This window comes from Equus przewalskii, chromosome 29 (genome assembly GCF_037783145.1).
Source record: "Equus przewalskii isolate Varuska chromosome 29, EquPr2, whole genome shotgun sequence".
NCBI classification, from domain to species: domain Eukaryota; kingdom Metazoa; phylum Chordata; class Mammalia; order Perissodactyla; family Equidae; genus Equus; species Equus przewalskii.
The window spans coordinates 30,525,558-30,669,736 of record NC_091859.1 but is presented as its reverse complement, the minus strand read 5'-3'; the positions used below and the strand labels follow the sequence as shown (position 1 = coordinate 30,669,736).

The 144,179-nt window shown below is 38.5% G+C and overlaps 3 protein-coding genes across 13 annotated transcripts in view; 2 read left to right on the top strand and 1 right to left on the bottom strand.

Annotated features, from left to right (window-relative positions):
- Positions 1-33,434: 33,434 nt before the first annotated feature.
- CRY1 (cryptochrome circadian regulator 1) lies at positions 33,435-127,053 on the top strand. 3 transcript variants are annotated; one of them, XM_070600176.1, is made up of 13 exons: positions 33,435-34,549; positions 93,658-93,766; positions 106,254-106,396; positions 108,546-108,730; positions 109,114-109,202; positions 109,782-109,922; positions 110,004-110,315; positions 111,705-111,856; positions 112,094-112,296; positions 112,401-112,496; positions 125,401-125,472; positions 125,547-125,650; positions 126,403-127,053. In XM_070600176.1, the coding sequence occupies exons 1-12, from the start codon at positions 34,392-34,394 to the stop codon at positions 125,648-125,650; spliced, it is 1,764 nt and encodes a 587-aa protein (XP_070456277.1). In that variant the 5' UTR covers positions 33,435-34,391; the 3' UTR covers positions 126,403-127,053. The 3 variants fall into 3 exon arrangements, with proteins under 3 accessions (XP_070456277.1, XP_070456279.1, XP_070456278.1); XM_070600178.1 differs by having other exon boundaries at positions 33,483-34,549; positions 125,551-125,650; XM_070600177.1 differs by lacking the exon at positions 125,401-125,472 and having other exon boundaries at positions 33,483-34,549.
- Positions 127,054-130,283: 3,230 nt separating this feature from the next.
- On the top strand, positions 130,284-137,666 carry MTERF2 (mitochondrial transcription termination factor 2). 2 transcript variants are annotated; one of them, XM_008508618.2, is made up of 3 exons: positions 130,284-130,530; positions 132,137-132,271; positions 136,239-137,666. In XM_008508618.2, exon 3 carries the CDS (start codon positions 136,297-136,299, stop codon positions 137,452-137,454), a length of 1,158 nt encoding a protein of 385 aa, XP_008506840.1. In that variant the 5' UTR covers positions 130,284-130,530; positions 132,137-132,271; positions 136,239-136,296; the 3' UTR covers positions 137,455-137,666. The 2 variants fall into 2 exon arrangements, with proteins under 2 accessions (XP_008506840.1, XP_008506839.1); XM_008508617.2 differs by having other exon boundaries at positions 130,289-130,530; positions 132,137-132,237.
- Positions 137,667-141,565: 3,899 nt separating this feature from the next.
- TMEM263 (transmembrane protein 263) overlaps positions 141,566-144,179 on the bottom strand; it is a 17,801-nt gene continuing 15,187 nt past the window's right edge. For all 8 annotated transcript variants that reach the window (XM_070600179.1, XM_070600187.1, XM_070600186.1 and 5 more), the window contains one exon: positions 141,566-144,179. This exon is cut by the window's right edge and continues 265 nt beyond it. In XM_070600179.1, the coding sequence (XP_070456280.1) occupies positions 144,158-144,179 (22 nt within the window). In that variant the 3' untranslated portion in view covers positions 141,566-144,157.

Below are 144,179 nucleotides of genomic sequence, written 5' to 3'. Positions count from 1 at the left end.
CTTTCAAACTGCTGAGTCCAACATGTGGGAAAATGACCTTGTAATCATATCAGACCACCAATGCGAGGTCAGCCCGGAATGGAAGTCATTTTGGATATAGAAATCAGATTTACGACTTGTCTTATTCCGCGAGTTTTTATTGATTCTTTGGCCAGGTGGGGGATAGGTGGAGTTAATGTAGCCAGTCTGAAGGCAGCTAGCCTGCTGAGCAGTGGAACTGTCTTTTCCAGAAAACTTAACTTGGTCTCAATAATGAATCAACCCAAGGGCAAGACCCTTAAGAACCATAGAAAGACAAGTGGTAGATATCGTATGTTAACCCTTGACAAGCAAAGCATATTGGAACTGGGGAATTTTCCAATAAAATCTAGTATTTCTTTTACCAGCTAACTTTTTTGGTTGGCTTTGTGTTGTTTTAAAATACATGAATTATATTCAAACAAAATTGCTTAGGATTAGCACTATTTTCTAGGTCCACTTAGAAAACCAACACCATACATTTTTATTATGAAACTAAAATTATAAATACAAAAATGATAGTAAAAACGAAGGCTTCCTTTAATCCCAGAAGCCAAAGAGAGCCATGAGTAATGTCTTACGTATTTTTCCTATATATCTGTTTGTAGGTGTGATTAAAATCAGCTTAGAATCCATGATTTTATTTTTTTTAATAGCTATAAAGAAAGTTCTGGCATACTTTGAAAGTCAAAAAGATTGCTGAGAAGTGGAAAATGGGCAAGTTAGAAAATTAAAGCTTACATACGCAAAACTCAGGTGAGCATTTGACTGATACTCTGGAGTAGAGTATAATTTCAGAAAACAAAAATAATTTGTAATTTAAAAGATGTGCTTTTCTTCTCAAAGGTTTTTTTCTGTCAGGTCTACTTGTATATTTTGCAGTTTTTTGCTTCTAAGCTCTACAAAAACCTGAGACCATTTAATTACGCCCCGTGTATCTTTTTTAGTGCTCCCTTTATTGGAAAGAGACTTCAAAGCACTCTCTAAAATCTAACCACAAAGATCCTCATTAAACAGTCCAGGAAAGTTATGTGACTTAAGATGCTGTGCAGCCCTGAGACTGGAGGGATTATACTGTTAAGTGAGAGGAAAAGGTGCAATTAAAACTGATTAAGTATAAGACACTACAAAGATCTGTGTATCAATAACTTTGCTTTCTTAAGATTCCAGGACTCGATTTCTATCAATGTCATGTTTCTATGAGATCTCTTGTGGAATTAGGAAAAAAACAATACATTATACGACTCACAACTGTATTATGTGGCTTGGAGCTGTACATCTCACGTTGTCGTGTGAAATTTAGCCAGACACTCACGTGCTGTCTACACAAGACACACACGCAATAACCAAAGCCAAATAGTGGCTGATCTTCAGAAACAATATTTAGCAGATTGGAGTCCATCGGGTTAGCACAGTTCTGATTCATAGAGAATTTTTGAATCTGAAAAATAATTGAGGTGCAATGGATATTGCTGAATATCTCAGTTAATAACAATAAGGGCCAACGTGCATTGAATGCTTACTTTATGCCAGACACTTACATGAATTAATCCATTTAATCCTGGCGATAGCCCTGTGAAGCAAGTACCATTACATTCCTAACTGTACAGATGAGAAAACTGGAGCAAAGCTAGTTAATGGCACTGAGGATTAGACCCCAGGAAGCATAGTCCAGAGGCTATGAGTTTAACAAGACCCTCTCTCTTCTCTCCTCTTGTTAAAAGAACAAAGAGTCACTTAAGGTAAATTATAGGCTCTCTTCGTGGTTCTTGGTCTACTTAACTCAGTCATCTTTCAGGAATCACCAGAAACCTTGCTTCCCGGGAAGAATTTCCCTAGTTCCTTAGGCTATATTTGGTCCCTTTTCTTTCACTTGCCTTCTTAGACCCATGTGCTTCAACCAGCATAACCCAAATCATAATTTTTGAAAATGACTCATTGAATTAAGTGTCCTCCCCTTCTTCAGGAGGGCAGAGACTGTGTCTGTTTTGCTCCACTGTAGTCTCAGTACAGGGCATAGAGTAGGCACGTGATAAATCTTTATTGCACGAATAAATAAAGGAGCACATCATAGCTGTCCTTGATCGTGGGAGCTGATAGAGAAAATGTGCCCTGCGTGCATAAAGCACGCCACGTACGGGAAAACATTGTGTGATGAAAACAGTTAACCAAAAGCAGACAGCAGGATCACCGCAGAGATCAGGCATGACACCTGCTGGTGGTTCTAGGTATATAGGAGAGGCTGGTTCTTAAACAGAAAACTCCTGCCATGACCCACTCTCTCGCTGCCACCACCCATTCCTTCATCCAGGCTGTCTTCCTTGATGGGGCTGTCACATGGTGCTGTTCTCAGAGGGGTGTGACATAGAATAGAAACCATCATTACCAGCCTGACAGCTTCTGGCTGTGAACCCCTGAAACAAAAAGGACAAAAAAACCCAGTTCACTTCCGCTGACTTAGAGGCCAGCTTCACTCTGTCCAGGCTTTTTGTTGTTCATCGAGCCTTACAGAAAAGAAGCAGACAATCCCCAGACTGTTAACTTAGTATAAACATCATCTCTGTTTTATCATGGGCCTCCAATGACTATAGCTTACCTGTACTAACTTCACCTAGTTCGTTCGATTCGGGACCCTAGCCTTGCATTCTAATTCCAGTTTAGTTTGTTGATTCATGTCACGTGTCTTTAGCAAAGGCTTATTATATGTCAAATGCTGTGCTAGTCACTGGAACACAAGAGTGAACAAAACAGATGCAACTGGACCACACAGTGTAGGCTGGTGGAGAACACAGATGTGTTAATAGGCAACTGGAAAAATAACAGGGACCTATGGCTCCTGCATGAAATTCAGAGAGTTTTTAAAAATCTCTTAAATGGTAAGCACAGCTGCACGTATGTGCTTCTGTGCATTTTTCATTGTTTTCAGCAGATTCTTAATCGTCTTCAGTCTGATGGTTGAGGTGAGACAAAACTACATGCAAAAAGATACATGAGCACGTATAACCAAAGCATCAACAAATCATCCAGCTTAGCTATTCTGAACTGCATGTACCGTATAATTGGGGCCAGCAAGGGCGGCTCTGAATTAGTTACCAAAAGATCTTGTTTAGAAATTCTATGTGGAGACTGTTCAAAGAGAACAAAAAGCCAGGTGTTGTAGATTGTATTATTGTTCCCTATCGTTCTCTCCTCTCTCCCTGTGACATGATTATACCTCCCCACCCCTCTGACATCAGGCTTGGCCGCTTGGCTTGTTTTCCTAATGCAGTGTGTGTGGAAGTGTTGTATGCCTCATCCAAACAGAAGCTTTAAGAGCTTTCCAGTAGTTATGCATCACTCTTTTCTCTCTGACACAAAGTAGCCCATCCCAGGTATGGGCTTCTCCTCCAACCTAGGTCCCAGAATGAAGAAGATGTGGACCAGAGCTGGCAAGTGAATAACAGGTAATATGCATAAGAAGTAAACCTTGGGGCCGGCCCGGTGGCATAGTGGTTAAGTTTGCGTGCTCCACTTCGGTGGCCCCAGGTTCACAGGTTCAGATCCTGGATGCAAACCTAGCACCACTCATCAAGCCATGCCGTGGCAGCATCCCACATAAAATACGGGAAGATTATCACAGATGTTAGCTCAGTGACAATCTTCCTCACCAAAAAAAAAAAGGTAAACCTTTGTGGTTGTAAGCCACTGAGGTTTGGGGATTGTTATCTCACATAACCTAGCAAGAGTGGACTAGATCACCAAGTTTCAGAGTCACCCGATGGGGTTCAAACAGGGGCCTGAAAGGAGGTGCCGCACAAACATAGACTAGACCCCACTTCCTAGAGTAGGACAAGAAATTAAACATCAAATAAATGTATGAAGAGGTTTATAGACAAGCAGACAAAGAAGTCAGTGAAGATAAAAATGATTTGAATCACCATGAACAAGCTTGGTGTCATCTCTCTATATAGTACATTGACTCCAAGAACAGGAAAATAAGCATTCTTTACAAGCCCTGTGGAAAAATTTATGAAAAATGACTTGTGTACCAATCATGAAATAGTCTCAACAAATTCCAAAGAATTAGCACCCACAATCTCTGACTACAATGCAATTAATTTAGAAATCAATTTTTAAAAATAAACAAGTTACACATTTGGAAACTGAAAAGCATACTTCTAAATAGCTCAGGGAACAAAGAAGTCATAATGAAAATTAGAAAATATTTAGACCTGAACAATAATACGACTTGTCAGCATTAGTGGGATGTAGCTAAGGGAGTATTTATAGGGACATTTGTAGCACCCTAAATGTATATACTATAAAAGAATAAAGGCTAAAAAGTAATTAGCTAGGCACAGAACTTTAGAAGTTAGAAAAAGAAAAGATAAACCTAAAGAAAATAAAAAGAAAGACAGAAATATAAGAGCAGAAATTTATAAAGAACAGAGAGGCTCCATAAAACTAAAAATTTTGTTTTAAAGGACTAATAAAATTGACAAATCTCTGGAAAGACTAATTAAAGAAAAAAGAGAAAACACAAATCAATACTATTAGGATCATAAAGGGGATATATAATTCACTATTAAAGGGATAAGAGAGTATTACGAACAACTTTAAAATGACAAATAGAAAAATATAACTTGCCAAAACTGACTCCAGATGAAATAAAAAACCTTAACAATCATATAACCTTTAAAGAAGTTGAATAATTAACAAAAATCTTTCCACAAAAACCTGCTATGCCTATATAATTTCACAGGGAGATTTTATCCAATAGTTAGGGAACAAGTAAATCCAAATTCTTCTGGGATATAGAAAAAGAAGAAACACTTTCCAAGTCATTGTATAATGTCAACATAAGCATAACATACATCAAAGACAGATAAGAGCAATATAAGAATGAAAAAAATATAAACCAATTTCAATAATGATCACAAATGCAAAAATCCTAAACAAAATTTAGCAAACTCATTCTAGTAATGGATAAAAACATAATTCATCATTACAAAGTTGGCTTCATTCCAGGAATTCAAGATTGGTGCACTTTTTGAAAATATTTTAATATATCACAGCAACAAATTAAGGGAGAAAAACCCCATGATCATCTCAACAGATGCAGGAAAACAATTTAACACAATTAAACATTAAATCATAATTTTGGCAAAAATTCTTTGAAACAAAATAGACAGACTAGAATAAACTTCTTTAACTTGATAAAGTTCATGTAGGAGGGAGAGAGCTATAACAAAACTCATGCTTAATGAGGAAACACAAAAATAAAAATATGCTTTTAAAATCAGAACTTGTATTTACCATTGCACTAGAGGTCCCAGCCAGTGAAGTAAAATGAGAAAAAGAAATAAAGTAGATAAGGTTGAAAAGGAAGAAACAAAACTGTCTCTGTCTGCAGATGATAGGATTGTCTATATACAAAACTCTAAAGAATCTGAAGATAAAATTTGAAAATTAATAATAGCATTAGCAAAGCTTCTGGTTACAAAATCAGTATACAATAGTAAATTGCATTTGTATATATCAGTAACAAAGAGAATTTATAATAACAACAACAAAAATTTACTTAGAAATAAATCTAATAAAAGGTATGTAAGACCTCTATGGAGAAAATTATAAATCTAATATTAAAAGACATTCAAGACTATTACAGTAATTAAACAAAGAGGCCATTAGACTGAGGTGGCTTTAATGCTTTAGTAGCCTAAGTAAGCAAACCAAAACCTAAGCTTGTAATGCCTCAAGGTTAGGAAACCAAAAGCCAAGGATGATCAATCACAGCCACCAGGCTCTCCTAAATAGTGCAACCCCTTAAGCTATAGCCAATCAACTGATTTCCTTGCTTTGCTTCTATAAAAGTCTTTCCCCTGATAACTGTCTGTGGAGCGCTCCCAACCGCTTCTAGTTTGGCACTGCCCAATTCAAATGGATTTTTGCTCAAACTCTTAAAAATTGTAATATGCCTCAGTTTATCTTTTAACAAGACCAAATAAATGGAGAAATATAAAATAGATAATTGTGCGTGTGTGTGTGTCATCTAGTAAGCTAATTCTATACATCATATGAAAATGGAAAAAGAAGAACAAGGTAGAAACACTTGCCCTATCAGATAGTAATTGAGACAAGCTGACCAATGAAACAGAATAAACACCCCTGAAACACTCTAACGCGTATGGAAGTTGGATTTGTTATAGAGCAATTATCTACTGCTATGTCACAAACTACCCCAAAACTTCATGTCTTGGAACAGCAACCATTTTATAATTTCTTACAATTCTGTCCATTGCCTGGCCAGTTCCTGTGTCGGTCTCACCTCGACTCAGTCATTCAGCTGCATTCAGCTAGCCACTGGGCCCGGTTGGAAAGTCTGAAAAGACTTCTCTCGCATGGCTAGGGTCTTGGCGCTGACTGTGGGCTGGGGTTCAATTCTTTCCCAGGTGACCTCTCTCAATTTGTTAAAGCTAGCAGCTAGACCAGCCCAGACTCAAGAGGGGGAAAAACAATTCCCTACGTCTTAACGGATAGAACGGCGTATATGTAAGGAGAGGAGCTGATCTGATCACAGCCGTCTTTAGAGATTACCTAACATAGCTGGAATTGCGTGCTAGTGAGAAATGGAGGACCAATACAATAGATTGTCCATAATGAAGAAAATGTAACTGGACCCCCACCTCCTACATACACAAAAATAGATTCCACATGGATTGAAGGCTTTGTGTAGAAAGTAAAACTACGTAACTTTTAGAAAACATACAGGAGAATATGTTAAGACCTTGGAAGAGAAAAGGATTTCTGAAGCCGGACACAAACAGGCACAAACCATGGAGGAAAAGACTGGTGGGACCCAACTGCATGAAAGTGCAGCGTTTCTGTTCATCAGAGTACCGGGAGAGAAATGAAAGGACACGCTACATACTGGGAAAAGATATTAGCAAGACATGCAACTGCCAGAGGACTATTATCCTGAAATGTGTGAAGAATTCCAAAATATCAACAGGGAAAAGACAATATAATTCTTAAAAGGGTGAAAGACTTGAATAGGGACTTCAGAGAGGAAGAAAACACACCCAATGGCGAGTAAACATGAAGTGATTCTCTCCTTCCTTGTTATTCAGGAAACCACAAGTCAAAACTGAAACGAGATCTTTCACATCCACTTGATTGGATGTAAAAGTTAAAAACCCTCACAACATCAAGTCTGACTATAGATAAGGAATAAGAGATACTCATGTACTCTTCTAGTGGAAGTGGAAATAGATACTACCTGTTTGGAAAACAATTTGACATTAATTAACAATTTTGAGGATGTACATACCCTATAGATCCAGCAATTCCACTTCCAGGCATTTTTCCTAAAGAAATTCTTGTACATAAATTTCAGAAGACAAAATGTTTGCAGAAGCAATGCCTGTAATAACAACAACAACAAAAAAATGGATTTACACAAATCCATTGAGAAGAGAATGGATAGATTGTGGCTGGGTCTTTAGCTGGAATACCATGCAGCAATAAAATGAGTGAACTTGGCTCAAAAGTGTACGGTGAACATTTCAAAAGCATAAGGTAAGCAACAAAAACGAGTCATAGCAGACTAGATTCAGTATGATTGAATTTTTCGAAAGTTCAAAAGTACCGGAAAGTAAACAATATATTGATTAGGATTGACATGTGATAAAATTATAAAGAAAAATAAGGAAATGATAAGCATAAAATTCAGGGTCATGGTTACCTCTGGGAAGAAATGAGAGGGAAGAGATCAAGGAGGCAAACAGAATACACTTGGCTCCAAAGCCACTGATAACAGTTCATTTTATTTTATTTTATTTTTTTTGCTGAGGAAGATTCACCCTGAGCTAACATTTGTGCCAATCTTCTTCTATTCTGTATGTGGGACACCACTGACGTGTGGTGTAGGTCCGCACCTGGGAACCAAACCCAGGTCACAGAAGCAGAGTGCACTGAAATTAACCACTAGGCCACAGGGCCGTCCCTAGTAATAGTCCATTTTAAAACTTGATATTGTGGGCTGGCCCAGTGGTGCAGCAGCTAAGTTAGCACATTCTGCTTGGCCACCCGGAGTTCACCGGCCCAGATCCTGGATATGGACCTGTGCACCCACCGCTTGGCAAGCCATGCTGTGGCAGTCATCCCACATATAAATATATAGAGGAAGATGGTCATGGATGTTAGCTCAGGGCCAGTCTTCCTCAAAAAAAAAAAAAAACAACTAGATACTGAATATATAGGTGTTCATGGTATTGTTCTGCTTTAAGCCTTAGATGTACGTTATAGTTATTACTTTTTATGTATTCAGTATCCAATAAAAACAATAAAAAATTAGTCTTAAAAAGCATAGAATATAGTGAATGATGAATGCACAATAGCAGAAATAAAAAAAGCAACATTTTAAAACAGAGAGACCTTGGGGCTGGCCCCATGGCCAGGTGTTCAAGTTCATACGCTCCGCTTCAGCAGCCCAGGGTTTCACCAGTTCCAATCCTGGGCGCGGACGTGGCACTGCTCATCAGGCCATGCCGAGGCGGCATCCCACATGCCACAACTAGAAGGACCCACAACTAAAAATATATGACTGTACCAGATGGCTTTGGGGAGAAAAAGGAAAAATAAAAAAATAAAATAGATAAAACAAAGAGACCGATTCCCTTTTCCTTGTTTCCCAAAAATGGTAAACACAAAAGAAACTTGGATTTATTTTTTCAACCTTCTAGCTTTCACCAGGAATTTTTCCTTCCCGTCTTTAGCAGAGACCTGAGGAGAACCAGAAAACAAGCCATGCTGCTATCTGGGGAAAGCTTCTGGAACCAAGGGGAGCATGGAGAGGAAAAAAATAAATCGATCTTTGTCCCAGAGTATCAAAATCTAATCAGACCCATAGAGAAGGCGACAGTAAATCACCTCCAGTGGCTTGCATCCGGTCTGTGTGTGACATTCACCCCACTTCCCACTACTGCCTCTCACCCCCAGATCTCAGCTTACTTTGATTCTGTTATAAAGATCCTGCCTGCATTACAAAGCCCTCGGACATTAACTTGGCACAGTAGGCTCCATGTCTAATCACTACCGCCCCGTTCCCATGATCCCCGCCCTTGCTCTGAAAGGCTGCCTTTGGTGAGAGACGAGAGTCCCACATTCCCATAACTTATCAAATTTGCTCCCTTTTCTCTATCTTCACTCTCTCCTACCTCACTATTATTTGCCTACAGTGATCTCCTTGCCTGGTCCAGTCCATCTTTCCCCCTGCTGCCAGAGATGTCTCTTCTCTTAAAATATAAGTCAGCTCAGTCTCCAGCTTAAAAGCCTCATTTAATTCCCTTAAACTCCAGGACGTGTTCACAGTCCTGACTCTGGCATACAGGATGCTTTCTGAATTGGTTTTAGCCAATCTCTTCCCTCTTTCTCTCATGCTTTCTATCCTCCAGGCTCAGTGAATTGATCCTTTTCTTTTCCTATATATACTAGCCCCCGTGCTTTGCACATGCTGTTCCCTCTGCCTGGACTGTGCTTCCAGCACTTTTACTAATACACCTGGTTTCCTACAGATTCTTCAAGCCCCAGCTCAAAGGTCAGAAAGTGACTTCCCTGGTATCTCTGAAAGGAATCACTGCTCGCCCATAGCACTTCCACTTTTCACAGGGTGCCAGAAAAGTTAGGAGACATGGGATAGATTTATTTTTAAATAGTTTGGTAGCTAAATTCAAAGAATATACTCCGTAAGTTTTCCTTCAATCTCCAGACACCTTTTCAGGTGAAGTGGCACCAAATTTAAAAGAGAGGTTTTGGTGTTTAATCTAAAAAGAATACAATAGTTATACTACAGACAATCCTAACATTTGAAAACACAGGAAAAATATGTATTGTTTTCTGTCTACATGTCCATCTTCCCTAACCAGGCTATGAACTCTTAAGGGATATATATTTTATGCTTTCTTTCTTTTCTTTTCTTTTCTTTTTTTTTGGTGAGGAAGATTGGCCCTGAGCTAACATCTATTGCCAATTCTCCTCTGTTTGCATGAGGAAGATTGTCACTAGGCTAACGTCTGTACCAATATTCCTCTATTTTATGTGGGATGGCGCCATAGCGTGGCTTGACAAGCAGTGCTAGGTCCATGCCTGGGATCTGAACCTGTGAACCCAGGGCCACGGAAGTGGAGCACGCGAACTTAACCACTACATCACTGGGCCAGTCCCTATTTTATGCTTTTTTATACTGCTAGCTCTTAATACAAGTCCTGACACACAACAGGTAGAAAATAATAGGTTGAGAAATGAATAAAAGAATATGTAAGGTCAGAAAAAAACAATGAAACAAGTAGTACACTTTATTTACAAATACTTATCAAGACATTCTTCTATTATGAATTGGAAATTAGTGTATAATATTGTATCTAACAAGCAATGCTTGAACTAATATTATTTTACTTTTGGGAAAAGTTCCTAAATTATTGCTTGGAGCTCACAGTGTCATGAGTGTATGACAGTGGATTTTTATTACTGCATCACATCCACATATATTGTGCAATACTCAGGTTAGATGGCTTTGTGAATTTTGATAAACATACATCTATTTCTCCATATGAAAATTCTCGGGCAAATTCCACCAGTGTGGATCAACCCATACCTAATGTTCAAATATTTTCTCCTGCAGGTAAATTTATTTATTTTTTAAATGAATGAATGAATAAGACATTCAATAAATATGTTCAATTTATCTGAACATAGGTAAGTAATTAAAGATATATGAAACAGAGAACATCTAACTTTGTCAGAGAGAAGTTAAACTTAACAAGTATTGAGGACATCTACTAGTTCCCTTAATTTGGGATTCCTGCCCATCATCCTAGTCCAGGTTATTCTAAATTTATATTCTAAATTTAAGTCCATCTACCTGGCTCTCAGAAAGCCCTAGGTATCCATCTTAATATCAATCCATTTCTAAAAGAATGATGAACCATGCAGTTTTGCAAACCATACTTCCTGAGCTCTAAGCCTGGCTCTTCTACTTACTGTGAAATCTTGGGAAAGTTACTTAGAATTTTTGCATGTTAGTTCCCTCACCTCTAAAATGGAGGAAAAATGATACTTATCAAAAAGGATTATTGTGAGGATAAAAGATGGTATATGTGTAGCAGACCTCTTTGAACTATTTATTGATTTCCCAATCCTCTCCCAAAAGGACTGCCCCAGAATTGCATTGGAAGCCTGTGACGTACACAAATTCCTGAGTGATGCTCAGCTCTGCTAAGCTGAGAAGAGGAGAGATGACTGACACTCTGTAAATTTGATTCTGATCAAAGTGATATTTCTAATATACATACATGGTAGGCACCATGCTAAGAATGACCCCCAGGGGCCAGCCCCATGGCAGAATGGTTAAGAGTTTGCGTGCTCCGCTTTGGCGGCCCAGGGTTTCGTCGGTTCAGATCCTGGACGCGTACACGTCACCGCTCATCAGGCCATGCTGAGGTGGCATCCCACATAGCAGAACCAGAGGCACTCACAACTACAATATACAACTATGTACTGGGGGGCTTTGGGGAGAAGAAGAAAAAAAAAGATTGGCAACAGATGTTAGCTCAGGTGCCAATCTTTAAAAAACAAAAAGAATGACACCCCAATGGCCCTGACTCTTGCACAATCCCTGCCCTTCGAGTATGGATGGAACCTGTGATTATGGTAAGATATCATGCCCCAAAAAGGAGATTGTCCAGGTGGGCCTCATCTAATCACACGAGCCCTTTAAAGGCAGACAGTTTTCTCTCACTGATAGCATAAGAAAAAGATCTGTGAAACCCTAAGGAGAGGATCCAGTGGAGCCCACCCAGACTCTGACCTACAGAACTGTGAGATAATGAAATGCGCTCTGTTTTAAGCCACCAAGCTTATGGCAGTTTTTTATGCAGCAATAGAAAACTAGAACAGCATCCAAACTTGGGAATGGCTAGAAACAATATCCTATTCTCACCCCCCAACCCCCTACACACGATAGTATTGATTTATCTCTGTCTACATTTGGAGGTGGGTTTTTGATTTGTCTGTGTTCTAAATCAGAAGAAGGTGGAGGGGTGTTTTTATGGAAGGAAGGGCTGAGTAGTGGTAGAGAAAAAAAAGCAGACAGGTGAAAGGTGCTAGAATATGTCTAGTTTGCAGCCCCCCAGTAGAGGGGAGTTTAGATGCAGATGGAAGTATTCAAGAGGGATTTTGCTTATGCTCTGGGCATGAGCAGAGTCCCAGGTACTCCCATGCTGGGTGGTGGGTCTTCTCCAAGGAACTTCGTAGACCGTGTCCAGGGACACGTGATAACGACTGACAGAAGGAAGATGTGAGTCACCCCTTTGGGTGCCTTCCAAAAATAAGTGGGGTCACTAATGAGGTAGTGGCAGGTTGGGCCCGTCAAGCTAGCAGACATCTGGGCTGCACATGGAACACACTTAGCATTGGTATGATATTTAGCAGGCTTTTCACAAAGGATAGATCTAACCTAAGCTTCCTCTTAATTGACAGGAATGTCCTATAACCCCAATCACCAAATTCTATTCCTGGCCTGACTCTATATTCCCTGTTAATTTGAGCAAGAGGCCATTTCTGCCCGTTGTAGCTGCTGTCTCCCATGGTAGCTACCCTTTGCTTCCTGCCTAAATGCCTGCACTTCCTTTCAATCAGAGTTTCCTAGGAATGAGAGTTGTCTCAAAGCTTGGCTTTAGGGATCAGCCCCGTGGCCGGGTGGTTAAGTTCACACGCTCCACTTCAACGCCCCAGGGTTTCTCCAGTTCGGATCCTGGGCGCACACATGACACCGCTCATCAAGCCATGTTGAGGCAGCGTCCCACATGGCACAACCAGAGGCACTCACAGCTAGAATATACAACTATGTACTGGGGGGCTTTGGGAAGGAAAAAAAAGAAGATTGGCAACAGTTGTTAGCTCAGGTGCCAGTCTTTAAGAAAAAAAGGCTTGTCTTTAGCCGCAATATTTGGCCAAAACCTGTTTTTGACATTGGCTTTGGTCTTTGGAAGGTCAACAGCCTTCCGGCATTCTGAGTAACAGAAGGCGAACTTTAATGTCGTTTCTGGCCTCCCTAAACTTGCATATAATCAATATGCAAGTGACTGCATAGTTACCATTAAATGTAATCAGCATAACAATGTCAATAATAGAATAAGACATATTGTTCAGTCATTAATATCTAAATATGTACTTCCAAATATAGATAAGCATTTTATATATAACAAAGCAAAAAATATATTTGTGCGCTTTGGATTTTGAATTCCTATCACTCTGTGGAAGTCTAAATACATATTTTTAGTTTGCAAGAGTAAATGTTAGAATAGTTAGTGAGGATTGTGAAAGTTCTTCATGTTATGAAAAAAGTTATTAGGAAATTTCTAATATAAATAGAGACAGCATTAACTAGAAAACTTTAGGAAGAACATGTCTTTTTTGGATCAGCAAAAGTTTGTAAAAATTTAACTAATACGAGGCAGCATAATCGAGACTAGATTCTGTCATAATTCCAATCTTTGTAGAACTGTGTGGTGTTCTAGGATTCATAATGTTAAATAAAATAACCTCTAAAACTGTATTTGGCTTTTAGTCATTTAACTCCATTTAGGCCATGAATCTTGAGTTGTGTTTTCTGAAAGTAATTAGCATGCAGCCTAACGAAGCAGAATTAGTGACTGTAAACAGAAAGATAACAGGCCACTTTCACCATTTTTCTTCATTTTTCTTCAAGCAAAGACAAACCACAAGGCAGACAAGGGATTCTGGACCTGCCTTGTCAGGTACTTATACAAGATGTTCAAACAAGACGAAATAGCAACTATTACATTCTTAAAAGGCTGTTCGAGCAAAAGAAAGCCTTTAATGGAACACTTTGCAGATTAAAATACCAATATAGCAGGGCTTACCAACCACCAAAGGTTTCCTGCAGAGAAAGTGGTTCATAGGCCAGAACCTGCTGAAGAAGTAGCCAAAGCAATACTCCTTAAGAGAGCAAGTATTTCTTATCTGTAAATATGCCAGAGAAGATGCTAAAATTGGGTTCATGCCACAAAAGCCAAATTGCAGATGGAAAGGCGGGGAATTGTGTTACCTTGAAAGAAGTCAAAGTGGTCCATTGCCACATTTCTGGTCCCAAGATTTAACAACAATTTTTTTCTCAAGTGATGGTGTGAGGCAGCAAGTACATGCAGAAACGGAATAAAAAATGGAAATGATGGCAATAATTTAAGTCGGCTTCAGAACATAGAAAGCATCTTCTTCAGGTAGCGCCCGGAGCTTTTATTTGCATGGAATTGCCTGAAAAAATTGCATTCTCACCATTAAACAGGGGGCATGAATACAGGGAGGGGTATGATTAAGGCCATTTTCCCAGTAATCTACCACATTTTTGAAAGCCATAAATTCACAGTGTGATGGTAATATTCCGTTTTTGTCCTGATTATAACACTCAGCCCTTGGGTATTTGGCCAAAATATATATTTGGTATGCCTCTACCAACAGGAATAACAAGTGTTTCGTATCTTTTAGATAAGCCAGAAAGCTACAGCTTATTGGCCTATGCCTTATGTATAAGTTTCTTAAGCCACAAAACTCACATGTTTAGAAAACAAATAAACAGATATCAAGCATAGTTCTCAACAGCCAAACTTTGGTTCTAGCTGAGTTTCCAATGTGTCTGAAGGCAGAAAACTCAGTCTGGAAGTATTCAGCTTTTCTCAGTCAGTTCAGGATTTTCTCTGCCACCTTAGGTTTAAACTCAGTTGATTTGAATTTTCCCCTCTTCTTTCTTCATTCGCTTTTCCCCAGGACTGATCTAAATTCTGGGCAGCTTGGAAGCAAGCAGAGAAATGCCTGATTTATAGCTGTCAGCCCTGTGGCATAGTGGTTGAGTTCAGCAGGCTCCGCTTCAGTGGCCCAGATTCATGGGTTTGGATCTCGAGTGCAGACCTACACCTCTTGTCAGCCATGCTGTGACAGTGACCCACATGTAAAGAAGAGAAGGACTGGCACAGATGTTAACTCAGAGCTAATCTTCCTTAGCAAAAAAGAAAAAAAAAGGTAAATCTCAGCTGAACTTTGATCATGGGCCTTCTTCTAGGCTGGCTTCTATTGAGGCAGCCCTGTCCCAGGTGGCATCATCTTCGTTGCTTTCTGCTTTAGCCCCTCACTGGAACTGAGAATTTTTCATAAGCTCTCTATCTCTCTCTCAGCTCCTTTCTAAGACTTTTGAGGGGACTTTGGAATTGTGCTACTTCTTCCTTGCAGCCTGACCTAAGTTAATTTATCTGTCCTATAATTGTCAGGTTTTTGGGCAAGGATCAGGAGTGTCCCATGGTTAGAGGGACTAATTCGCCTCCTCTCATGACCTCACTACCAGGTGGCATCATCCAATAAAAACAACATGTACAAACATTTATTAGCAAGCAGGCGTGACAAATCATACAACCAGTCACTGTAATTTCAGTGAAATCCCTGCTGTCTGCCCTTTTAGAGGCTGATAAGCATCTCGTGTGAAAGGTTCATGCAAAGTCAAAATACAACATTTTGAAACTGGACGCTTCTATGAGAGCGCTCTCCAATAAAGATATAATGCGAGTCACATATGTAATTAAAAATGTTCTAGTAGCCACTTTTTTAAAGGTGAAGTTAACGGTTGGTTATTTGTTCTTAAGTTTTTTTTTGAGGAAGATTAGCCCTGAGCTAACATCTGCCGCCAATCCTCCTCTTTTTGCTGAGGAAGACTGGCCCTGAGCTAACATCTGTGCCTATCTTCCTTTACTTAATATGTGGGACACCTGCCACAGGGTGGCTTGACAAGTGGTGCCATGTCTGCACCTGGGATCCAAACTGGCGAACCCTGGGCCGCCGAAGTGGAACGTGTGAACTTAACTGCTGTGCCACCCAGCTGGCCCCTTAACTTTTATATTGTAAGAAAAATAAGACCACAGATACTGAAAACCTCAAAGAACAAATGTATAGCTTAATGAGTTATTTTAAGGTAAGCATCTGTGTAACTACTGCCCGGGGTGAGAGCTAAGACTTTGCTGGCTACCTCATGGCCTTTGCATGTGTCCTGGCCCAATCTCAGCTCAGTCCTGCTTCTGTGCATTACAAGTCTCCTGGCATTTTTTTTTTTTTAAATTTATAGACATAATTTTTAGGACAGTTTTAGATTCGTAGAAACAAATGAGCAGATAGTACAGAGAATTCCCATATTCCTCCACAGACACACCCAGTTTCCCCTATTATTATCTTACATTAGTAGGGTATATTTGTTACAAATAATGAATCAATGTTGATACATTAATATCAATTAAAGTCCAAAATTTATTCAGATTTCCCTAGTTTTACCTAATGTTCCTTTTCTGTTTCAGAATCCAATCCAGGGTACATAACACTTAGTTGTCATGGCTTCTCGGGCTCCTCTTGGCTGTGACAGTTTATCAGGTTTTTCTTGTTTTCCAGAATCTTGAGAGTTTTGAGGATTGTTTGTCAGGTATATTGTAGGATGTCCCTCTACTGGAATTGGTCTGACATTTTTCTCACAATTATATTGGGTTTATGGGTACTTGTGAGGAAAGTCACAGAGGTCAATTGCCATTTTCATCACGTAATATCAAAGGTACCTATCATCAACATGATTTATCACTGTTGATGTTGACCTTGATCACCTGACTAAAGGTGAAATTAATTCTAATAATATGTTTTATTTGATCCAATATATCCAAAATGTTACCATGTCAACACGCAATCAATATAAAAGTTATTAGTGAGATATTTTACACTCTTCTTTTATATTAAGATGGTAAAATCTGATATGTTGTACACTTGCACATACCTCAATTTGGGTTAGGCTCAGTTTCAGGGCTCAGTAGCTGCGAGTGCTAGTGGCTGTCATGTGAGACAGTGCACTTCTAAGAGGCTTCTGCCTCCCAAGGTTTTAGACAGGAAAGGAGGTGCTAATTCTCTTTCCTTGTATTCCCCCAATATATCCAGGGGTTCAATCATATGCCCCAACACACACAAGTTCATAGCTAATCTCAGAGATGCTAGCAGGGGTTAATACTCTAGTTTCTTATCCAACTCTCTCCTCTCTCTGTATCCCCCTTCCCTTCCCTCCCACCCATGGAATCTTTGCATAATTGGGAGAGGGGCGGATATCAACAAGTGGCTCAGCAGAAACAATCCAAATCTTTTAACCTTATACCTGAAACCCTGTTTGGGTTTTTGGTTTATTTGTTTGTTTGTTGTCTACTTGTTTGTTTTGTTTTTACCTAAAACTCAGGAATTTGAAGGCTGTGTCCCATTGGTCCTGCTGATCCTCCTTCCCTTTGGGGCGACTGCAGTGGTCCAGTCTGCTTGAGGGGCTGAACTTCCCGGTAAATACGAAGAAATTTGAAGGGTTTTTTGGAGGGGGTGAGGAGAGAGAACCCTTTAGTTAATACTTCACAATATCACTTTGCATACTCATTAATAACCCTTAAAATTAGTTGTAGTCCTTTAAAAGCTATAATGAGAGCAGCAACATTACTTACACTCACTTTCATAGACTCTAACGTGGGCCATATACAGAAGTGGGCGTCATCTTTCAGGGGAAGTCATCTGTAGCTAATTCTCAATACTCCCCCGGAATATTCTTGCATTTTTCTCATTTTTGAAAGCCAGCATTTGACTTCAAACTTACAAATGTTTCCTGTTTTGAAAGTTCTGAGATGTTATGGGATTCTGTTTCAATCAAAACAATTTTGTCAACAATTAGTTTCCAGGCTACTTACCCAAGCAGATTTCATTCAGATTGTAGCTCAAATAAATTACATTTGAACTGAAAATTGTAGGGAACCATATGGTTACACTATTAAAGGGAGCATTCAGCATAGAAAGCTACAATGAATGTGTGTTTTTTATACATAAATGGCCTTGTAGGAAAAGCTGAGCTAGCTGAATTAGCCTCATGGTCTCAGAGGCTCTCCTGCCCCTCCCCTCTCCCAATTTTCTTCTCTTGAACTTTTGGGATTTCATCACAGCCCTTTTTCCCTTTTCACCAATCTTTTAATAGTAACGGCTCTTAGAGAAAAAGTAAAAAGACTGTTCTCTTAGCTTGGTGTCCATGGAAGAGGAGAGGTGGAAGGTTGGTGATACGTATGGAAAAGATTATTTTTAAATTTATATTCAATTTTTTTCTTGATAAAAATGTAAAGCCTAGTTTCCCTTAAGCCTTTAAGTTCAACATACAAATCTTATTATTCTATTAATGTCTAGTACATTTAATAAGGGGGCTTTGATTAATATTCTCAAGTTAGCAAACTGAACTCCCTTCAACCAGTTATGTTTATAAGCTTAGTTTAATTAAATTCCCCTTAAACTGCATTAATAAATTTAACATATTCAATTTTCTTTTTTTAAGCACATTAATCACCTACCCTGACAAGCAAAACATTCTCAAGTACTTACAGACTAAATTAAATTTATAAATATAACAAATCTCTTAAACGGTCTAATGCCATACTGTCTGCAAACCATAAAATCCTCTTACACCTTTCAGCAATAAATTACAAATCTAAAGTCAATTACTCCATTACACATTTCAAGTTGGAATCAGAAGGCTAATCTCTCAGATATTCTCATAGATCCAATTATTTTAAACATTATAAATACTGTGAGTACCTAATATACACAGATTGTTGTTCCTAAATTTAATACAAAAGTGTTAATACTGTGGATTTGGTCTCCTGCTTTTTCTACATTTAATTCTAAATCTTCCCAAGGCTGAAATACATGTACACACTACAACTAAGGGAACAGTTATAGCATCTTAAAATGAGTCGATGTTCCCATCCCAAGCAAGTTGCATTGATTTCTTGCCAGAGATTTTTGGCTCAAGGCAGAATCTGAATTCCAGGGTTATTTTTTCGGTACCAAAAATAGAAGCATTCCCCTTTTTAAAAATTAGTCACTTATTTCAACTGGGGACTTTAAGTTCAAACCTTTCCAATGGAAATGGTTGGTTTTCCTGACCCGCCTTCTGGGCTTAAGTTACACCATTCTCTAATTTTTGCCCCTGTTGAGTCTGCAACCCACCCCATCCCCCATGCTGCTCTACCACTTTAATTGGATTCAACTGGTCTTTTCACTGCTTGATTGAATTGGGCATTATGTTCAGATTTTTGTCTTTATCTGCTCTCTGTATAATCTTCAAGTCTTATTGATGGCATGAGTTTGCTTCAAAGAAGGAATGAGTCCCAGGAAAGCTGTGAGATAGCGTTCTGTTTAAAGCAGGTGTGCGTGGCCGGCCCAGCGGCATGGTGGTTAAGCTCACACGTTCTGCTTCCGGGCCCCAGGGTTCACTGGTTCGCATCCCGGGTGTGGACCTATGCACTGCTTGTCAAGCCATGCTGTGGCAGGCATCCCACATATAAAGTAGAGGAAGATGGGCACGGATGTTAGCTCAGGGCCGGTCTTCCTCAGCAAAAAGAGGAGGATTGGCGGCAGATGTTAGCTCAGGGCTAATCTTCCTCAAAAAATAAATAAATAAATAAATAAATATAAGTAAAGCGGGGATGGGGAATGTAGGGGAGGAGGACATTTCCTCTCCCCAAATGGGGGTTCGTCTGGCCGGAGAACGAATTAAATTCACATGAGACAGAATAGCAAGAGAAAATTAAACAAAGCTTTATGAGGAACCATGGCCCAGGGCCTTTCTTCCCAAAGGAAGAAAGGGCACCGAAGAAGTGGGGTGCCAGAGTGGTTATATACCCCCAAACGGGGTGTTTCACATGTGATTGAAATGTCCCTCCCACAATAGTCACATGATTGCCCTGTCAGCACAGTGCTTGATGGACACAGTAGGTAATGGTCTGCTATCTCAAGTGGATTGTCTGGAGCTGGGCGGTCACAGGTGAGTGCAGCAATCAGTTCCTAGCCTAAGGAAAGATGCTTAATCCTTAAGAAATGCCAACGTTGGGAGGGGGAGGGAAGTCAGTTACAGGAGGTTACCAGACTAGCACAATAAAATGCAGATTTAAGTCCTTGCCTTTGGTATTGATTAAGAGTTTCTGGAGAGAAGGTCATCGCCTTTCTTCTTCCTGGTACAGAGAGGGAGGCACCTTTTACAGATAGAGATTTACCTTACAAATGTAAATGTGTCCTAACGAAGGGCAAGTTCCATTCCTCAGAGCCTCCTTGCCTGTCCCAGTTTATCAAAAGCAATCAACCTCAAATAGTCCTGATACCAAAGAGACATATCTTGGGGTGGCCAATTCCAGGTCCCCACAGGAAGGAGAGAGAACGTGGCTAGGAAGGGAAGATGGTGACCATCTGTGTGTAATGGGAGGGGAAAGGAGCTGGCAGGACATCAAGAAGCACATGATTGGAAGGAGAGGCATAATGGTAACAATGGCCCAAAACATGGAACCTCGACTCCATAACTCCTCATCTCCCCACTTCCAAGCCCTGTCCTGGATTTGCTCTAACCTCCGCCCCCAAGAGGCGCTGGTGGTGGTGGGGGAACTCGTAGGATCTTATCTCACAGCTACATGGAAAGATGTATTTCTGACATCCTGATATCCCATCAGGGAACCCCTGAATGTAGATTTTGTTCCCTAGAACTTCTTTGTAGGCAGACTTAAGAGCTGCTGGCAACCATTGATAACAGTTTTTTTACCAGAACATTCCTTTCTGCAATGTGGCCTTTGCTGGCCTGCTGTGTCTGTCGAGCCTCTGGCCTTGCTTTCTACCCTTCCCTGCCTCCTCTCTCCACTCCGCCGTAGGCTTTCACTTCTGCTTCCTCACAACGCAGGACCTTTACCCTTGGCGTTTCTTCTGCCCATCTCCCACCCTGAACCTTCAGATCTTAGTTTCAATTCCACTTATTTAACTCCTTTCTTTATAAGCTCCCGTGTTCTAGGGAACTTCCTCTTGGGTAAGATCCACATATGAATTGTGATACCTTTTCAACGTGGTCTTCCCTACTGGGATCCACTGGGACAAGGACCGTGTTTGTGTCGTTATGTTCCCAACATCTAGCATATGTCTGGCACATAATTAATTGTTCCACAAAAACTGTTTATAATGTAGATTTGAATCGAAATTGGAACTCTAATCTCTAAAATTAAAAAAGAAATAGTCTATCTTGAAATTTAGCATTTGAAAAACAGGTTTAATGAGGAATTAAATGAAGATTTCTGAAGATTTCAAAATTGACATATGCAGAGAGAGAGAAAACTTTTTCCTGAAGTATAAGAAAAGGGCCCAGGTCAGTGTACAGCTCAGCGAGTGGTCACAAAGTGGGCATGAGCTGGGGAACCTGAGGGTTACTGTAAATATTCAATGAGATTACCTTCTGACCTTGTTATGAAAAGAAGTTCATCTTGTCAATTTGCCTGTTTCCTGTTTAACCTGAGAGGTAAGTCAAGGGCCACGAAGATTTACGAGCTTGTTTTATAGAAGAAAGAGAATGCCTTCAGGGATCACCAGATAAGAGCCCCCAGCTGCTGTTGACGCCTAGAAGTCAGACTGCCCAGGGGCTTATCGGGAGTGAAAGAAACACAGATCATCCCTTTGTTTGTCTGAAACTCCTCCTGGATACCCCTTAGCTCTATAAAACCCCCTGCCTTCTCCTCCTGTTATGTTCCCACCTTCCTGTCTTGGCCGATTCCAATAAACCTTTCTCCATCTCCAAGCACCAGTGTCTCAGTGTTTGGCTTACTGCTCACCAGGCACACGAATTTGAAATTAAGAGGTTTGGTTTCAAGCACTCTCGTGTAGCCAGTTCCAGATCAAATAACAGAACATTTCCAAAACCCAGAAGCCCCTCTTGTTTCCCTAACAGGGACTTCCATATTTATTCAACAACTAAAAAGAAATTTAATGGTACTTCATAGCTTATAGACATTAACAGCTCTCAGTAGGAATGTGCGATATCGGGCAGCTTAATCTCTCCGTGCCTTAGTTGCCTCATCTGGAAAATGGGGATGATAATAGTAGCTTCCGAATAGGGTTGTTCCTAGCATATACCACTAAATGTTAGTCAATCAGGAGCCAGTCAGGAAATAGGAACCACGTTCAGCCTTTCAACAAAGAGAAAATAACAAAGGGAAGTGGTGTTGGAAGAGCTAAGAAGGCAAACAGTCTGGTGAGACAACGCAGAAGTCACCAACAACAGCAAATGGCTACTATTCCTCCACTGGAGGAGAAAGGGAAGAGTCTTGTCAGAGCCCAGAAGACAGGCTGTCAGGAGAGGGAGAACCATATGGGGGCTACCAGACAGCAACTGGCCCCCCTGAGAGAGGGGCTGTCCCACGGATAGTAGAATGATGGAGCAATCACAGCCACTGGCAAAAATGATGTCACAAGAAATAGTAGTGGCTGGAGTGGGGAGGATGGAGCTAAACCCTGCTTCTTCCTTTCTCCTACCTTCCAGGCTAATGCCTGTGCCTGCCACTGGCCTAACCTATCTGGAAGCCAGAGGGCAAGGAGCCTGGGAAGGCGGTTCACTGGAATTCAGAGCAGGGCAGACAGAGCACACATGGATCTGAGAGGAAATAGGCAGCTGATCGGTACAGACATTATTATTATTGTTGTTATTACTATTTTCTAATTGCAAAATGTATATCTTGCCTTATTCTTGATAAAAGTGTTTCATGAGCATTAACCTTACATTTATGAATAAATTCTAGAATTTCTTTTGGGCTCACAAGTGCTGTTCCAGTTACCATTGCTGTGTAACAAACCACTCCAAAACTTAGTGATTTAAAACAGCAATAATCATTAATTTGATCACAAGTATGCACTTTGAGCAGGGCTTGGGAGGGACAGTTGTCTCTGGACCATGTGGCAGCTCGACAGCAGGCAGAGGAACCACCTCCCTACTGTCTCCCCAGGGCTTAGGGCAGGGCCTGAAACAAGGGAATGTACTTCAGTCAATTTTTTTGACTTACTGCATCAATCCCAGCCTGAAACCAGCCCTACATCTAGATTTTCAGTCACTTGAGCCAATGTATTGTCTTTTAGTCAGTTTGAGCTGTATTTTCTGTTACAACTAAAAGATTCTTAAGTGATAAGAGGGAGATTAGGATGTGAAGGCAGAGATAAAGAATCTCAGAGAGGGGTTCAGATTGCCAGGGACTAAGAAGAGATGTCCCTAGCAATGGGGAAGGAGCAGGGGTCCCACATGCCTCTTGGTGGCAGTGACATAAGAAGATAACAAAGTCCCAGAGGGGTAGAGTGGTGACTTAGGGAGGTGGCTGCCTGGCCCAGGGTGGGAGGAGGCCCCCACGGATGACATCTTCTGTAGCCATCATTCCGTAAGTGAGGCACAAAAAGCAGCTGACGGCACCCAGATCTGAAAGGACCACATAAGAGAGACAATAGCTACCTCCACAGAGGCCAGTATTAACAGATGACTGAGGTTCCCAAAATGTGGCACTACATGAGGCCACATAACCTTGACGTGACTCCCAGGAAGTGAGAGGAAAGCTCCAAGAATGACTGAAACAGGTTTCCTACCAACTTGGCAGAGTAGGAGTGTGACATGAGAAATTAAATTGATTCATGGAAAATCATTTTTCTCTACATCTGGCTTTGTGGACTGAGATTCATATCAGCTAACTAAGAATGAGAAAGAGCTTGCCTGAGGTGGAATTAATTTTGAAGACTGGAGCAAATGTGAGCATGGAAGTCGGGGGGGAGGGACGTTGGTGGGGATCAGATACAGAATGGTCAGTAGGTCAAGATTCCCTGGAGGGCTGGGGAAGGGAACGTGACTTACCAGCTTTTCTACTACAAGAGTTTCTGATATGCAAATTAGTCCATATGTGATTGGTTAATAGAGAAATGACATCAGTAAAAGACAAAAGTGGTGTTGATTCATATGCGGCTTTACCCAATAAGTTAACATTTTGTTCCACGAAATTTGTTCCACTTTGTTCTACTAAACAGCAATAGCTTCATGGCAAAGTGGACGCACACAGCAAGCCACAAAGGAGTATAGTACTGCATAGAATGCCCATGATTCATCCCATGTTATTCTCTTATCTTGATTTAGCCATTTTCTCTGTCTTAAGGTGGAATTCTACCTGACCTTTGTTTATTGAATTCTCATCTCCACAGATCAATAGCCTCAACCTGTTCTTACACCCTTTACATCAAGCTAACTTCACCTTTTTAAAGTAAAGCCCTTCATTTAATGACATTTCTTTCTTAGGGATTAAACTTGTCTTTTTAATCGTACTGTTATTTTATTAGGATCTTTATTGTTTTGTTAGTGCTGTGGTTATTAAGTTACATACATTTGAAGTGGCCTGTCTCATCCAAGGGTTTTCCAGAAGGCTTATTGGTTTAACTGTGCTTCTTTTAGAGAATGGAGATTTTTCCCAACATATGTGTCGATTCTTGCAGGACTGCTTGTACTTCTTCCACCAGCCACCAGGTGGCATCACCAGTCCCAGGCAACTTTGCTTTCCAAGGATTCTGAAAGGTTGGGGCCATGGGAGTGGCAGGTTGGGTTGCATCCGGTCTCACACCAGCACATATACCTTGCCTCCTCTAACTTGCCTCAGTCTTGTCTGTTTATTCTTACTTAAATATCTAGCTTTAAGGACAGAAGAATTGTTCTTCTTTTGCCTTGAGCTCATAATACTTGTCACTTATGTATATTTTCTTTAGAGAGCTCCTAGCAGTCCTTTGGGGCCTTAGTTAAGTTATGAAACAACTCCTAAATCCACTTCTCTACCCTGACCTCTCTCCAAGTGCTACCATCTCAATTTGAGAACCCCAGGAGTAGCTGGGTTTATTCCTCCTTGAATGCTCAAGTATCCTGGAGATGAACCCTTTAGAAGCACACTGATAGCGCTGAGAATGTGCAGCAGGATTCAGAGCCATCCTTCTGCCCTTTCTTTCCATCACTGCCCTCCTTCCTGTTGATGTTGCCATCGCATTACAACAAATCTCTCTCCAGGTTTCTCTCACTGTTGACGAGGTTTTCAATTTATACTTGGCAATTTTTTTCTGGTGTATACTCACTTCTCTACATGAGCATTCTAAATAAATATATTGCCTTATGTTGCACAATCACCTACTCCTTTGGAATCTGTTCTTTCATTCCTTTAAAAATTCTTTTAAAATTTTCCCAATGCAAATGCTACTTTCTACAAAAAGCCTACCCAGCTTCATCTTCACTAGAATTACTTGGCCGCCCTCATGCTCTGACCATCCTTGTTTTCCGCCCATATAAAAGCACCTAAAACCCATTTCTGCAAAGTAGTGGAGTGTGCTGGCAACCCACAGCCTCTGGAGTTGGGAGAGCCTGGGACTATTTCCTGCCTTTTCCACGTTTGAGGGCAAGTTATGAGGACTTAACTACCCCGGGCCCCAGTTTTCTCATCTATAAAATGGGAATAGTAATGCCATCTGATGTGGCTGTTGTGAAAATTACACGAAATCATGTATCTAAAGTACTTAGCATAATGCCTAATATAGTAATTCTGTGTCTGGTGGATGTGAAGGGCTCAACTGATCTTATATATTACTAATAGTATTTTGGGTATTTATCCATTCATTCACTTAATAAATATCGTGGGGTGTCTTATTTCATTTGGGCTGCTATAACAAAATGCCACAGACTGGGTGGCTTATAAACAGCAGAAATTTATTTCTGACAATTCTAGAAGCTGGAAGTCCAAGAACAGGGTGCCAGCATGGTTAGGTTCTGGTGAGGGCCCTCATCCAGGTTGCAGACTGCTGACTTCTTCCTGTGCCCTGACATGGTGGAAGGGGCAAGGGAGCTCTCTGGAGCCACCTTCATACGTCACTAGTCCCATCCTGAGGGTCCCACTCTCACGACTTATGCATCTCCTAAAGGCCCAACCTACTAATACTATCTCCTTTGGGGGTTAGGATTTCAACACATGAATTTGAGGGAGACACAAACGTTCAGCCCATAGCATGGGGCTCACCCTATCGAGGGAAAGACATTGCTGTGGACTGAATTGTGCTCCCCCCAGATTGAAATGTTGAAGCCCTAGCTCCCAATGTGACTCTATTTGGAAATAGGGCCCGTAGGGAAGTAACTAAGGTTAAATGAGGTCACAGGGTAGGGTCCAGATCCAATAGGATTAGTGTCCTTATAAGTGGAGACTCTAGAGAGTGCTCTCTCTGTCTCTCTTTCTCCTCTGTGTCTCTGTCTCTGCCATGTGAGGACACAACGAGAAGGCAGTCTGCAAGCCAGGAAGAGGGCCCTCACCAGGACCTGATCATGTTGGCACCCTGATCTCAGACTTCTAGCCTTCAAAACTGGAAGGAATAAATTTTTGTGCTTTAGAAGCTACCTAGTCCGTGGTATTTTGTTATGGCAGCCTGAGCTGACTAATAAACATATGTAACCAAATAGATAAATATATAACTCAGGCACTGATGAGTGCTGTGAAGAAAAATAAAGCTGGGCAAGGGGATTATAGAATGATGAGAAGTATAGACATAGTGGATAGGAAAGATCTCCCCAAGGAGGTGACACTGGGACAGACACTTGAAGGAAATGAGACAGGAGTTATGAGAACATCTTAGGAAAGAACATTCCAGGCAGCGGGAAGAACAAGTGCAAAGTCCTTGAAGTGGGAGCATTCTTGACCTGCTTGAGGACCAGCGAGAAATGAGTAAGAGGGAGAGTGGGAAGCATGGAGGTCGGGGGGGCCCAGATCCCAGGGCCAGATAGCTTGTGTAAGGTCTTTGGAGTTTCTATAATATTTGGCTGGATTTTATAGTAAGTACAATTTTTTTTTTTTTTTGGAGGAAGATTAGCCCTCAGCTAACTACTGCCAGTCCTCCTCTTTTTGCTGAGGAAGCCTGGCTCTGAGCTAACATCCGTGCCCATCTTCCTCTAGTTTATACGTGGGACGCCTACCACAGCATGGCTGCCAAGCAGTGCCATGTCCGCACCCGGGATCCGAACCAGCGAACCCCGGGCCGCCGAGAAGCGGAACGTGCGAACTTAACCGCTGCGCCACCGGGCCGGCCCCTATAGTAAGTACAATTTTTTAAAAAATTAAGGTAACGTTGATTTTCAAGTACAATATTTTTGGTCCACAAATTGGAGCCCAAAAGCAACTGTCTTCATTTTTCTATAGCTAAACCTAGTTTCCATCTTGAAATCTCAGTCTGCTCACTGATTGAAAACTGGTCTAGTCGATTCCAGGTTTTCTTGATCGTTTCAGGAATTTCCCGTCATCTCAAGTTTAAACTCAACCAATTCTGAAAAACATCTCCTTTCCTCTGCTTCTCTCCAGGGTAGCATTTGAGTTCTCAGATGTTTAGTGAACAATCCATCTTTAGGAAGGACAGGAGTTGACTGGCTGTCATTCCTCACTTGCCTACACTGACATCTGATGAATCTACCATCCTGTCTGGTGCTCAGGTGTTGTTATCTCTCCAAGATGGCATCCGTTGATGTGCCCACGTCCACATTGGGTCCTTGGTCACAAAGTCTTGTGATATTTTGCACCACACTGCCCCCCTTGGCAAAACTCCTTGGTTAGCTGGTTTTCTCTTTCAGCTAATTTTCACAGCCCTCTAAAGAAGAAGGGACATCTAGAAAAATCAAGCTGTTCTCTAGCCAGCCGGAGTCTTGGCAGGGCTTTCCGGGTCCTCTCTATCCAATGCATCCCTCATAGGCTTTTGTCCTGGGCCACGGCAAAGTGGTATGGGGACTTCTATGAGGGACAGCCTCCAGATTTCAGATGTGAGGTCAGGCACGCATCTCTTTTCCTCTCAGGTCACCCTAAACTAATCTAGAAATCTGGAGCTAATCCTAAATAAGGATAGGTGAGATACTATATTGGTATCTTAGAAAAGATAGATGCTTATCTGTCTTATTTTCCCTGTACTCATATCCTACCCCAGCTTAGAGAATTCTTATATATTGTTGAGGGAAGGGGTGGGGAGCAGCAAATCTTTCTTGATTTACATCTGAATGAAGGCTCTTGAATTTAGAACAAAAACATTGGACTACATTTGTCCTCCAGTTCTGCCCCTCTGAGGCAACATGGGACTCATATCCAAAGATCTGCATGGGGATGGTCACGGGACAAAAAAAGATGTGTGGGGAAAAAGCACTGGTTAATATTTCACAATAACGTGTTGCCACATTTGTAACTATTTACACTTTCTAATTGCACTTGGTCAAGAAAAAGGATAAGAACAAGAAAGAAAACTGTTCCCAAGTACATCTTTGTGGACTCCGTCAGTTAAAGGATTTATCAGTCAGTGTACAATGAGGAGACAGAAACCACACAGTAAATCCATCAGGGAACGTTTCATAAAATGAATTACTAATTATCACAGGGGATTAATTATAAAGGGGGAAAGGGAACTATGAAGAATACCCCAGGACTGAGGGAGATTACCCAAGGAAGGACAAACTTGGAAGGGAGAGTGCCAAGGGTGGGATTCAGACCTCATGGGAGGAGGTGTGGTTGTAGCCATTGGATGGGGAAGAAGATGAGTGAGTTGCCCTGGGCCAGAGCTGGTTTACACTCGCCAGGCCAAGGCTGGTGGAAAGAAAACCATGTTTGGGAGTGGCCAGAGGAAACACCTGGCCAGAATGCAGGTGAGCTGAGGCAGAGAGCTGCCTGCTGAGATGCCTGCAAGACTCACTGAGATCCACCAGCAGGGAGACACTGAAACCTGATAGAAGTGAGCTCCACAGTATGTCCCTTCCCCAAGCACCTCTGACAGCCGTGGAGTAGGAGCAGAATAAAACAAGCTGCCAGAACCAGGAAGAGAAGCCCCTTTCTCCTGAGGTTTCCCTCCAGCGCCCTCTATTGACAACGTTTAACATGGGCCAGTGGTGCAGGAGAAATCTTTACCCCCGGGGTCTAGTTCCACTAACATAGAAAAGGCATGAAAAGTGAATTTGGAGCTGAGAGGCAATAAATTGATAACTGACATGTGGATGAAGTACAGTGTTCATGCGATCAATTGGGTGTTATCATGATCCATAGAAGAGCATTGATAGAGAGTCTGCTGAGTACCAGGCACTGTGGCAGATGCTAATGAAGTGATAACGAACAGGGTAGACCAAAATCTCTGCCCTCCTAGAGCTTGCATATGGGGCAGGGGCAGGCATACACTGCCTGATAATAAGTAAGCAAACAACTAAAAAATACAGATCATAATTGATGCTATGATGAAAGTAAATACGGAGCTATGATAAGAAAGACTAAGAAGGGGCCGTTTTCAGAGTGAACAGACAGGTGAGACCTGTCTAAGAAGGTGAGAAAAATTATGAATGACTGAAATGGGCAAAAAAATTGCTAGGTCTCTTTTCTGGTGCCCTCTTCAAGTTATTCTCTGCCTGTCATTATCTTTGAACTATTTCACAACTCTATAAATTGTAGATAATTGATAGCAATGCAAATGAATCTTGTCCATGGACATGCACAAGGATTTTGTCCTCTGAAAGTACAATTGATTCCCCTCCCCCCCCGTAGAAGAATTCAGTTTTGCATATATTAAGCAAATTAATTTTTAACATTCTTGATGGCCTATATATGTAATTGCTCTTTGGAATCTCCTTTCATTTCATTACAACATCTTAGTGGTTCCCTCATTAAATAACAAGCTAAGTGAAATCTTTGACATGTGTTCATTTTACATTCATATGAGAGTCATAATTTACCTTTTAGAAAAATAATGATCCTTTAACACTTTTTTGATTGGCCCTGAGCTAACATCTGTTGCCAATCTTTTTTCTTTCTTTTCTTCTTCTCCCCAAAGCCCCCCCAGTACAGAGTTGTAAATTCTACTTGTAGGTCCTTCTGGCTCTGCCATGTGGGATGCCACCTCAGCATGGCCTGATGAGCGGTGCTTGGTCCATGCCCAAGAACCGAACAGGCAAAACCCTGGGCCACTCAAGTGGAGTGCACAAACTTAACCACTGGGCCACCGGGCCAGCCCCCCTTTAACACTTTTAAATTCACTCCCCAAAGACTCTAGTCTTGGGGGTCACTCAGCCAAGGGCTATAAGCCTAACATTCACGTCGTCAAGACTGAATGAACTAATTGTACTATTTACCCCTTCATTATGTGTCTGTTGATAACACGCCAAAAATCACCTCTGCAAGATGGGGTCAAGAGAGAACACAGGCTTTCAATTTAAAGGCTGACACGCTTCTATCAAGGGTGCTCACGAAATCAAAGAGATATTGATTTTCCTAACATAGTTGGCAGATAAACAAATGTTTAACAGGACTCTTCAAAGATATTTTTGAGCCCATAACAGGGTTGTGTTCATAGAATCTTAGAATTTTAAAACAGTATGTAAAACTTAGAAATCATCTAGTTCGGTCTCCTCATTTTATAGATGAATTAATCAGGCCAAGAAAGCCTGGGCGACTTGTTCAAGACCATCAACTACTTAACGGTGAGCTGAGAGAAAACTCAGTCTCTTTCTCTTAATCCCGTACTCTTTCTACCACGATGATGTTGCAGCCAACCAGAATATCCCAAGAGATTCCTAACAATGCTCCCCACCCCTTCTTTCTCCTTTGATACATAAATACTCACCCTGAAAAATACGGGGTGTGGTAGTGTCAGTGAGGGATAGTACATGATAAAGAAAGAGCTTGGATTCAGAAATGGTCTTGATTTTTCATCTAGTTTTACTCCTTTTTTTGTATTTCTGAGCTTTAGTGTCTTCATCAGCAATGTGGGCATGAGTTATTAGTAAATAATAATAAGCTACCTCAAAAGATTATAAAGAGGGTTAATAATAACCTATACAAAGTACCTGGCACATAGTAGGTGTTATTATTAAATGGTTACTCCTCCCCCATAGCAAAGATATATTAAAGTAACTATCAAAGATATATTAAAGTAACCAGTATTAAAGTTTGCCATAAAAACTCTTCAGTCTTTGAGGAATGCACAGTTGACAGCACTGATGATTTTATAATAAATTAGTACTTTTATGTGTAAATGAAAGTTACCCACCCACATACAGCTGTCTGTTAAAAAATTCCATCTTTATTGAATGAGCAATCGGCAAACACAAGTCAACTCTTCACAAATCAATATTGTCTCTCTACTGCCCACTGTTTCATTTGGATGCTTGAAAATAATTCTTGTCTTTAGACACAATCTGCTTATTTTCAAACTGCCTAAAATGAAACATGAAAAACTATCTTTTTTTTTTTTTGAGGAAGATCAGCCCTGAGCTAACACCTGCTGCCAATTCCTCCCTTTTTGCTCAGGAAGACTGGCCCTGAGCTAACATCCATGCCCATCTTCCTCTACTTTATATGTGGGACGCCTACCACACCATGGCTTGCCAAGGGGTGCCATATCAGCACCCAGGATCTGGGCCGCTGAAGTGGAACGTGCGAACTTAACTGCTGCACCACCAGGCCGGCACCTGAAAACCTATTTTTAAAAGTACAGTAGGCCCTGGAATATGAGGCAATCCAAGTGACGGCATAGCAGGAATTTATTGTCTCCTAGGTCTGGAGGCCAGAAGTCTGAAATGGAAGTGCTGGCAGGGCCATGCTCCCTCTGAAGGTGCTAGGGAGGCATCTGTTCCAGGTTGCTCCGACTAGTTCCTGGGCTTGTGGCAGCATAACTCCAATCTTCACATGACAGTCTCCCCATGTGTGGGTCTGTCTCTGTGTCCAAATTCCCTGTTTTTATAAAGACACTAGTCATATTGGATTGGCCTACCCTAATCACTTCATCCCAAATTGATCATCTGCAAAGACCTTACTTCCAAATAAGGTCATAGTCACAGGTACTAAGGATTGTAACAATTCAACCTGTAACTCAAATTCAACCTGTGACAACTGCCATATCCTTCCTCCTTTTAACCTTGCCAAACACACAGGTGGCAAACAACATTCACTCATTCAATAAACTTTTGAACATGCTATACCGGTGTCAACTTAAAAAGCAAATTCATCAGCTATTTTATCCTCAAAATAAGTTTATTCGGGAATAGCCAAAAGAATTGCAATTCAGGATGTGCACGCTATGGCAAACCACAGGCAAATTCGAAGAACAACAGATGGGAGCTTGCTTTTATAGAGAAAAATGGGGAGTTGTCAGGGGCTGTTCTCAACAAAGACCATTGGGAGAAAGTGACAGTTCAGGGTGGCAACTGCTTCTCACTGGCTGAGCTGTTGCTTTTCTCATCAGCTGGGCTGTTGCCACGTAGGGAGAGAAATCTTCCTCCAGTACTAAAATAGTTGTTCTTCGCGGCAGAGACGCAAGCTCTCTCTTCCTGTTTGGAGTAATTGACCATGTATGATAGAGCCTGAGAGCTCCCCCTACAGGCCTTCCGACTTTAATTTAGCTAAGGTTTCTCTTATTCATTCCACAATAGATATTGATGATGCCAAAACCAAACTCGACAAAGACCCTGTCCTTGAGCACTCACACTTTAGAGGGAATCAGAGATACATTATTATGTTGGTAAATACTATTATTGAGCATCTGTTTTGTGCTAGGTATTAAAGTAGGTATTTTTCATTTAATCTTCACAATAGTGTGGTAAGTGATGTATCAGAGACAAGTCCGGGGATATGGGGAGGTCCTAAATCTGCTTTGGAGGACAGCAATATTTCCACAAATAAGGTAGCACTTCATCTGAGTCTAAAGGGCTGTGTAGAAATATACCAGGTGGCTCAAACGTGATTGTAGTGAGCAGCAGATTCTAAAGAGCATTTTATGCAGGAAAATACAGCATGTGGAAAGGTTATGAGAGAGATTGTAAACTCTAGAAGGGCTGGGATTTTTGTCCGTTTCTCTCTTGTATCTCCAACACTTTGAACAGTGCCTGGTTCATTAAGTAACTGTTGGATGAATATAAGCGCATCACATGTCTAGGGAATGGCGAGGCCTTAAGTTCACTGTCGCTAGAAACGTAGGCAAAGGCCCCATCACCACGAGCCCTGTAAACCGTACTAAGCGTAAGAAATTAGGGCTGACATGTTGATGATACACAGTATTAAGGAATTCCAGGGATGCCTGGCACCCACCCTGCCAATTACTCCTCTTCGCCAGAGCACGTCCAAAGGTGTCACGCCGCGAGGGCCAGAAGAATGGTAGGGGCGCCAGCTTCACATACTCAAAAAGTAGGGTTCTCTGCCTAAAGCTGGATTGAAGCACATTGTTGGGCTCAAAGTCTAAGGGAGCTTCCTACTCTCCTCCTTCCACTCGGTCCACGACCCTGCCCAGCTCCCCCGCCGACTCCTGGAGCACTCCAGGTGGTCCCCAGGCCTTCCCGGAACCCCGCGGGAGAAATCCCGGAGCGCACTCCCGCCCGCCGGCCCCGCCCTCCTTCCCTCTGGAACTCGGCGAGAGCGCACGCGCGCCCTCCCGAGCCAAGCGCGTGCCCGCGAGCTCCCCGCATCCCCGTGCTCATCCGGGTCTCAGCGGCCCTCAGCCAATGGTGGGCGCTCGCGGCCCCCAGGGGCGGAGCTAAGCCTTCCCTCGCATGGGGCCTGTGGTCACCGCGGGGGCTTCCAAACGACCGCGACCAGTCGGCCGAGTGGAGGGGCAGAGGCTGAGAGCCCAGCGTTCGGGCGAGGGTCGACGTTTCTGAGGTCAAGCGGCGGCCGCCCCCGGAAAGCGAGTGAATCGCGAGCAGAGTCCCCAGTCAGAGCCACTGTAGTAAACACATTTCAGAAACGTGAGGTGCCGGGGGTCACATGGGAGCGCGCCCTCCAATGAGGAGCCGGGGGCGGGGCCGGGACCGCTGACGCGGCGGTGGCGGCGGAGTCACCCGGGCAGCCTCGGGACCGGTCACCGGCCGGCAACCGTCCAGTGGCCTCGACCCCCGCCTTCGCGCTCCGTGCTCCCTCCTCTTTGCGGGGCCGAGAGGCAGCGGGGCCACAGCTGCTCGACCCTCTCTCGTCCCTCTCGGTGGCTCGCCTCGGGCGGGCCGTTCTCTCCTCCAGGGCCGCCTCGGTGGGGCGAGGCTTCCGTGACGAACCTCCAGGGGCTGCCGGTGCCGGCTCAGGCCGTCGTGGCGGCTCGGGTCCCTGGAACTTGCTCAGCCCCCGGGGGTCCGAGGCCCTCGAAGTTATGCGTCGGGTCCGGGCTGCTGCGGCGGGCGCCGGCTCCTAAAGGGCGTCACACCCGGACTCCGCCGACTGGGCAGCCTCCATTCATCTCCCAGCTGCGCCTCCAGCGCCCTCTCCCTCTCGGGTCCCCTCGTCGGACTCATTTTTTCCTTGCCCGGCTCTGCCGCCCTTCCCTCGCTCCCCGGCTGCGGCGATTCTCCTGGAAGCGGAGGTGTCGGTTATGAGCCGGAGCTTCCTCCCTTGAATCTCTGCTGGAGGAACTCGGCGGGGCCCCGCGCCCGCCGCGCCCCCGGGATGGGGGTGAACGCCGTGCACTGGTTCCGAAAGGGGCTCCGGCTCCACGACAACCCCGCCCTGAAGGAGTGCATTCAGGGCGCCGACACCATCCGCTGCGTCTACATCCTCGACCCCTGGTTCGCGGGCTCCTCCAACGTGGGCATCAACAGGTGGCGGTGAGTCAAAAGCTCGTGGGAAATAGATTTTGGTGTTTAGTGAATCAGGACTGTACATGCGATCGGCCAAATCGGAGACTTTAGACCTGGGACCTCCTTGCTTATGCTTTTGTAAGAATGTGCGTGCTTGAAGTATTAAATAGAATAGACTTACTAGTTCTCTGGCCCGAGAGTGCTGGCAACCTGGAACACCTTGGCCTTCGTGTGTGAGTTACGTGTCTCTGCGCTAATGGGAACTCTTCCCCTGGATTTATGGAAAATTCTTAGTGGTGGAGTGAAAGAAGCTCCCTCTCAGTGCTCAGTGGCCGGTGGAATGATTTCCTTGGCCTCTTTGTGGCATTCGAAAGGATTGCGGTTTTTAATGTTTACGTTTGTGTGTGTCTAGGTAACTCATCGTAGGGGGAAAATCATTCATTCAGTACAGTCGCCTCCAAATCCAGATTTCTTCCACCTTGAGGTTGCCGTAGGAAAAGCAAGGGAAACAGCATTATCTAATTTCTCTTTCTCTCAACTCCTCCTTGTGGTTGTTTAGACAAAGCACAGTTTTTCTTTCTAGGCAAAGTCTAATCCTTCTAGGGATCAGAGCCCTGGAAGAAATCTTAGAGAAGCTTGATGATCTTTTCCTGAAGTAGCAGGCGAGATGATTGTTAGGCCCTCTGGGGAAATGAAAGCAGTCATTCAACAGATAGATTATTGATCTGGTACAGTATATACTACTGTATACCAGGCACTGCTTTAAATGCTACTTTATAGCAGTGAATGAAGACAAAAATTCTTGTCCTTTTTGAACACATGTCCCAGAAAGTAAAATATATAGTATTTGGTAGTGATAAATGCTGTGGAGCAATATAGAGCAGAGAATACGAGGGGGTGGGATTAAAGTTGCAATTTTGAATATGGTGATCAGAAAACAACTCAGAGAAGGTGGCCTTGAACAAGGTGATGAAGCAGGTAATGGGTTGCAGGTATCCAGGGGAAAAGCATTCTAGGCAGAGAGAACAGTTAGGGAAAAGGTCCTGAGGAGGAAATGTGCTTAACCTTTGGAAGAAACAGCAGAAGAAGCCAGTGTGACTGGAGCAGAATAAGTGAGAGGAGAAGTAGTAGATGAGGTCAGAGACTAAATGGGGCCAGAACGAGTAGAACTTCATAAGCAGTTGTCAAGATTTGGGCTTTTACTCAAAGTGGGAATAACTGTAGGATTTGAGCAGAGAAATGACGTGATCTGACTAGAGTTTGATGAAGATTTCTCTGACTGTGGTTCTGAGAACAGACTGAATTGACGGCTGGAGGCTGACGAGAAGCTGGAAGACTAGTTAGGAGGCTGTCGCATTCATCCCGATGAGAGACGGTAATGGCTTGGACCATAGTGATCGTGGTGGACTTGGTGAGAAGTGGTCAAATACTGAGTATATTTTCAAGGCGGAATCCACAGTGTTTGTTGGAAGATTGGATATGTGGTGTGAGAGAAGGCAGTAGGAACGACTTCAAAAATTTTTGGCTTCAAGAAGTAGAAGAATAGAGCTGCTCTTTGTTAAGGAAGTGAAGTCAGTCAGAGAAGCCATTGGGAGGGTGATTGGAACTCGCTTTTGAACTTGGTTGAGTTTGACATGTTAGTTACACATCCTGGTGGAGATAGCAGATGACTATATCTGGAGTTGAGGACAGAGATCCAGGCAGGAGGTATAAATTGGAGAGTCATCAGTTTATAGATAATATTTAAAGCCATTTATTCATCCATCCACTCCTTGAACAAGTGTTTGTCTCACATCTGCTACATGCCAGGCACTGTTTTAGGTGTGGGGCATTCAGCATAAACAAAATTGCTGAAAAATTCCTACCCTATTGAAGCTGCATTCTAGCAGAGCCATGAGACTGTGTGAGAATATTAAGAACGTGAGTGTAGACAGAAAGGAGAGAAGGTCCAGGGACTGAACCTTGAATACTCTGGTGTGTAGGAATTGTGGCGCTGTGGAAGAACCAGCAGAGGAGATTGAGAGGAAACATCGACTAAAGTAAGAAGGAAACCCAGAAGAGTATGGTGTCTCAGAAGCCAAGTAAAGAAAGTATTTCAAAGAGAGTGTATTACCTACATCAAGTGCTACAAATGGGTGAAGTGAGATGAGGCCTGAAAGTTAAAAATTATACTTAGCATTTTGAGGTCATTTGTAATCTTGACTAGAGTGGTTTCAGTAGTGTCAGAAGCAAAAGTCTTTTTGGCATGGCTCAAGAGAGTCTGAGAGGAGAGGAGCTGGGAGACAGCTCCTACAGACAGCTCTTTTAGGGAGTTTTGCTGTAAGGGGATCAGAGAAATGGTGGGGTTCCTGGAGTGGGATGTGAAGTCAAGACAGGATTTTTTTTTAAGATGGGAGAAATTACCGTATGTTTGTATGCTGATGGGAATGATACAGCAACTATATATAAAACACTTTCATTAGCAGAACTAGTGTCATTAACGTTTCTGGAAGAAGATGATAAATGTAATATATTTTAATGTATCAATATCTTACAATAATATAATAATAATTCCCTTTTCATAAGATTATTAGGGGGATTAAATTAGTTAACAAACATAACATGCTTAAAATGTGAGGAGTAGTAGTGCTTGTTTGCTATTTTCTATTAAATTGGAAGTCCTAGGTAAATAATATCTAATTCAGTGTCTGCAGTCGGTTTCTTCTCGAGCAGTTGATAAAGTCTAGACTGTAAGCTTCTTTAGGATAGGGGTTATATGTTGCTTCACTTTGTACACCTAGCAACTCACATTGTCAAATGATGAGTGAAATAAAACTGGTAAGCACAATAGGAATAGTCTCATATTTTCTTTTTTTTAAAGGATTTTTTTAAACTACTAAATATTGCTCTTTTTAAAAGATGGATAAAGATGTAAATAATGAGTAGAGACAGACTGTTTTCTTCCACTGAAGACTAAGTTATAAAAAGGCAGGATCAGAGTTTTAGTCTGTTCTCCTAGCACCAGAGTCAGTGCTTTTCATGTAGTGGTAGCTCACTTACTGTTTGTTGAATGAAAAGGACATCCAGGAGTCAATAATTTTACATTTAAACAACTTTATTAATTTCCTTATTGACCATAGGATAATGTGCAAATTCTTTAGTTTAGCATTCAGGCTATCTTGTGGGGTTTCTATCTTCTTTCCTTCACGCCACTTCCTTCAATCAACAACATTTCCTAGATTTTGGGATTTAATAGAAAAGCAAATTTTTAAAAATTTATTTTTCGTAAGTAAATTAACAAAACCACCTTTTGATATTGCCATCATTTCATTTTAAAAAGATGCTTTAATGTTTTGGAAAAAAAAGTTTCAAGGACATTGATGCATAATAAAGGACAGTCCTTTGACTTGAATAAATTAAGCTTAATGAAAACTCATTTTGCCTTATTTGATCTCAGACCAGTTAAAACTTTATCTTGAATTTGTCATCTTTGGGAGTGAATGATTTAAAATATTTCAATTCTTTCCTTCACTTATTTCTTATTAAAATAATATCATGCAAAAACTTATATGTGAGTGTTCATAGAATTATTATTATTCATAATAGCCAAAAGGTGAAAACAACCCAAATGTTCATCCACTGATTAATGTCTAAACAAAACATGGTATATCCGTACAATGGGATATTATTCAATCATAGAAAGGAATGAAGTACTGGTACATGCTACAACATGGATGAACCTTGAAAACATTATGGTAAATGAAGAAGCCAGTCACAAAACCCCACATATTATTTGATTGTATTTATATGAAATGTCCCAAGTGGGCAAATATGTAGAGACATAGGTAGATTAATGGTTTCTAAGAGCTGAGGAGATTAGAGGAGTTGGGAGGTGGTAGCTAAGGGGCACGGGGTTTCTTTTGAGATGAGGAAAATATTCTAGAAGGGGATGGTTGTACAACTCTGTGAATAGACTAAAAACCGTAGCACTGCACAAATTAAAAAAAAAAAACCAATCTGCTTGCCCTTGTAAAGCCGAGTCCAAATGCCATCTTTTCCGTAATACCTTTCTTTATCACCTTGTCTGGGGTGATTAATAGTCTTGTGAATCTTATACCATTTTTTGATTTTGTTTTTCACATCACCCTTAGTATTTACTTCTTTCATTTGTAAAATTGATGTAGTCCTCCAATATTTATTTCTCCTCGATTTAACAGATTGCACCTTTTCTTCCTGAAGAGAAGGTACTGTTTCATTCAATTAAAAATTTATTTTGCATTCCTGTCATGGCAGGCACTATTTTTGTTACTGCGGATACAACAATGAATAAGACAGAAAAAGTCCCCGTCCTTGAGGAGCTTCTAGTCTAGGAAGAGAAACAAACAAATATATAAATACAGAAATATAATATGTCAGGTAGTGGTAAGTGTAATGGAGAGAAAAAAAGCAGAATGTGAGAACAGAGACCAAAAGGAAGGGAGGAAACAAGCTGTAAGTATCAGGGGAAGAGTCCTCTTTGTATTCTCCACAATGTCTAGCATTGTGTTTTGTACAAAGTAGGCATTTGATACAAATCTCCTTGATTTTCTTTGTAAGTCTACGGTTTAGGAGTGGGGCAGTTACTTCATTTAATTTAGATGCTTATGTGTATTTTAAACTCCTAATTCAGAAAAATAATTCTCAATGAATGGATTATTTTTAATATTTAAACTTCAATATGTTTATTACACAGTTGATGCTATCACATGTAGAGTTTCTTAATTTTCAGTAACCAAATCTATAAATATACCCACATGTTTCCTCATTCTTTCCTTTGACTATATGATTTCAGTGGAAGAGATATGCTTTCCCTATTCAAAACCAATCTCTTCATCTATACCCCATTTTAAAAACTTTTTTCCAGCTTTACTGAGGTATAATTGACAAATAAAAGTTGTAGTATTTAAGGTATACAGCATGATGTTTTGATATATGTGTACATTGTGAAGTTCATTTTTGATTATTTATTCTCATACCTTTTTTTTAACCTCTTTTTAGGTTGCTTCTAATCAACATTTAAGCATGCTTAAGTCCAAGCTCCGTAAAAACAAAAAACCAACAGAGGAACAGAACCTACCCTTGACTGTGTTCCTCTCCTGCAACTATGTTGTCTCGGTTCCTTTATGGCCAGACTTCATGAACAAGATGTGTAATACTGGCTGACTTCATTTCTTTATCTTCTACTCACCCTTGAACCCGCCCCAAACTAGTTTGGTTCCACCTCCACCTACTCCACTAAAACTGTTTCCATCCAAAGGATACTTTTAAACTTTCTGTTCCTTGACTTTTTACTGTTTGACACATTTGACCACACCTTTCTCTTCTTCCCTCTGCTTTAGTTGGAGGACCTCCTCTGTTTGTTTTTCTGCCAGAGCTATTAGTGTTCTTCCTTGACTTCTCTTTTTCTGTTCAACCCTTAAATGGCACTTAGGTCTGTGGTCTCCACCCTCTTCTCATTTTGCCTCTTTGCTAGGCAATCTCATCTCTCTTTGTAAATTCAGTTACCATCTACGTGCCCAGAGTTCACAGATCAGTGTCTTCAGCCCATATCTCTCTCCTGATCCCCAGATAGATATCCATTATATAGAGATTCCCTGCCAATTTGAATGTATTATATTACCTTAAACTAAACTTGTTCAAAACAGAGTTCATCTTCTCCCTTACCTCTCTCTCAAAAACAAAAAACCCCAAACTGACTTTTCCTTTGTTTCCTATCTTCATAAATAATATAACCATTTGCCCAGTTGCTCAGATAATTTACAGATGAGATTGTTAATTATATATTTATTCAACAAATATTTGAGTCCCTACTGTGTGCCAATCACTTTGCTTATTTCTGTGGGTAAAGTGGTAGTCAACAGAAAATTTCTGTGTTCTCAGGGAGTTTACAGTATAGAGAGGGATTTATTCAGAAATAAAATAATCACAGAAATACATTTTTCTGTCTCCTTTGCCCCTTCAGCCTGTATCGCCACCCTTTTTGCCTAGGTTATGTGAGTAGTTTGCAAATCATTGTTCTCCTTCCCTTCTCTAATTCATTCTCTACACAGCCACTGTAGTGACCTTTTAAAATTGCAAATCTGATCATGTCCTTTACTCTTCAAAATCATTCAGTGACATTGCTTTACCCTTAGATTAATGTTCAAAAGGCGATAGCATGGTTTAAAATCTCTGTGTAATCTGGTCCTCTGCCTCTTTTCCCATCCTCGGAGGATTGCTTTACTGAGGCATTTGAGCTGAACCTTGAAGTATGAGATGGGTCTTAATAAACAGAGAATGGAGGGAAGGAAATTATAGGCAGAGAGAAGAAAATTCCAGGCTGAGAAAATAACATGAGGAGAGACACAGTATTCTGATACTGGTGAGGAGGCTGGTGTAACCTAATCATGTGGTGCATAAAAAGATAGGACGTGCGCCAGCTGGTTGCCTGACTCAAACAGGCTTAAGGAGAGTGCTTATTGACAAGGGTCATTGAACAGTCCAAGGGCAGTTGGCTTCAGACACCGGTTGATGCTAAGGCTCAAAAGATGTCTCTAGCACCAAATTTCTCCCTTTGCATCTGCAAACTTCACTTGTTTTGAGTTGGCTTCTCAGACAGGCTGTCCTCTGTTGGTAAGTTATAGCAATAACAATAGCAGTTACAGCAGTAAAAAGCCTATGGCTCTGCCCCAGAAGTCTCTGGCAAAGTGGCTCTGTTTGGGCCAATTTCTGAACCGATCATTGTGAGCCCCTGGTTGTCTGAGCTAGAGTTGCGTGCCTCATGGCTGGAATCAGCTCAGCTGGACTGAAGTAACTGAAGTAGAATGAGTAGAATGAAGTAGGTGATGCCCTAAAACAATAGATGCCTATTATGTAAGAAGTCAGATCAGAAGTTGGGACTGAGTCAGAAAAACTTTGACCCCTATTTGGGGAAATATAACTTTGGCAGTTGAGTGAATGACAGAGGAAAGGAGCAATCTAGTAAGGTAGAGGCTTTATCAGCAGTTTAGTTGAAAGATAATACAGGCTTGAATTAGGGAAAAGGCTGTGAGGAAGAGGGTGATGCGAGAGAGTGATTGTAGAGGGACAGTGGACAGTTTAGGTGACTGTCTGGAAAAGGCAGTTTCATAGAGCAGAGTGAGGGAGGGTAGAATGTAAGATTCTCATACTTTGTGCCTCTTTGACAATTAGACATTAACTAAGAGAACACAGGAATAGACTATATTCAGATAAGGAAAAGAGTGAGTTTAGTTTAGGTCATTGATGAATTTGAGGTACTGCTAAGATATCTATGTGGGAAATGGAGAAAATAGAAGTTCAAGTTTGGGGATTATAGACATTAGAGCTGTGCATATGGGAATAATTCCTATATAATTAATAGGTGAAACATGACTAATGATATTGGGTAGAATAAGACCCATCAAAACCTTGGTGAATACTCTATTTAAGATGAACAGGAGCTGGTGAAGGAGACTGAGGAGACTCAATCAGAGAGGTAAGAGAGGAGCCAGGAGACTGCTGTATCATGGAAACCAAAGGTGGCAAGATTTTTTTCTTCATTGTGCTAGAGAAGGCAAATTAGGATGAGTTTTGACAGTTATGCAGGAGAAATTGTCAAAGACTTGGAAACAGGCAGAAGAAATTACTGTGTATCTGGAATGCTGGGCATTGTCTAGAGGACCCTCCAGGAATTATATTATTCTGATTTAGGGATATGTTCCCTTGTCCTGATTGGCTAGACTGTTTTACAACTTTGTAAAAGGAATAAAAGTTAAACTGTAGAAAACTGAAAAAACAAATGATTCCTGCCTATTCCAATGCAAATTATTCCTGGTCATGCCATGCAAATTAATTTTGTAGAGTGGGTACTGTGAATCTCTGTAAGTCAGATTCTTATTTGAACCAGTTTTAACATCTTACTCGTTCCTTCATTAATGAGTTAAATAAAATCTGCCATATGTTCATGTCATGTTTGTATGAGTCATGATTTTGCCATTTTGAAAATTATACTTTAACTGTTACAAAGGCCTTTGGTAAACTTTGAGAAAGCAGCTTCAGTGTTGTTGTAAGGACAGAAATCAGAATGTATAGGGTGTTACTGAAAGTTTGTGTGTGTGGCAGGTGGAGGAGGGGGATGATTGAGGAATTGATGAAGAGGGTTTTTATGTGAGGGGCAAGACATAAACTGGATGCATAGGTTCTGGATAGGCAGGGGAAAGTGAATTTCGGGCAGATCACCAGACTTGTGGTTAAGACTGGAATCACCAGACTTTTAGTCAAGACAGTATGATAAATAGAAAATAAAATATGTAGATAAGGTGAGGCCTGAATGTGGAGTTCTTTGAATGACCAACTAAAGTGTGTTTAAAACATCTGGCTATCCTAAAACCTAGATTCTAATCCTTGCTTTTCTACTAAGTAGCAGTGGGACTGACCTTGGGTAAGTCACTCCTCCTTCATGTTATTCATTCAGGAAACATTCATTAAGAGCCTGTTATCTGCCAGGCCCTTTGCAAGGCATTGGAGATACAAAGATGAGGGTCACAGTTCCGGCCCATAAGGAAACTTTCACACCACTAAAGGACAAATAATTAAAATATGGAATGTTAAATAGGACCTCTCTGGAAATATGCCAAGATAATCTTGGGAGTACAGAGGAGAGGCAACCCTGGGGGAGGAGAAGGAGAAGTTAGGAGTAGAGGTGATGGGTGTCTGGGTGGAGGTGGGCAGAAGGAAGGAGGGAGTGAGATACTGGTTTGAGAGAAGAGTTCCACAATACTTTTTGATGAAGGAGATTCTTGAGTCAGTGTCTTAATATGAAAAAGGAGGTACTAAAAAAGCCCTCTTATGGATACCATTGGGACCAGCAGTTATTTGAACAAGGCAAGCATAAAAAATAACACATATAACTTGACAACTTTTGATGTAGGGTGAAATTCCAAGTCTCAATTCTGCTTACTTCTTTGTCCACATTTACTCCTTAGATGATCTCATCTAGTCACATGCTTGAATACCTCATAATTTCCTATTGAGCATCTCTTGCTCTGACCTGTCTTGAGTTCCAGACTCGTATATCCAGTATTTTTACTCGGATTCCAAATAAGTATCTTAAGCTGGGTTTTGCCCCATCTTCCCTACCTCTCATGGTTTCTCTGTATCACAATAAATGGCAGCATTCACCTTGTTGCTCTGCAGAAACCTAGGAGCCATCTTTCCTTCATTTCTTTTTTTCCTAACAATCTCATGTCTCGTCCTTCAGCAATTATTATGGCTTTTCCTTCAGAATAACTCCCACATTCATTAAATCTCACGCTTCCACTGCTGTCATACCATCCAACTCAACCACATTTCTTGCAGAACTACTGCAGTAGCCTCCTAACTTCTCTACTTCAGTTTTTGTACCTGCCTTCCCAGTCTGTTCCATGTGGAAGCCAGAGTTTTCTTTTAAAAACCTTCATCAGATCGGGTCATTCCTATGCTCAGAATCCTCCAGTTGCTTCCAGGGTGTTTGCATTTTCTGCTTCTCTACCCAGAACATTATTCCCTCAAACCTTAGCAGGGCTCATTCCTTCAATATCCCTCCTCAGAGAGGCCTTTTCTGACCATCCTAAGTAAAGTAATTGCCCCTGCTTCTTCCCCACACCTCTCACTTTGTACTTTCTATCTCCTTGCCCTGTTTTATTTTTCATGGCATTTATCGCTACCTGAAATTAAATATTTATTGACTTCTTTATTGTCTTACTCCTTCACCAACTTACACAGGAGTGGGATTGATTCATTATTGGTTCCTCATATTCATTGCTGGTTCCTCAGCTCTAAAGCAGCACTTCTCAGTGGTTGGTCCAGGGACGCCTATGGGTTCCTGAGACTTTCAAGATATCTGTGAAGTTAAAACTATTTTCATAATAACACTACGACATTATGTGGCTTTCTTACTGTCATTCTCTCACATGTGTACAGTTGATTTTTCCAGAAGCTACGTGATAAGTGATGACATTATTGCTATGATGGCTAATGGAATGAATGCTGCTGTTTTCTTGTGTTTTAAAATGTGTTCAGCTTTAATTTCTCATGAAATATTGATAGGTATTGCCTATAAAACAAAACTCGTTGGGGTTACTCAGTAATTTTTAAGAGTATAAAGGGTCCTAAGACCCAAAAGTCTGAGAACTGTTCCCCTAGAGCAACACCTGGCATAGTGTAGGTGTTCGGTATGTACTTGTGCGTTGAATGTTTAAATGAGTGTTCTTCTGCTGATTTTGTCAATGGACTTTCATATTGGCTTTCATGCATAAATTACACCTATAGTCTGATATTGCCTGTCATTTTCTTAAAGTTGATTAAAACCTTAAAGAAAAAATACTCAGGGCAGCAAGGCAGAAGAAAATAACCTACAAAGGAACCCCTATCAGGCTTCCAGCAGATTTCTCAGCAGGAACCTTATAGGCTAGGAGAGACTGGAATGATATATTCAGATCTTTGAGGACAAAAACTTTCAGCCAAGAATACTCTATCCAGCAAAAATAGCCTTCAGATATGATGGAGAAATAAAAACTTTCCCAGATAAACAGAAGCTAAGGGAGTTAGTTCATAGCCACAGGACGCCCCCTACAAAACCTTAAAGACCCTTGTGAGCAAACTTGAGTACAGAATTCCTTTAGTACATTATTTTTTCTGATCTATTATAACTATTTTATCCACAGGTAATTAGAAACTTTTTTGGTGATTCACCTTTTATCAGGCCTTTATAAAGTATTCAATTTAGTATTCAGTAAAACAGCTTTCTTGTTTGTACTCATTCAATCAGTTTATATCAAATTACTTTGTGTGATGCAGTAAGAAGTTCAGCTGGCGTGAACAGGCTTCAGTAACACGAGTGACTCTTGACACACCTAGAACTTTAACTGATCGGAACAGGAATCAGATGCACTAGAAAACAGTAGCCTGCTTTTCTCAAGCAGAAACTAGCCATGGCCATGAGTCAGTATGGTCTCTGTGTGTTTTACAGAGGATATAGAGAGATTGTATAATGTCTGTGATGATAATAGCAAAAATAATTATTAATAATATAAAAGGTGTAACTGCAGGTTTTTAGAATTTGACATTTTAAAATTAGTTCTCTCATTTTTATTTGGTTTGGATTACATATTTGTTTTAACTGGATATTAGGGTTTCCTAGAGAAGAAAAATGGTATTTTAAAAATGAGACTCTACTGATTTTAGGTACTTTTGCCATTTTTATCTTATCCCAGCTCTTTCCCCTCAGTAACAACAAGCTAAGTATCTTAATGACATTTGTGGACTATTTTTAGCTTTTCTGGTTTAAGTGTCAAAGGCCGGCAGGAGTTAAAAGACTATCAGTAGAATGACTTGATATTAAATTACTGTGCTGTAGTGTATAGGTACTAGAGAACGTGCTGGCCAGTGCTTTTATTGGTATTCACATATGGTGGGTGGTCGGATTCTAATGTTAGGGTTAAAATACCTTTGTTAATAGGGCTTTGACCGCAAGCCCAATCGCATGAGCAGTGCAGGATGGGTTAGGGGGAAGAACGGAGAAAAGACCGAGATACGGCCTGTGAGACATTTAAGTTTATTCGGGCTTAGGGACAGGGAGTCCAGGAGTGGCCAGCTGGACGACGTTGCACACCTGCACCCTCTACTGCGAGCAGAGCTGGGGCTGCTTAAGTAGGCGGGGGAACAGAGGCTACGTTCTTGCCGAGAGGGACTGTCCTTGCATGACCAGCATTCCAAGAACCAGTAGCTCACATGGAAGCGCTCTGTGTTCCTTCAAGCTGTGATGTAAATCCAGGATAGCCAGGCCCTGAACTGTTACAAATACCAGAGGTTAGCGTCCTGCCCAGAAGAGGCCCAGAAGGACACATGGTTGTTATAGGGCATGTAGGCTAGTGCTGCTACAGCCTGCTATTTTTTATAATGAGAGTTATAATTTTGGGTGATAGAATGGGAATAGAAAGGAATGATTGAATGAAAGGCAAATACTGAAAAAGGTTTGTGACATATATGAGAGATTTCAGAAAAGGAGGATTCAGTGATAACTCTGAGTTTTGAGATCCCAGGAAGGGAGACATAAAGTCAGAAGGAACTAGTTTGAGAGTTAGGGTGATAAGCTTGGCTTAAGGTATATAAGTTAAGGTAACAACAAAGTAATATCCAGGTATAATTGGTTAGCAGGGACTGAAGCTAGGAAGGGAAGTTGGGACTAGATGTGTGTTTATAATTGGAAATAATCCTTTGTGAGCTGGTAACTAAAAATAAGAAAATTATGAAAATACTGAAAGGGAGACATATGAGAAGGCAAAAAGGAATGGCAGACTTTGTGATTTTTGAAAAAATATACATGTTAAACTTTTTGTACTCAAACTTTTATGGTTTATATCATTAATAATAAGCTTCACAGGGCCTTTTCCACTCAAAGATGATATAAATACTTATCTATATGGTTTTCTAATATATTTATTTTTCCATTTATACATAAAAATCTTTATTCTGTCTAGAGTTTATATTAACACAGAGGTTGAGCTCTAACTTCTTTTTTCCCAAATGATGGTCATTTTCCCCAAAATGGTAATCAATTATTCCAACATTATTTATTGAATAATAGCCCCACTGAAATGTTATCTTAACCATACACTAATCTTTTAATATTTTGTGGTCTGTTTGTAGGCTAATTTTCAAAATGTGGTTTTTTTCTGATGAAAAAATATAATAATTATAAATAATTCAAATGAGATGAAGAAAGTACCTCTAAAATATAATTCCTAAGAAGTATATCATTGGTAATAGTTAAGAAATATGAAAACTTGAATGCATATGTATATGAATATGCATATTTATATGTAAACTTTGGCATCTCTATTCAAAAATATGAGTACTTCATTGAGTGTTCCTTTGGGAATTAATTTTGTTAGATCTTGATAATGGGATCCTATTAGTCTTGTAAAATAAATTGGTAACTTTATGTCCTTTTTATATTCCCTAACAGTACTATAAATAACGGGAATTGTGTGTTCCATAAAGGTCTGCTAGAATTCGCCCATAGTCTTTTGGGATAGGGGCTTTTGGGAGGAGGCAGATTCTTTTTGTAGATACCTCAGGGTACCTGGCTGTCCACACATTAAGCTGACCACATCAATAGCCTTACTTGAAAGGATGAATTAGCGTTCATTTTAATAGCTCATGACTCTGTAATCTACTTTTTCTCTTTTCCCTGTGGACAGTTTATTGGATCTAGAGTCGATACCTGACCTAAGCTGCACCAATTTGGAAGTCTGGAAAAGGGGTACAGAGACTCTGGTTGTTAATATTGGGCCTTGACACTGAGCAGTCATAGAAAGCTTGGGTATCTTAAAGAGGAAAACATGGGCACATGTGTAGAAAGGAACAAACGAGACCATTCATTTCCAAAAAGGAGCAGGTATCCTGGGTTGCTAATGTTCCAAAATCCGTAGACTTGACTGTACTTCCTGAGCACAGGTTCCATGAGATACTCCAGTATTCTTCCAGTACTTTCTCTCTCTCTTTTTGTTGTTTCACTTAGTTTGACTAGATTTCTGTTTGTTGCAGTGAAATAATTCCTGACTTAGATCATCTTTGTTATACTTTTCAATTCCATTGGTGCTTACTAGTTTTCTTTTCAGTCAGTATAATTGAACTTGATAATTCAGACTTTCCTAAGATGTCTTATATTTTTATATGTGTTACTAAAGTTGTATACCATATTCTTTTATTTAATAATCACCACAATTGCTTTTATAGTCTCTTTCTCACATTACTAATACGTATTTGTATTTTTCTCTCTTTTTGTTTCTCAGTTAGGCTTTGCCAGATGCTTTTCTATTTTATTGAACTTTTGAAAGTATAGTTCTTACAGAAGGAATAAAGAATATTGTCAGAGTTTACCTCTACAGAAAATATTGGGCTCAGATAGTTTCATAGAGATTCTATGAAGCTTTTAAGAAACATAAAACTTCAGTGCCATAAAAAGCACTGTTCCAGAGCATAGTAAGAGAAGAAGAGGAAACTATAGTCCAGTATTATTTAGGAATAAAATGTACAGATTTATCAAATAGAATACGGAATCATATTTTAAAAGCATATTTTACATACATGTGGAAAAATGCAAGAGTAATTCAATATTTGAAATATATTAATGTCTTTATATTAATAGATCAAAGAAAAATCATAAGATCATCTTCATAGATGCTGAAAAGACTTTTCATAAAGTTCAACATCAATTCTTAGTACAAACTAATGCTAAACCAGAAATAGAAGGCTGCCTCCTTAGTCTGGTTATATAACAAATCAGCTCAAAAGCCGGCGGCATGCTTAATGGGTAAATTTTAGAAGAATTTCTGTAAAATTGAGAACAAGATACAAATGCTTGCTATCATCACCGTTACTGTCATTGTGCTAGAGCTACTCAGTAACACAGTCTAAGAGGCATATAAGTGGAAGAGAAGGTAAATTGTTGCTATTTTCAAATGATATGATTGTACACCTGAAATATCTAGGAGAATCAACTGAAAAAGTTATTAACAATAAAAGAATTCAGTGATGTGGCTGAGTACAATTTTTCTTAACCTTGTTTGCAGAGAGTTAAACTAATCCTTAGTTCAAGACATTTTATTGTCATTGGTGTATATAAGGTCACTCGCTTTCTCTTTTTTTAGTCTCTTTTATATCTACTATTTGAATTTACCTTCCTCCATAAATAAATATCCTAATATTTGTTTATAGTATATTATTTTTAATAAAATAATTATATAGTATATACTATGTTGTTTATATTCTAATATATTTATCTTTTTGTAACTGTGTTCTTGCAAAATGGGTATTGTTTGTGTATATTTATTTTTTAATTTACATAAGTTATGTTATATATCTTATTCTGTTTTTTCCATAGGCACTAAAATTTTAAGATCCTCTTCTGTTGGTACTTCTAATTGACAGCTTCTAATAGCTGCATAATACTCTGTGGAACATCTACCTCATTTTCCTACCTGTCCTCTTAGTGATAGCTACCTACTTACTTCCAATTTCCTGATACCACAAATTATGTTGCAGTGAACATCCTTGTACATGAATCTATGTGAGAATTTCTGTGGAAAATGTATACAAATGAATAGAATTGCTGGGTCGTAAGATAGCCCTGTACTTGGTTTGACTAAGAAACGCCAGATTGCTGTCTATATTCTGTATTGCAGTCTATATTCCCACTAGTAGTGCGTGAGTGTTCCTATGTTCTTATGTTCCAACTTTTAAAAGTTATCCAGCTTTCTAAATTTTATTAGTCTAATAAGTGTAAAGTGACATCTGATTGTTTTAATTTGTGCTTTTTCAGTTACTAATAGGTTCGAACATTTCTTGTTATATTAGCTTTGGACGTTTTTTTCTTCTGTAAATTGCGTTTTTATAGTCTTGCCCATTTTTCTATTGATGTTGCTGTCTTTCTATTTTATTTGTAGGAGTTTTGAAATAAGTATATATTAAAAAATACAAACAATGACTAACAAGCACATGAAAAGATATTCAGCATCATTAGTCATTAGTGAAATGCAAAGCCAAGCCAGTGTAATACCACTTCACACCCACTAGGATGGCTATAATAAAAAAAGGTTTTTTTTTTTAGATTTTTTTTTTTTCCTTTTTCTCCCCAAAGCCCCTTGGTACATAGTTGTATATTGTCAGTTGTGGGTCCTTCTAGCTGTGGCATATGGGATGCCACCTCAGCATGGCCTGATGAGCGGTGCCATGTCCGTGCCCAGGATTCGAACTGGCGAAACCCTGGGCCGCCACAGTGGAGTGCACGAACTTAACCACTCAGCCACGGGGCCGGCCTCATATAATAAAAAATTTTTTAAAAATATTTTTAAAAGGAAAATAAGTGTTGGTGAGGATGTGGAGAAATGTAAACCTTTATATATAGCTGGTTGGAGTGTAAAGTTGTACAACCACTGTGGAAAAGTTTAATAGTTCCACAAAACGTTAAACATAGAACTACCATACGACCCAGCAATTCCACTTTAAGAATTTGAAAACAGGCAGTGAAACAAAAGTTTGTACATCAGTGTCGACATCAGTGTCGACAGTAGCGTTATTCACCAAAAGATAGTAACAACTCAAATGTCTGTCAACTGATGAATGGATAAACAAAATGTAGTGTATGCACACAGTGGAATATTACTCAGCCATAAAAAGGAATGAGACACTACAACATGGATGAATGTCCAAAACATGCCAAGTGAAAGAAGCCACACACAAAAGATCACATTACATGATTCTGTTTGTATGCAAAATCCAGAATATGTAAATCCATAGAGACAGAAAGTAAATTTAGTGGTAGCCAGGGGAGGGAGAAATGGAGAATGATTGTTTAATGAGTACAATGTTTCCATTTGGGGTGATGAAAATGTTTTGAAACTAGAGAGAGGTAATGATTATGCAAGATTATGAATTGAACTAAATGCCACTGAATTGTACACCTTAAAATGATTAATATTATATGAATTTTACCCCACAAAATTACCAATAGCTTTCCTATATGTCAGAGATTGGCAAACTTTTCATAGAAAGGGCCAGATGATAAATAGTTTAGACTTTGTGGGCCATAGAGTCTCTGTCACAGCTACCCAGCTCTCCTGTTGTAGCATGAAAGCAGCCATAGACAATACATAAACAAATGAACATGTCTGTGTTCCAATAAAACTTTATTTACAAAGCAGACAGTGCGCTGGATTAGCTCATGGGCCATAGTTTGCTGACTTCCTACTGTATATAAACAACCAGTTAGAAAGTATAGAAAGAAAAATCCTATTTACAGTAGCAACAAAGAGAGAGAACACTCAGTGATAACTTGAATTCGGATACAGAGATTGGTGATTCAGTCTTATTCTCCACCTAAACTCTTGTTCCCAACACTTATTTATTAAAGAGACTTTCCTTTCTCTGTTGTATCTTCTAGCTCCTGTGTTGAAGATTAGCTGTCCGTATGTGTGTGGTTTTATTTCTGGGTTTTCATTTCTGTTTCATTGATCCGTGTGTCTGTTTTTGTACCAGTACCATGCTGTTTTGATTACTGTAGCTTTGTGGTATATTTTGAAGTCAGGGATTGTGATGCCTCCAGCTTTGTTCTTTTTTCTCATGATCACTTTAGCTATTCGGGGTCTTTCGTTGTCCCATGTGAATTTTGGGATTCTTTGTTCTGTTTCCATGAGGAATGTGATTGGAATTCTGATTTTGATTGCATTGAATCTGTAGATTGCTTTAGGTAGCATGAACATTTTAACTATGTTTATTCTTCCAGTCCATGTGCATGGAATATTTTTCCGTTTCTTTATGTCATCATTGATTTCTTTCAATAATGTCTTATAGTTTTCATTGTATAGGTCTTTCACCTTCTTGGTTAAATTTATTCCTGGATATTTTATTCTTTTTGTTGCGATTGTAAATGGGATTGTATTCTTGAGTTCTCTTTCTGTTAGTTTGTTATTAGAATATAGAAATGCAACTGATTTTTGTCAGTTCATTTTATACCCTGCAACTTTGCTGTAGTTGTTATTTCCAATAGTTTTCTGATGGATTCTTTAGGGTTTTCTATATATAAAATCATATTGTCTGCATACAGTACAAGTTTCACTTCCTCCTTGCCAATTTGGATACCTTTTATTTCTTTTTCTTGCCTAATTGCGCTGGCCAAAACCTCTAGTACTATGCTGAATAAGAGTGGTGAGAGTGGGCATGCTTGTCTTGTTCCTGTTCCCAGAGGGATGGCTTTCAGTTTTTCCCCTTGAGTATGATGTTGGCTGTGGCTTTGTCATATATGGCCTTTATTATGTTGAGGTACTTTCCTTCTATACTCATTTTATTGAGAGTTTGTCATAAATGGATGCCCGATCTTGTCAAATGCTTTCTCAGCTTCTGTTGAGATGACCATATGGGTTTTATTCCTCATTTTGTTAATGTGGTGTATCACATTGATTGATTTGCATATGTTAAACCATCCCTGTGTCCCTGGAATAAATCCTACTTGATCGTGGTATATGATCCTTTGATGTATTGCACTATTCAGTTTGCCAATTTTTTGTTGAGGATTTTTGCATCTGTGTTCATCAGCGATATTGGCCTGTAGTTTTCCTTCTTTGTGTTGTCCTTGTCTGGCTTTTGTATCAGGGTGATACTGGCCTTGTTAAATTTGTTAGGAAGTATTCCATCTTCTTCAATTTTTTGGAATAATTTGAGGAGGATAGGTACTAAGTCTTCTTTGAATATTTGGTAGAATTCTACAGAAAAGCCATCTGGTCCTGGACTTTTATTGTTTAGGAGGTTTTGGATTACTGTTTCAATCTCTTTGCTTGTGATTGGTCTATTCAGATTATTTATTCTTGCTTCAGTTTGGGGAAGTTGTATGAGTCTAAGAATTTATCAACTTCTGGATTGTCCAATTTGTTGGCGTATAGTTTTTCATAGTATTCTCTTATAATCCTTTGTATTTCTGTGGTATCTGTTGTAATTTCTCCTCTTTCATTTCTAATTTTATTTGAGCCTTCTCTCTTTTTTTCTTTTTTTAAAGATTGGCACCTGAGCTGACACCTGTTGCTAATCTTCTTTTCTTTTTTTTCCTCTTCTGCTCCCCAAAGCTCCTCAGTACATAGTTGTACATTTTGTTTAGTTGTACGTCCTTCTGGTTGAGCTGCGTGGGATGCTGCTCAGCTTGGCTTGGTGAGCGGTACCATGTCCACACCCAGGATCTGAAGTGGCAAAACCCCATGCCCCTGAAGCAGAACACGTGAACTTAATTACTCAGCCATGGAGCCAGCCCCTTCTCTTTTTCTCTTAGTGGGTCTGGCTAAGGGTTTGTCAACTTGTTTATCTTCTCGAAGAACCAAGCCTTAGTTTCATTGATCTTTTCTACTGTTTTTGTGTTGTTGTTGTTTCAATTTCATGTACTTCTGCTTTAATTTTTATTATTTCCCTCCTTCTGCTGACTTTGGACTTTGTTTACTCTTCTTTTTCTAATTCTGTTAGGTGTAGTTTAAGATTGCTTATTTGAGACTTTTCTCGTTTATTAAGGTGGGCCTGTATTGCTATGAATTTCCCTCTTAGGACCACTGTTGCTACATCCCATGTGAGTTGGTGTGGTGTATTTTCATTTTCATTTGTCTCTAGATATTCTTTGATTTCTCGTTTAATTTCTTCAGTGATCCATTTATTGTTCAGTAGCATGTTGTTTAGTCTCCACATGTTTATCATTTTCCCAACTTTTTTCTTGTAGTTGGTTTCTAGATTCATAGCGTTATGGTTGGAAAAGATGCTTGATATGATTTCAGTCTTCTTAAATTTATTGAGGCTTGCCTTGTTTTCCAACATATAATCTGTCTTTGAGAATGTTCCATGTGCACTTGAGAAGAATGTGTATTCTGATTTTGGGTGGAGTGTTCCATATATATATGTATGAAGTCCATCTGGTCTAGTTTTTCATTTAGTTCCACTATTTCCTCGTTGACTTTCTGTCGTCGATCTATTCATTGATGACAGTGGGGTGTTAAGGTCCCCTACTATTATTATGTTGCTGTTAATGTCTCCTTTTAGGTCAATTAATAGTTGCTTTATGTACTTTGGTGTTCCTGTGTTAGGTGCATATGTACTTAGAAGTGTTATGTCCTCTTGGTGGAGTGTCCCTTTTATCATTATATACTGTCCCTCTTTGTCTTTCTTTGCCTTTTTTATCTTGAAGTCTACTTTGTCTGATATAAGTATGGCAACACCTGCCTTCTTTTGTTTGCCATTAGCTTGGAATATTGCATTCCATCCCTTCACTCTAAGCCTGTGTAGGTCTTTAGAGCTGAGATGTGTTTCCTGGAGGCACCAAATTGTTGGATCTTGGTTTTTAATCCATCCAGCTACTCTTGTGTCTTTTGATTGGGGAATTCAAGCCACTTATATTTAGATTGATTATTGACATATAAGGGCTTCTTTTTTTTTTTTAAAGATTGGTACACCTGGGCTAACAACTGTTGCCAAACTTTTTTTTTTTTCCCTAAGGATTGGCACCTGGGCTAACAACTGTTGCCAATCTATTTTTTTTTTTTCTGCTTTATCTCCCCAACCCCCTCCCCCCCACACACAGTAGTATATCCTAGTTGCAGGTCCTTCTAGCTGTGGGATGTGGGACGCTGCCTCACCGTGGCCTGACGAGCAGTGCCATGTCCGCGCCCAGGATACGAACCCTGGGCCACCGCAACAGAGCACGCAAACTTAACCACTTGGCCATGGAGCCGGCCCCGACATATGAGGGCTTAATGCTGCCATTTTATTGCTTGTTTTCCAGTTGTTTTGTATTTCCCTTGTTTCTTGTCCCATATATTTCAGACTGCCAATTCAGTTTGGTGGATCTCTGTGATGGTTTTTTCTCTATTTATCATTTGTGTCCTTGTTCTGATTTTTTAGTGATTACTGTGAGGTTTGTATAAAAGATCTCATAGATGAGATAGTCCATTCTCTGATAGCCTCTTATCCCCTTAATCTAAGCAGGTTTCATCCCTTACCTCTTCCCCTTTTAAGTTGTTGTTACAAGTTATTCTATTATGTGTTGTGAATCTGTGGTTAAAATGAGGTGATTATATTCATTTTTGATGTTTCCCTTCCCTTTATTTTTAGAGTTATAATTAAATGTTTGCTAATCTGTGTGACAGAGAGTTGCAATTTTCTGATTTTGTCTGCCTATTTATCTCCTTGTTCAAGGCTTTCTAAACCCTTTTTTTTTTTTTTTTAATTTTTTCAGGTATGTAGGCCTTCTTGATCAGACCTTGCCTGGGGTGGTCTTGTGGCGATGAACTCCCTCAGCTTTTGTTTATCAGGGAAAGTTTTTATTTCTCCATCATATCTGAAGGATATTTTTGATGAATATAGTATTCTTGGCTGAAAGTTTTTGTCTTTCAGAATTTTGAATATGTCATTCCACTCTCTCCTAGCCTATAAATTTTCTGCTGAGAAATCTGCTGAAAGCCAGGTAAGGGTTCCTTTGTATGTTATTTTCTTCTGCTTTGCTGCCCTTAATATTTTTTCTTTGTCATTGGCTTTTGCCAGCTTTGCTTATATCTTGGAGAAAGTCTTTTTACACTGATGTAATTGGGAATTCTGTTGACTTCATTTACAGTCATTCCAGCTCCTTCACCAGATTTGGGAAGTTCTCAGCTATTATTTTTTTGAACAAGCTCTCTGGTCCTTTCTCCCTCGCTTCTCTATCTAGAATACCTGTAATCCTTATGTTACATTTCCTAATTGAGTTGGATATTTCTTGGAGAATTTCTTCATTTTTTTTAGTCTTAGTTCTCTCTCCTCCTTCTGAAGCATTTCTGTATTCCTGTCCTCTAGATTGCTAATTCTATCCTCCATAATATCAGCTCTGTTATTTAAGGACTCCAGAATTTTCTTTATGTCATCCATTGTGTTTTTCATCTCCAACATTTCTGATTGGATTTTCTTTATAGTTTTGATCTCTTTTGTGGAGAATTCCCTCAGTTCATTAATTTTGTCCCTGATGTCATTGAACTCTTTCTGAATTCTCTTGTAACTCATTGAGTTTTTTTCTGATGGCTGTTTTGAATTCTCTGTCATTTAGATTGTAAATTTTTGTGCCTTCAGATTGATTTCTGGATGTTTGTCTTTTTCCTTCTTGTCTGGACTATTGATATCTTTCTTTATACCATTTGATGGAGTGGATTTGTCCCATCGTGTAGTTGATAGTATCTGGTTACAGGTTCCACCTGCCACCACTGGGGCAGGGGGCAGGTGCTGTGTAATCTGAGCCTGCCAGGATCCCTGTCAGCTGTGCCTGCCCGAGCCTGGGCCACTCCTTGGGATCGGAGTAGCCCTGTGGGCTTTCCCACTGAATGGGAAGGCAATCACATGGGGGCTCAGGGCTGCTGCCACTTGCTCCCACAGTCCCACTGAGACATGCTCCCCTCTTCAGGGCCGCAGCCGTACTATAGGTGTTCGCAGCAGCCAGGAGTTCATTTGCCCGGACTGACAGCTCCGCCACCATCTGCTCCTAGGTTGCACCAGCCATTGTGCATGGTAGGCAGGGCCTTCCTGCTGGTTCTGAGCCAGAGCCACTCCCTGGGACTGTGGACTCTCCTACCAGATGGGGAAACGATCACATGGGGGCTCAGGGCTGTCATCACCTATTTCTACAGTTGCAGCAAGGTGTGCTCCCATCGCAAGAGCTGCAGTGGTGCTGTGAGCACTCCAGCTGCGAGAGCAGTCACATGCGTGTACTGGGTTGCCTGGGGACCAGAGAGTGCTCACCTATTTCCACCACCTCTGTGATGGGTAGTCCACCCACCTTCAGATGTAGAGCTGCACGGGTCTCTCAGGCATCGTGGTGTGCTGTGTGGGCATCCTCCGCTGATTAGTGGATGTCCATTTAGTTGTTGTTCAGAGGGGGAGAGACAAAAGGAACAAGTCACTCTGCCATGTTGCTGACATCAGGCTATAATTCTTAAGTGATGTACCTTAATGACATGTTACTGTTTCTTGAGGGCCAAAATAGTGATTTTTAATGTTGAGGATAATAATAGGATTTCTAAAGATTGAGCTGTAGTACAGATGGCTTGATGGTTGGGTTTGACTCTTTCCCAGTACTTGATTTTGTTCGTTTGTTTAGAGAAAGAAATTAATGGCATACTAGTGGATATATTAACAAAATATATGTGTTTATGTATAGCAATAGATTTAAAGAAATATTTTCTAAGTCCGAAGGTAACTAAAGAGGGGATTGGCAATTCATTTGTCAATTGAAGCATTCAGCTGTTAACTTTTTGGGGGGTTCATTGAATTAGTTTCTTAGTGCTTAAAGTAGTTACCCATCACTACTAAGTAAGGTAAAGAGACTCTGATAAAATATTGCAAACAATAGCATTCCTCTTAGTGATGGGAAACTAACATTGTTATTATTAATTGGAATGTTTAAATAAATTAAAATAAATTTTCCATTAATTTACCTGAAATTAGTGGTCCATATATATGCTATAGGTCGTTAAAGCTATGGATGCAGATAGTTTAATAAACACTGATAAAAAATTTGAAAAGCATGGATTGTATTCAGACAGAATAATGCTCCTGTGTATTCAGAATACAACTCTTGTGCATTCACCTCCTGGCTTCACCATTTATATTAACAGTATGTGTGACCTCGGTAGGGTATTTAACTTTTCTAAGATTGTTTCTTTGTATTTTTTATGGAGATAATACTACCCATCTCATAGAATTGTTTGAGGATTAAATTAGATAAAGGAAAATACTTACTACTATGGGAAATTATACTCAGTAAAAAGAAGTATTACTTCTTTAAATATTATAAATGCATATAATATTAATAATACTTTGTTCTTGTGTGTTACGTGTGATAAAAAAGGATGGGGTTGAGAACTAGTAAGTGATGCAGATTAAACTTGATCCCAGACTATCTTTGGTCTGCATGATACCAAAATATTTATTTATACCACAATATTTGTTTAAAACTTACTGTGTTATTTATAGACCAAGACTGGGTGAGTAACTGGCACTTCCCACTGAGATCTCATAATAAGCTTGTAGTTAATAAAGCCTACAGGTCTTTTTCATCTAACTTGTTGCCAGGCTTTGTTTACTTGTTGAGGGCATTTCTGAACCTAAATGTAGACCTTTGTCTCTGTAGGTTCATCTTGTTTTCAACTTAGTGTTCATCTATTTGGTATAATTCTGAATTCCATTGTTGTTACTATTTCTGTCAGATATATGTCATCTACTGATTTGATAGCATATATTTTATGTCAATATCTAAATTAGAGAAATAATTATAAAATTTTAGAGCTAGATGACTTTAGAAGTCATCTGGTCAATTTTTTCAAACCACAGTTCATGTCCCATTTTTAGTTATAAAATCAATTTTGTGGATTTTAATCTACATTAAAAATAATGATATAGAATAGAAAATGTCCGGGGTTGTTATATGGCTAAGTTATTTTATGAAACTTTTGCTTTAGTTACACACACATACAAAAATAATTAGTTGTTCTGGATCAATCGCTGTGCTAATTAGTAGTTGTTCTTACAATGGATCACTGTCAAAAAGTTTGAAAGTCTGCTGATGTAGTCTACTTATCAGATGGAGAAATAGGTCCAGTGAGATTAAACCACTTCCCAAGTCATGTCTATGTTAATAGTGTCTTAATATAGTGTCTTTATGTAATTGAGAATAATGGTGAAACTGTCAAGAGATGCACCAGTACAGACAGAAAGCCTCACCATATGATTCATTTAGTGTCCTCGCTCCAGGTTAACATGAACTCATTCAATAGTACTCTTAGATACAATTCATACAGTTAAAAATCTTATCAATCAGTTCAGAACCCTCAGTCCTGTCCACAAAAAGCGTCATTAACTTTGTCATTTATCTATCAGTCTAATAATCTGACAGAAAGTGAAAAAAGATTATCTTGACGTGAATTTAGTGATTCTGTTTTTGTTTTTAGAACAAGGTTTGTTTTCTAAGTGCTTCTAAACTTTATGTTTAGTAACCCTTTCTGTTATTTTCTGGCGGTGAATAATCAAACTTGCTAGCTTGTACTTTTGGAATCTTCCCTACACATACACACCTATAAAAGTCACTTATTTTCTCATCTCCAGTCCTCTGACTCTTTTCTTAATTTTAGCTCAGTCATTATGTTTTTGGTGTTCTGTTATTCTTGCCAAATCTCGTGGACTTGTTCTCTCTTTAGATTTGTATGTTCCTATTTAAAGTTTATTGTTGGGATGTGTGTGTGTTTGTGTTTACCCGGGGCTAGTGGAATAGGACATTCTGCATTCCCTCTGTCATTTATTAATAGTGTATTATTATCCTGAGTATAGGCTTGCATTCTCTTTGTTAATTTTCTTGCCATGAGCATGAGTTTTTAAAGAGTTATGTTGTTATCTTTAGCATTTCTTTTAAACTTCAGGCTTTAACATTCTAGATGCTTATCTTGAAGGTTTTTGTTTTTGCAGTTTTACTTGCTTATGTGCCAGTCTTCTCAATTTGAAGTTTGGGCTTATGAGAAAATTCCTGTAGAGAGAGAAAGAAAAAAACGTTCTTTTATCCCCCCACCCTTAATCTTAGTTTCCTTTCTCATTGGACTCATTCATAATAGGGTAGGCAGGACTTTATCTTTTTCAATTTCGGTGCTATTTTGCTGCTTTTTTTTTTTTTTTTAAGATTGGCACCTGAGCTAACAACTTTTGCCAATCTTCTTTTTTTTTCCTTCTTCTTCCCCCAAAGCCCCCCACTACATAGTTGTATATTCCAGTTGTGAGTGCCTCTGGTTGTGTATATTGCTTCTGGATTCACCAAACCATCATGTACCAATTATCATTTATGCCTAATATGTAGCAGGTACTTTGTAAATCTTTCTCCTTGGCATTTACCAATTATCATTTACACTTAGTATGTGACAGGTACTTTGTAATTCTTTCTACTTGGTAATTTTTGGTCTTTCTTTATACTGTTTTCAGTCTTGTCCAGTCAGTTCTCATTTTTCAGTCTTGTCTACAAAAGTGTCACTAGGTATCACAGAACACTTTTTACAATATACACTATATTATAGTGCTTAAATAACTACTTCCCCTGCTATATTGTAGACACCTGGAGGGCACCTAATCCAGTAACTCTAAATATGTATATCAGTTGGATCAGGAAACTCATACTCAGAGACATCATTGGTTTGCACATTATTTTCAAGAGTTGAAACTAGAACCCAGATCTTCTGATTATCAGATATTCTCCCCCTAAAATAGGAGTAACTTGATATCCATGTGGAAAAAAAATAAAACTGGATCCCTGCCTTGCACCATAACTAAAATCAATTATAGATCCAAATGTGAAAGGTAAATCAATAATACTTTACAAGAATAAAATGTAGGAAGGAATCTCCATGTGTTTAGAGGAGGCAAAGATTTCTTAAACAGATGTGTTCTCATGCACGCACATATGTGCACACACACAGATACACAAGTATTGACTATAAGGGAACATTTGATAAATTGAATTTCATTAAAATTGAGAACTTCTGTTCATCAAAAATGGCAATAAAATAGTAAAAAGGCAAGCCAATGAGAAGACAATAGGAGGAGATATTTGAAGCACTTATAACTGACAAGAGCTATAAGAATCTATAAAGAACTAAAAGTCTGTAAGAAAAATATAGATAATAGAAAAATGAGCAAGAATTTGAATAGGCATCTTGCAAAAAAGTATATCCACATAGCCTAAAGACATAGTAAAAGTTGCCCAGCCACGTTAAATAGTTGGAAAATATAAGTTAAAATCACGGTGAAACACCACTTAATACCTTCTGGATTGATTGGCTAAAATTTAAAAATCCAGCAGTACAAAGTATTGATGGAGATGTCAAACAGCTAGAACTTTCATACACTGCTACTAGGAGTGGGAACAGTTAACACTTTGGGAAACCATAGAGCTCTATGTTGAGTATTTACATTACCCATAACCCAGCTGTTTCACTCCTAAGTATACACTCAATAGAAATTCATGCACATTTGTAGATTTGTGCAAATTATATTCATAACAGCATTATTTGTAGTAGCTCCAAACTAGAATCAACCCAAATGGCCATTAACAGTAGAATGGATAAATAAATTGATTGATATGCTTTGTGTATACTTGTTATATTTCAATTTTAAAAGCTAAAAGAGTAGTATGGGGGGGTAAACAATGGGATTCTTTGAAGAAACATTGGAAAGAATGGAAAATTATTTCTTTAAGAGGGTGGGAGAGTCTTAATTCCTTCATCCAGAAGCAACAGTTGCTTAAAATTTGGCACATTTTCATTCATTATTAATATTTTTTCTTTGCTATGTTTATTTTTATCAAAGTTAAATATACTTATAGTTTAAAGTATCAAAAAAATGTGAAGGCTCTTTAGAAACAGCAGAATGTAATCCCTGCTGTCCCTTCTCCAAAAATCCTCTTCCCTACTCCCACAAACCACCTGTTGGAATGTTTATTGGAATTGCATTGTACTAAATCTATATATGAAATGGAGGAAATTAACATCTGTGAAAATTAATGGAGACCTCAGCTAAAATTGGAGTCAGGAAAGCCTGTAGAGGGAGCTCTCCTGCCCTACAACTCTCCTCACTTACCCCAAACAGGAACATGTCAATTACAGCTTCAGTAATTACAGGATCAGTTATGGTCCCCGACAAGGAAAGAGTATTTTGCACTCCCAAAAAGGAAGTACAACTACTTCCTTCTGCTCCAGCAGAAGGAAGGAAGACTTCCTTCTTACCCAGCAACAAGCCTAGCCAGTAGAAAATGCTGCAGCTCAGCCAATGAGAAGCACTCATCACCAGAACTTTTACTTTCTTCCCATGAACTTTTCATTTTTTCCTTGCTAATGACTTCCTTTCCGTGTCTTGCCCTTCCTACTATAAAAGCCTTCTATGTTGTGTAACCCCTCAGAGTATTTCTCTGCCTGCCACATGAGATGTTGCTCAGTTTATAATCCTGTAATAAAGCCAATAAGATTTTCAAATTTACTCAATTGAATTTTGTTTTTTAAGACGTCTTTACCCTATTGCATCTTCCAATCCATTCTATATTATATTTTTTATTTATTTTGGTCTAGCTAAAATTTTATTGAAAGACATTTTTCTCCATACACAACTTTTGTACTTTATTATTATTATTATTATTATTTTTGAGGAAGATTAGCCCTGAGCTAACATCCACTGCCAATCCTCTTTTTGCTGAGGAAGCTGGCCCTGAGCTAACATCCGTGCCCATCTTCCTCTACTTTATATGTGGGACACCTGCCACGGTGTGGCTTGCTAAGCGGTGCGTAGGTCTGCACCTGGGATCTGAACCAGCAAATCCCGCGAAGTGGAACGTGCAAACTTAACTGCTGTGCCACCGGGTCGGCCCCTGCTTTTGTACTTTTGTTACATTTATTCTTAGGTCATTCATGTTTTCTATTGCTATTGGACATGGTATCTTAAAAATTAATAATTTATGTGTTAGGAGAATACAGAGATGATTTTATATCCATTAATGTCCTATTAATTCTAATTTATCTATATTTTCTATGAATTTTCTATGTATATATCATTATCTGAATTTTCTATGTATATGTCATATCTGTGACTAAGGGCAATTTTATTTCTTCCATTCCAATCCATATAATTTATTTGGTATTTGTTTGGTTAGCTGATTGCTGTTGGTCTTACTACACTAACTAGGACCTCTAAGCGTTGTTGAATAAAAATGGTTATAGTAGATTTCCTTATCTTGTTCCAGTTTGTTGTTGTTGTTGAGGAAGAGTAGCCCTGAGCTAACATTTGCTGCCAGTCCTTCTCTTTTTTTTCTTCTGAGGAAGACTGACCCTGAGCTAACATCCATGCCCATCTTCCTCTACTGTATATGTGGACCGCCTTCCACAGACAACATGGCTTGACAAGCTGTGCGTAGGTCTTCACCCGGGATCCGAACCTGTGAACCCCAGGCCGCCGACGCGGAACGTGTGAACTTAACTGCTGCACCAGCAGGCTGACCCGTTGTTGCAATTTTTAAAGGGAGTATCGTAATATTTCTCCAGCAAGTTTGCTTTTTGCTGAGGTTTTCATTAGATGACTTTTTGTCAAAGTAAGAAAGAAAATGATTTCTAGCTTTCTGGGTGTTTTTTCATGTATGTGGTTAAATTTTATCAAATACCATAAATATAACATATTCCACAACTTTTAAAGTGAAAAAAAGAGATAAGGTGCATTCTTAATTTTTCAAAGTCTAAAGTAAATTCATACCTTTGGCCTTCCTCCTGCATGGTACAGGGGGCCTAGAATATTTAAATCTCATTTACTCGCTTCTATAATTAAACTTTTGCTCTGTGTTTTAATTCTATCCTTTTTTTAATTATGCAAGACATTATTACAATATTATTTTGTAAAGTCAGTTAATTTATATTTACCCATATATTTGCTACTTTCTTTTTTTAAATTTTTCTTGCATACTAGACAGTCTTCTGGAATCACTTTACTTCTGCCTGAAACATATCATTTAGAATTCTGAAACATTTAGAATTTACTTTAGTGGGATTTTTTAGAGACAAACTCTTTGATCTTTTATAAAAATAGTCTATATGTTTATGTCAATTCTTGAAAGATATTTTCATGGATACAGAATTTTAGATTGCTGTGTTTTGGGGGTCTTTTTGCTTTTCCAGCTTATTAAAAATATACTACAGTCATGTGGCATATAACAGCGTTTCAGTCAACAATGGATCACATATACAACACTAGTCCCTTTAGATTATAATGGAGCTGAAAAATTGCTATTACCTATTGATGTGGTAACATTGTAGTGCAATGCATTACGTGTTTGTGGTGATACTGGTGTAAAGAAACCTACTGTGCTGCCAATCTTATAAAAGTATAGCACATACAGTTATCTACAGTGCATAATACTTAATAATGATAATAAACAACTATGGTACTGGTTTATGTATTTACTATGCTATACTTTTTATTATTTTAGAGTGTACTTTCTACTTATAAAAAGAAAAGTTTACTGTAAAACAGCATGCCATGTTACACTGACAGCAGCCTCATACACCTCCTGATTATTGCATCTCTTGATTGTGTCGTTTTCTCTTGTGCTTGATTTAATCTCATGTTGTTTTGCTCATCGTGGCCCCTAAGTGCACAAAATCCACTGCCAGTGTTGCCAGTAAGAGGCCGTGCTGAGTGATTGACCTGGAAGTGAAATTAAAAGTGATTAAGGTCTATGAAGGTGGAAAATCAGTGATAGTTATTGCTCCCCAGTCAGGCAAGTCCCATTCCACTATAGCTATGATCTTGAAGAACAAGAACAAAGTGACAGGAGCTGTTGAAGGATCTGCTTCATTGAAGGCAATGAGACTAACAGAAATTCAAGAAGAGCATAAATCTGACGTGGAGAAACTTCTGGTCACCTGGATTGAAGACCAGACACAGAAGTGTCTCCGTTTCAGCACCAAGATGGTCACAGCCAAAGCAAAAAGTTTGCAGTATTGAAAGAAAAGCTTGGACCCTACTATGATGTTGAATTTACTGCTAGCTCTGGGTGGTTTAAATGATTCAAGAATCGCTACATAATGTGTGAGTCTGTGAGTGCTGATGTGAAGGCAGCTGAAGAATATTTGGAAATTCTATATAAGCTGATTGTGGAGGAAAATTACTTGCCAGAGCAAATATTCAATACAGAGGAAACCTCCCTATTCTGGAAACGGATGCCTTAAAGGACTTTCATCCATGAGGAGGCCAAGTCAATGCCGGGTTTCAAGGCTTTAAAGGACGGGATAACAGTCTTGCTTGGGGGCAGTGTTGCAGGCTACAAATTAAAACCCTTTGTGATCTGGCACGGTGAGAACCCCAGGGCCTTTACACATACCAATAAGCACACACTGCCAGTGTACTACAGGAGCAGTAAAAAGTTATTGATGACCCAGCTTCTCTTCCAAGATGTCCTCCTCAATTGCTATGCTAGCAAAATGGAGAAGTACTGTTTGGAGAATAACATACCTTTCAAGATTTTGCTTATTGTTGATAACGCTCCTGGATATCTTTGTTTTATTGATGATCTTCATCCCGATATCAAAGCGGTGTTTCTCCTTCCAAACACCCCCTCTTTGATCCAGTGAATCGATCAAGGAGTTATAGCAGCTTTTAAGGCCTACTGTGAGGGGAGGACCTTTGCCTAGGCTATTGCTGCAGCTGAGGAAGATGCTGAGAAGACCCTGATGCAATTCTGGAAGGATTACAACATCTCTGACTGCATCAAGAACTTTGCTTGGGCTTGGGGTGACGTAACCAAGGAGTGGATGAATGGCGTCTGGAAGAAGAAACTCAAGTGAGTTGTCCATGACTTCAGAGGATTTACCAAGGATGAGGAGGTTGCAGAAATCACGGCTGTGGTTGAGATGGCAGACAGCTCTAACCTGGATGTGGCTGAGGATGGCATTGAGGAGCTCCTGGCAGTGGTGCCTGGGAAATTGACTAATGAGTTGTTGGAACAGGAATGCATAACTGAAGAAGAGGCAAGAGAAAAACTGCAGGAGAAGAAAAAGAAGAACCCCCAAGAAAATTCACAATGAAGAATTTAACAGAAGCTTTTGCAGACTTCAACAAGCTCCTTAAAAAGTTTGGGGCCGGCCCCATGGCCGAGTGCTTAAGTTCGCGTGCTCCACTGTGGTGGCCCAGGGTTTTACCGGTTCGGATTCTGGGCGCAGACATGGCACCGCTCATCAGGCCACCTTGAGGCGGCGTCCCACATACCACAACTAGAGGGACCCACAACTGAGATGTGCAGCTGTGTACTGGGGGGATTTGGAGAGAAAAAGCAGAAAAAAAAAAAAAAGATTGGCAACAGTAGTTAGCTCAGGTGCCAATCTTTAAAAAAAAAAAAAGCTTAAGGGACTAGACTGGTGGTGTAATGGTTAAGTTGGCACACTCTGCTTCGGCAGCCTAGGGTTCACAGGCTCAGATCCCGGGTGCAGACCTACACACCGCTCATCAAGCCATGCTGTGGCGGCATCCCACATAGAAAATAGAAGAAAATTGGCACAGATATTAGCTGAGTGACAATCTTCCTCAAGCAAAAAAGGAAGATTGGCAAGAGATGTTAGCTCAGGGCCAGTCTTCCTCACCAAAAAAAAGAAAAAAGTTTGAAAACATGGGCTCAAACACCAAAAAGTTTTCATTAATAGAGAGGAATGTTCATGGTGCATTATCTGCTGACAAGCAAATCTATGGTGAAGAAAAAGAAGCAAACCAAGCGAATGACCGTGGACATTTCTGAAGAGTAGCACCTCCTCAACAAGAGCCTCAGGCAGGTCCTTCAGGAGGCATTCCAGAAGAAGGCATTGTTATCACAGGAGATGACAGCACCGTCCATGTTATTGCCCCTAAAGACTTTCCAGAGGGACCAGATATGGAGGTGGAAGACAGAGATATTGATGTTGCTGACCCTGTGTAGGCCTAGGCTAATGTGTGTGCTTGTGTTTTAGTTTTTAAGAAAAAAGTTTAAAAAATAAATTTAAAAATAGGAAAAACTTAGGGAATAAGGATATTAAAAAATAAAATATTTTTGTACAACTGTACAATGTGTGTTTTAAGCTGTGTTGTTACAAAAGAGTCAAAATTAAAAAAAATTTAAAAGCTAATAAAGTAAAAATGTTACAGAAAGGTAAGGTTCATTTATCATTGAAGAAAGAAAAATATTTTGTTAATAAATTCAGTGTAGCCGAAGTGTTTCTAAAGTCTACAGGAGTGTACAGTAGTGTCCTAGGCCTTTGCTTTCACTCTCCACTCACTCACTGACTCACCCAGAGCAGCTTCCAGTTCTGCAAGCTCCATTCGTGCTAAGTCCTCTAGACAGGGGTACCATTTTTATCTTTTATGCTGTATTTTTACTGTGTATTTTTTATGTTTACATACCCAAATACTTATCATTGTGTTATAATTGGCTCCAGTCTTCAATACAATAGCATGCTGTACACATTTGTGGCCTAGGAGCAATAGGCTATACCATATAGCCCAGGTGTGTAGTTGGCTGTCCCATCAAGGTGTGTGTGAGTATACTCATTAATGTTCACACGACAAAGTTGCCTAATAATGCATTTCTCAGAACGTATCCCCATTGTTAAGTGACGTGATTGTACTATCTTCTAGTTTCCATTATTGCTATTGAGAACTGTTGCTCCTTTAAAGACAATCTGTCATCTCCCCCTACCCTCTGGCTGATTTGAGGCTTTTTCTCATTTCTTTGAAAAATTATTTATGGGAACTTAATGAGGCCCAGGATAAGGGTGCCTTTCTCCAGAGAAAATTTGAACGTCTTAGTAGCATTAGGGTCACTACTACTTAAGGAACACTTCAAATTTATGGTTTGAAGTTTCTTGGACCACCCTGATGATTTGAATTTGGGCCACAAATGTGCCTCGGGGCTGGTCAGTGCTTACAACTTAAAGATTGTATACTTTTTATTTTTTTCCCTCCTTTTCTGCTGAATGCCAAGGCAGCCTCACCACAAGTTGCGGTGCAGAGAAGGATTTTATTTCTGGTTCACTCATTCCCTAAGAATGTGTGTAGCATTTTGACATCTTGGCTTAATGTTTTTGGGTGTCTTTTAGGCTTTCTGTCTTGGGCTGATCCTAGGCTTTGAATTCTGTTCCCCTGTGTCAAGAGGGGGTCAGAACCACTGTTCAGGTTCTTTGGGATTAGCAAATGCTTGTAGGGCAAAAGCTGATTATGTGTTCTGCTTAGCTTTGGCTTCGGCAGTTCGTTATTGTCTTGTCAGCTCTTAGCTGCTTTTAGGAAGATGTTTTTTATATATTAACCAATATTTTTGGTTTTGGTGGGGACGTTGATCTAAATAATCTAGGCCGTTCTTGAAATTGAAACACTTATTTTCTGTGTGTGTTATTTAAATGTATGTAGTATTTGTACTTACTTTGCCCTTTTCATTCTTGGTATTGCTTATTTGTGTCTTCTCCCTTCTCATTGTGACAAATTTCATCGGAGGTTGGCTAATTTTCTATCTTTTGAGAGAACCAATTTTCGTTGTTTTGTTGTTATCTCTGTTGTAGGTTTGTTTTCAATTAAATTAATATCTCCTGTTACTTTTATACCTTCCTTCCTTCTGCTGTCTTTTTCTTACTCTGACTTCTGGCAATATATGCTTAGCCTATTAATATTTAGCCTTTTTTTCTAGTGTAAGCATTTAAATATGTAAATATGTATCTAATTGCTGCTGTAGATGTAGCCCACATGTCTCTTTGATGTGGTATGTTCATTATCATACAGTTCAAAATGTTTTCTAGGGGGCTGGCCCCGTGGCCGAGTGGTTAAGTTCGCGCGCTCCACTGCAGGCGGCCCAGTGTTTCGTTGGTTCGAATCCTGGGCGCGGACATGACGCTGCTCTTCAAACCACGCTGAGGCAGCATCCCACATGCCGCAACTAGAAGGACCCACAACGAAGAATATACAACTATGTACCGGGGGGCTTTGGGGAGAAAAAGGGAAAATAAAATCTTTAAAAAAAAAAAAGTTTTCTAAATTTTATTATGATTTGTTTCTTTGGCTCATGAATTATTTAGAAGTATTTTTAAATTATGTTTATTTATAACACTATATTCCAAACACAGTAAGTTTTTCTAATTATCTTCTTAATGTTAATTTTTAGCTAAAGTATGTCAAGGTCAGAGAATATACTCTGTATCATTTAAATGTCTTGATATTTGTTTAGACATTTTTTTATGTCCCAGTATATGATCAGTTTTTTAAAAATGTTCCATGTATGTACTACTCTTCCAGCAGTGTCTATTACTGTTATTAGATGGAGTATTCTTTTTGTTCCCCATGAGGTCAGTGTTATTGATGTGTTGTCCAAGTTTCTATAATCATTTTTGGTCTGCTTGTTATCTCAATTATTATCAGAAGACTTAAAATTTCCTCAATTTAATCGTGAGTCCCTCGTTGAAATTTTGTCACTTTTTGCTTTATACATTGTGAGATTATTATAATAGGTATATGTCCTCCTGGTGAATTGATGCTTTTAGTTTTTATCATTATGAAGTGTGATGAGTGTGGGTGTAAATTTTACATATATATTATTACATAATTAGATATTTTCCTGGTGAACTGAACTGTTTATTGTTATGAATGGTGCTGCCTTTATTTATAGTATTTTTCCTTAAAGTCCATTATGTTTGTAATTAGTATAGCTACAGCAGCTTTATTTGATATTTTTATGGTGAACTCTGTATCCTTTTGTTTTCAGTCTTTCTGGAACCTTTGTTTTAGATGTCTCTTGTAAACAGCATATTTGGTTTTTTGGTTAATCAGTCTGATAATTTTTTTTTTTTAAAGATTGGCATCTGTGCTAACATCTGTTGCCAATCTTCTTTTTTTTCCTTCTTCTTCTCCCCAAAGCCCCCCAGTAAATAGTTGTATATTGTAGTTGTATGTGCCTCTGGTTGCACTGTGTGGGACGCCTCCTCAACATGACTGATGAGCAATTCCACATCCGCACCCAGGATCTGAACCAGCGAAACCCTGGGCCTCCGAAGCAGAGTGCTCAAACTTAACCACTCGGCCATGGGGCCAGCCCCTGCTCTGATAGTTTTTTTTTTTTAATTGAAACCTATTTATGTTTTGTTTGTTTGTTTTATTTTGTTTTTGAGGAAGATTAGCCCTGAGCTAACATCTGTTACCAATTCTCCTCTTTTTTGCTGAGGAAGATTGGCCCTGAGTTAACATCTGTGCCCATCTTCCTCTACTTTATATGTGGGATGCCTGCAGTGGCATGGCTTGACAAGTGGTGTATAGGTCCACACCCGGGATCTGAGCCAGTGAACCCTGGGCCGCCAAAGTAGAATGTGCGAAGTTAACCACTGCACCTCCAGGCTGGCCCCGAAGCCTGTTCATGTTTGTCGTGATTATCGATGTGTTTGGATTTATATCTACTGTATTATTTTGTGTTTTCTTTTTATCCTGCCTGTTTTATTTCTTTATCTTCTCTTTTTTTAAATTTAATCAATTATTTTAAATGTCATTCACTTCTTTCTACTAGCTTGGAAATTATATATTATTTTAACTATTCTTTTACTGTTTATGCCAGAAATTACTGCTGGCACACTGATCAATGTCTAAGGTTAATCAGTAATCTTGCCCCTTTATTGGATAATACAAGGCCCTTAAAACTCTTAAACTCCATTAGTCTCCTTCTGACTTATAAATTCTAATTCTGTCTGGTTTCTTTCTTTTTTTCTTTTAAAAACCCAAAATACATTACTCTGGTTGTTTGGTAAGGCTAGTGTTTAATTACTTGCATATTTACTCCTTTCTGTGTTCTTTATTCCTCCTAGCATCTCAAGTCTTCCACTTGGAATCGTTTTTCTTTTATCTCAGATTTATCTTTTAGAATTCTCTAATGAAGGACTGCTAGTGGCACACTCAAGGTTTTTTGGTCTTAAAATGTTGTCTTTCTGTCCTTATTTACAGTGGGCATAGAATTCTAGGTTGACAATTATTTTTTCACATCACTTGGAGACGTAGTCAGCTGCCGTTCCTACTGTTACTTTTTGGGGGTTAATATGTTGTTTCTTTTTGTCTAATTTTAAGTCTTCTCTTTCTCTGATATGTTCTTCAGTTTTCCAATGATGAATCTAGGTGTGTGTTTCTTTACATTTACCTCTCTTGGATTTGTAAGATCTTTCGTCAGTTCTGAAATTTTTTCAGCTGTTACCTTTTCAAATATTACCCCTACCTCATTCTCCTTTCTCCTTTTGGAACTTCATTTATACATATGTTAGGTGTATTCACTGCATTCTTAATGTCTTACTTCTCCACATTTTCCATCTTTTTGTCTCTGCACTTCAGATTTGTAAAATTTCTTTATATGCAGCTTTCTATTTCATAAATTCTCTTTTTAACTGTATCACTATGTTTTAGTCCAATTATGTATTTTTATTTAGAGAAATTTTCTTTGCTTCTTTTTCAAATATGCCATTTTTTACTCCCTGAACTTTTTGTTTTGTTTTTTTTCCTTGTTTGCTTGCTTTTGTTTATATGTTTTTACTTTAAACATATTAATTAAATTATATTGGTGCTGCTTTCAAAATGTATGCAAGCTCAGGCCATGTCTCATACCTCCATATTAACTACGTTGGCCCAAACCATCACATAGAATATTGCAATAGCTTCCTTTTAGATTTCCCTGGTTCTGCCTTTTCTCCCCTTCAACCTATTATGATCTTTCATAATCACAGGTAAGATCAATCCTCTAGTAACTCACATCTCAGAGTAAAAGGAAACATCCTTAAAATAGTTTGTAAGATACTGTGTGAACTGGAACTTAATAACTTTCTAACCTAATCCTTTACCACTCTGCCTTCCACTCTCTGTACTGTAGGCATATTGGCCTCTTGAGTATTCTTTTCAAGATATTGTGCATATTCTTTATCTGAACTGTACCTTTGCTGTGCAGTCTGCACAGAGTATTTTCTACCAGCATGGCTTGCTCCCTCACTTTTCTTCAGGTCTCTGCAGAAATGTTTCATTTTCACTAAGGATTTTCCTGACAGTCCTGTATAAAATAGAAATCTGCATTCCTTTATTCCCTGAAATCCCTAATCCCCCATTAACCTCATATTATTCACTTATTACCATCTGACTGATTTCTTTTTTTGTTTCTTTATTATTCTATCTCCATCCTTCCCCCACTAATATCTTTTGTAAAAAAGTCACAGCTATGCCCCCTAACATCTAGTACAGTCCCTAGTCCATTATAGGTTTTCAATAAATATTTGTTGAATAAATAAATGATTACATAGCCTTGTTCAAGGGACTGCCATTGTGGTGAGTAGGTACTGTCATTTTGGGAAAGAGTCACAAATCTAATTATGTTGGAATACTGTGGTTATCTATGACCTTCTTGATTTTTTCTTTATTCTTTCTTTTTTTGGGGACAGGGGGGCATTCATATTTGGTTACTGTTGGGAAAACCTCTAGCAAACTTGAGTTAATTGTCTGTAATTTAGGTCATAGATCAGAAAAATCGGTATCATTTTCAGCATTTTTGAATAAATATTTTTCAGAGAAGAAATTTCTTTTAGGCTATCTGACTACAGAAAACCATTATATATAGCTCTTTAAGACAGTTTGCCTTTTACAAATGTTTAACAGATTTTATTTAATTCCATGTAAGTCCCCTAAAGCCCCAAAATAGATCTCCTACCTGGTTTTGCCTGTCTTTTTGAGGTCACGATACAGTGCCCTCTAAAAATAGGCAAAGATTAGTAGGAGGCCTAGATTACAAATACTTCTATGTGACTTTTGAAATGAGGGCGGCATAAGTTACATATACTTGTGCTAGTGTAATTCAGTAACAGATGATATATGATACTTCTGTTAAAAATCTTCTTACAGTGCTATCACAAAGTGAAATGCTGTGATAGTAAAAGACCCATATCAGACATCATCTTTTTGGAGCTTTATGGCCCCGCCTTGACAGATTTGCCTCCTTTTTGTTTCCTTAGTGCATGAACTCTAATAATATACTTATTAAGTAATATAATATTTTTATACCTTATTTTCATTAAATTTGGGAGGCCTTAAGGATGAGAATTCTGTATTTATTTTTATATCTCAAGAAAATGCCCAAATGTTGATTTAAAGAATGAGTGAATGAAAGTGCTTTAGATATGCTTTTCTATATTTTATTAGTCACTAGTAATTTACTATAAAAAGCATAAAAGTGGTATGGACCATAAAGATAGTAGAAGTTAATACAGGCCTAAATGTGACTTTTTACCTAAGTAAGATAATGTAGTTCACACAATTCATTCATTAGGTACACTTCTGTTGTTGTTTTGGGTTTTTTCCCCTCTAATTAGAATGTTTTTTTTCCATATGATTCTGTAACGTCTGTATGCTGAGGGAACATTTCTTATTTTCAGATGTGCAAACACATGCAGTTGGAATTTGTTTGTGGTCCATGACAGGTCCATACCTTTTTGCTTGGAATTTAAGAAACGTTTCTCTGCCTCAATCATTGAAAGCAACATCATATTAGTAGCTGCCTTAGTTGTGTTTTTTTATTCTTCCACTTTTCTCTTTTTCTTTAGAGCACTCACATTGACCTCCTGTTGGCACTCCTCATTCAAGTGTGTCCATCTGTCTTCCCCTTTCTTTCTCTGCCATCCCTCTCTTCCTTTCATCCTTCCTTCCTCCTTCCTTGCTAATGACATCTAGCCTTCCATCTGTCCTTTCAGAGATTGGTTAGTTTGTCCTTCCAAAGGCTGGTTGGTCCATCCGTGTCACCCTTCCAAAGCTCTGTGTTACTAAAGTCTGTCCTTTCTGTCAACTTTTCTTTCTTACTGTCTCCCTCTTCCTTTTTTTGGTGCCATCTGCTTTGTACCTTTCTTCCCAACCTCCCTCCCCTTGCATCTTTCTGTCCAGCCCTCCTCATAGTCTCTCCTATATCCTCCCATTTTTTCCAGCTTCTTTTTCTCTTTCCTTCCTTCCAGTTTTCTTTTAGAAAGTATGTCCTCTCTTTGCTTTTGCTCCCGCTGTGTGTCTCCTTCTCTTGAGTCCACGTCTTTTTTCTTGTCTCCTCACTTTCTTGAGTGCTTTCCTTCTACAACTCCTTTTCTTTTTTCTTTCATCCATCTGTCCTTCCATCCATATATCTGGTCTTATAGCTATTAATTTTATTTATACAATGAATCTCAAGTTTATATCTAACTATCAAGATATTTTTCCTGAATTCCAGAATTACATACGTCATTTGATAATTAACAAGTCCACTTGGATATCTAATAGACCCCTTAAACTAAATATATGTAAAACTGAACTCCTGAACATTTCTCCTTATGGAAATGGCCGCTTCGGTTGTCTTAGACAATTTAAGTGCTAAAAATACCTAGAAAAGCTGAAAAAATATTTTAAGAAAATCTCTTTGAAGTCATCAGATAGTTACTAAGACAGTAAGAGCTGGTGAGGCTAAGATCTAGAAGAAAAGGAAAACCAAGACAATTGAACCTGGTGGCATTTGATGCTTTTCCCTTAATGCACAAGTCACTTCTAAAAATTAAAATGATGACAAAGAAGCTGAGCAGAATTTTCAGCAGTCTCATGGAGCTGAAAGGAAAATAAATGAAGTTCAGAGCCTGCCAAGGAAGAAGGACCCTGGAAAATAGTCTCAACTTTTGGTTGGGACCCTTGAAGGGCAACATACTAGGAGGAGGGAATAAAACAGTCTGTTCAAGCAGTGAAGTCCAACATTAAATCAGTTTAGTCATTGATTGACTAATGGTATCAGCTTATATTTTAGAAGTCAGCCACAAGCAAAAGTTAATAGTTCTCTAAAGGAGGATATCTATAGTTTTTAAAAACATAATGTCTTCCATACAGTCAAAAATACCTAGGCATATTAAAAGACAAGAAATGACTGAAACCAAGAGAAAAAAAAATTAGAAGCAGACCCATAAGAGATTCACATATTAGAGTTAACAATCACAGACTTTAAAGCAAGTGTTATTAATATTTTCAAGAAATTGGATAAGAGAGAATTTTGGCGGAGAGCTATGAAAATAATCAAATGAGAATATTAGAAATGAAAAATACAATAGCTGAAATTGGTAAGTAAATGAATAGGTTTAACAGAAGATTAGATATAACGGAGGAAGGAATTAGTGAACTGGAAGATAGTTCAGAAGAAAGTAACTAGACACTGAAGCACAGGGAGACATTAGGATGGAAAATACATAAAAGAGTATGAGAGACATCTGGGACATGGCAACGAAATCTAGCATATTTGTATTGAAATCTCAGAAGGAGAGGAGAGAAAATCATCTAGGAGTAGCAGATCAAATGTGAAGGATATTCTAAAAGGGAGTTGTCAGGCAAAAGGAAGATGACTCTAGATAGAAGTATAGAGATACAGAAAGATATGAAGAACAATAGAAATGCTTAGTATAAACTATAAATAGAAACAGATAAATCTGAATGAATACTGTTCAAAGCAACAATAATATGTATATGTATGTTAAATGGAGTCAATACATTCTAAGATCTTTGCATTGTTAGAGAAGCAAAAAGTACTAATTTATGTTGTACTTTAAGAAGTTAGAAATGTATGTTTTGATTTCTAGGTAACCTCTGAAAGAATACTAAAAAAAGTTATAACTAACAATCTAAGAATGGAGGAAAATGACATAATAAAAAATACTTAATTTGAAAGGAGACATAGAACAAGTGGAACAAATATTAAGGTGGTAAATTTAAACCTATTATGTCAGCAATTCTGTTAAATATAAATGGACCACATTCTCCAATTAACAAAGATTGTTAGACTGAATTAAAAAATAAAACTGTTAGATTGAGCTATACGAAATTTCTGTTTTTGTAGATGAAAAGCAGTATAATATTAGCAATTTCATTTAGTTCACCCTAAAATATGCTGCTGATAAGAAATATACCTTCAATATGGGGATTAAAATAGGCTGAAGTAAAGAGCATGGAAAAAGATATACCATGCAAACACTAGTAGACAGCTGATATGGCTTTACTAATAGTAGATAAAGGCACATTTAAAGCATGAAGCTTTGTTATTAGAGACAAAGAGGGACGTTTCAGTCATTAAAATGAACAATCTGGGGCTGGCCTGGTGGCATACTGGTTAAGTTCACGTGCTCCACTTCGGCGGCCTGGGGTTTGCAGGTTCGAGCGTGGACCTACATGCCGCTCATCAAGCTGTGCTGTGGTGGCGTCGCATATACAAAGTAGAGGAAGACTGGCATGAAAGTTAGCTCAGGGACCATCTTCCTCTAACAGAAAGAGGAAGATTGGCAACAGATGTGTAGCTCAGGGCCAGTCTTCTTCAGACAAAAATAAAAAATAATAAATAAAATAAAATGGACAATCCTCCAGGAAGATATAACCATTCTAAATTTGTATATATAAAGCGTAGCCTCAGAATACAGAAAGCCAAAACTGATAGAACTAAAAGGAGAAGTAGACAAATTCATAATCACAGAGGGAAATATTAATACATTTCTTTTGGTAACTAATAGAACAAAAAGACCAAAACTCAGTGGAGTTATAAAAGATTGGAGCAATACAATTAACAATCTTGACTTAATTCACATATCTAAAGCATTTTATCCAACACCTGTAGGATACACATTCTTTTCACAAGTGCACATCAAAAATTTAACAAAATTAATTCTATCCTGGGTCATAAAGCAAGTCTCATATTTCAAAACATTGAAATAACAAAGAATATGTTCTCTGATGACAATGAAATAAGCTAAGAATTAATAACAAAAAGATAATTAGAAAAATCTCCAAATGCTGATAATTAGGCAATAGTTTTATAAATAACTTATGGGCCAAAGAAGAAATTACAGTGGAAATTTGAAAATATTTTGAGCTATAATAAAAATGACATCAAAATTTGTGGAATACAGCTAAAGCAGTGTTTAGATAGACATTTATAGCCCTAAAAGCATGTAGTTGAAAAGAAGAAAGACCAAAAATCTGTGTCCTAAGAATTCATGTTTAGCAAGTTGAAAAAAAATCAGAAAAAAGAAACTGAAAGGAAATAAAAAATATGAACAAAAATTAAAACTGAACACTTTATTTCTACCCCTTGAAACAAACAGAGTAAAACAAACAACAAAATCCCAAAAGTTCTTCATCCTGTATCCCCCCATCTCAATAAATAGAAATTTCATCCTATCCTGTGCTCTGAATTTGGAAGCACCCTTGACGACTCTTTTTCTCTCATACCTCACATTTAATCTGTCAGGTGATCCTAGGTTTTACCTTAAAAGTATATCCAGAATCCAGTCACTTCTCATCCCCTCCATTGATTACAGCCTAGCCTAAGCCATCATCGCCTCTTACCTGGGTAACTGCTGTAATTTCTAAATTGGTGTCTCTCTCGGCACCCTTAGCCAGTTCTTCACACAATGGTCAAAACTACCCTGTAAAGTCTCCCTATCACTCTTCTGCTCATAACCTTCCAGTCATTTTCCATATCTCTTAGCATAAAAGCCAGAGATAGCCCTTACAATGGCCAAGGAGACCCTAAATAATTTGCTTAATTCATCTTTCTTTTTGCCCTCTTCCTGTTCCTCACTGTGCTGCAACCACACTGGCCATCTTGCTGTTTCTCAAACATGCCATTGAATGTCTGGGCCTTTGCTCTTACCGTTCCTTTTTCCACATGTACACATTGCTTACTACCTCACTTCAGGACTCTGCTAAGAATCACCTTATCAATGAAATCTTTAATCAGCCCAGAGGACAGTAATCTCCTGCCCCTATGCTTAGTACTCCCTACTTTTTCTCTGTAATATAGGCCTGGCACATAGTAGGCACTCAAGTATTTAATTGTTAAATAGATAAATGCATGGTTGGAACTATCCAAGTGGTTACTACTATGGTAGGAGATTTGGAAATAATATCAATGTGGGATAGAACTTCCCAAACCTATTTATTTCAGAATGTTATGTTCTGATTCATCAATTTTTGTTTTGTTTTTATTTTGAAATAACTTTAGACTTCAGAAGAGTTGCAAAAATAATACAGAGGGTTCCCATATACCCTTCACCCAGCATCTCTTCATATTAACACCTTGCATAACCATAGTATAGTTATCAAATTAAAAAGTTAGCATTGGTACAATACTGTTAATTACAAACTTTATTTGGATTTCACTGGTTTCGGCGCTGATGTGTTTTTCTGGCCCAGAGTCCAGTCCAGAGTTCCATATTGCATTTAGTTGTCACGTCTCCTTAGGTTCCTCTGGCCGGTGACAGTTTCTCAGTCTTTTCTTCTCTTTTATGACCTTGAGACTTTTAAAAGTACTGGTCAGGCATTTTGTAGGATGTCCCTCAATTTGAATTTATCTCATGATTCCTAATGATTAGATTGAGGTTATACATTTTTTAAAAATACCACAGAGGTGATGTGGCCTTCTTTTATCAGGGAGGACATAGTATGAATATGTCCTATTACTGGTGGTATTAACCTTGATCACATGGTTAAGATAGTGTCTCCCAGATTTCTCCACTGTAAAATTACTGTTTTGCCTTTGTAATTAATAAGTGTTTTAGAAGAGATACTTTGAGGCTGTGTAAATATCCTCTTTCTCCTTATACTTTCAGCCATTAATTTTAGTATTCGTCAGTGGATCTTGCCTGAAGCTATTATTATGTACTATTCTAATCATGATTTTTTCATTCCTTCTCTATTTATTAGTTGGAATTCTTCTGTAATGAAGAGTTATTCCTTCTCCTCCACTTATTTAATTATTCAATCATTTATTTATAAAAGTATGGACTCATGAGTATTCTATTCTTTGGGTTAAAATCTGTTATCGCTGTTTCTTTTGTTGAAATTGTTTCATCTTTGGCACCCATCCTGTCTTTCAGCACGCCACCCATCTTATTTTTCTTGAGCACTTTCTTGCTTTCTGACATCATAAGATGCTCCAGCTCCTCTTGTGTTTTCCTTGCTCAGCCTTGGAATCAGCCCCTGCTCTGTGGAACCTTGGTTCTTCTTATTGGAGAAGGTTATTTAGAAACCAAGATCTGAGTCCTTGTTTCATCTATCATAGTCTTTTTTTCTTTCCTAGCATTCCTTCCCCCCAGCCACCACAGTCCTACCACTGTGAAAACTTTGGTAAAACTTGAATTATAGCTAGAGTAAAATTAGCATTATTAGGAGAAGAGAATTTTCTGGTAGAAATATCAGAAAACCAGTATATGTAACTCTGTCGTTTGCTTTTGTACACATGTTGAACAGGTTTTATTTAGTTCCATTTTAATCCGATAAAGCCTAGATGTAGATTTTAAATGTGATTAAAATTGTGACAGGCGTATCTTCATAGTGTCACAGTGCAGTGGTTTGTAAAAATACGCAAGGAACAGTAAAAGTCCTAGATTTCGAATACCTTTATGTGATTTGGGGATTAGGAAGACATAAATTACGTAGCCTAATTCTAGTATAAGTCAACCTCAGGAGTTAAAAGATACTTCAAATGAAGACTAACTTAACCTAGCTGATGTCACAGAGTGCTGTGATATATACTAAAAGACCCAAATCAGTCATCTCTTTGTAAAACCTTAGAGATCTTCTTCAGCATAATTGCCTTCCTTTTATATGTCCTTTAACAATAGGGACTTAATAGAATGTATTAATTACTACAATAAGAAATTTTCACATCTTAATCTCATTAAACTTGGGGGCTCCAAGGACTAAAATTCTAGATTTATTTTTTGTATCCTATGTAGATGCCCACATGTTCGTTATTGTATAAATGAAAGAATGTATCTCAGAATATGTGATTCTACAGTTTCTTAGATTACTAATAATTACCTCTCAAATATCTCTGAAGAGAGTAGAAGTTAATGTGGATCTAAATGAGTCTCTTTACCCAATAAGAATTGGTGGGCTAATATTTTGGGTTTATTTAGTTTCGCTTCTTTTATATTTCTCTCTCTAAACATAGAATAAGTTCTGTATATAGTTATAAAGCATCCATAAAGTCAAGAGACATTTCGTATTTTCAACTATGAAATCAAGTGCATATGGGATGTGTTTAAGGTCCATGACTGGTTCATAACTCACTTATTAGTAATTAAAGCAAATTGACCCTTTTTTGTTACTGAAAACTGCATCAGACAGGATTCTTAAATTTCAGTTTGATTGTTCCTTCCTACCTCCTTCTCTCCCTTTTTTTTGACCCTGTTACCATCTTACCCCCCACTCCATCTCTGTTGATCCATTCTTGCTTCCATATCCCATCAGTCTTTGTTTTTCTGTCCCGTGTACTCTTGCTTCTCTCTGTCGTATGTCCTTACTTCTCTCTACCCGTGTGTCATTGCATCTTTATCTTATTTATCTGTCCTCCCTCCCTCTCTTCCTTCCGTCAGTCATTCTATCCATCTTTCCTTCTAGGAATACATACATCTATTCTTTGCTTCTGTTTAACCAGACTTCATTTCATCCTTGCTTTTCTTTTTTTCTCTCCGGCCTTCTTTCTGTCCTTTAGTCTATCATTCCTTTTATTCATTCAAAGTGAAGCTCCTTCCTTCCATCAGTCCTTCTTTTTCTTTATCTAGTCTTATGGCTACCATCTATGTGCTGATGACTTCCAATTTTATATCTTCAGCTCACATTTCTACCTCGAACTTCAGACTTAGTAATCCCACTTCCTTTTCTGTGTTACCTCTTGAATTTCTATCCAGATTCCAATTGTTCGTATCATGTACACCATTGCCACTCTTATCCGTGCCACCAACATCTCTCCTCTAGAGAACTATAGTATCCTCCTAAGTGGCCTTCCTGTTTCTGCCTTTTGCCTGATACCGTTTTCTATGCCGCAGTCCAAGTGATTATTTTAAAAGCTACATCGTATGTCCCAACCTCTGCTCAAAACCTATCAAAGGATTTCCATCTTATTCGGAGTAAAAGTCAAAGTCCCCACCATGATTCACATAGTCACATGTGATTTGACACCTGGTAATCCTTAACATCATTTTCTTATTATTCTTTTCTCTCACTGATTGGCCTCCAAGCATGTTAGTTTATTTTTTGTTTCTCACACAAGCACAAGATCTCATTTGTCTGGGCCTTTACCCTCTATGGATGTTTTCTTTTCTCAGCTATCTATATAGGTTGTTTACTCTCTTAAATGTTTCTCTCTGCACATGTGCCCTTTTCATTCTTTCATTAAAAAATACATATTTTATTGAATGCAATGAGCAAAAGAGGCTTACATCTAGGTGGGAATGGGAAACAAATAATAAATATATAAATAATATATATAATATGTAAGATGGTGGCACATTTTAAAGAGAAAAAATATAGCAAGGAAGAGGGGTCAGGATTGCTAGGGGCTGGAAGTGAGGGGAGGTTGATTTTAAATAGGATGGTCAGAGAGAGCCTCACTTCAAAGATAACATTTGAGCAAAGACCTGAAGAAAGTGAGAAATTGAGCCATGTGGATATATGAGGGAAGTATATTCTAGATGGTAAGAACAGCCTGTGCAAAGGCACTGAGGTAGGAGCATTCCTCTCATGTTCAAGGGATACCAAAGAAGGTTTGTGGCTAGAATAAGGTAAAGGAGAGGGAGAGTGGTAGGAGATGGAGCTACTGAGATAGTGGTTGCCCAGATTCATTCTGTGGGGCCTAGAAGGTCATTTTAAGGACTTTCTTTTAGTTTTTACTCGTGGGAAGTCATTGCGATTGGAGGATTTGATTTATTCATGACCACTTGGTGTCTGAAGTGTTTGCACCTGTTATTGTCATCGTCGTCGTCATCATCATCTAACATGCAAACTTCATGACAGTAGGTGCATAATTTTGTTCTCTCCTTTATCCCAGGGCCCACAACAATGTCAGTAGGATCTCAGTACATTTTTGATGGATAGATTACATTATGTGACTGTCACTTTCTGCAGTAATGTCAGTGTGGATCTTGACCATTGGCCAAACCTCAGACAAACAGGAATAATTACATGAGCTAGAGCATGAATTTTTAAAAAAAGAATTTTTCAGCATTTTAGCCCTTTTTTTTCCACAGGTGAAAATTGAAGTTGTGTTAAATCTTTTTTTTCCAACTTTATTGAGATATAATTGACATATAACTAGTTGTTTTTTAAAGGAGAGACATTTCAAATAGGACTATTAAACGCAGAAAAGCATTGCACATAGATCTGGGACAGCAGGATTTTGAACATGTGTTGGACAGATTTTGTTTAGTGTGTGTAAATCCTTTAAAGCCTAGAAGTACATCTTACACTTGAGTTTGGCCTAACCCGGTGGAGTCACAATGCAGTGTTTCTAAAATTAGACAAGGAATAAGAGTTCTAGATTATAAATAGCTTTGTGTGATTTTTGAGATCAGAGAGGCATAAGTTACATAGATTGTATTAGTGTAAATTGATTCCAGAAATTGTCATTTTAAGCCCTATTAATTCTAATAATTTTTCTGTGTATTTCTTTTTTTATATATTGATAGTATCGCTACTCATGTCATCTGTAAATAATCATGCTTTTGCTTCTTCCTTGCCCCTGCTTAGACCTTTTATCTCTTGTTCTGTTGTTACACTGGTCAGGCCTACTAGTACCAGGTTGAAAGGGAGCAGTGATAGCAGGCATCCTTGTCTTCTCACCAACCCTAAAAGATGTGCTTTCAACATTTTACCATTAAATCTGATGTTATCTGTAAGTATTTTTGTGGATGCCTTTTTTCACGTTAAGGAAGTTACCTTCTTGTCCTACTTTGTTGAGGCTAAATGGAAATTGAATTTTAGTGGCTACTCTTTCTGAATCTGTTCAGTTGGTCATATGAGTTTTTCCTTTATTCTACGAATGAGGTGAATTACATTAACAAATTTTTAAATATTAAACTAATCAATCTTCTGAGGATAAGCCCAACTTGATCATGATGTATAATATTTTTTGTGTATTGCTGGATTTGGTTTGCTAATAGGATGTGAGTGAGATTAACTAGTAATTTTCCTTTGTACTGTACTTGTCTAATTTTGGTGTCAAGGTAAATCTAACCTCATAAAATGAGTTGAGGAGTATTCCATAACCCCTTTTTTATTCTTAATATTGCTTATTTTTACCTTCTCCCATTTTTTCCCTTAATTTATCTTATCAGACGTTTATATTTTTGCCTCTGCAAACAATAAATTTTGGCTTTGTTGTTTCTATTATGTATTTGTGTTCTATTTTCACTAATTCCTGCTCTTTATAATTTCCTTCTTTCTATTTTTTAAGGATTCATTGTGCTCTTTTCTTAACTCAATTTTAAGTCTTCTTTTCTAATGGTAGCATTTAAGCCTATACATTTCCTTCTAATACCTTTTTTTTTGTTTTGCATTCTGCAAGTTTATGATATGTTTTCTTCATAATCATTCAGTTCTAGGTATTTGCTAAAATCCATTATGATGTTCTTTGTCCCATAAATTGTTTAGAAAGTGTTTTTTCAATTTCACAATATATGAATGATACCAGTTCTTTTAACTTTGTTGAATACAGTGTTATGGTGTAATACAGAGTTAATTTTCATAAATACTCCATGTATACTTGAATAATTATTCTCCACTTGTTGGGTATAGTGTTCTCTGGCTGCTTTATGTATTATATCTTTGTCTTTGGTTTTGTGCAGTTTCAATATGATATGTCCACATATGGATCCTCTCTCTCTCTGTCTCTTATCTCTCCTTCTCTGTACCTCTGCCCCTTTCTATCTGTCCTTTATTTCTATCTCTACTTCCCCCCTCTCCATCCAACTCCCCATCCCCTGCCCAATGTCCCTCCCTTTCTTACCCTGCTTGGAATTCATGAGCTTCTTGAATTGGTATCTTTCAGCAGTTCTAGAAAATTCTCAGTCATTTACAGACCTGTCATTCTGCAACTCAGATTAAGTTCTTGTTTCCTTGTGTATTTTGTGATTGATTGATTTCTGATGAAACTTTTTTTGTGGAAATTGAGGCATGGAAGTTGACAATCCAGAGAAGATTTGTAATTTCTTTTAACAGTTATTTCAGATCACAACCAACCTGGGACTACTTTAAATGTAATGATATGCTTGAGGTGTTTGGGACCATTTAAATTCCATGAATTTGCATTGAGATTATGCATTGGGGAGGGAAGCACAAGGATTTAAAACAAAATAAATTTAAAAAATAATTTTAGATTTATAGAAAATGTGCAAAGATAGTGCAGAGAGTTCCCGTTATTCTGTATCCAGTTTCCCCTAATATTAACATCTTACATTACCACCGTACTTTTATCGGAACTGAGAAACTGTAGCGCTAACTAAATTCCAGACTCTATTCAGATTTCCACTAATGTTCTTTTTCTGTTCCAGGATCCTATCCAAGACACCACATTGTGTTTAGTCACATGCCTCCTTAGTCTCCTCTGTCTGTGACAGTTTCTCAGAGTTTCCTTGTTTTGTATGACCTTCATGACTTTGAGTACTGGTCATGTGTTTTGTAGAATGGCCCTCACTTTTGGTTTGTCTAATGTTTTTCTGTCTAGACTGGGATTATGTATTTTGTGGAAAATACCACAGAGGTGAAATGTTCTTCTCATTACATCATATTAGGGTGTACGTGCTATCAACTTGATTGACTTACCACTGGTGATATTTACTTTGATCATATGGTTAAGGTCATGTTTGCCACGTTTCTCCCCTGTGCCGTTACTGGTTTCTCCCTTTCCATTCAGGAACGGGAGATTTTATTTTCTTATAACCCAAATTGAGTAGAGGCAGGCAAATTTCCTAGCTGTCCTATTCTGGGATTTGATTTATGTCTTATTTACACTTGATCTGTGGGTGGGGCTTTTTGAAGCCCAGACTTTATACTGAAGATCTGTTATAGCTTCCTCACTTTGAATGGGCCTTGGGCTTTATCTCTTGTCCTCTTCACCCTGGATTAAGTTCAAGTTTCCAGGGCTCTGTAGAAATCCTCAAGGCGAGCGCTGACTTTCGCACCCTGCTTAACCTTGTGACTCCTTCCTTTGGGGGCAGTCCAGTGAATTATGTTTAAATGTTTCTTTTTTTATTGTTGTTTGTTAGTTTGAGTTATTTCTATTAGGGTATCTTAATCTAGTGTACTGCTGTCAGCAGAAGTTGGTAAGTTTCTTTTGACATTGATTTTGAATATGTTTTGAAATGTTAACACTTGGGTTGGGGGGGGCATATAGATCTTAGTATTAGAGAGTAAGATACTTGTAGTCATTCTCCCAGTCCCTCTCACCCTGCAACACACGGAGTACTTAAGAATTCCTTGCTTTTAGGATACTCTTTTCTCTGCTTTGATTGCCCTTTATATTCTCTTGATCAACACCTATTGATTCCAAACTCTGCTCAGATGTTTTCTTCCTCAGGCCCTCTCCTGTCCCCTTTTGCTTGCCCTCCCCCTCCAGGAGTTAGATTTCTTCTGTGCTCTCATAATACACCCTTCATTAAGAAACTCACCGTATGGTACATATATATTAATGTTGGTTTCAGTAGTTGGTTTCATTAAATATTATTACTGTTCACCATTATTCAGTGTCCCTTTCTGCAAGAGGTTTATGCTTTCTGTCTTCTTGAAGTCTGCCTTGTTCATGTGACCTGCTTTGACCAATTAAATGTGAGCAGAAATGCCTTGGCTGATCTGTAATAGATATATAGCATGACTGAGAAATAAACTTTAGTTATTTTAAAACACTGAGCTTTGAGGGTTGTTTGTTACCTCAGTGTAACCTAACATATTCTGTCTTAATTGACACACATGCTCGTCCCCCATCTTGAAGGCAAAAACTGTATTCACGTCGTCTTTATGTCCTTAAAAATGTCACACTAATTTTCCTGAAACATTTTAGATTATTATAAATCCTGTAGGAAAGTAGCATTATATAGTGCAAACAACATGGATTTGGGATCAAATGCATCTAAATTAAAATTTTTACTTCTTTGCTTAGCTGAGTCACTTTGGAAAATGTCCTTGATGAGTTTTAGCTTCATCATTTTTAAAATGAGATACCTTGTAAAGTTATTGGGTATATAATGTATGTAAAGAACCTAGCACAATAGACATTCAGAGAGTGTTCTTTCTTTTTCATGTTTACTTCTCCATTGACTATTGAATCAAGTCTTTAAAAACCTCTTTCTTCTGCTTTTATTTATTTATTTGGTTAGTCATTGGATAAATATATATCTCTCTCTCTATATATATATAGAGATATATATATATTTTATTTTGCTGAGAAAGATTTGCCCTGAGCTAAGATCTGTTGCCAATCTTCTCTTTTCTTTTTTGCTGAGGAAGATTCATCCTGAGCTAATAACATCTGTGCCAGTCTCCCTCTATTTTGTATGTGGGTCACTGCCACAGCATGACCACCAAGAGATGAGTGATCTAAGTCTGTGCCTGAGAACCAAACCCAGGCCTCTGAAGCAGAGCATGCCAAACTTAACCACTAGGCCATGGGGCCAGCCCCTGGATAAATATTTTTTGAACTTGTGCTGTATGTTAGGCATTGTCTAGGCACTGGGAAGTGGTGAACAAGGCCTAGTCCATGTCTTTAAAGAGGTTACAGTCCAGTGGCCAAAAATTCTCCCTCCGTATCTCCAACTATTTAAAAGCATATTAATACTGTAAAGCCTCTTACTACCATCACTACATCCTTGACATTTTTGCCATCTCAAAAAAAGTACAAAAGTGATTTCTCCCGCCTGATTTTTCAAAGCTTATTAGTGGTATCCATATGTGTCTCTTAAAATATGTGTTGTGTTTTGCCAAAACATGTTCTGTTATATTCAGGTGCATCATATACGTTTTCAAGTTTCTTTTGTAGAATTTAAGCTCTCTGAGTATTGGAATCTCATATCATTTATCTTGTATCCCTCAAATCAATGAAATTATGAGTAATCAATAAGATCACTCTTTAAAGGTGTTTTAGGAATTTGTGGGGGCGTTTTTGGTCATCACAATGATTGGAGAGTGCTAGTGGAATTAGTGAGGAGAGGCCAACAATGGATGTCTTCTTGGAATACTCAGGATAGTCTCTCAAAATAAATGATTGTCCTGAGTGCCACGTAGCTTTCAAATATTCTACTAGATGTTTCATGTAAGTGAACAACTTATTCATAATTTTTTGAATATAGAGCCTGAATCCATTTTTATATATAAACACTAGCTATTTTTTAATGTATACTGAGTTTTCCTGGAATATATTTAGCACCTATGTAAATCAAGGAAAGGTTGTACTTTGTTTTGTCCAGAACTTTACTAAGTCTTGCTCAACATTTCAGAAAATCGTTCCCCCAAAGCCAGTACCACTCATGGTGTATGAGTCACCAATAGTACAACACTGTCAGTCTGTTTTTGTAGCTGTTGAATTTAAAATGATTCTGTATGTAGGGGTAGGTATCCAACTAATGCAGTGTCTTCCTGATATATACATACAGAAGTACGTGTTACCTATTTTTAAAATATAAATGACCGTCCTTTAATTTCTTCTATAGATTACATTAGATCATTATATTAATGCTTTAAATTTATGTATTTACATATATTATCTATGATTTTTATTTTAGGATTTAAAAGAGGACATTGTAAAATATTTGTTATAAAAAGTGACATTGTTTCATAGTATATGTCCTCTGATTTATAACCATTAGAACCTGGCAAAATACAAAATTTGCTTTTAAAATATACATTTAAGCTTTATTGAACATTAAACTATTCTCTTCAGGGAAAATGTGTATCACAAATATTATGACAATTTGAATAATGATTAAGTTAGATGAAAGCACTAAAAATTTGTCACAAACCAGAAAAAAAGCATATGTAAACTTTATTCAATTTATAGAGAGACAAATTGCTATTTATAATCTTCTATTTAAATAAATTTCTAATAAACACCATAGACTTTGATTAATGACGGAGACTCCCCATTTTGTTTTCTTTATTATAGTTAATATATCCAGAACTTTAATTTTAAAAAATTTAACTCTGTTGTTTCATGCAGAGGGTAGGAGAAGAGAAGAGATTTTGCATGCAGTTTTAATGATCTTAATGTGTATTCTTTAAATCAGTTCTCTAGGATCGGCAATGAATTGTTTTGGTTTAGATGGTCTGCATGTTTTCGTTGTTGAGCATATGATAAGCTGTGTTTTATAAACTAAAGTGCAGAGCAAGATGACTTTATTCTGGTAACATACATGTTAATTGATAATGCCTTGTTTTCAACAGCAATCGGATTATTTTGTATCTTACCATTGCCTTTTTTAGATTATTTTATAGACAGAAGTAGAAATTCTAGTTATATAAAGCTGTTTTAGCACAGGATAGAAAGTAGGTCATTGTGAAGGGAGTATACCAAACCACCCACTGGTTGCTATAGCAATGACCTACTTTAAGAAACTATTTCTGTTGATTCATGTTGAAATCATCTTTTGGAAATGGTATAAGGAAGCTCACTGCAAGTAGTTTTTTCTGATAGCAATAAGGTAGTGATCTTGGAAGGTTTAAAAAAAATCCTTAAAATGTTTAAAGTGAAGAAATAACATTTTCTCACTTAACACCTCTTCAGTTTAATTGGAACTGGTACAATTAGTATTATAATTAAATAACATGAAAACTGTGCTTTTGTGTAGGCAATACAATTATGTGAAGGGATATAGTGAGTTTTACTGCCATGTGGCCTGTCCTGTTACATGTAGTTAGTAGTATTATTAACTGAGCCTTCAAATGTCTATCATTTCAAGAAAACAGTAAATTTCCCAAATGGGAGAAGGTCTGAAAATATGTTCCTGTTAAAAGTGTACCCTGTGTATTTTCAAAGTAATATTATATTAAATCATTCCATTCAATAGTGGATGCGTGTTGTAAGGCACATGCATTTATAATACACAAAGGTTGAAATTGGTGTGTTCTCTGGGATACATTGAATCTGAACTCTGACAGAACTCACTCTTCTCTCTAGTTGAGGGTAAAGGATGAAAAGTTAGACTTTATATAACACCCTTTCAAGTATCATTATTCAGCATTAAAAAGAAATCATACCTGTCAATGAACCGGTAGTTTGAACATGGGGTTATTAGAGGTTTTATTTTGTGGTATTATCAAGGAAGAATTATATGCTTAAAGATTAGTTGATTCAGGGTCTTAATTGCACTGTATCTTTTATATTTACATATTTATATCCACATTTGCTATGTCTCTGGGAAAGATTTTTCTCAAACCTTTGTTCGAAGTCACGTTCAGTGGAAGATATGAGTTCAAGATGATTCCCTGGATAGGTGTAGGTGTCCAATGAATTCTTTGTCTTCTGTTGTCATGCCCAGGTGTTTACAAATAGAAATACATGTTACTTTTTTCAAAAACATACATTATTCCAAAGGAAGAACAATTATAACTCTGCTTAATGAATATTTACCAAGTGCTAGTGATTCTATTAGGTGATTGTATGCTGTTTCTATTCCTTACAGTTGCACAAGACAACCCTACTAAGTTATTCTATCTTATTTTTAGTCTTTTCAACAAATTGTATAAGGCACATGAGGAGATATGTTTGCCAAATGTAGAAACCAAAACACAGATTAAGAAAACTGTGTAGTTAGGAATTAGACAGAGATATTTAATTTGAAATCCAGCAGGAGGAGGAGGTAATATGTATGTGATAGCTATAATATTAGGTACAATCTGAAAGTTTCTCTAGGATGTGATACATTATGTCGTTTGACAGTCCAGAAGATAGAGAAATTACTTTGAGCTGGAAGACTGAAGATTAGTAGGATATGAACTTGATGAGATGGGAATTGGAAAAGTATTCAAGGCCAAAGGAAAAGCATGGATCAAATTCCAGGAGATTGTAGGGGGCAAAGAGAAGTAGGTTGGTTTGGTGGGAAGGAAAGAGAAGTGGTAGGAGATGAACCTGGAACCCCAAGTTAGTGGCCAGGCAAAATAATTTGTTCCTTATTTTATAGGGAATGAGTCTTTGAAGACCTTTGTATGGGAAAGTGTGCCTCAGGAAGATTTGATGTTATGTATAAAATGGATTAGAGTGGAGAGAGATTGTTGGTAGCAGATGTATTTTAAGGCATTGCAGTAAATAATACCAGCAAGAGAGAACAAAGACTAGAATTATTGTAGCAAGAATAGAAGTAGTAGAAAGGAGGGGACTAAAAAATAAGAGATAGCACTTAATATAATTGTGCTTACTATGAGTCAGGCATATTCTAAGAGCTTCTCATTGTTCATTTATTTAATTCTCACAACAGTGGGTCGTGTTACTATCTCAATTTTACAGATGAGGAAATTAGAACTTTTCAGGATTGACTGAAGTGTAGTAATTTGTTGCTAGATTTGTTAAATTATGGGACATCTGTGTAATAGGATATTATGAAACCATGAAAATTGATGCCATATAAGTATATCTATTGCTTTCAAAAGATACTTGCTATGTATTAAACCAGGTTTACAGTAGATATGGTATTTCTCAGTTTTTTTCCCTACTTTGAAGGAGTGTATGCTGATTACCAATTTTATACCTTTTGTGAAGTAAAAAGTAAAAAGTGTCTGTTTGTCTCTTCCTCTGTCCCACCCCAAACTCCCACTCCCCCTGGATAGCTAATATTAACAACTTGGTAAGTTATTTTCTTATACACATATAAAATAAGTAGATACATGCAAAGTAAATTTTATTTTATCAAAATAATATATGCATGTAGTTTTAAAAGTTATAGTGCAAAAAGCTTTGTAACAGGACAGCGTCACTGTGTGTTCTCCTTCATCCTGTCCTCTTTCTTTTCTTAAATCTTTTCTACCTAAAATATTTCAGTACAGGGGCCGCCCCATGGTGTAGTAGTTGAATACAGGACACTCTGCTTTGGCAGCCTGCGTTTGCACGTTTGGATCCTGGGTGCGGACCTACACCACTCATCAGCCATGCTGTGGCGGTGACCCACATATAAAAAAGCAGAGGAAGATTGGCACAGATGTTAGCTCAGGGCTAATCTTCCTCATGAAAAAAAAATTGAGTACAAATTACTATATTCTTTTTTAAAGTACTTATATTTGAGTCTAATGTACCTCTGTAATTTTTATGTGAAATTACAGTGATGTGAGTGATAATGTCTATGGAAGAAAAACATCATACTGTGGAAGAAAACACCATAAATAACATGTATGGAAGAAAAACACTGTACCTGAATACGATTTCTATTCCTTTGTTTAAAGAAGTGCCAAAACAAAATTAATTCTTTGGTTGCAAAACTTTTTCCATTGTAACACATTGCTTCAGTCCATATCATTCTGTACAATGTTTGGTTCATAGAATGTTTATTGAAAAGCATTAAGAATGCATATTCAGCTTGTGAACAAGAAAGGGAAAAATAAAAGGGCCAATTATTAATTAATCCAGGCTTACTCATTTTATGAATTAATCAGGTCCTCTTAACTGTCTATCGTTGACCTGCTTATACCACATAGAAACATTTCCGCCGAAAAGTTGAATGTGGAGAGTTCTTGCTACTTACTTCTACCAGCTCTGGTAGAAAAGATACTGAAACCAATAGTACAAAAGAGATTTGAGGATTATCTCTGCCTTGGATCATCCTTCCAGGAAATTTTAGTTTTGTACTGTTTAAGAAAACTTAAAATAGCTGGTTCATTCACCTTCTTAAGTTTTGATCTGACTCCTAGTATCTAAAAACTCTTGCCAAGCAAATACATAAAACTAGATGCTTCCCAGTAAACATTTATCACCAAACATGATAAGTTACACATAGTTCTGGATAATTTTACAAAACTCAGGTGTTTTCATATTGTTACAATAACAACAACAATTTCTCTCCCATAGTATTTGCATGGTGGTAATGGTGGGTTGGAGTTGGGATGGAGTATTAGGTAGGTGACTCCAAACCAAGACAGAAAGGGGATGTGGTGAAATATAAACGTGAGGAGAGAAAAGCTTGTTTTCTGTTTGTTTAAGGACAACTGTGAGACTTCCTCAGGTGAAATGGTGGGATGTCTTTAACGTCCTCATGGGTATAGCACTGGGACTCCCCAAGCCATAGAGATGATGACTCCAAAAGGGGAAAGAGTGTTAAACCTGACTAGGTATACTGATGTGACTGATATCTACAGTTGTAAAAGATTAAGGCTTTCTTGGTGAAATGATGGGATCAGAACGGGCAAAGAGAACAAAATGATCTAGCTTGAACAACCTTCTAGAACAATGCTGTCTGGGAGAAACTTTCTGGAATGACAGAAATGTTCTTCACCTGTGCTGTCCAATATGGTAGCTACTCACCACACATGTGGCTGTTGAGCGGCCTTGAAATGTGGCAAGTGTGACTGAGGAACTGAATTTTAAATTTTTATTAATTTAAATAGCTACATGTACCTAGTGGCTACCATTTTGGACAATGCAGTTCTGAAACATGCCCTTCCATTTGTCATAACCACTCCTTTTCACAAGTAAGACACAATCGCTTCTCAAAGAGCACTATGGCCTGTGGAAAAGGCAAACAAATATTTAACCTTAAGATCAAAAACATGAAAGAAGTATGTAAACATAAAAGAGGAAATAAGATATATCCAGCTGAGACAGCTGGCCCCATGGCCGACTGGTTAAAGTTCTGTGCACTCCACCTTGGCAGCCTGGGTTTGCTGGTTTGGATCCCAGGTGCAGACCTACTTCACTCATGAGCCATGCTGTGGAGGCATCCCACAAACAAAAAATAGAGGAAGATTGGCACAAATGTTAGCTCAGGGCTAATCTTCCTTAAATGAGAAAAAAGGAAGATTGGCAACAGACGTTAGCTCAGAGCAAATCTTCCTCACCCCCCCCACAAAAAAAAAGCGATGTCCAACCAAGAATAGAATCTAGATGAAATGTTAAGAGAAAATTAACATGAGGCAAACAATGAGATCGAACCTTGCAGAGGTGACGTCTCCTTCGGATTTGCTCTTGAGGACTGGTCCATTTCTTCACAATAGGAGATGCACAGTAAACAGTCTTCTTGTATTGCCCCACGATTTCCCTGGATGTCTGTTATGTGTAAGCCTTGTTGGTACTTATTTCATTGAAAAAAAAATCTTTAGCCCCACCTGCTTCGTGAAACCTTTTTTAAAAAAAAATTAATCTGACCTTCTCTGCACTCAGAGTTAGCACTATATAATTTAGCATCCATTTATTATCAGTGTCTTTCTTTAATTAGATTAGAAACTTGAAGATGAACATTATGTTTTCTCTCTCTTAGATAATTACAATTATCCCCTAATAAAGGACTCAAATTCGTAAATTATTCACTTGCTCAGGGTGATTAAATAGGATGTTTCTCTTTTTTTTTTTTTTACAGTAGAAAACATTCTAGATTTTTCAAAGTGGCTTTTCTATATGAACTTGAATTCATTACATCAGGTTTAAACAATGAGATCAATTTATTTAATTACTTCTTTATATAATTTTTAGGTTTACAAATTAAACTTTTGCTAACAGTCACTATTATTTAATGAAAGTTAGTGATTTAATTTAGGAGCTTTATTTAAATACTAAGAAACTTGTGCTGTAATTTTTTAAAAACTGTAAGTATGGTTTCTGGGAACAGTAATTTTTTTTTTTTTTTTTGAGGGAGATTAGTCCTGAGCTAACTACTGCCAATCCTCCTCTTTTTGCTGAGGAAGACTGGCCCTGAGCTAACATCCGTGCCCATCTTCCTCTACTTTATATGTGGGACACCTACCACAGCATGGCTTGCCAAGTGGTGCCATGTCCACACCCGGGATCCGAACCAGCGAACCCTGTACCGCCAAAGTGGAACATGAGCATTTAACCGCTGCGCCACCGGGTCGGCTCTGGAAACAGTAATTTATGTATCAGTTAGAGGTAATATGATAAGAGGTAATAAGATGATGGGATTGGCATTTCAACTTTTAGAAAAGCCTGATTTTGTAATACTTTATATCTTCTAAATATATATTTTTAAGGATTTTAATAATACTTTCCTCTCTAGATTTTTGCTTCAATGTCTCGAAGACCTTGATGCCAATCTGCGAAAATTAAACTCTCGTCTGTTTGTGATTCGTGGACAGCCAGCAGATGTGTTTCCCAGGCTTTTCAAGGTAATTTGAAAAATATTTGCATAAAATAATCTTTTGTCAGAGAAGACACATATTTGGTAAATAAAGCATTTTGGGTAAGTGTGGGGAATATAAGTATTTTCAAATAAAAATTTTGTTGTTTTTTCTTTATTTAATAAAAAAGTTATATGTGGCAAAATCAGTGAAAAAAATGGTTTACAGTGAAAAGTTAAATCTTTCTTCTATCTTAAACTGCCGGAGGCAACAACTACACTCAGTTTCTTGTGTGTTTATTAGAAATATTCTTTGCATAAATAAGAATGTATATGTGTATGTGTTTATATGTAGATAGATAGATTTATATGTGTGTTTATGTATATGTTACCATCCCCCTTTTTAGAGCCAAGATGGGAACACACTGTTCTATGCCATGCTTTATTTAAATGGCTTTGTATTATTCCAATGTGTAGATATGCTACTAATTTCTCATTTGGCTTTCTACTGAACATTTAGTTATTTTTCCAAAGGCCTCTTGCTAATACAAATAATGCTGTCAGTGAACATTCTCGTCCAGATATACATGTCTTTGCTGACATGTGCCACTTCGTTTGTGGGATAATTCTTAGAAGAGGATTTTCTGGATCAAAGGGCTGTAATGATCAACATGGAACCAATTATACAAAATTGTAGGGTTTTCTTTTTAACTTGGTAGAATCTTAAAAATCTCCTAGTCTTATTTCCCCCCTGTTTTCCAAATGAAAAAATTAGTCCTAGAGAGATTAAATGAGTTGACCAAGGTCATACAACTAGCTCATGGAAGTGCTCAGAGCAGAAGCTGAGTTTCTTGGCTGAGCTTTTTGTATTCATCCCTTCCTCTTTACTACCATTAGAATTACTAATATATAGCTGCTTTTTCTTGCAACTGTTTGATTCATCAAATTTTTGTAATAGCAATGTTTCTATATCTAATGCAGTAGAGAACAGTTCCTTTCCCTGAATGAGAATGTCCCCAGTGTCGGAAATCAAAAACTACCGAGCCTCTTTTCATTGGTATGAAAGAAACCTTTTTAATATTTAGGGTTTGGCTAATGCAACAGTTTTGGCTAGTGAAAATTTATTAAAGTTTATTCACTACTGTAGCTACTAAGAGTCAGAATTTAACCTAGATACATGGAACAGTCCTGAGTAGAAAGCATATCAGAAACAATGGTAACAGTTTATCAGCAGCTCATGAGTATGAGAGTATGTGTGGATAATTGTCAGCTCTATCTCTAAGTCCATGTGGTCTAAGTAAAATGAATCCTAAGAGGATTTTTGTTGCTTTAAAATAACAAACCTTTATCTACTTGTTTTTAAAATGCTTGTTATAATCCAACAAGTCTTTCGTGTTCTTTGTTTTGAGCTTTCTTCTGCCTAGAATAGCGTATTAATGGATCAAACTATCTTCTGCGTTTAGATGATGTCCTGTTTTGTCAGTTTGGCAAAGAGGCAGTGGTTTTCATATGAGCCATAAAACACAGATGTATGAACGCACATAGAGTGCTTATTTCTTCTGATTTTTCCTCGGGCTGCATACAGTAGTCTGTATAAAATGTCATTTATGAAAACTTCCATTCAGATTTATTTACCGTATCTGGAGCCATAGAGGACTCCTAATCAGTTCCTTTTTTATTGTATTGATATTTTTATTTTTACTTTTTGTTTAGAGTTATTATATGCATATGTTGAAGAAAAAAAAGAGCCTAAAAGTATATACAATAAAAGGCAGGTCTCCTTCCCACTCCTAACCTTCAGGCCCCCACTTTCTTGGAGGGAGGAGATCCTTTTGTTGGTAACTAACTGACTCATTTACATTATTGTCTCTGGTTTTATTATTATTATTATTATTTTTTTTTGGAGGAAGATTACCCCTGAGCTAACTACTGCCAATCCTCCTCTTTTTGCTGAGGAAGACTGGCCCTGAGCTAACATCCATGCCCATCTTCCTCTACTTTATATGTGGGACGCCTACCACAGCATGGCTTGCCAAGTGGTGCCGTGTCTGCAGCCGGGATCCGAACCGGCGAACCCCGGGCCGCTGAGAAGCGGAACGTGCGAACTTAACTGCTGCGCCACTGGGCCGGCCCCTGGTTTTATTATTATTAGCAAATAGCATTTTTAATAGGTAAGTAATCCTGTTTCCCACATTGGAGGTAAAGCTGGTTCAGGCCTGGGAAAAGCTTAGTTTATTGGGATGGTAAGAGTGCTTCTAGTACTGATAGCTCCTCTAGTTAGTGTGCAGCTCCTCTGCTCTAGAGCATTCACTTCTTTCATTCTATTTATATTGAGTAGATTTAGGAATGGGGTCAGAGCATTGCTATACCCACATATGTATACCCATATATGTCTGATAAACTGTTGTTTTTTTCTGATGTGTTTTCTATTTAGAATTTTTCTCAGTTAAATTCTGACTTAATATAGGCTGATAAGATGCTTTTTTGTGTGTCTTTTTTTCATATTCTACTGAAGCAATAATAAAGAAACTTAGGAGACACTAGTCTAGGCAAAACTTGGATGACACTCTTTAATCACTGGTGTCTTACATGAATTATTCTTATTATTCCGTTAAATCTTGCACCTTGCACATTTGGTGCCAGACTGATAAGCTACCAAGACCATACACATTCTAGGCCCTGCAGAGACCTTTTATGAAGAGTTTAAAGTATCGGTTTAAAACATTCTCATTATATCCAAGAAACAGAGACGTGCGGCTAAAGTCTTTATAGATGGACACATTGAAGCATAATAAAATGTTTTGTTCGAAATCACAGAATAAATAAAGAAGAACATATAAAGCCATTAACACTTCACATGCATAAAAATTTATATTCTTTTTGAGATATTTTGGGTTCTTGCTTAATTATTTTATGCTCGTTTGAATAAGAGAACTCATTCAGCAGATATTGATTGAGTGCCTACTACGTCCAAGGCAGTGTTCGAGGTGATGGGGATATAGTAGTGAACCAAACAGAAAAGGTTCCTACCTTCTCGGAACTTACACTATAATGGAGAAAGACAGATAGTAAACAAACAAGTGAATGTGCAATGTCAGGTGGTGATAGGTGCTAAAGTGAAGGGTGGGATAGTAAGCGTCAAAGTGAGGGAAGAGTAGTTACTTTACATGGGATCATGGAAAGCCTCATTGATAAGGTGACATTTGAGTAAATGGGAATGGAGTGAGCCACACAGATATCTGGGGTCTGATATATTGAATCCACAATATTTTGCAGCTCGTTCCATCAAAAGGTGGAGTTTATGTTTCCACTCCCTTAAATCTGGATTGACCTTATAACTTGTCTTGACCGAGTGTCAAAGGGGACATTGAGTTCCAAATCCTAGGCCTCAAATAACCTTGCAACTTCTACCTTTGCTCTCTTGGAATGCTCCTTGTACCATGTAAGGAAACCTGGGCTAGAATGTCAAATTACGGGAAACCACATGTAGAGAGAGAGGGCCAACCAACAGCCAGCACAAGATCTGAGATGTGTGAGAGAGAGCATCTCTGGTCCTCCAGACCAGGCTGTGAGCCCAGGTGAAACCAACAGAAGACCCAGCCATCTAGTTAATTAATAATTTAAGAGAATTAATAAATTGTTTTAAGCTGCTAAGAATTAATGAATTGTTTTAAGCTTCTAAGATAACTGCAACATGCAGAAAGAGTGTCACAGGCAGAGGGAACAGCAGTTACAAAGGCCCTGATGTGGAAGTGTGCTGTGACTTGTTTAGGAACAGCAAGAGGGCCAGTGTGACCAGAGCACAGTGAGTGAAAAGAAGAGAGAGAGTCAGAGATGTTGCAGGGAGCCAGGTTATGGGACTTTATAAGCCATGTTAAGGACTTTGGCTTTTACTCTGAGTAAAATGGGATGCCATGGGAGATTTCTGAGTAGAGAAGTGACATAATTTCACTTATATTTTCAAAGAATCACTCTGGCTGTTTGTAGAGAATAGACGTGGGAGTGTGGAAGTGTTGTAAAGGCAGAAGCAAAAAGACCAGTTAGGAGGCCCTGGCAGTTATTCAGGAACAAAATGGTGGGGACTAGGACTACAATAGCAGTAGAGGTGTTGGGAAGTGGAGGATTTTGGATATGTTTTTAAAATAGAGTCCATAGCGTTTGTTTATATGTGGTATATGAAAGTCAAGGATGACTCCTAGGTTTTTAGCTGGGTAAACGGCATGAAATAAAGACTATGGGAGGAACAAGTTTAGGGAAAAGTCAGGATTTCACTTGTAAACGTTTTGAGTTTGATATGCCTTTTAGGCATCTAAATATACTTGTTGAGTAGTCATTCTAGTCCAGTGCTCAGGGGAGAAGTCTGGACTAAATTTAAGAACCTTCAATATATAAATAGTATTTTAAACCCTGAGACTAGATTTATGGAATAAAGGAAGGGGTAGTGGATGGATGAATGGAAATTTTTAGAGCTTCACCTTCTTTATATTTGGGTTATTGTGTGAGATAACATTTTTTATTGTAATTATACTACTTTAAATGCTACTCCCAAGAATTTCGTCGTTTGTAATTTTTAGTTTTTCTATCAAATTTTACATTTCTTATTTTCACAGTATTAATCATGACTGTTTATAAACTTTACATTCATTTAGTTGTTCATATTATGCCTTCTGAATGGTTAACAAGTAATTGTGATACACAGAAATGGATACAAATCTCAGTGCTTAAAATTTCAAAATTAATGGGGCTGGCCCCGTGGCCGAGTGGTTAAGTTTGCGCGCTCCGCTGCAGGCGGCCCAGTGTTTCGTCAGTTCGAATCCTGGGCGCGGACATGGCACTGCTCATCAAACCACGCTGAGGCAGCGTCCCACATGCCACAACTAGAAGGACCCACAACTAAGAATATGCAACTATGTACCTGGGGGCTTTGGGGAGAAAACGAAAAAAATAAAATCTTTAAAAAAAAAAAATTTCAAAATTAATATTCACTTATTCACATGAAAATATTTTAGTACTACATGCAATCTTGTTGCTATATTCAAGTATTTGAATTAAAAGATAACCACATGTTGCTTAAAAAATAAAGCCCTCACTAAAGAATAGATGGGGACTTCCACGTCTGATTAAGATGTAGAAAGTTACCATAGACATCACTTCCATCTTAACAATGAGAGAACAACGTGAATCTACCACAAAATCATAGGGTTTTTTTAACATATCAGAGAGTTGAAGACACAAAGAACCCTAAATAAACTAAATCCCAGAAAGGGTTGCATCTTTCATAGGAAAGAAGAGACCTGTGGCTACATCCCTGGAGGCACAGTAGGAAGAGAAGGGAACCCACTATAATTGAGAATGAAGTGAAACTAGAAGAAATTTTACCAAGCTTTTCTTGGTCGTATGTGGGCTGACTTGGCAGATTAGAATCCCCAAGAAGCCCTAAGCACAGAGCAAGTTTACACTCACTCTCCAGTTCTTTCCTACAGTGCCTTCATGGAGTACCAGTGGCAGTGTGTGAAAGGCTGGGGAAAGGCAGAAGAGCTGAGAGAGATCCTGCATTGAAGTGCACTGGGTATTCACTTAGTGAAAAGTAGCACTCTCCCGAAGCTGGGGTCAGGACAGCAGGGTAGAAAGATGTCTCCAGAGGTGCAGAAAATTAGGGGACAGGGCTGGAAAACAAAGAGAACTCTCCCAGAAACCATAAAACTGATGGGTGGACAGGCAAACAGAGAGATATGTCCTGCAGTTTGTAAGGGTAGTGAGTAGACCTGTAAAGCATAGAGAGACATCTGGAGTCTTGTCAGTGCTCAAGTCTTAAGCCCTGTTGAAGAAAAATCTAGATCCTGCCCTCAAAAACTTTGAAGCCAGTGTTGAATGGAATTTAAAGCAGCAACAAAGCCTAGACCCAGCTCAATTATAGACTACATTAATTCAACTTGTAACAGTCAGAGCAAAGACTGTGCACTTTTCTAGAGAGAAATATTATTTCATCTCTATTCTTTTATACCATTGCCTGGCATACAGTACAAAATTATGAGACACATGAAGAAGCAAGAAAATGTGACTTGCAATCAAGTAAAAAAAACCCCCAAACAGTCAATTGAAACAGACTCAGAGTTGATGCAGATGCCGGGGTTAGAATAAAGGACTTTAAAATAATTATGCTGTAGATATTAAAGGGTCTAGTTGAAAAGTAAAAAGTATATGTGGATAGATGGCAATTTCAGTGCAAAAATGGAAATTATTAAAAAGAACCAAATGGAAATTCTAGAACTGAAACATGCAATATTAGAAATGAAGAATTTATTTGATGAGGTTATCCAGACTGGACAGAGCAGAACAAAGGATCAGTGAACTTGAAGACAATCAATAAAAGTTATCCCAACTGAAGCATGAAGAGAAGGAAGATTTTTTTTTTTTTAAGGGAACAGAGTGTCTGAAACTTTTAGAACAAGAGTAAAAGAGGAGAGAGATTGGGACAGAAAAAAAATATTTGAAGAGATAATGATTGAGAATTTTCCAAAATTCATGAAAGACAGCGACTCATAGTACCAAGAAGCTCAACAAACCCCAAAGAGCATAAATACAAGGAAAACCACATCTTGCCATATCATAGACAATTCACTGAAAACCAAAGATAGAAAATTTTATAAGCAGCCAGAGGAGAAAAGACATAAGAATGGTGAGTGGTTTCTTATCAGAAACAATAAAGTCTAGAAAACAATGGAATGATATTTTTAAAGAACTACAAACAACCATGTTAAATTAGCAAAAATTTTCATTAATACAAAAAAGGTAAAATGAAGGCTTTTTAGGTAGACAAAAGCAGAGATAACTCATTTATAGCAGATCTATACTACAAGAAATACTAATGGGAGCTCTGTTGAGTGAAAGAAATTATTCTAGACGAATGACAGGGTCTGCAGGAAAGAAGGAAGAACACTAAATATATGGGCAAATATAAAAGACCATCTTTTTCATTATTTTCAGTTATGTATATGTATCCTATTTTCTTTAAAGGGCTATTGACAAGTTAAAGCCAACTAATAGCAATTAATTGTAGGGGATAATGCCAGTATTATGGGGCTTATAACATCTATAGAAATAAAATCAACAAGATCATACAAGGTGGGAAGAAGGTGAATCGTATATGTAGGTTCTTACATTACTCAATAGTAATATATGATTTGAAGGTACTGTGATAAGAATGCATATAGTGATCTAAAATAACACAAAGAGCTACTTCTAAAAAGTTAATAGAACAGTTTAAAGTGGAATACGAAAAATATTTGGCTCATTCAAATGAAGGAAGATGGGGGCAAAGAGAGGAGCAAAAGAAGAGATGGGCAAAAAGACAACTTACAAAGATGGTACATTTAAACCCAACTGTATCAATAATCTCATTAAATGTAAATGATGTACTTTAAACTCTCCATTTAAAAGACACAGTTTGTCAGACTGAATAAAAAATAAGCAAGAACCAACTATATGCTAACCAGAGGAGACACTCTAAAAATATAAAGAAACAGGTAGGTTGAAGTTAAAAAAACTGAAAAAATGTACTTTGCAAACAGTAAGCATAAGAAAATAGAATTCAAGACAAAATTACCAGAGATAAAGAGTAAAGTCTCACATCAAGAGGATATAAGCATCGTAAATGTATATGTACCTACTAACAGCATAAAAATACATGAATCTCAAACTGATAAAACTAAAGGGAGACATAGATAAAGTCACAGTCATAGTTGGTGATTTTTACACTTCTCAGTTATTGTTAGGATATACAAAAATTAGTAAAGATACAGATGAGGTGAATAACACTGTCAAGCAATTTGATGTAACATATCTGTGGAACACTACACCCAAGAACTACAGAAGACATGTTCTTTTCTAGTGCATATGAAACATTCACAAAGATAGACCATATGCTCAGCCACAAAACAGGTATCAATAGATTTAGGACTGAAATCTTACAGAATATATTCTCTGAGTTCAACGGAATTAAATAAAAAATGAATACCAAAAGAATAGCAAATATTTATAACCAAATGATAGTAGAAACCCAATATATCAAATTTATGGGATTCAGCCACAGCAGTGCTTAGAGGAAAATTAATAGCTTTCGATAGTCTATTAGAAAAGAAGAAATCAAAGAACTAGGCTTCACCTTGAAAAATAGAAAAAGAAGAAAAAAATTAAACCAGTAGTAGGTAAAAGGGAAATAATAAAGAGACGAATAGAAATCAATGAAACAGAAAGCAAGTAAACAATAGAGAAAATAAATGTGCAATAATCAATTTCTCGTCTCACTTCCAAATCCACCCTTCTTTCCCCTGCCTTATGATACTGAAGCTGGACACTGTCAACATTTCTCCTTTGTCAGCTGGCTTGCTATTAGGCTTTGTCAGTAGACACTGCTGGTGGTTCTCTGCAAGGTCATATAGCAAGAGAGAAGGGACTTTCCTTCTTGATATCCTTGTGCTTTTTGTCTGGCACATCAGCCAGCAGATGAGCAGGTGGAAGGCCCAATAGAACTCACCTCAGGAGCCCTCCTGGACCAGCCCCAGCCTACACGTATCCTCTGACAAGTTTCCCTGCCACCTGATAGGCCACTTCCCCAGACCAGCTACAACTCACCCAGGCCCTCTGGTAAATTTCTCTGCCGCCCAGTGGACTACTTGTACAGATCAGCTCCAGTTAGCCCACACCCTGCAGGCAGTTTCTCAGCCACCCAGTGGGCTGTTCTTATGAACCAGGTCCTGCCCTTGCTCTCTGGGAAGTGTCTTCCCTGCAGGGAGGGTTACGTGTTCCTGTGGTCCCATACCCCATACAATGAGGTGCGTCTCTCAGCAGGAAGAAGGAAGGGAACTCTTTTAAGTTCTGAATTTGTTACTTACTTGTTTTCCCTCTATTTAGAGGTGATAGCTTCTTTCTGCAATTGCTACTTTTGGACTCTTTAGAGCAGTACTGTCTAACAGAAGCCATGGATGTAATTTAAAATTTTCTAATAGCCACATTTTAAAAAAGTAAAAAGAAACAGGTGAAGTTAATTTTAGTAATATATTTTATTTAACCCAGTATATCTAAAATATTGTCCTTTCAATATAAAATCATTATAAAAGTAAGATATTTTAACCTTTTTTTCATGTAAAGTCTTTGCAATTCAGTGTATATTTTATATTTAACAGCACATCTCCATTCCAGCTCACCACATTTCACCTGCTCAGAAGCTATTTCTGTGGCTAATGGCTATCTACCACATTGAGCAGTGTAGTTTAACTCCTCTGTGACTCCTTGTTATTGTTGACCACCTTTTACTTGATAACAATTCTTTATGTTAAATTTTCCTTGTTAAAGTTGCTGATGTGGTTTCTGTCTTCTGACTGAACCCTGATTGATTCAGTCAACAAAGCCAAAAGCTAGTTCTTTGAAAAGATTAATAAAATTGATAAACTGCTAGCAATACTGATCAGGGCAAAAAAGGGAGAAAACACAAATTACCTTTATCAGGAGTAAAAAAGAGGACATCACTAGAGATTCTCTAAATTTTAAAAGCATAATAAGGGATATTGTAAATATAATGCCAATAAATTCTACGACTAAGATGAAATGAAAAAATTTCTTGAAAAGTACAAATTACTAAAATTCTCAGAAGAAAAAAAACCTGAATCACCCTATGTCTCTTAGAGAAATGGAATTTGTAATCAAAAACCTTCCCATAAATAAAACTTCAGGCCTAAAATGTCTATACTTGTGAATTCTATCACATATTTAAGAAAGAAATAATAACAGTCTTATAACACTCTTTCAGAAAGCAAAGGAGAATGTTGGGAATACTTCCCAACTTGTTTTATGAGGCCAGCATAACTCTGACACCAAAACCTGATGATGAAATTTTAAGGAAAAAAAAATATAGTCAGTATCCCCCATAAACATAGACTCAGATATCCTTAACAATATAATAACAAATTGAAGTTAGCAATATTTTAAAATAATACTACATCATAATCAGTGGGGTTTGTCCCAGGAATAAAAAGTTGATTCAACATTATAAAAACCAATTAACATAAATAGAATAAAGGAAAAGATATTATAATTATCTCAATAGATGAAGAAAAAGCATTTGAAGGAATTCAACACCCATTTATGATTTAAAAAAAAACTTTAAGCAAACTAGGCATAGGAAGTTGCTAAATATCAGTTTGATAAAGGTTGTCTATAAAAAAGCATAGCTAACATGATACTTAATAGTGAAATTGCTTAATTCAAGGCTTACCTGCCCTTAAATCTAATATATTTTCTCCAATTCAACTTCATTAATAATGTGGTCTGTATTTTGATTTTTAGCTCCATGACTTATCTTCCCTTCCTTTTCAAAAAGAGAAAAGGGGAGGAAGTGTTATTGACTTGCGTCAAACTCTAACATTTACTTTCTAAAAACTGAAAAATTATTTGTCAAAAAAATCATAAAACTAAATTATAAACTATTTAGAAAAAAAATTGTAACATATATGACAGAGAAAGGGTTGCTATCATTAAAATATAAGGAACTCTTACAAAACCCTAAGAGAAAAATTAACTGTAATAGAAAACCAAGCAAACATAAGGTGCAACTCACAAAAAAGAAATATACAAATGGCTAGTAGTAATAGCTGAGATTCATTGAGAGCTTACTGTGCACTATGTCCTAAACAATCTTTCAGCAACCCAGTAACATAATATTATTTTTTTCATTTTACTGTAGCAAACACTTACCTAGTGTTTATTAGGTGCTAGGTACTCTAAGCACTTTACTTACATTTTACCCATTTTATAGGTTAGAAAACATGGATGGTGAGTTTGGCAATTTGCACAAATGGTTGAGGCCAGTCTTTACACTTAAGATATCTAACTTCAGATGCTGTGTTTTTTAATAACTACTACTCTATACTGCCTCACTATAAAACAAAGAAATATAATGCTTTCCTATTTTCATTTTCATTTTAAGTTTCAAAAGCAGTACATGATAGTACTAAGAATTCTGAACAATGCAACAGTGTGTAAAATAAAAAATCTTATTTACACTCCTCTTCTGCTCTTGAAAGGTAACAGCTATTGACAGTTTTGTATGCATTCTTCAGGGCTTTCAAGAAGGAAAAATTTTAAAATGAGATACTATTTTTCTGTGTATATTGTGTGTATTAGTGGTTTTTATTTTCATTTATTTTTTTCTTTTTAATTTTTTTTTCTTTTGGTGAGGAAGATTGGCCCTGAGCTAACACCTACTGCCAATCTTCCTCTTTTTTTTTTTCTCCCCAAGGCCCCAGTGCATAGTTGTGTATCCTACTTGTAAGTCCTTCTAGTTCTTCTATGTGGGATGCCACCACAGCATGGCTTGATGAGTGGTGTGTAGGTCTGTGCCCAGGATCCGAACTGGTGAACCCCATGCCACCAAAGTGGAGTGTGCGAACTTAACCAGTATGCCGCCAGCCAGACCCTCATATTAGTGGTTTTTAAAACAGTATATTTGGTGGAAAATTTGACAGGGTCTGTCAAAATTTTAAATGTGCTTATGTTATCCATTAATTGTTTTTCAAGGAATTATTTCTAGGAAAAAATAGGACAATTGCCCCAAAAGGTTTAAGATGTATGCATAAAGATAACGATGTGCACTGCAAGGTTTATAATAGCAATTTAAAAAAAAAAAAACAAACCATCATTGGGAACAGCCCTTGTCTGACCTGTAGGAGTTTGGAGAATGACAGTGTGTTACCGTATAGTCAGTTAAATAATGGTAGAATTACAGATAGATAAATCGCCTGTCGATTTTAGAATTTGAAACAACTTTACTGCCCGCCTAGGAAATCGCTTAATTCCCTTAAGTCACAGTCTCCTCGTTGAAAATCACTATAAGGAGACGTGCAGAGCTTATTCATATCGCACCTGACACTCAATAGACAGCTGCTATTATTATTACTATCTTCATATTTTCTATAGTTAACATCTTTTGGTAATCACAAATAAAGCATAAAACAGAGTACCTCAGCAAAGCAGCTTATACCGTATTAGCCATCAAAGGTTTGTAAAAGACCGACTCTTGGAATCAGCAGACGTAAGTTTAGGTATTCTAGCGCTTTGTGAATTTGGGCAAGTCTCTAAATTTTTTAAATAACCTAATCTGAAAAATCGAGATACCAACAAAAGTGCCAAACTCTGCGGGTTGTTTTGAGAAGCAAATGAGATAATGTAAGTGTAACTTACTTGAAAAAGTGAAGTGCTATGCAGACACGTTTAGTACAGGACACTGGTTTTAAGCGTATTGGTAGATTGTCTAATGCCTAGCACAATGCCTGAAATGTAGTGAGTATACATTTCTTATTTACATATTTTTGAAGTTATAAATTGTGCATGTTCTTCCTGCATATTCAAGGTTTGATTTATGTATAATCATTTGATATGTAGATTTCAAGCTTTTCACTTTTTTCCAGACTGTGGTGTTATAATAGAAAAAAGTAATTATTAAAATTTGTGTACATTTTCCCCCATTTCTCTTATTTTAGGAATGGAACATTACTAAACTTTCAATTGAGTATGATTCTGAGCCCTTTGGAAAGGAACGAGATGCGGCTATTAAGAAACTGGCTACTGAAGCTGGAGTAGAAGTCATTGTACGAATTTCACATACATTATATGACCTAGACAAGTAAGTTTTTTCCTTCTGTTTTTTATTATGCTAAAATACACACAACATGATATTCATCATCTTAACCATTTTTAAGTGTACATTTCAGTGGTGTTAAGTACATAGACAAGTAGGTTTTAGCCTGTGGGAGTTAAGTTTGTAAAATGGAAATAGCAATATATACATCATAGATTATGTATAGAGAATTAAATGAATATATATCATACCCTTAGCATTTTATTTAACTGTTGTGATTTTTATTTACTCAGTGACAGATACCAAAATTACATAGTGCAAAAGATAAAAATACTCAGAATTTCAGTTTCAGAACTATTAAGAGTATCACAGAATTTCCCTTGATTATTCCAAGTCAGCCTACTGTAGTCTTGCCTTTCTGGGCTCTTAGCAATATTAATTTGTAGTTTATATGATACATAGCCATAAACCTCTTTGATACATTTTATATGATTGTCTTAAGTTATTTTATTTCATGTGTGTATATCTTGTCTATCTGGATTTTAAGTCCAGATGCAAATTGTATATAATATTACTTTGCATAGCTGTAGTCCTCTGAACAATAGCGTAATATTTTATTTCTCAAAGTGTATTTCTTGAAATATCAGTCCTTGGTGATGCTTTGTCTAGCAAAGATCCTGTGGTCAAACTTAATTTTAGTAAGTATTATGTGAGTCTTAAAGGTTCATAAGATTCATTAATTTATTCACTTTTGGCGTGTGGTTGTCCTTACAAGTGCTGAAATCTTATAATTTATGTACCTTTTAAATTATTTTATCTTTTTAGTTCTTTACAGATTTTATCCAGTTAATAAAGCTAATTCTGTAAATAACATGACAAACATTAATTTTATTCCACTTTTCCAAGTGTGTCAAAAAATCATAGTTTGATTCAGGCAAGGGTATTAAGCCAGAAGTCATATATCCTTTGATGATAAACTTTCCTTCTGGTTTACCGGTTTTCTTAACTTCGGGGAGCTGATAGCAAGGACGAGGCAAAACAAGATAAGACCAGTTGCTTCTAAGTGGGAGACTCTGTTACGCATAAAATTGGTTTATTTATTGGGTAAAATGTGAATATTTACCATATATTTATCATAAAAAATGTAACATATAGAAAACATTTCTTCTAAGCTTTTTATTTTGCCTCTGTCATGTAATTAGCAGTGTCCTCAGTAGTATCATTGCAGTATGGTTACAATTGACAAATTTCATTATGATGCTATGTGTAAACTCCACGTATTATACCAAAGCAAAATTACTAAAAGCAGAGAGGATAGCTTTCATGGTGTTTACTTTCTGCACATACAGTTGATACATAATTATATGTGGTATAATGAAAAATGTACTGTATTTGGATTAAGGAAACCTTGATTTGCTATTCATCAGTGTTACGTGACCTTGACTAGTTAACTTAACTCTCTTGGTAGGCTTCGGTTTTTGGTCTATAAAATGATGGAGTTGGATTTTGCCAGTAATTCTTTATTAAGGCTAAATGCTAAGCGAATAGCCTTAATCAAAAAGAATAATTGGTTATTCTCAAATAGTGCCTAATTCAAAATACCATTGGCAAGCCTGATCTTTTTTTTCTTTTTGGTATGACTTGATTGAGGCAATTAGTGATCAGAAGTAAATATAAAATATATATGATGACATTTTAAAAAGTCATGAGCACAGTCGAAAATAACGAGTGATTTATCACTGTAGTAATATAGAATCCTAACTAATGAGACTTGCTGATTACTCCTTGATGTAATATTGGCCTGGTTTACTTTTTATTGATGATTAAGAGATTCTTTGAGCTGAGTTGTAACATGTTTTTACATTTCCATGTATATTATTTTTTTATTATTGCCTTTAGGCTAATTTAGCCACTTGTTTTTTTCCCTCACAGGTACTTTGTACCCTTTGTCTTAAAGGTTTTGGTATTTGCATACTGTATTTTTTGACATCTAGCAGATATCTAGAAAATTAAGAGAATAATTTTTAGATTCATTAACCATTTTAAGTTTCCCGGTCATATAAGAAGCTAACATTCTTCTACAAGTCTTAAATGATTAATTTTGTTTTCTGATTTTAAGCCTTTTCAGAGCTTATCAATCAAAATATAGTGTCATTTTTTTATGCTAACTGCACTTTACTAACTTTTGTAATAGGATCATAGAACTCAATGGTGGACAGCCACCTCTTACTTATAAAAGATTCCAGACTCTCATCAGCAAAATGGAACCACTGGAGATACCAGTAGAGACAATTACGTCTGAAGTGATAGAGAAGTGTACAACTCCTCTGTCTGATGACCATGATGAGAAATATGGAGTCCCTTCACTGGAAGAACTAGGTGGGTGTAAATGGTAATAACTGTGGAGCTGACGCATTAATAAATCATTCAGAAAATCTTCTATTTTGACATGTAAGGTCTTTTGTGTTAAGAGGGAAAGAAAGAAAGAAGAAAAAAGAAAAGAAACTCAAACTAAGAAGTGAAATATCTTTGTGTTTATATGTTCTATAAATATGTGATCTATCTGTTACCACCTTGAGGTGTACATCCTAAACAACAGAGACCACATCCTCTCTATGTGAGGGCCCACCCAGGGCCCTCAATTCATTTCTGTGCTACTGTCAATTTTTCTGAAAAGTAATTTTTTTCTCCCAATTATTGTGGTTAAATAGAAATTATTTTAGTTCCAGAAGAGTGATATTTGTCTTTTCTCTCTTTTTTAGGTTTTGATACAGATGGCTTACCCTCTGCAGTGTGGCCGGGTGGAGAGACTGAAGCACTTACACGTTTGGAAAGGCATTTGGAAAGAAAAGTATGACAGTGGAGATCATGCTCATATTTCCAAACTGGCATTTGAAAAATGATTTCACTCTTTGTTAAAAACAAAAAATAGACAGTTGAAATAAAGGATTGAGAGAAATAGTTAAAATAGCACAAAAAAACCTAATTATTTGAAAATTAACAACTCTCTCTTCATTTAAATACCGTTTCCCCTCCTCTTCTGATTGTTTCCCGTTTAGTTACTACCAATACTACTTCTTCTATGCTTTCTGTCTGAGCTGGTATCTGATGACCATAACTTTGAAACCAGGATAGAGTTCTTCTGTTTCACCTTGACCTCAATGTCAGAGAGACAGGTTGAAGGTGCTCTCAGCCTTGTGTTAGGAGTTTGAAGGTAATTTCTTTCGCATGAGTATGTGCTGCAGGAGGATGGCTGAAACAAAAGAATACTCACTTTTACCCTTTCTTATTTTTTATTAGAACATGTCATTTGTGGTTGGGATAATAAGATTTTATTCCCCAAGAACTATGTGACTTTTTTAAAAAATCTGTTTTAAACACTTTTAAAATGGAAAAGGCAGTTAGAGGAATTCTCTTTGTGTGTTTTCAGGCTTGGGTGGCAAACTTCGAAAGGCCTCGCATGAATGCGAATTCCCTGCTTGCCAGCCCTGCCGGACTCAGTCCTTATCTCCGGTTTGGGTGTCTGTCGTGTCGACTCTTCTACTTCAGACTGACAGACCTGTACAGAAAGGTATCATCTGAAACTGGAGCTTATTTTGCAGAATACTTTTGTACAAATTGCTGAGAATACCTCTTTGCTTTTTAATCTTAGGTAAAGAAGAACAGTTCCCCTCCCCTTTCCCTTTATGGGCAACTGTTATGGCGTGAATTTTTCTACACGGCAGCAACAAACAATCCACGCTTTGATAAAATGGAAGGAAACCCCATCTGCGTTCAGATTCCTTGGGATAAGAATCCTGAGGCATTAGCGAAATGGGCGGAAGGCCGGACAGGCTTTCCGTGGATTGACGCCATCATGACACAGCTTCGGCAGGAGGGCTGGATTCACCATCTAGCCAGACATGCAGTTGCTTGCTTCCTGACACGGGGTGACCTGTGGATTAGTTGGGAGGAAGGAATGAAGGTAAGTATTCTTCTAACTCATGGAGCATAGTCCTATTCTGAAAGACTCTATACCTATTAAAACAATTTCTAGAAGTTGTCTATTGTGTAGATTCATTTATAGTCTAGTTTTTCAGCTGGTAAAGCATTTAATTCCCATGGTACAGGCACACTTTTGGAGAGCAGAATGGTATATCAGACAGGAGAAATGATGGAAACTGGTTCGATTAACCTAAAGTCATTTCGGTGGCTAAACCAGCCTAACCATCAAGAGAACTGTAAGATTTAATACTCTGGACTTATTGGATCAGTATATTCATAGTGATCATTTCTGTTCCAAAAAAGATTCACCCAAGAGTTCTTAGAAATAGTGAATTTGTATTATACAATTTAAAATATAAATTATTTCCCCTCGCTTGAACATTGCAGCTTTTGAGGAATACTGTTTTGTAAAGTGAAGCATGCTACATCTTGTGACATCATCTTATGGTTATATATAACAGAACTTTACACATATGTGTTTTATCTTTCTGTCTAGATCATAATTTCTCCTATGCAAGGACCATTTCTGATCCTGTGTTTTTTTGGATCTCCTTTATTTTCTAGTACAGGCTTATACGTGAAGTAGATGTATAGCACACACTTAATGAATTTATGAAAAAATAATTTATTTTAGGGCCAGCCCTGGTGGCCTAGTGGTTAAGTTCAGTGTGTTCCACTTTGGCAGCCCAGGTTTGGTACCCAGGTATGGACCTACACCACTCATCTGTCAGTGGCTGTGCTGTGGTGGTGGTTCACATACAAAAAATAAAAAGAGAGAAAGATTGGTAGTGATGTTATCTCAGGGTGAATCTTCCTCAGCAAAAAATAAATAAATAAAAATAAATATTTTTTTAAAATTCTATTTCCCTTGTGGATCAAGGAATTCAAAACTTAAACTCTATACTGCTAGTGCATTTTTAAAGGTCATTTGTATTTGGGTGCTCCCGCTATGTAGGCCAGTGTACCAAGCTTCTAAGTTTTTGTTGGTGATTTATGTTTTGGTAGCATTTTTGCTTTGTTGCAAGTGTTTACTGTTTTTTTCTTCCATTTTTTTAATCTCCTCCTATCCCATCTGATTTTTTTAAATCAGTGACCTGAGTAATTTTTTTACCCACCCCGCCGATAACACTGCAAAGATTAGAAAGGTAAATTCCCTTCAGAAATCCACTTATATTGCTGATAGGTTTCTTTCCCTGCAATAACTCATTGCAGAACAAAACGTGAGCAAGAAAGCTCACTTTGGAATATTTAATTTTACAGTTCTGTGCTAGATTTTCTTTGCCTTGACTTTGGATCTACAGAGACCTGGAAAATGCTTGCTTTGAGAATTGTATGTGTGCAAACTAATTGGTTGCTGTTACTTCTGAAGGTATTTGAAGAATTATTGCTTGATGCAGATTGGAGCATAAATGCTGGAAGTTGGATGTGGCTGTCTTGTAGTTCCTTTTTCCAACAGTTTTTTCACTGCTATTGCCCTGTTGGTTTTGGTAGGAGAACAGATCCCAATGGAGACTATATCAGGTAAATCAAGGCTGATTATTATTCAGTTTGGAATAGCTAATCCAGGAAGAGCTTTTCATGTTTAAGCAACGCTTAAAGTATTCCCCACTCACGATGGGCAGCACAGATGAGGAGAAGGGTAAAGAAATCATTTAAATGCTATTGATTTGATTTTGGTCATTCATAGCTAATAAATAATTTGTTATAATTTGCTTATAGTTCATTTTATTAATAATTTTTATTCCTTCTCCCAAAAAGGCGTTATTTGCCTGTCCTAAGAGGCTTTCCTGCAAAATATATCTATGATCCCTGGAATGCACCAGAAGGTATCCAAAAGGTAGCCAAATGTTTGATAGGAGTTAACTATCCTAAACCAATGGTGAACCATGCTGAGGCAAGCCGTTTGAATATCGAGAGGATGAAACAGATCTACCAGCAGCTTTCACGATATAGAGGATTAGGTATGTCAGTAACTGCCTTTGATTTGTTTCTTTGGCAGCTGTTTATGTACCTATCCTTGAATTTGATCTTGATCATAATTTAATAGGAAATTTTTTCCCTTTAGGTCTTCTTGCATCAGTGCCTTCTAATCCTAACGGGAATGGAGGCCTCATGGGGTATTCTCCTGGAGAAAATATCCCAGGTTGTAGCAGCAGTGGAAGTAAGTGAAAAGGAAATTTCTGCATTTAGTAACGTGAAGAGATTAATAATCAAATATATTGTTTATTGAACCTCATCATAATATATTTTTTAAAAATCTATCTTTAAAATTTGTCTTACAGGTTCTTTGTACACGTGCATACACACACACATTCCTTTATTCCATTAGTGACTTTTTCAAGATGGAAAGCATCTTTACATTCTCACGGTAAAGACCTTCTTGTGAAATAAATGAGGAGAGCAATTTTAAGGATAAAATGAAACACAAATATCATATTTTCAGAGTTCTCATTATTCTTGTTAGGTACATATCAACTATAAGGTATTTAGTTAAGAAGGTCAGTGGCCCTGTGAACATGGCCAAGACATTTATCATACACATGCACAGGGCCTTTAGTCCTTTTGCACATGAGTTTTTCCTTATAAAATCTGGTCTGTAATGATATGTATATTTAGTTGCCACATATATTCTTAACAACAGGTGATATTAATAATGTCAAGAAGTCACTATCTATTGGAAATTTGAATCCTTATACCAGTTTTCAAAGCCTGTAAGCAAAAATAGTATGAAGCTAATTAACTTGATTAAAAACAAAGTCGCTTTGGAGGAATGCTTATTTTTTTTAAGTCAAATGTTCAAAGTTGATGTTAAGAATAAAAACTTTCAAAAACTGAACGTTTCTGAATTCAGAAATATCCTGCATCCTTTTGAGAGCATCCTCCAAGAATTAGCTCAGGGAGAAAAGAACAAAAGCACTCACCTTGTGACTGCCTACTTTGTGCCCAGTACGAGGGGATTTTTGCCACACTCTCACAATAACCTCAGGAGGTAGTAGTGGGATTCTCATTTTATGGTTGGGGAAATAAGCCTAAAAAGGTTAGATAACTTAACCAAGATCCCACAGTTAGTAGGTATTTGAACTAAGATTCAGATCAAGTCTGACTAGTCCTAAAGTTCATGCTCTTTCCTGTTTCTCTGGGCCTCTCATGCAAATGTGAAGCCATACGTCGTGTTTATAAGATAAAACATTTTATTTCTGGAATATGTTTCACCTGGCAGTCAAATATTGTCATTGTGGGCAGTATACTTCAGAAATGTTCTTTCTTGGAGTTTTCTACAGTTTGGAGTGAACTCCTACAATTTTGAAGTATCATTTCAAAATTCTGTCAGATCTTTTGTTCAGTTCACAGCCTGCCTTTTCTGCCCTTATTCGAGTATGAGGAACAGAGGCTCTCTGAAGCCCTAAGAAAACAGGCAGGTAACAGAGAGGTGGAAAGCAACAGGCTCCAAGTGCCTGGCTTGCGGATAATGATGGTACACTGCTTCTTAGTCTACCCAAATCTGTACCCATTATTTGGAGTTACCAGCGAAACTAGTCATGCTAGCAAGTTAAACTGGAATAATTTTGCTTCACGAATTTATAAGCATGGCATTTTATGATATAATAGAGTTAATAAATCTTGAAATGACTCTAATCATGTAAATTTTTGCCTGTAATACACTTTGCAGCTAGGTGCTGTGAGGCTTTCAAAAGACATAGAAGCTACATAAGCGTACAGCCTCATTGGGAGGGTAGAAGGGAAACAAAAATGAAAAAAGTGATATTGTAAGATGCTGCTTCCACATGCAATAGGAGAAAAAGGAGAGATCACTGAGAACTGAAGGAACTAGGAAAACATTCTTGGAAGATGGTGGGGTGGGTAGCATCTGGGTAGGCAGATGAAGGAGAGAGTATTGGAGACCTGGAAATGGGAGTGATTGTGGCAAGATCCTTAGGATTTAGACTGCGCTGTTAAACATTTCTCCCCTCGGGTTTCTGCTCCATTTGGAAGGACTTACGTGCTTCTGAAGCATATCCCTTTGCTTTATGCCCTCACCTCATGCTGTCTGTAGGCTTTTATAGTGTCTCACAAGGCATACCAAAGGGCAAGAGTCTTTATGACTTCTCTTAAGTTTTGAGTTGAATGTGGAAAATTCTTAATCTCTGCAACATCAACTGCATTTTGCTCCTCTGGTTTTTATAGAGTTTTTTGTGCCAGGAAAGGAAGAAGTATACATAGATGTATTGAAGGATTTGTGTTCTTATAATACAACAGACCACAATCTGTTTACTATAGTAATGTGTTTTAGTTTATTTTTTTTTCTATTATAAAATACCTGTTCATCAGCATTATTAGTCATTAGGGAAATGCAAATTAAAACCACTATGAGACAGTTCTTCACACCCACTTAGGATGACCAACTATTACTGATTGTCTGGGATTGAGGGGTTTCCTGGGACACAGGACTTTCAGTGCTAACACCTGAAGAGTCCCAGACAAACTGGGACCAGTTGGTTACCCTATGACACCCTAGAGTGTCTTTATTAAAAAAGACAGACAATGACAAGTGTTGTGGAAGATGTGAAGAGACTAGAACACTCAGACATTGCTGAGAGGTGGAATGTAACATGGTACAGCCACTTTGGAAAACAGTTTGGCAGTTTCTTAAAAAGCCAAACAAAAATTTACCATACAACCCAGAAATTCCGCTCCTAAGTATCTATCGAAAAGAAATTAAAACATGTCTACACAAAGAACTTGTATGTGAATGTATATAATAGTTTTATTCATAGTAGCCAAAATGTGCTATACCCATACAAGGGAGTATTATTCGTAAAAAGGAACAAAATGCTCATACATGCTACATCATGGATAAACCTCAAAAATATGTTAAAGAAGCCAGACACAAAAGACTACATACTGCATGATTCCATTTATATGAACTATCCAGAAAGGACATGACTTTAAAAGAGACCACATAGGTTAGTGGTTACCTTAGGCTTTAGAGGTAAGAATGGGGAAAGAATGCAAATGGGCATGAGAGATCTTTTGGGGATGATGAAAATGTTTTAAAACTGGATTGTGGTGATGGTTATACAACTCTGTAAATTTACTAAAAATCATTAAATTATACACTTAAAACAGGTGAATTTTATGATATGTAAATTATAACTGAAAACTGCTGAAAACAAAACTATTCATTCTAGAGAATTTAGAAAATTCAGAAAAACAAAAGAAGAACAAAAATCGCCCACAATTCCATCCAATTAGAGATAGGTCACTATTAAAATTTTGGTGTATTTCTATGCAATTTTCCCTCCACAGTATCTTCAAGTTAGAATTTCATAAGTGAAAAGTCTTTTTGGTGCCATTAACAGTGTAACATAAGGGGAAAGTGATCATATAAACTTTTTGCCCTTATAAAACTTGAGGGTAGGGCCAGCCTGGTGGCATAGTGGTTAAGTTTGCATGCTCCACTTCAGTGGCCCGGGGTTCTCCAATTCGGATGCTGGGCATGGACCTACATACCACTCATCAAGCCATGCTGTGCCCTGTGGCAGCATCCTACACAGAAGAACCGGAAGGTCTTACAACTAGGATATACAACTATGTACTGGGGCTTTGTGGAGAGAAAAAAAAAAAAAAGAGGAAGATTGGCAACAGATGTTAGCTCAGGGCCAGTTTTCCTCACCAAAAAAAAAAAGCATTAAGAAAAAAGTTTAAAAAAAAAAACTTGAGCATTTTTTTAAAGCAAGAAATACTTTTTTTAAAGTTGATTTCACTGTAAGATTCACATCTTTGAAATTTAACTGCTGTAATGACCCTGAAGACATATGAATATGGAGTTTTCTGATTTTTGTGAATGGCTAAGCTAGTCATAAGCCAATGGATCAGCAAAGCTCCATTCTTTACTCATCTCTTACACTTTTATTCTCATGAAAATATAATTTAATACATTTTATGGGGAAGTTACAGGCTATAGAGATATTCATGAATTTAGGGACTCAGGAAGATCTTAAGTGCCTGCCTATCATGTAGCTCTCTAAAGAAATAAAATACCACCTTAAGGAAATTCCTAATATATTTATTGAGCTTATTAATTTCCCCCCTCCTCCCCAAAGGTAATCACTCTCCTAATTTCTAATACTATAATTTTGCCTGTTTTGAACTTCATAGAATCATATAGTTTGTATTAATTTTTTGTCTTGCTGCTTTCATTCAATGTTTTGTTTATAAGATTATTCTCATTTATCTTAGAAGTGGAAGAGGAATAGAGTGGTGGAATTGGGAAAATGAAACTAAGGTGACTAGTTATGACTTGGCCTAAGGGCCACCTCTGTGAATCTTCTGGTAAAGTTGACCTTTCCTCCTTCAGTTTCCCCACTGCATCCTGTGCCGACTCCCGTTCCAGTGCCTTTATATTTAGTGGTTTTATGTCTCTCTCCTCTTACTTGACTGTAAGCCTTGAAAACCGACTTCATGTCTTCTTAATATTTCTGTCCCCAGTACCTGGTATAGTCGCTAGCATCAGCGAGCACTCACCAAACGTGTAAGATACGAATAAATGCGATAATTGAAAATGTACTTGTTGAAGTTTTGTAAATTGTGGTAAAATATATATAACAAAATTTAGCACTTTAACCATTTTAAATGTGCAGTTCACTAGAATCAAGTACATTCCCATTGTGTGAAATTGTGAATAGTGTGAACTACTGCGTAATGACAGGGTCACTATTAAGGGAAGCCTGCTGATGGCGAGGCCAAGGAGCCGCGCTCAGTGGCGGGTCCACCGCAATCCAGAGTCTGACCTGCAGCCTCACAAGTCCAAAAATGGAATGTTTTCAGTATAATTAGAGATGGCTGTTCTGTGAAGGACAGACTAGAAATTTAAAAATCATAGGGATTAAAATATCTACAGAGAACACTAGTTTATTAATTTATGGTGGAGATACCCCTTTCCAACAATAGAAGGCCTCATTCCTGATGAGGGCATTCACTTTTCTCAATTTTGAGTACGTAAAAAGCTGAATTCTTTATCCAGAGGAACTTGATAAGCATGAAACTACAATAAAAATAAGTAGGTTGTCTTGTTCAGCCCACGAGGTGATCTCTCGAGGGGCTAGAATGCTCACATTTTTCCATAATCTGGACAGAGTGATAAAAATGTTTTCTAAAACCTACTTTTCTGGGTCACCACATTCCCCCGTAACATGATTTCTTTTTAGAAGGGTTGAAGGTAATTGCCACATTGGCCTGGTCTGTGTCTCCTCCTTGTAGAACCCTCATCTGGCAGGCCTGCATTCCCTCATCTCCAAGCACACGTGTTTTCGGTGGGCGCTGAGGGAGGAGTGTAGAATAGATGGACAAGAGGTGAAGAAAGGATGTATACCTCCCTGTTTCACTATGTTTTGCCTTCATGGTCTAATTGCTGTCATCTTGTAAAGAAACGTTTTTTAAAGATGAAATCTTGCCATTTTCGACAACGTGGATGGACCTTGAGGGTACTGTGCTAAGAAAAATAAGTCAGACAGAGGAGGAGGAAGATCCAAGATGGCGCCGTGAGTAGTCCTCTTTGTTTCTCCCCCTTCGAGTCTGCAATTATTTGGACACTTATCGCTTGACAAAGGATATCCAGACAGCATCTCAGGACGTCTGAGATACCCACGCGACTATACATCGGAAGGCGGACGGACTTTCCTCTGGGAGGATGTGGAAATAGGTGAAAACTCTCCGACCCCGACCGAGCAGCCTAGTACCCGCAAGCGGCTTTCTTCCAACGGATGCCCCCAGAGGATCTACACACATCTAGGGCAGGAGCGAGCACATAACAGAGGAGCGACGGTGGAAACAGGTGACCAGAACCCTACCTAAACCCCCCGCAATTACTCCTAAACGCAGAGGGAAACTATGGAGTTGCACACCTGAGCCCGCGGGGAGAGTCTCTCCCCGCCATTGGCGGGGAGACCCCGCCTCGTGTTCGTGGCGCCCGGAGGGTCCCAGAGAGAGTCGCCGAGGGTACGGAGGTCTCCCAGCTGCCGTTGCCCGCCCTGTGGGAGTAGGGATTGCCGGAGATCTCGGAGAGGACCGGGGCTGGGGGAAGTTTCAAAGGCCGGCTCTGCGACCCGGAGGGGAAGCTCCGGAGTTCCGCCCGGGCAGCAGACAAAACTCTCTGTCTGCCATTAGCAGAGGGGCCACGCCCAGCATTCACAGCTCCAGGAGAGGCCCGGAGAGAATCCCAGAGGGCGGGGTGACCCCCATCTGCCGTTGCCCGCCCCGTGGGACTAGGGATTGCCGGAGATCTCGGAGAGGACCAGGGCTGGGGGAAGTTTCAAAGGCCGGCTCTGCGACCCGGAGGGGAAGCGCCGGAGTTCCACCGGGCAGCAGACAAGACTCTCTGTCTCCCATTGGCAGAGGGGCTACGCCCAGCATTCACGGCTCCGGGAGAGGCCCGGAGAGAATCCCAGAGGGTGGGGCGACCCCCAGCTGCCATTGCCCGCCCCGTGGGACTAGGGATAGCCGGAGATCTCGGAGAGGACTGCGGCTGGGGGGAGTTCCAGAGACCCAGCTTTGTAGCCTAGGGGGAAACCCTACAGGCTCACAGCAGCCTTAGGGAAAGCCTCTGCACAGCACCAGTAGAAGGCACCCAGCTGGCAGCCACAAGGCTGGAAGACCCCAGGGCAAAAGCAGCATAGCTAGGTGAACTAACCACAGACTGTAGAAGATGCCAATAGCTCTCCTGCGACCCATAGAGGACAAGTGAGATTTTGTGGGTTCCGACAGCAACGGAGCGACAAATATAAGTGATCCCACCCCTGGCCGCTGGAAAAGCCCATAACACCGGTGCAGACCCCAAGGAGAGAGCACATCTAGGTGGGCTGCAACAGTAGGCACCAGCAGCCTGAAGCCCCCCTGTGACGGCCCCCACGGCAGAGGAGGGAATCCAAAGGGCCACTGTGGCTACGAGGAGGGGCCCAGGCCCAGTTAGCAACTGCGGACAGGGTTCCTGGTTGGTGCAGTATAAACAGCTGCTCCCCCACCGCAGCAGCTGAAACAAGTGAAAGGAGCAACTAAACTCTATCTCCATGCGGAGGCACAAATCAACAACATCAAGCAATATGAAAAAATACATTAAATCTTCAGAACAGAAAGAAAGTAACAAATACACAGAAAACAATCCCAAAGAAAATGAGATATATAACCTAAATGATGCTGACTTCAAAACAGCCATCATTAAAATTCTCAATGAGTTAAGAGAGAATTCTGACCGACAACTCAACGAGTTCAGGAGCTATGTCACAAAAGAGTTTGATACGATAAAGAAGAACCAAACAGAAATATTGGAAATGAAGAACACAATAGAGGAGATTAAGAAAAATCTAGATGCTCTGAACAGTAGGGCCGATAATATGGAGGAAAGAATTAGCAATTTGGAAGATGGCAATATAGAATTGCTGCAGGCAGAGGAGGAAAGAGAAGTAAGACTAAAAAGAAATGAAGAAACTCTCCGAGAATTATCAGACACAATTAGGAGATGCAACGTAAGGATTATAGGTATTCCAGAGGGAGGAGAGAAGGAGAAAGGGGCAGAAAGCCTATTCAAAGAAATAATGGCTGAGAATTTCCCAAATCTGGTGAGAGAGATGGATCTTCAGGTGACAGAAGCCAATAGATTTCCAAACTTTATCAATGCAAGAAGACCAACTCCACGGCATATAGTAGTGAAGCTAGCAAAAGTCAATGACAAGGAGAAAATACTAAGGACAGCCAGGCAAAAGAAACTAACCTACAAAGGAACCCCCATCAGGCTATCAGCAGATTTCTCAGCAGAAACTTTACAGGCTAGAAGAGAGTGGAATGATATATTCAAAAATCTGAAGGACAAAAATCTACAGCTGAGAATTCTCTACCCAGCGAAAATATCCTTCAAATACGATGGAGAAATAAAAACTTTCCCAGATAAACAAAAATTAAGGGAGTTCATTGCCACAAAACCTCCTCTACAGGAAATCCTCAGGAAAACCCTCATTCCTGAAAAATCCAAAAAAGGAAAGGGGCTACAAAACCAAGAGCAGAGGAGATAAGTAGAAGGACAACAACAGAGAGTAGCAGCTCTACATCAGAACAGATTAAACCATGGGACGAGAAACAAAGGAAATTGAAGAAAACCGGAAAACAAGACACAAAATGGTAGTGGTAGGTCCCCACGTCTCAATAATCACTCTAAATGTAAATGGATTGAACTCCCCAATCAAAAGACACAGAGTGGCAGGATGGATCAAAGAACAAGATCCAACAATATGCTGCCTCCAGGAAACACACCTCAGCCCCAAAGACAAACACAGACTCAGAGTGAAGGGATGGAGAACAATACTCCAAGCTAATAATGAACAAAAGAAAGCAGGTGTCGCTATACTGATATCAGACAAGGTAGATTTCAAAGCAAAACAGATAAAGAAAGATAAAGAGGGACAGTATATAATGATAAAAGGGACTCTCCACCAAGAAGACATAACACTTATAAATATATACGCACCCAACACAGGAGCACCAAAATTTGTAAAGCAACTCTTAATAGAACTAAAAGAAGACATCAACAACAATACAATAATAGTAGGGGACCTCAACACACCATTAACACCAATGGACAGAACATCCAGACAGAAAATCAACAAGGAAATAATAGAATTAAATGAAAAATTAGACCAGATGGACTTAATAGATATATATAGAACACTTCATCCAAAAACAGCAGGTTACACATTCTTCTCAAGTGCACATGGAACATTCTCAAGGATTGACCATATTTTGGGAACCAAAGCAAACATCAATAAATACAAGAGAGTTGAAATAATATCAAGCATATTTTCTGATCATAATGCTATTAAACTAGAAATCAACTACAAGAAAAAAGCAGAGAAAGGTGCAAAAATGTGGAGACTAAACAACACGCTTCTCAACAAACAATGGATCATTGAAGAAATTAAAGAAAAAATCAAATTTTATCTGGAGACTAATGAAAATGAGAACACGACATACCAAATCATTTGGGATGCAGCAAAAGCAGTCCTAAGAGGGAAATTCATCGCAATACAGGCTCACCTCACTAAACAAGAAAAAGCTCACATAAGCAACCTCAAACGACACCTAACAGAACTAGAAAAAGAAGAACAAACAAAGCCCAGAGTCAGTAGAAGGAGGGAAATAATAAAAATAAGAGCAGAAATAAACGATATTGAAACAAAAAAGACAATAGAAAGGATCAATGAAACAAAGAGTTGGTTCTTCGAAAGAATTAACAAAATTGACAAACCCCTAGCCAGACTCACCAAGAAAAGAAGAGAGAAATCGCAAATTAATAAAATTAGGAATGACAGAGGAGAAATCACAACAGATACCAATGAAATACAAGAGATCATAAGAGAATACTATGAAAAACTATATGCCAACAAATTGAACAACCTGGAAGAAATGGACAAATTCCTAGACTCTTACAATCTCCCCAAACTGAATCGGGAAGAAATGGAGAATCTGAATAGGCCAATCACAAGTAAGGAAATAGAAACGGTAATAAAAAACCTCCCCAAAAATAAGAGTCCAGGACCAGACGGCTTGTCTGGAGAATTCTACCAAACATTCAAAGAAGACTTAATACCTATTCTCCTCAAACTGTTCCAGAAAATTGAGAAAGATGGAGAACTCCCTAACACATTCTATGAAGCCAACATCACTCTGATCCCCAAACCTGACAAGGACAACACAAAGAAGGAGAACTACAGGCTGATATCACTGATGAACATAGATGCAAAAATCCTCAACAAAATTTTGGCAAACCGAATACAGCAATACATCAAAAAGATTATACACCATGATCAAGTGGGATTTATACCAGGGACACAGGGATGGTTCAACATCCACAAGTCAATCAACGTGATACACTACATCAACAAAATGAAAAACAAAAACCATATGATCATCTCAATAGATGCAGAGAAAGCATTCGACAAGATCCAACGCCCATTTATGATAAAAACCCTCAGTAAAATGGGTATAGAAGGAAAGTACCTCAACATAATAAAGGCCATATATGATAGACCCACAGCCAACATCATACTCAATGGACAAAAACTGAAAGCCATCCCTCTGAGGACAGGAACAAGACAAGGGTGCCCACTTTCACCACTCCTATTCAACATAGTACTGGAGGTGCTGGCCAGAGCAATTCGGCAGGAAAAAGAAATAAAAGGAATCCAAATAGGTAACGAAGAAGTAAAACTCTCGCTGTTTGCAGGCGACATGATCTTATATATAGAAAACCCCAAAGAATCCATAGAAAAACTATTAGAAATAATCAACAACTACAGCAAAGTAGCAGGGTATAAAATTAACGTGCATAAATCAGTAGCATTTCTATACACTAACAATGAACTAACAGAAAAAGAACTCAAGAACTCAATCCCATTCACAATCGCAACAAAAAGAATAAAATACCTTGGGATAAACTTAACCAAGGAAGTGAAGGATCTATACAATGAAAACTACAAGACTTTCTTGAAAGAAATTGACGATGACATAAAGAGATGGAAAGACATTCCTTGCACATGGATTGGAAGAATAAACATAGTTAAAATGTCCATACTACCTAAAGCAATATACAGATTCAATGCTATCCCAATCAGAATCCCAAGAACATTCTTCACAGAAATTGAACAAACAATCCTAAAATTCATATGGGGCAACAAAAGACCGCGAATTGCTAAAGCAATCCTGAGCAAAAACAAAGCCAGCGGAATCACAATCCCCGATTTCAAAACATACTACAAAGCTACAGTGATCAAAACAGCATGGTACTGGTACAAAAACAGGTCCACAGATCAATGGAACAGAATTGAAAGCCCAGAGATAAAACCACACATCTATGGACAGCTAATCTTCGACAAAGGAGCAGAGGGCCTACGATGGAGAAAAGAAAGTCTCTTCAACAAATGGTGCTGGGAAAACTGGACAGCCACATGCAAAAGATTGAAAATTGACCATTCTTTTTCACCACACACCAAAATAAACTCAAAATGGATCAAAGACCTAAAGATTAGGCCTGAGACAATAAGTCTTTTGGAAGAGAATATAGGCAGTACACTCTTTGACATCAGTTTCAAAAGAATCTTTTCGGACACTGTAACTCCTCAGTTGAGGGAAACAATAGAAAGAATAAACAAATGGGACTTCATCAGACTAAAGAGCTTCTTCAAGGCAAGGGAAAACAGGATTGAAACAAAAAAACAGCTCACTAATTGGGAAAAAATATTTACAAGCCACTTATCTGACAAAGGGTTAATCTCCATAATATACAAAGAACTCACACTGATTAGCAACAAAAAAACAAACAACCCGATCAAAAAATGGGCAGAGGACATGAACAGACATTTCTCAAAAGAAGATATGAATATGGCCAATAGACACATGAAAAAATGTTCATCATCGCTAATCATCAGGGAAATGCAAATCAAAACTACACTAAGATATCACCTTACACCTGTTAGATTGGCAAAAACATCCAAAACCAAGAGTGACAAATGTTGGAGAGGATGTGGAGAAAAAGGAACCCTCATACACTGTTGGTGGGAATGCAAACTGGTACAGCCACTATGGAAAACAGTATGGAGATTTCTCAAAAAGTTAAAAATAGAAATACCCTATGACCCAGCCATCCCATTACTGGGTATCTATCCTAAGAACCTGATATCAGAAATCTCAAGAGTCCGTTGCACCCCTATGTTCATCGCAGCATTATTTACAAGAGTCAAGACGTGGAACCAGCCTACATGCCCAGATACTGATGATTGGATAAAGAAGATGTGGTATATATACACAATGGAATACTACTCAGCCATAAAAAAAGACAAAATTGGCCCATTCACAACAATGTGGATGGACCTCGAGGGTATTATGTTAAGCGAAATAAGCCAGTCAGAGAAAGACAAACTCTATATGACTCCACTCATAGGTGGAAGTTAGTATATTGATAAGGAGATCTGATCGGTGGTTACCAGGGAAAAGGGGGGGTGGGGGGAGGGCACAGAGGGGGAGGTGGTGTACCCACAACATGACTAACAAAAATGTACAACTGAAATCTCACAAGGTTGTAATCTATCATAACATTAATAAAAAAAAAAAAAAGGCACTAGGAAAAAAAAATGTATAATAATCACAATAAATGAAGTTTGGGGATTTGAAGTTTGGAGATTATTTAACTGCCTGGTGAAGGTTACCCATACATAAAATAAATAGAATACATAAAACCAAAAAAAAAAAAAGTCAGAGAAAGAGAAATGCCCTATGATTTCACTTCAATGTGGAAGATAAACAAACAAACACATGGATACGGAGAACAGATTGGCGGTTACCTTGGGGGAAAGGGGCGGGGGAGGGCTAAAGGGGTAAAGGGACACATGTGTATGACCGTGAATGGCATCTAGACTTTGGGTGGTGAACATGATATAGGCTATACAGAAGTGGAAATGTAATGCTGTACACCTGAAATGTGTATAATGTTATAAACCAATGTGACCTCAATTAAAAAAAGATGGTCACCAGTGATGGGCAGATAGACATCATGTGTCTCCAGATGTAATGTCCTGAGAAGGACACAACATCCCTATGCAGTATTCTGGTTGAGAATCCATAACATGCATCTAAGCATGAAGAAACATCAGACCAATCCAAAATAAGGAAAGTCCCATTTAAAAACTGTATATTTTTAAAACTGTCAAATAATAAAAGACAAAGAAAACCTGTGGAAATGTTCCAGATTAAAGAAGACTAAAGAAACATGAGAAAAAATGTTTTTCAGAAAATGATTATCAATGATTTTGCCATTGAGCAGTCAGCATTTCTATGAGCCTAAATTTCCGTTTTATTTGGGCATGTGATTTTGGGTTCATATGAAGAATTGAGATTTAGTCCTAACAAGCATAGTCATGCAAATACTATACTAAATACAGATGCTAAAAATTCTATTTGTGGTCTTGATACACACAACTTGGAATTTGTCTTAAGTAATTTCACTGTGTTTTAAATGCTAACAGGTTGCTCTCAAGGGAGTGGGATTTTACATTATGCTCATGGGGACAGTCAGCAAACTCACCTGTTAAAGCAAGGTAAGAAAGAAGCATTCAAGAGTACTGTGCTTTTCACCTTTTCTGTCTTAAACATACATTTTTTACATGTGCAGGAAGAAGCTCCCTGGGCCCTGGTCTCAGCAGTGGGAAACGCCCCGGTCCAGAAGAGGACACGCAGGGTATCGGTCCTAAAGTCCAGCGACAGAGCACTACTTAGGTAAGTATTTTAGAGCTTTTTCTTTTTGCTTTAGTGGAGTGTGTAATCAACATAAGATAATTTCCAAAATGGAGCTAATCTCTATTTTCAAACAAGAGAGTATGAGGCATAAATTTTTCAGTGATTGTTACAAAATCAGTCAATTCTTAGATGAGAGAACGCCTGTGTCTTGGACAAGGGGCACTCGGTTTTGAGCCTCCGAATCGATGATCTTTAAATGTGAAAAGCTTATGGTGTTGTACGCAAGTTTTTTTGCAGAAAAAGACATTTTCATTTCCTTATTATGAGACCATGAGTCTAAAACAATTAATGTGACCTTTTAATTTTAGTGGCATTAATATGATTCCTTTATAAACTTCCCCATATCTTTGCCTCTTAAGTGTTTATAAATTTCTTTTGTCTGTTGTGATACCTCTAAAATCTAAATTCTTTCCAGTTTGGGAGTCTTTTAAAATGTTGGGCCTTTTTGGAAATGTCAAAAAACCATGCCTGTATTCAGTTCTGTTGGATACTGTTTTGTGATTTAAATTTACACTAAAAGTATTTGTACAGTGTATTTGCCAGTTTGTAAAGACTTTTGTTTTTTCTGTTAAACTGTTTACATCTTAAAAGTTATGACTTAGTTTTTTTAATGCCAACCAAATTAGACTGTAAATTTCTTGAAGATCAGTAAACACTCATCAAATTTTTATCATTTAATTCCTTGCAATCAAGCTTTACTCAGTTTTTTTTTTTTTTCCCTTAAATCACAGAAAACATTCAGGAGGAATACTGTTGCCGCTGAAATTGGGGGAATTCAATACTTTTTCAGTTAAATTATTTTAAAATATTCTTCATTGATGGAAAGCAGTTACATTTTGAAATGCATTGTTTCTATTGACATTTCTGTAGTTTTTAACTTTTTAATGAATTTCACGTAGGACAGATGGTAATTTGTATATAAAGAACTTGGTAACCAAGAATTTGCTTAATGTAAATATAGGCAATCACAATTAGTATAGATCCATCAATATATTTTTGATAATTTTTCATGTATGGTAAAAGTTAAAGTGGCAAGCTGATATTCTAATATAAAAATCAAAGTTTTGAGAGTCAGTGTGGGAAAATAGGAGGTTTTTAGACTTTCTTAAAAGACTTTGTTAAAATTTTAGGACAGAATTTCTTGACATCATTGTTGTATTTCACTTTTCACTCTTTGATAATAATGTTTTAGAAAATATGCGTAATCAAAATTGGTAGTTATAGCCTCTGTTAACACAGAAAATATATGTTATTAAAGCTTCATGTATGCCTGTTTTTGACCCAAACTTGTGGAAGTATCGTGTGTAAAGTTCTCTGTCTCCTTTTCCTTGTTCATTTCCAGCTACAGTGACCTTGTTATTAAAGTATACGCATATATGGAACCTTGTGTACTTGGTGGTTGGTTTTTTTCTTCTTCTTTTTAAAATTTGTTTGTTTTAGGTAAGGGGAGAGCATTGCTATGTGAGATGTGATTATAAGTTAGTAACCGAGTCTGTAAACCACATGTCACCATTCTGAATGAAGGAGAAGCTACCATATATTTAGTAAAATAATATTTTTCAAAATTATTCCAAATAAGAATACTGTTTTCCAATTGCTTTTTATACTTTTAAATATAAAGTTATCTATAAGAAAGATTTAAAACAAAGTTGTTTTTTTTTTCCAAGTAATTGGGCTTGTAACTATGAGTTAGTCAGCATGGGATAACAGGTAAGAGTCTGGGCTCTGGAGTCAAATGCCTGGCTCTGCCACTCATTAGCTTTGAGATCTTAGGCAAGTTATTAACCTTTTGTGCTTTTTTCCCCCCATCTTTAAAATGGGGGTGAGAGTAGTATGTGTTTCATACTACATATGAAATGTTCATAACAGTTCCTGGCATGTGGTAGGATACGTGTTCAGTGTTGGCTGCAGGGCTGCCACGCTGTGCAGCACCCTGGGTTGTGTAGTGCACAGTCTGCAGAGCTGTGCGCCGCACCTCTGGCTAGCTGCCATGATTGTTATTACTATTATTGTTGTTATCCCTTTCTGTCCTCTAGTAAGCTAGTTCTTGCCACTTGGAATTATAGTCAGTGGCTTTTTGTTTTCCCATCTTTCGTAGTGATAGATGTTTAGTGTGATAATTATATTTAAAGGTAACTCGATAAATTTGAGTCAAAAATTCAGAAACGTGTTTTTAGATAATATGTATTTTTTAAAGTATCTTGGATAATGAGTTAATAGTGATCAATAAATTCTGTTATTGAGAAAAGAAAAAAATGTGCCTTATCTTTTTTCACTGCTGTTAATAAGGAGTAATATTTTCATCATTTTTCATGATACCTGTACTTCATATCCTACTCTGTGGGCCTGATTTTATTGTACACAATTAAGAAATTCATAGACCTGGGATTTACCATCACTATCTAGGGGAATAAAAGATTCAGTTTTAATGCAAATAAATATTTTAATAAAAGAACAGTTTCAGCATAGGCACTGATATTTTACTTTTAAATGTAGGGGGATTTTGTTTTGTTTTTTAGGGTTTTACAGAAAGCTTTTTCAGTTTCGTCTAAATTGTGACTAAGAAGAATCCCCTCTCTCAGTGTCAGTGTGCTCCAGCTGAGCAGGTACATTGTGTTTGAACACCGGGACTCCCCCTAACTAGAAGGGTTAGTGTTCTAAAAACCCTGCCAATGGTTGAGGGATTTAAGACTTTTTATTCATTCAGCAAAAACTTCATGAACTCTTACTGCCAAAAACTATGGGGGCAACTTGGAAAAATTGAGTTGAGAGAACCAAGCTTTTGAATGAACCTATACAAAGTTGTTATGTTTTTCATTCACTTAAAATAATGCATCTCTTATATATAACTTCAGCATTTTCCCACAATGTTAAACATGTAATTGTAATTTTCTTGTAGATAGTATGCATAATTCTAGGTTCTTTCCCCCATTTCTACATCCAAGTGTCTTTTCTGATTGTATGGTCCTAGAAATGCACAGTTTAAATATTTGGGATGGAAAAATCTTTGGGTAGCATTTATTTAATATAGTTGGCATAGCTGAGTTGATCAGTTTCAAGTTTTGACTACAATGCCCAGGGTCAAATGTATTGTCATTCCTCGCACAATTATGTGGAGTCCTGGTACAAGCTGCCGTAACCCTAGGGACCAGCGGTTGCAGCATGCAGTCCTAAGGCTGAGTTTACCTTCCTTAACTTCCTTCTCTATTCTGTATCCTACTCTAATTCTCTCTTCCTAAATGCAGGTGACACACTTTGGTTAGTCTGGACCCAAAATCCTTGTATTTCAAGAAAGAGTGTGCAGTAAATCCATGAATACTAGGGCTTTTGTAGAAGGGTAACTCAGAGAGAGACGGGTTGCTGGACAAGCACTTCCCTACCTCATATACCTTAGCTACTCAGTTAACTCTAGAGTATCCTGGAGATCAAAGTTGATCTTCAGACAAGGAGCCCCAATTCTTGCTGCTATACCGTAGAATTAAAGTGCAAGTGTCAGTCCCTCTCAAAGTCTACTGAGCACAAACTGGGTGCTTAGGGTAGACTCAAAGATTTCGTTAGCATTTCCTGAGTCCCTACCGTGTTCCAAGCATTGCTCATAGGAAAATAAATTCTCAGTATCCACAAGTTCACTCCACAAGGTGAGAGGGCTGTCTGGAAGAATTACAGTGCAGTGTGTTAAGGCTGTGTTAGAACTGTGCACAGCGTGCTACGAAACACACGAAGCGGGGACCTCCAGCCTGGGAAAATCACAGTGTCCTGGCTCCAACTCCACACACAAGCTTAGGACAACTAGGTAGGGTCAGGGCACCCTGTCCTTGGAAACATTTAAGTCTAGTTGCGATTAATCATGTTAGTGGTTGTCAATGTCTCTGTCCTGCACTAGAGTGTAAACTCCATCAGGACAGGGAAATGTACTTGATTCCCTGTTGTCTTGTCCACCGCTGTCTTCTCGTTGCTGTTTCACATGCTTGGCACTTAACAGGCATGCCATAAATATTAGTTGATTGGATGATAAATGTGAGAATAAATGGGACAAGCATTGAGCCTGGCTTTAAGGAAAAACTGATTTGTTTTATGAGGTCGGGCATCACAGGTCATAATTAGACTGTAAACCGCTTAGCGCTTCATCACAAAAGGCGAGTATTTAGGTGAAGGTGGCAAAGAGGGAGGCTTTTAAAGACCAATCAGACACTGTCGCTGACAGCTGGCGGGGGTGGGGGAGGGGGCAGCAGCAGGAAGGCTAGATGTGTTCCAAAGAAGTTCTGGGTTTTTTTAAACTACATTGTAAATTAGATCTTTACCTAGTGAATCACTTTGGGAATTCTGAACGGCTACAGCTTCAAGATTTAGCGGTGTCTGAGTTACTTCTACCTTTTACTTACGGGCTAGTGACATTCCCCAAGTGACAAAGCGACTGAATCTCCAGTTTTCTAAAATGCTGGGAAGGAAAGAGTGTGAAAATCCCTGAAGCAATTGCTGGCACGACGCCCTATTCTCTGGAAAGCTGAGTCCCACGCTGGCCCGCCTCCGCCGCCCCGACCCGCGGCGTCGGGAGGTTCACGTAGCCTACGTAGCCTGTGTCCCGCGCCCTGATTGGCTGCGTCTGGCTGCGGGGGCGTGTCTGCGGGCTCGCGGACCTTCCGTGCTCTGATCGGATGCGGGCGAAAGGTCAGGAGGCTTGGTCCGCGCTGCTGAGGGAAGTTCGCGGGCCGTGTGGGCCCCGGGCCCCGGGAACGTGGACCCTGTTGTCACACCTTGAGAAGACGGCGGGCCACGGGGAGCCTCGGCCGGGGGAGGGCGGAAGGACGGAGCCAGGGACCCAGGACTCACTGCGCCTGGCACGGAGCGGCCGCCAGCAGGTGAGTCGCGCCCTTCCTGCGCCCCTGGGAGTGAATGTCCCCGGCCGAGAGGCGGGGTCGGGGGCCGCACGCCGCGGAGCCCGACTCCCCCCGCGGCCGCTCGGCTCCGCCTGCCCGGCCCGGGCGGACGCCGGGGCGCCGCGGGTCGGAAGGTTCTCTGGAAAAGCGCGGGCTCCACATGATGGATGTGCGGCTTTCGATCGCTCCCCAAGATCCTCGTTTTTCCTTTTTTATAAACGTTGAGGTTAATTTGAAACTGTCAGCAGATCGTAAATATTATAAAAGTACAACTTAACTGATATTACGGCTGTTGTTGAGGGGACCGTGTTAAGTATGAAAACTGTGCATATTACAGAAGTGGATTTCACGCCTCAAAAATGCTTAAGAAACATGAAGCATCAGAAAATAGCCCACATTGTGATTTAACCAACATTTACCGAGGGCATCACTGCTCGTAGAGTACGTGGCTAAGAGCAGGACTCCAGCCAAGCTGTTGGGTTTGAATCCAAGGTCTGCCCTTTATTCCCCGAGTAACCTTGGGCAGTGCATCAGTTTCCTCCTCTTTAAAATGGGCTGCTCTGATGATTTACTGAGTTTCCTGACTACTCTGTAAGTGATTGATGGTATTAGCTCATTTAATCTTCACAGTCACCCAGGATGTAGTGTCCCCATTCTCCTCCTGCTCAAACTGAGGCACAGAGAGGTGAAGTGACTTTCTCAAGTCACAGCACAACTAGTCACCAGAAATCAAGCCCACGCAGCCCAAAATTTTACCCAATACATTGCCGCCTCATGAACTTGGTTCGTTCCTTCAGCTCCAGTTGGCCAGTGCTGATTTTGCTCGTCCGTGGACCAGGTTCTTTGCTGGTTACAGGGGGATAAGGCGGCACAGCACTCAGACCCTGCCTTCCCAGTGCTTAAATCGAGTGCAGCTTGTTCATAGTTGGGCCACAAGGATTCCATGAGTCCTGCTAAAATCTTTCGCAACATGTTACGAGTATGGGTCTTTATTTTTTTGGAAAGTCTGTGGCTCTCACCAGGTTCTCTGATGGGTCTGTGATCCAAAGCTATGAAGAAACATTTTAGTAGAAGAGCTAGTGGGGTCAAGAGCAGGGTTCTATGGAAAGGCACACGAGGTCACCTGCCTTCTGGACTCAGTGCTGCCAGCCAGGTGAAGGGTATGGAAGCAGTTCATTGGATCACAGTGGTGAATGGTCTTGCCCTCATGGAAGGGGAGAAACAACACATTGCTGCAGCAATGACAAGTGGCACGGGGAAGCAGTCCATGGTGCCATGAGAGCCTATAATGGGGACAGGAGGCTTCGTCTATTCCTGAAGCTCAGGGAAGTTTCCCTGAGAAAGGGACACTTAGACCTGGGAGTTAGACAGGAGCATTTTGGGCATGGGGAACGGCCCTCAGTCTTCAAAAATCCTGCAGTGGGAACAGAGCACCAGAGACTGACAGGTAGTGGGTGCGGCTGACGGAGGGAGAGGGTGATGGGGGGTTTGGGTGGCAACAGCCCAGACAAAGAGGCCTTCTAGGCCATGGTGAGGCATTTTTACGTTATGTCTTTATGCTGAAGCGCCACTGAAAAGTTTATTGCAGGGAGGTGAGAAGATCACATTCTGAGAAGAAGCTGGAGAGAAGCCCAGGGGGGTTAACTGAAGCCCGGGACAAAGAACAGGAGCTCTGGCAGAAACTGTGAGGTAAGAAGAGGAGGTCTAGAACGACGCTTCGAAGGTGAGCTTGCGGAGGAGACAGGCACAGGGAGGCCGGGAGTGTGGGAAGGAGGACCGCGAGGTGGGAAGGCCTGGAAGGCAAGTGACAGCATTTCCCAGAGAAGACGCTCAACTGTGCTGGAAGCTGCAGAGGTCAAAGGAGATCTCAGGCACTAAAACTACTCCTTGGCTCCTATCACATGGAAGTTGTCTTTATTGGGAGCTGTATCAGGAGGAGAGGAAATGGAGAGAAAGAAGGATCTGTAAGAATTAAGCAAGGGGAAGAGAAAAATGGGGTTTTAGCTGGAGCAACAGTAAGAGGAAAAGCCACTGAGGTAAAGGGTGGGAGCCTCAGAGAGGAGGAGACAGCTGAAGGAGTGACTATGTGAGAAAGAAGGGCTCTCCAGATCTCAGGCCAGAGGGGGTCAGCACGGAACGGATGGATTACCCTGGATAATGACAGGTGTAACTGCAGGAAAGGGGAGAGAGCAGAAGGTTGGTTTGGGGTGATGAGGTGCTCTCCTTTCTTTGTACAGGTTAGAGGCAAGGGCATTGGTTGAAAGTGGAGGGAATGGGGTTGGGGCCAAGCTGGAAGTCTGAGTTGAGAAGATGAGACATAGTTGACGGGCGATGTGGAACAGTGAGTAGACTGCAGATTGTTTTAGGATGGTCTGGCGGGGGAGCCAAGTATGTAGCAAAGGCCAGAAGTTAGTCTCCTGGTCGTTCAGGGATTGCAGAACAGCAGGGCAGGGAGGCGGGAGGCTGGCCAGAAACGAAAGCTCCATTTCATGTGTGATAAACGAGGCATCGCGGTCATGAGGAAGGAAAGATTGTTCACAAATGCTGCTTGGAGTTAGCTACTGTTGATAAAATCTGTTTCGATTCTCAGCTCACAACCAGAAATGTCAAATGAATTAAAGGCGCTAACTTTCAAAATTCAAACAAAAATATAGAAGGAAATATGGATGAATTTTTATCTGGTGCATAAAAGGTGTAGAATTTTTAAAAAGCAGAAAGATTGCTGTTTAAAAAGGCAAAAGGCAGGAATAGTTAATTCACAAAAGGAAATAAAGATGGTCAAAATAGTTTATTAAGAAAAGCTCAGCCTCATTAATAATAACAGAAAATGAAGTTAAATTAATGTTGTATTCATTTTTCACACATCAAAATTAAAACTAATGAGAGAATCTCTCATACTGCTTGTGAGAATGTCAGCGGAGATAGTTTTTCTGGATGGGAAATTAACAACTTAGCTTTTCAAATGTTCACACATCTCCTCTTCGGTGATTCTACTCCTAGGGATTCATCTCAAAGATAGAAAGTGAAATGTGGACAGATATTCAGCATATAGCAAAAATTACAGATAGCCCAAATGCTTGATATCAGGGACTGATTTACAAAATTATGGTCTATCTGTGCCATATATCATGCACTCATTTTAAATGTTTAGAGGTTTTGATGCCGAGGTTAGGTATTTAGAGTGGATAAAATAAAAGAAGAAAAGAAATTGTATACAGAAGGTGCGCTGATTACAGAGGAGTCACAACATTCTTGCTTTTCACTTTTGCAGTCAGTTGTGTGTGTGCGCATCAGAGAGTGAGATGGAGCCAGACAGACAGCCTGCCTTGTTCAGACGGCTCGCCTGACCACGTGATAGTCCACCCAGGAGAAAGCAGGAGGCGGGAGACAGCCTGCTTTTCCCGTAGCCTCCCTGGGCGGGGGCATCTTGCCGTGGTCGGCGTGGTCCTAACTTTAATCATCTGTCATGTGTAATGTAACCCCCACACTAAGCCACCTCCTTCACCTGGTGCTTAGCCAAACACTGGAATCTCTTCCAGCCTGCAGGGACCCCTGGCTGCGCTGGGCTTACTGTTGTTGGACTGTCGTGTACAACGCAGTTGTTACTGTGTTGGTACCCAGTGTGGTACCTGCTTAAAAGATTTTTAAGGAAAATTCTGAGTCTTTGCAGCTTTTCACTCTGTAGGCTGAGTTCAGAACCTAACTCTCATGTGTAAGGCAGCCTTGCTTTATGTATTTAAAAAAGCATAATAAAGGGGGCAAGAAACATAGAGAAGGCTGGACATATATGTCAAAGTATGAACAGCCGTCTGTAGGTGGAGAGAGAGTGAAAGACTTTTTCCACTTTTCACAATTTGGCAAATTCTCTGTAGTGAGCATGTATTGCTTTTATAAGCAGTTATTTTGGACAACCAAGGCATTTAAAATACAGTTTTCACAATTTTCAGTTACCTTGGTAAAGAATGTACTTCTGTCTAAAATACAATTTAAAGTCCTATTACTACAAGACTTTGGCTCTAGATATTTCCTAGTAATGGCTACCAGTTACTGACTTCTTTTTACCAGGCTTTGTGCAAAGTACTTGATATGCATTTTAACCCTCGCAGTATCCCTGTAAGGTTTACCTGCTGTTCTCTCCATTTTACAGCTGCCGCTATTATTAATACTTATTGAACATTTACCCTGAGGCACTGTTTTAATCATAACTTGTTTAATCTGAGGCTAAGTAACTTTCCCAAGATGACCCCGTGATTAGAGCCAGGACTGGGTCTGGGCAGTTTGGCAGCAGAGCCCACGCTCTTTCTAGCGCGTGTTCCAGATGTACGGCCCAAGCTTGTGGGGTCCCACGAACAGGGGGTATGGGGCTCCACCCTGTATCTGCCTGCGCCCTTATTATGCTGTACTTCCTCCTTCCTCTTAAAATCCGTGGCCGTCTTAGAAATTTTTAAAAATACTTTGATATTTACATCTTGGCTATTAGTAATTATCTGCGGGAAACTGGTATTAGGAATTATCTGAGGAAAACTCTGGTTGAACCACTAGAAGTAAAACAGAAGCTATGCCTACAATTGTTTGGATCCCATAAGCACTAACAATGAGCTGTTATCACAGATGGTAAACCAAAATGAGAACATTGTTACTCGTTATCTTTCCTTTGAGAATCATCATTTATTTAGATTAGTTAGGACAGGCTTGAAAGTGAAGAGTAGTCCTTGGCATATATGGCAAGGGCATAATTAGGGGCAGGGATTGGAAATGGCTTTTTTCAACTTTCCTTCAGACCTCCAGATTGGCTGCTAACTAGCTAAATAGCTCAGTACTCCACACTTTTGTGGCAAGGCTGAGACACTTAACACTCTTAGGTACTGAAAGTTAAAACAACAAACTAGACATGTTTTCATTGCCAGAGACATAATCAAATAGTGCCAGAGGCTACAGTGCAGCAGGCACAGTAGAGCCATCTCTAGGGACCTAAAGATGTCAAATGGGGACTGTTGTAAAAGGATGGTCACCATTCCACAGCTAACATGATTTCCCATGGCTCCACTGGGGCAGTCACATGGCATTTCTCATTTTGCCTGGCTAAGACTTATTTTAATTGTGGATTAAAAAAAATGATTTTCACATAATTATCATAAAACAAGCATGCATTTATTAACTCATTTTAAATAAAACATTTTCTGACTTATTTGAGTAATAGTTATTCAGCAAAAATATTTACTCTAAAATTAGAGATGACTCCTCTCACTTTCTTAATAAGTATTTGCTTCAGCTAAACATCAACTTGAAAATGTAAGACATTTTCAAAAACCCGTGTGTGTATGAGTAATATGTCTCCTAAACAGAAACATATCAGAGTTGTAGGAAACGGAATTTGTGTCAAAATAACATTTGAAGTCTGAACCTTTGAACTCTTTGAGGTCTTGCCACTGATCTGCAAAGTGGAAGTAGCTGCTTCTCAAGGTTGTCACACACCTCAGACAGACAATGTATTTGTACAATACAAGGTGTCTAAGTCGTAAAGAGAGATATTACAATTACTTCATAAGTTATCTCAGATGATATATTTTATATTCCACATGAGTAGTTTTCCTAATTTGAATCCATTTTATTTCCATGCTTACTACTTATTGCTCATATTTGTGTTTGTGTTCTAAAAGTCAGCACCCCTTATGTTTTCTTTCCTACAGGTCCGATGAATACATTCTGAGTCCCAGGACGGTGGGAATTAGCCAGTGGACTGCAGGCATGCTGTGGAAGTTGCTGGGGAGATGCCAGCCCTGCAGGCTGTGTGCTTTCAGAAGGATGCTCTCAGCTTCACAATACAGACCTGTTTTAGCATACTTCCCCTATACAACTGATAATCGGTCAAACAAAGAAAATAAAAGAACAGTGGAAAAGCTCTATAAATTTTCAGTTGATATCAGGAAAATTCGCAGATTAAAAGGATGGGTACTTTTGGAGGATGAAACCTATGTTGAAGAAATTGCAAATATTTTACAACAGCTAGGTGCCGACGAGACTGCTGTGGCCAGTATTTTGGAACGCTGCCCAGAAGCAATTGTCTGCAGTCCAACCGCTGTTAACACCCAGAGAGGGATCTGGCAGCTGGTCTGCAAAAACGAGGAGGAGTTAGTCAAGTTAATACAACAGTTTCCAGAATCTTTCTTTACTGTTAAAGACCAGGAAAACCGGAAGCTGAACATTCAGTTCTTTCAAGAGTTGGGACTCAAAAATGTGGTCATTAGCAGATTTTTGACAACTGCATCTAATGTTTTTCATAACCCTGTTGAGAAGAATAAGCAAATGATAAGTATTCTCCAAGAGAGTTATCTAAATTTAGGTGGCTCTGAGGCCAACATGAAAGTTTGGCTACTAAAATTATTAAGCCAAAACCCATTCATTTTGTTAAATTCGTCTGTGGCTATAGGGGAAACACTAGAATTTCTCCAGGAGCAAGGTTTCACAAACTCTGAAATTCTCCAACTTGTGTCCAAACTCAAAGGATTTCTTTTTCAACTTTGCCCAAGAAATATACAGACCAGTATTTCCTTCTCTAAAAATGCTTTTAAATGCTCTGATCATGACCTGAAGCAACTAGTTTTGAAATGTCCTGCCCTTTTATATTATTCTGTTCCAGTTTTGAAAGAGAGGATTCAGGGATTATTAAAAGAAGGAATTTCCATAGCTCAGATACGAGAGACACCAATGGTTCTTGAATTAACGCCACAGATAGTACAGTACAGGATAAGGAAACTGAATTCCTTAGGCTATAGAATAAAGGATGGACATCTAGCAAATCTAAATGGAACGAGAAAAGAGTTTGAAGCTAGCTTTGATAAAATTCAGGCCAAAAAAGGAAGGCCATTATTTAACCCTGTGGCGCCATTAAATGTTGAAGAGTAGCTTGCTGACGGATGCTGCATTCTAGCAGTGCAGAGTGAAACTGAGCAGCAAAGACTTAAGTGACTCAGGAGGTTTGTAGGCACCAGTAATTTTAAGAACCTACTTAGCTTCTGAATTGTATTTGTTACCTCTAAGTAGATAATCTAACTCATTTGCTATATTTTAGAATATAAATTGCAATTATTTTAAATAAAGAAAGTTGGTAATTTTGACCTTGAGGTATTATTTTCTAAGAAACGGACAAGTGCAGTCCCTTAATTCAAAGTATGGCTCCGTTTTATTCAGATAACACATTTCATCTGGGATGCCGATCCAGCCTTCTTTCTCCCTGCGAGCTCTGAAACCTCACTCTACTGTGGTCTGAATTCTGTGGCTTAGTGTTCAGTGAAACATTAGCAAACTTCTAATACATTCTTCTAAAGCTGATTTCATCTCCTGGTTGGAATAAAAGAATCTGTGAGAACCAAGTATTACTCATCCAACAAGAATAATTAGAGCTTATTTGTGTGGTCAGTTTGTTTAAAAGGCACGATTTTATCTCCTGAAACATTTTTATGTGGATTTATTACTTTCCCCGTCTTACAGGTGAGGAAACTGGAGCTGAGAGGCCACTCAGCTGCTGATGACAGAGCCTAGATTTACTAAGATCTGACTTCTGTTCAAACCTTGTGAATAGAAAAAGGATTGCTTATGAGTTGGCATGAGAAAAGTCTCCCCTACCTGACATGCCAAGAGTGAGTACCAACTACAAATTTAGGGATTTTTATGAAAACTTATGTAAAATTCCTTAAATTTGAAATGATTTAATTCATATACACTGGAAGTAAATGCAGCTTTTTAGAAAACTTTCTGAAAATCCAGGCCCATAAAAGGGCAAATGTGTGATGGTTGGTACTGATTTTAGTAGCATTTCAAGTTTCTAAGTCTTGTTCCAAGATAAACATTATCCAGATAAAGACTGGCTTACTTTCAGCTGTGGAGTTTGAACTTTGTAACAAATACACAACCACAATTGATTCTGACACTCAGACATCTGTGCACTATGTGTGCATGGCCTTTTCTTAAGTGATGAAAAAATTATGAAAAATGCAGGGCATGTCTTCACTCTGTTCAGCAAATGCAAGTAACCCTCACTATCCAGATCTGTTCTGTTCCTTAGGGTAGTAAAAGATACCTCTCTCCATGCAGCATCTACCAAGTGCCAGGCACGTTGTGCTTTATAACCCTTAGAGTTGAGTACCATTGTTTACTGTTCTACAGATGAGACTCGGGCACAGAGAAGGTAGGTCACTTACTCAAGGTCACATGGGAATGTTTGTTTAAGAATGGCAGCCAGTACAGTTGGGGCAGGACTGAGTGATGGGGAGAGTGGCACAAGATGAGGTGAGCATCACAGGTCCATCTAAGGAGCAGGATCTCATTTTAAGTGTGATCGGAAAGCCTTGGAGACATTTCAGTTTATGCTTGTTGTCCTGACATAATTATCCGTGCTGTTCTCTTTCTGAAAAGCGCCTCAGTTTAGAATAGATTATGTGTTATATGGTCACTTTATTAGCTCTACTTTAGATGTCAATTTTGAGATGCTCACTAGATATCTGAATAGAAATGTCAAACAGGCAAATGGTGAAGTCTGGAGTTAGAAATCAGGACTGGAAATAGATATTCGGGGATCATCTGCATAAGTATGGTATTCAAAGCTATGGCTCTAGATGAGATTGCCCAGAAACAGAGTATAGATTTGTGGTAGTGGCTGGTCAAGCCTGGAAAGGATTGACCAGAGGAAGAAGTCTATCAAGAAAAGAGGGCATGGTCAATAATACCGAATGCCATTGAGAGGTCAACTAAGATACAGAGAAGTGACCAATGGCACTTCTTGGCAAAAAGGAAATCATTAGTGTTGGCCCTGTCAAGAGTGATTCTGGTGAAATGAGAAAGGTAAGGTGGCAACTGGAGTGGACTGAGAGAATAAGAGATGAGGAAGAGGCAGAGACTATAAATTTCTTCAAGAAATTTTATGGCAAAGGGTAGCAGAAAATGGAAGTTGTGAGATGAATTTTTCTTTACATAATTTTTCTTTAAAGAAAACACATACTGCATCATGTTTATATGCTGATGGGTATGACCCAGGAGAGAGACAGATGAGGGATGGAAAGACTGCAGGATTACTAGCTTTGAGGAAGTGAAGGTGGGCTGACTTCGGATAAGGGCAGAGATACTAGTCCTGGTCCACAGAGCATGAGAACAGATGCAGGCGGGTGGGTGGAATGGGCAGTGTGAGAGGTAGCAGAGTTGCTGTCTGGTCGCCTCTTTTTCACAGAGGAGGACAGCAGAATGGGAGGAGGGGAGTAGATGGGACTGGAAAGAGGAGGTGTGAAACAATCCTTCTGAGGAGTAGGAAAGTGAACTTACAAGAGGGTATGTAAGAAAGCTCGGCAGAGTTGAGTGGTCATGTATGCTTTGTGGCCAATAATTTACAAAGAGCCTAGTCAGGGGGCTGGCCCTGTGGTGTAGTGGTGAAGTTTGGCACACTCCACTTAAGTGGCCCGGGTTCACAGGTTTGGATCCCAGGCACGAACCTACTCCACTCGTCAGCCATGCTGTGGCAGTGACCCAGATATAAAGAGGAGGAAGACTGGCATGAATGTTAGCTGAGGGCTAATCTTCCTCAAGGGAAAAATAAAAGCCTAGTCAGAACAGCAGAAAAATTTGGGTGCTCAGGCCCAGGCACAAAGAACCAGAGGCAATTACAGTTATAGAAATGCATTTGTAGCTTACTCTAACTTGAAAAGATTTAAAAACAAAATCTACATTCATGGTCAAACAAGCAGTATACTGACTTTGTTTCCCCTTTAGACCAAATCCTATTCCATTATTTTTTAGCCTTGAACCTCTGCCTTTTTTCATTCTTGCATTCTTACTCAGATCTTCCTATAAATAAAATGTAAAATATTCAAAATCAACAACATAGCAAGGGGAGATATCCTTACATAAAACACTAGAGTCAAATTTTATTTCCTCTGTAAAAAAAAAAGGCCTCTAATAAAATTATTTCCTTTAAACCATTTATGTATAATCACTCAATTCACTTCTGTGGCAGAATGTAATTAGCTGCCAAAGTAAATGACGACCTGGAAGACTTCCAGTGAGCTCAGGTTGCACAGCCTGGTGAATCCAGCACACAGGCAGCACCGAATGCCAACAGCAGAATGAAGGACTAGTTCTTGAGTAGCCCCATTTCTGTTTCTGGACATAAGCTGAAGAAGTTGTGACTTACACTAATTCAAAACTGATGTGAGAAATTCAACTAATGTTAGCCTGCTCCATATTTATAAAAAAGGGAATAAAGAATACTTCCCTCATAAGATCCTCAGACTGATTCAATCAGATAAGGCATGGACAGTTCCTGGCAGGTAAGGAGATGCCCAGTAAATATCAATTTTCTACCTACCTACAACTGGTTCCCATCCCTCTGAGTCATTTCTGTCCAGTGAGAGACCTAAGGTGGTTCCACTGCCACTTAGGACAGAAGGAAGTACTCCCTACTTTATAATTCCTCCATCAGTTCCCAAATTTCAGAATGCACAAGAATCGCCTGCAGAGGTTGCTAAACTGCAGTCGTAGGCTCCACCATGCAGAAATTCAGCAAGGTGGAGTAAACCTTAGAAATCTGCATTTTTTTTTTTTTTTGAGGAAGACTGGCCCTGAGCTAACATCCATGCCCACGTTCCTCTATTTTATATGTGGGATGCCTGCCACACCATGGCTTGATAAGTGGTGCATAGGTCCACACCTGGGATCCGAACTGGCGAACCCCAGGCTGCCGAAGTGGAGCGCACAAACTCAACAGCTGCACCACTGGGCCAGCCCCGAAATCTGCATTTTTATCTTTATTATATATTTTGTATTATATACATTATTAGGGTTGTTTAAAATACATTTGTACTTCATTGTGTTGGCATCAAAATACATATTAGAGGTTTGATGTTTGTGCATTAGTATCAAAAAAATATAAAAATTGGCTATAGTACTTTCTGAACTGCTATGTAACTAAAAAGACTACCCTATTTTAAAATTTCCTTTATTTCCTTAGATCTTTATGAAACATTTCATCTTTTGCAGATCATAGTGCTTTATTAACAGATTCATGTATTCTTTTCCCATTCTTTTAATACAAAAAAAATTTATTCAATCATCAGTTCTTTCCCTCTGACATTTCACTAAGTACAGGATTCATAATGTCCACATTATTAGGTCAGTCCTTCAAGTGAGTCACAACTTTATCCTCGTGCCGAACACCCACTCAAAGGGTCAAATGAATAACAGGTGCCTCCAGGTGTATACAAACCACCGTAGTTTCTTGAAGTGAACTAGTACTGTTTTACAAGTCAAACTGCTAGTCTATGAAAATAAACTGGAAAAGACTCAAGTGTACAGCTGTGGATATCATCAAAGGGCAAGTTCATTTCAACAAGAACCTCTGACTAACTGATCATTTGTACAGTTCTCTGCTATCATTGCAAGAGCCTCTCCTGAACAAAGTTAGAGTTTGGAATTTAAAACAAACTTTATGAGATAAAATGTTCCAGGTGGCTTTTCTGTAGCAGAAATTAATTACAACCATTTTTCCTCAGCAATTTTAAAGACAAGCAAACTTGAAAATAAATATGCAAGCATACAGTGAAGTCTATATGTAGAAATTCAGGTACAAAGCACAGCAGAGCCCATGACTACAGAAGACAAATTAGAAATATAAACTAGCAGTGAAGAGTTTCTTTCAAATAGCAGGAAACAAGTTCTCCAATTCCATTATTTAGTTCATTATTTAGTGTTCATCTATTAATTCTGGAGTTTTTAAAAAAAAAAAAAACCTTTGCTAATTATGACATTTGACCAGATATACCAAAAAATATACCTTAAATCATACTGCATGAAATAATCATTTATTTGTGATGAACTCCTTAACAACTCTGAAGTTTTATGTACAACAGCGAGGTTCAAGAACCTTTGTAGATTTGCTTAAAATCCCTGCTGGTGTTTATGAAAGCTTTTAAAAGATAAGTTAAGTGATATTCTTATCCATTTGTTGATCCACATCATTAATGTAAAACTCTCAGTGCTTTAGAGACATTTTATTTAAGCCTTGGGTATTAAAGTGATATATTTTAAGCTCTCAGGGATGTTATTTTGATTTATTTATCCAGAGCATCACCTCCTTTCCTCCTCTCCCGCGCAAAAAAAAAGTCTGCGGAATGGAGGCAAATTTCCAGACTTATAGAAAACTAAGGTTTTTCAGACTTGGATTATAACCCTTAGTTAAGAGGAATGCCAAATAGATATGCAACTTTTTAAGTGTTTATGAAACTGAACATGAAACAAAAAACAAATAGATGAATTCCAGCTAGGCTGTATTCTTTGAGAATGACTGAGACATGATGAGACGTGTTAGTGAGACGTGACACACTTGGCGTCCATAATCAGAAACTTCAATGCCCTGCCTGCAGTGGACCTGGAAGCTAGTGCAAAGTCTACAGCTCCTTTAAAGGACTGCAGGATACCATGTTTGAAAAGCCTATAAACCACTGAAAACACTTAGATATATTTTCAAAACTAATCTATGGAGCCCATTTCATTCAGTTTAAAAGTCAGCCCTCACATATTTGTGTTTGCTTTTACTGTGTTTTTTGAAAAGGGGCACTGCTAGTATAAGCCATCTTAGAAATAAAATAGGTATGAAGAACTCTTTTTATATCTTGGATGCTTTAGGTAATTCTCAAGAACATTTATTTATTTGCTCCTCCTTAATAGGAAACTCTTCCAACATAGCTTCTGACCAGCAAAGAAATGTTCTTAGGCACCGTGAGGTGAATTAACGATGGAGCAGGAGCACAGGCTGAAGCGTATGATTTGGTTATAACTACTAACAGTTAACAAAAAGTTACCGAGCACTGTCTTATCTGCTGAGAGCAAGAAATGCCTTTACCCCACTACTCCTGAGATTCTTAAAAGGGAAAACTAATTTCACAAACAACTTTTAAAAGAATGCATATATAAGAACTGCACATATTTAGGGTATTAAAAAAGACGTTTTCTTTTGTAAGGCATCAATGATTAAATTAATACAATGCATATCTAACAGAAGATGGTTAACACTCAGCATCATAAAACGATTTATCTTTTCTTTTAAACTTCTCTAATTCCTGCTACTTTTACCAGCTTAAATAACAAGAAGAATGCCTCTTGGCCTAATCAACTATGGTTATAAAAAACCTAAGACATCTGAAACTATTAGGCACATCAAAGGTACAGTTTATGTAATTCAAGGTTCCCTTCTTAAGGGGCAGATGAGTCACCTGGCACATTATACATATGGAACTTACTGTAAAGATCATCCACTAAATTCAACTTTCACATTTTTAGTTAAACTGAAAGACTTATAGTAAATATTCAAATATACTGATCTTCAGTTACAACTGAATAAGTAACATTTTACCAGATAAAAAGCTGGACTTTAAGTATGAGAAACCTTCATACACTGTGCTAGTATTGGTCTCTTCTTTTTAGACGAAAGCCAGTCATCAATACTTTGAACACAGCAGTTTAAAAGATGAATGTCCAAAACAGGTGACTTGGTTGTAGTCCATAATTTACCAATTCAATGCCACTGGCATCATAATGCTGTGGAGAGCAAGTGTATCTCCATGTTTTAGTCAGATTTGTCTTTCTTC

Coding starts and splice junctions, on each gene's coding strand:
- CRY1 (XM_070600178.1), top strand. CDS start 34,392: ATGGGGGTGAACGCCGTGCACTGGTTCCGAAAGGGGCTCCGGCTCCAC. Junction 34,550..93,657: donor GTGGGCATCAACAGGTGGCG/GTGAGTCAAAAG, acceptor TTTCCTCTCTAG/ATTTTTGCTTCAATGTCTCG. Junction 125,473..125,550: donor AACTCACCTGTTAAAGCAAG/GTAAGAAAGAAG, acceptor ATGTGCAGGAAG/AAGCTCCCTGGGCCCTGGTC.
- MTERF2 (XM_008508618.2), top strand. CDS start 136,297: ATGCTGTGGAAGTTGCTGGGGAGATGCCAGCCCTGCAGGCTGTGTGCT.